This window comes from Polyodon spathula, chromosome 17 (assembly GCF_017654505.1).
Source record: "Polyodon spathula isolate WHYD16114869_AA chromosome 17, ASM1765450v1, whole genome shotgun sequence".
Lineage (NCBI taxonomy): Eukaryota > Metazoa > Chordata > Actinopteri > Acipenseriformes > Polyodontidae > Polyodon > Polyodon spathula.
In genome coordinates, this window is record NC_054550.1 from 29,107,972 (window position 1) to 29,252,150 (window position 144,179).

Genomic DNA, 144,179 nt, shown 5'->3' on the forward strand with positions numbered 1-144,179 from the left:
TCTAAAATACATTTCACTGAAATTTATAAAGATTTCTCACTCAACAGCATTAAGTTTCACTAACAAAAGTTTAACACTCTTGTGGAATGTGTGTTTGATGGAGTGTTTCTCTTCAAGTTCAGTTCAGTCACAAGGAGAATGATCTGACATCCTAACTTTACTACTAGCATGACTTCTCGACTCATTGCTTCAACTCTCACCAATTTGTAAGGTCTAATAAGGGCAGGGTTTACTGGAGAGGAGATGTTATGTCTCGAGCTGGCCTATCCTGGGTAAATAATTAATAAAGATCATCTGGATGAAGAGGTGCTTTTATTTTCTTTGTTTGCAAACCTTTTTTCAGCTTAAATCTTGCTAAATTATTATAACACAGATCTACAGTAACTAAGAACAAAGTACTGCACTATTAAGTTACTTGAGTAAAGGGCTGGGTGGATTGATTGCTAATAAGATGATTGCTTTTACTTCTTAGTCAGTAGATGGTAATGTGTTCTGCTATTTTCAATGTAATTACTATTGGAAGATGTCTATGGTGATCCTTAAAAATGGCTTCTTTGGACGTATTGAAACTGTATGGGCACTAATCGCTGGTTTTCTGAGAAACCAGAACTAGTGTCAATTTTTATGCCTGTGCTTCTCTTTTATAACTGTTGTATTTATTTAGGTAATGAACTGTTGATGTAGACAGTGTGCATGTGGACACAACAAAGATCTTATTTATGTTTGGATAGTAAACATGAAACTGTTCAATCAGCATTTGAGAGGCTGTTTGTAGGCTTCATACTATGCATGTTTAAAACAAATATTAAGTTTCTTGTTGAAGTCTCACTGTTAAATTTGAAATCTGTTTGCTTTCTTACTTTGGCATGCAGGCCCTTCGGTTTAATTCTTTACACCTATATGTGCTGATGTGGGAAAATGTTGCACTTAAAAAAAAAAGAAAAGAAGAAAAAAAACATCTATCAAGAAGTAATAGACTTTGACGGAGAGGCTGAGCTGTTTCATACAATTTTTACATAGGATCTCTACTGTTTGCCTAATGGAACATGAAGCTTGACACCTGACAATTTCAGTGTTTAATAACCGTTTCTCCTTTTTATTATTTCAGAGTCTTGTTTACTTTAAGATATTAACTTGTTTAAGGTGCATATACTATGTGTTTTATTTAAACAACCCCACCCATTAAACCAGGGCTGTATTATATGTATATGGGCTGTATGTGGCTAATTAACAGCCCCACCAGCAATATTTATCTTTGAACCTGAGAATCCAGCAGAAAAGGAAATGCCTGAGATGTTGTTTGTGGACTCAGTTCCCCCAAAGTGCATTCCACACTAATTCTTTTTCATTTGTTTCTAAGAGAAATTGGACTTTCAGTTCCACCTCAGTTCAGTACTCAGAAAGGTGTAGCGATACTGAAAGGGCTTACAAGCAATCATGCATTTCTTGTCTTATTTTTAACATTATTCTAAGCTCTGTTTTGTAGTTAATCTGATCCTGATAGCTGAGTGAAGTGATACTGTATATATCATGTTGTCAGCAGCTGTGACATCATACCATGCTTACCTGTTAGTCAAGTAAAAAAAAATTTTAAAAAGTACAAATACATTTTTGTCAAAGCAGGAGAGTGTTAGAGCACAGCTTAGTTTTGAACTGAAGAGTTTGTGAATCTTTAAATAGAAATTGTAGGAGACTTGATGCTAAAATGCTTGATGATCTTATTTACTGTAGAAAAAAACAACATCATAAAACAAGAGTTGTACTCAATCAGATATTGTTTTGAGAAAATAATAAATAGCAAACTATTAGCAATATGGAATTAAGCTTTTTCATTTTTATGGCTCAATTACACTTGTGAACTTTGTCACTGTTGAATACAACATTTAATAGGAAGAAATTGAAGGCTCACATGTATACATTAGGTGATTTGTGTTTCTGTTTCCCCTAACCCTAACCCTTGCTGTAACTCATTCTAAGCATCATTATCATCTTTTTTTACAGCTTGTCATTCGGACTTGAATGTATGCAAAAATCAGCAATCATTTCCAGTACAATACATTATATGGTGTGCAAATCAAATCATTAGCTTTCATTTAAACATCATTTAGTGATTCAAAATATTCTTTTTAAACATTGAAAAAGTCAAATTTAACATTGAACGTGACATGTGTCCTTATTTATAGTGCAGTGACACCTTGTTAATAAGGCCTGTCAAAATGCAATCTGAATAGCAGGGTGGTCTTACTATTGAAGATACATTGAATTTCTTGTAACAAATTAATATCATAGGATTTTGACTATTTTAAAAATACATACAAAAAATATGTCTTTTTGTTTTGACTGTATATTTTCAATTTTAATTTATTTTATTATTTATTTATTTTTTTAAATGTTATTTATTTCATTTGGTCTGTTTTACTTACTGTTTTGCATGCTATGGGTTTTGTTTTCAGATACACATTTGGTGGTTTACATCTTGCATTTCTCAGTGGAGTGTTCATTTAAAAGTGGTGACAGTATATACAGTTGGTGTATATATTAAAATGTATATTAATTTCACGCGTGCTGTATGTATGAGAAAATCGAGTTGGAATTTTAAGTGCTGTAGGTGTATCTTTTCAAAGGCTATATGTTTTCATTTCGTGTGATCAAAAGATCATATTCAACCTTTTGCCAACTATTGTCAATTACTGATTTCAATCAAGCATGAATGTTTTAAATAAAGTATAATGCAGAACAATATAATAACGTGCATTGACTATTATAATCGTACAGCAGGCAATTAATTTATTATACACGAACACGCTACCGCTTTGAATTACATTGTTTCTACTGACAAGTAAACTGATATAATTACTGCCTTGGCCGTCTATTATTTAACTGGGAGTGCCAGGCGCGCATTCAGTTTCGGGAAATGCAGTCTCTCGGAACCTTTTGTTTCTTTGGAACAAAGAAGGGAAAAGCTGCCTGTATAGGACTACAACTCCCAGAACAGCTTGCGTGTTATCTCCTGTCCATGCGCACTGTTATCTGACCAAAAAAGGATGATGTCACCTGCAATAATAGAAGGATACAGTATTGTGTTAAACTGGATCCCTATTGTAACAATTATTTGTGGAGCTTGCTTGAATGATGAAGGGTTCATTCTCAAGGTACGGAATTGCTACATTGGGTATTATGTAGGTGGGATAAATTTAAAAAGTGACTGAGAACGATGTTTTAGAATGATTCATTTGTTGTTCAACGATTCTCAAGGAAAGGTTAAATAAATTATACAGGAGGCGCAGGTTAAAAGTGGGTGGGACAACGAAAGACTAGGCACATGCAAAGCAAAGGTAGTGTCAACCTGGATTGTTCATTCAAGATGCGTTGCGGTTTAGAAAATAAGATTTTGATATTTCTACGCATTTTTGCAAACATTATTGCACGCTCCCCATCTGTTAACTTTATAGTTCATACAAAGAGATAATTTGGAATCCAAACCTGCGAATTCGCAGTCGGCCGTGAGGTGATGGCCACATTTCTATTTTAAATTTTGCACAAAAAATATATATTACCGTAGTTGTTGAATCAACACAAGTCGTCCATGAAATAGTATACTGCATGTTCGTTACATTCCAAACATTTACGAGATTCGTGTGAACCCACTCGGCATTAGTTTATTTCAGCTGCCAAGGAGAACAAGTGTGAAGATAATGTGCATTTGTCAGGTTGGAGTTGGTGAAGGTTAGTAGCATATTCATTTTTTTAGGTTAAGGTAGTGTTAATACACTGCATTAATAATGCCAAGCCTAGCATAGTATAAGACACTGGCTACTCCAATGCGTTTGAACGATGTGCTGTTTTCACTGAGTGTTATTTTTTGTTATGAGGTTGTACTGTTGTTTCTACCAGCTGTTGTTTGCTTGGGTTGCAGACAGCTATAAGCATGCACGCGAACGCAGATGCCAGTATTCAGTTAGTGTTCTGTATTTTGGGAGACCAGGTGTGTGAGCAGGGTAACATAATCCAGTGAATTTCTATCATGTGAATACGCACTGTATTGTAAAAGCTGTATCAATAGTTTAATACACACCTGCCAAGAAAGTCATTGAAAGTTTTAATTTAGTTACCCCACTGTATGTAAAATGTGTAGACTCGATGCGTTATGAAAATGAAAAAAAAAAATTTTGTGTGTGTACACATATATATAATATATATATATATATATATATATATATATATATATATATATATATATATATATATACTAAATGCTTTACAAGAAACTGATTAGACAAGCAGCACTTTGCAAAACATCAGACAGTGGATATAACGTATTTACTGCTTGAGTAAGAGGAATTTTGGTGTTAATGCAAAAATATAGAATGCCGTTGCTGATACAAAGATTTTTCACAAGCGGCATTTTCATCAAGATCATTTTGTATTTTTGGTTATTGCATTGCTTAGACTGAGAAAACGAGCGTGCTACGTGGAATGTATTGACTTTAACGTCGGAATACGTTTTCAGCAATACTCAATTTGTGTCTCACTCAATTTCCGCCGAGTTTGCCTTTGTTCAACCCCTTCTTTTGAATAGTGTTGTTTTTAGTATTCTACAAACACAGACTTGAGGCCAATGCATAATATGCTTAAAACGTTGTGAATTGACTGCAGGCCAATACAGTTAGATACAAGAGTGTCTGGTTTTATGACATTGTTCAGTTTGCCTCCCAGGATATCAGTTGGAATCCCGCCCAGAAACGGAGAGATTTGAAATCAGGTTCTGCTTGATGGCCTCAAGGGACTCTATGGAGTGAGTTATGGCAGAGGCAGTCCACCAACTTGAGGGCAGCAGTCCATCACTCACAAGGGTGTAAAGTGAACTGGCTCCTGGGTTGGGAGTCTCTGCCCACAGGGTCTTCAAGGTCATAAATTGTGGAATATGAGAAAGTAAAGCCAAATTTTAAAGCGGGGGCGCAATTTAAAATATATTTCAGTCTCTTCAAAAATATGTAGTACTTCACTGTGCTTTTAAAAATGTATTTAAATCAATTTACTAAAAAAAAAAAAAAAAAGTCTGTGCAGCTGGCAACTACAATCTTGCTGTTTTTGTAATGATGAAATGGGTGTTTAGTTAACTTTTAAAAATTGCCACACTCACACCAGGCACTCATTTCGTGCTGGGATGCAACTGTTTACGTTGTGCAAGTAAATTGTTTTGTGCAATTTAAAGAAGTTTGCTGAGGTGGAATTAAAAATGCTGACAGAGATTGAACCGTGAATCTCCAATTAAAGATGTTGTGTAATGGGCTCACTTCGTACAAAAGTATCTAGCTAAGGTATTGTGGCAAGTACTGACTGTAAACATGCTCCTATGTGCTTTCCTAAGAGGTCTTGAGACCAATCGCTTTTTACTGTGTAAGTGTAGACAACACAATCTGTTTGGTAAATTGCATACAATTGCATACCTTTCCTGAGAAAGCACTGTCAATTGCACTTATTAGGGAATGGAACAATATCTGAAAGCATTGTGTTTGTACATATGTGTTAATTAGCCAGTACAATGTGAACTTGGTGTTGTAGTTAATTAAATTTGCGTTTATTAAATGTACGTTGACTCAGTGACTGTGGGGAAAGTACAGTTTCTGGTAAAATGTAACACAGGCTAAATGGGGAATCCATAGTGCTGTATAGAGCAGAAATTGCTGCCTGTACAGATAGTCGATCATTATTTTAGTAATGTTTCAGTTTCTTCTGGGATTTTATCAGAGTAGTTTAGTAAAGAAGTGTGGTAAAACATGCCATGAAAAATGTCTTGAGTATTACAGTATTTACTTACAAACTCTGAAAGTTAAGACGACACAGGGAGATCTTAAATGTTTCTGCACAGACACAGAACCGTCTCTAAAGGTTTAATTCAAGCTCTGTTATCAGTATACACCATTGTAAATGTATTTTGTTAAATAGTATTTTGCCGAGTTTATAAAATGCAATCTACCCAAAGCAAATTCTCCCTTAGCTATAGCTACTGTTGATATTGCGGGTGCACTATGAAGAGCAGCTGTGTAAGCAGAGTTCAAGCAGGGCCTGTGGTGATAAAGGTATTTGGATTTAGATTTAATAAAAATGTGATTGTCTGTTTCACTCCAGTAACCTTGGAATTGAACTGTGCCAATTTGATGAAATCGTTCAGCAATTTCAAGTAACTGTTTCAGGAATTTTCCAGCAATATTTACTCCTAAATGACACTGCATTGTTTTCAGGGGACTGGGTTGCCAAACCGTATCTATAATCACTAGGTACACACTTTAAGCTTCAAACAAAATAGAAATAATTCTTCTCCCTAAAGACCACGATTTCAGAATTGCTAAGTGTTTCAGAGACTGGTATGCATTTCCAACTGGCGCTGGTTCAGATAAATTGATCTGTGAAGGATGTGGGTATCTACAGTTTTGATTCCTGTTTGTCAGCAATGCATGGTGGGCCAGAAATGATAGGAATCACACTTATTTTATGCTGGCATTTTACTGCACTGGAATTTTTAATTTTTACTTTTATTTAAAGAAATGTTTGTTTTGTGTATTAAAAGAAAATATCAAACCCTAGGTAATCATGATACTGTGTCCAATGTGTGCACTGTGCTGCATCTTGTATGTAGCACAGCCTAAGGACATATTTTAAGTACATATTTTGGGTGTAAATACAAGTTTACAGGTTTTGTGTAGCTTACCTATATTTCTTTGTTATCCAAACTCAAATTTTGTATCTATGGAGACCAGTTTCTACTCGGCAAGAGAGGAAGGAAAGGCAGGAGTCCCTATAGAAACCATAAGTACTTCTATTCCATTTTCTCACCTGACAAATCTGAGGATGAGCTTGTATACAACTTAGCAACACGGTTTTGAAGATTGCCATCAATACAAAGCTGTTTTTTGCATCTGGGTATATAATGTAGTAGATACTTGTTATATTTGCATAGTTTCAAGCATGCTTTTTTAGTTGGCATATAGATATGAGAAAATATTTGAGTGCCTTTGTACTGTTTACAAGTCACACATTGATCAAAATGTGTATACTGATAACCATTTTTGTACGTTTTTCAAGACATTTGATTTGCTAGTTTCCTGAGACCCACACAGCTGTAAAACAGTCTTAAAGAGGGACTGGAGTTGATGTTGCCTTCTGAATTTCAACATACAAAATGTAGGTTCTGGATTTATATTGAAAGTTATGCTGTGTGACCTAAAATAACTTTTACTGCACAGCTGTGTAACTGTTAAACAGACTTGTATTTCAACATTAATGAAAAGAACAAACAGCTGTTTACATTTTAGTAACAAACATGTATTTTGAAAGTGAATATATAATTTTGATATATTTAGACTGACTGACAAAATCCAAATTTCAGCACTTCAGAGCTTAAACACTTGTATAAACATAACCTCTTAAATATTCACATAATTGGAGAATTAAATATAATATATATAATGATATATATCTATATATATTATATATATATTATATCTATATACTTATATCATATATATATATATTATATATATATATATATATAATATATATATAATATATATATAATATATATATAATATATATATAATATATATATATATATATATATATAATTCAGGTACGGTTTATGCTGTGTAAAGTTATACATCATATCTGTGGGTCAGCTGTTTTAATGACAAGGCAGAATGTATTTGGATTTGTTAACACACAAAGCAGGCATAATAACACATTTGAGTAAAGAGTGCTGCTGCTGTTGTTGTCTTTGCTGGTTGCCTGGAGCGTTTTAATATGAACTGTAGTGTGTTTGCAAACAACACATGTGCAATGAAAAACAATGGCTGGTCTGTGAACTATGATAAAAAGGAAGAAACGTTAGTGGGTCAGCAGATGAGGAACTATTAGGAAGATTTATTGACAAATTTAGTTGAACATCCTTTATTCCAAAAAAGAAAATAAAAAAACGAGCGGGTGCCACAGGCATTGCAGAAAAGCTGTAACCAGTGAGTTTAGCCTGTGTTGGTTCAGGCTGCAGGTGGCACAGTGGCAGTGTTGTCTCGGGGATCTGCATGCGTTTGGCTCCTCAGGGGACCCTCCTCAGCAGTCAAAGGATATTTGCAGCATTTGCATTCTTTTTGCTCAGAATTTGGTTTCAAAGGATTTTTCCTTGGCATTATATCAAGGTTTTATGCCTAATCTATGTATTTTTCATAACAGTACACCATACTGTTACATCATCATGCAAGCCATCATCCTTTATCTGACACAACTCTGTATGTAAATAAATATCAGTGGTGCTTTTCCAACTCTAAAATAAGTGGTCCTAAGTAAAAAGTTCTTAATTGCCTCAGTGTTCTAAAAAGAGATTTTAAAGAGATCTTCTAAATGGTTTAAAATAATTAAGCACCACCTTATTGTTTTGTTATGACATGCACCCAGTTAAGATGCTGTTTACTTATCCATACTGTCATGGGCCTGTATTGCTTTTATACATTTCTATATTTAAAACTGCATTTTACTCCTAGCTTAGAAGGTGCAATTTGAAAACAGCAAGTATCACATGTAGGGATGTGGTAGCTAGTTGTGACACAGATATTAATCATCAACCACCACACTTTCCAGCATTAGAGTTCAGCGCTCTCCATAAACAGTACGTCTTCCGCTGCCTTATAGTTGTACATCTGTTTTCCTTGTTCTGTGCTTAAAGTGTAGACCAAGAGCCCTTGCAGGACGAATGAAAATGACTTCTCAGCAGGTGGTGGCTTGGCTGCAACACAGAGCTGAAAGCTGAGCTGGCAGGAGCTACCAACTGAACTTCCAGCCAGTTGTGTTAATCAAATAAATAAAAGGGTATGGCCAAGAAAAACTCATCCAGCATCCTGCCATGGCAGAAGCACAAGGTGGAATGGCCAGAATGATTTTGAAATCACCTGCTTAGGGAGAGAAAAAGCAGGTCTTTGATCTTCAATCAGCTGAACCCAGAAAAAGTAACAGAGCTTTTTCCCATTTGGAGCTGACCTCACTGCTTCTGAAATGCCAGCACCTGCATGTTTCGGTATTATTTTAGTATTGTCATAAGCACTGCATGTATTATTCTTGACATATGTACTACATGTATTTGTCAACTGGGAACCTAAAGAGAATGCAGAAGAAACTTGCATTTAATTGATTCTTAACTTTGAAACTGTCGTGATTTCCCAAATCTGTTCATATTTTTATATTTTTAAGTGGATTCACCTTTCAATGCATTAAGAACAACACTTATCTGCGTAGACCCGGATAAGAGCCAATTAAACCTCCCTTTATCTCAAAATGGGATTTGTATATAATCCAATGCAGAGCATATTTCCTTGCTCAAACAGATTTTAAAGATATTGGAATCTGTCTGTAACAATGTTGGCCATTTCTGACCACTTGTGAATTGTCTGTAAGCTTAACAATTATTTGGGATCTGTCAAACCTGAACATGCCCAGTACAGCAGGTATAGGCATGCTTTTAACATGTTTAGCATGGTTTATGGGACAGTCTTGTAGATTATAATCCATTCCGTTTTCTCGTATTCTAGCTAACGATTAGCGAAGTACACAGCCAGTTTGCTGCTTGTCATGTATTGGTTTTAATGCACTTGAAAAAGTCTCCAAAGGGAAGCTGTGTGATTTTTACCTTTGCATCACAAAACAAGTCAATACCTACAGTAAAATGAGATACAAACCAGTGTTTCTTGGTTTGTCATTTTGGGCCTGAATTAAGCCCATGGACGACCCATTTCTAAAGCTGTAGGTTGTGACAGCATTTTCTATAGGAACTTCTCTAAAGAAGTTGTTTTCAAACAAGGTACATTTTTTAACCTTTGTGCTAGAAATAGGCCTATTTTAAGAATTGTTATGCTGTGATACAGAAATGCTGGGTGTTTAAAATCAGTTAAAATACATGATAGATGAAACATTGATAAAGTGTGAGAATGGAAAATCATGGGATTATGGAAAAACTTGCCAGTTACCAATAGTAGCAGTGGAATTGTATACTTAAAAAGAGGGTTTTAATTGTTTTGGTTACTTTCAAGATACTAGAGTTTTTAATTCAACAATGACCACATAACCAAAAGATTTATTTTTTATTTTTTTAGTAGATTAGCAGAACATTATTGCAATTTGTCATTCTGTTCTGTTCTATTTCTTAGTAGGCTATAAATTCACAAATTTTATAGCGACACCAAAAGGGAAATTTAGTCCAGGCCTTGGCTCTTTTTACAGTTGTTATAAAAATAGCAATGGCATCATTACAAATGAAATCCCAGGCACAGTAAGATGGATGTTTTAAGGCAGTAAGCCTGGTGCAGACTATAAAAGAAAGGACTAACTTTAAATTCCATCTCCAGTAATTTTATTCTCCCCTGTGGAAGCAAAATAGCAAGTATTAAAGGTCATTGATCATTTATTTTGAGTATCGATTTAACAGTGAATAAATAAACAGCAAACATATCTAACTACATACATACATACACAGATATGCACAGTCAGCACTGGGATATCCGTTACCCAGATACACGTCAGTCGCGTTTTACCGCCCTTGAATAAAGAATAAAGTTAATCCCCATTACTTTGTCCTGTGCCCAAGGTTTATCTTCCAGGCAGTTTCTAGGTATGTTGCTTCATCTTTTTAATTAAACCGGTTTTTGTGTACAGCACAAAGGTTAAAAGGCTTTTGTCATGGGAGTAAATAGACTCGAGTAATCTCACAAATGCAGATGTACTAAGAACAGATATTGATGTAATGCAGACCTTTGGAGGATTAACTAAGGAATAAAGCTGGCCTGTGAAATTTGACTTTTCTCCCCTGGTATTGATTATTCATGGAGAGATATTTTTACATGAATAATATTAAGGAGGAACACTGATTTGTAGAAAATGAATCACTGAAGTAAACTTATCTTAGCCTATCAGTCATGTAATACTGCACTGTAGTGTGGCATTTTAGGGCCACCAGAAAGAAAAATCTGAACTGTGCTCTCAAATTCTCAGCCTCCAGTAGCATCTCAGTACGTCTATGTGTTTCAGTTCCAGATTTAGTTGTTACAGTAGCACACAATAAGAATGTGTCACGTTTTGTTTTTTTAAACTCGCAGGCCTGGGTTTTTTTTCACCTCTGTGATAAAGAAGAGGAAACCAGACCTTGAGGCGTCTTTGGTAAAACCAGACCGTGCTTGTGAAGCTGGATGGGAGGGTCTTTGGGTGACTTCACAGCGTCTCCAGTCCCACTTCTCCCACCGTTGCTACCATACTGAACCATGTATGGGAGACGAGTCAAAAAAAGTGACAAAATCAATAGTTATGGGCAGCTGTATTATCCCAATACTGGAAATACTGCAGTCATCGAACAGCACAAGAAAAAACACTTTTGTAGTCTATTATCTGTGTCAGGATCTAGGGCAAGGTCCACGAGTAGCCAGTCTTGACCACAGGCACAATGCTTTGCCATGGCCTAGTTTTTGTTTTTTCTATCAATGGCCTGCTAAGCTGCAGCCCGAGTCTGCTAGGCGTGTTACTGATTGACGAGTAGAGGCTTCAGACCTCTTGATTAACATGATAATGAGAGCAGAGTGCCCAAATTAACAGACTAAAGTGTCACACTGATTGGGAAGAAAGAGAACAGTCTGCTTTACGCAAACTGCGATTTGGCGGGAACAAAAGCAGTGGGGTCCTGCGTTTCCAATTAATTCTTGGCTGGGTCCCTGTCTTTTGGGATTCTTTGTGTATTTAAGAACTGAATAATGTGAAGTGGTTTTTGCGTACCTCTTACTTCAGAGCTATAGTGTGCTTTAAATGACTAGGGTGGAAAAGTTGTTGGCATCTGAAACCTTATTTTGTGTGTGTTTTATTTTATTTTTTTAATATGCTATTTGTATTAAAAAAAAGTGTGTGTGGTGTAAATTAGTTCTGATCTCTTTTTTGTTATCTCTCTCTATAACGGCTATTATTAAAGGAAAAAAAAGACAAAACTTCTTGGCTGGTTAAATGTTTTGTGACACAATTTTCTACCCTCGAACTGGCCATTCAGTTCTGGTAAAACGTCTTATTTGGAACACCCACAAGCTAGCCTTTACTTCGTACAATCTGAAATTAGCCATACAGTCGGCGTCTCCTAATCGGGATTTCTGCTTAAATGGAATACGACTCTGGGAGACGGTTCTTCCCAATGCTATTTGTTGTTTAATTGACATGTCACTGTAATTGGGATACACTGTTTTCAAATGATGAATGGAGATGCTTTTCACAGTGCAGTGAGCATGTGATTCCGCTGTGAATTGCGTAAACCACGTTGAACTCTTGAAGAAGGAGGAGTCTGTCCTGTGGCTCCTTAGGCTGCTTTGCAAAGAAAGTTGGCGTGTCAACATCGCAGGTGCCTCGCCTTGTGAGAAGATGTGATTTCATTATTTTTCATTTCATGTAGAAATAAAAAATGTTTTTTTTTTTTTTTTTTTTTTGGAAAAAACAAAAAATTGATGTTTTAACATTTAATCATAATGTGATGTGATTTAATTATTTTTCTTTTCATTAAGAAACAAAACTGTGTAACCGCTTATTTGGGATATTTGTCCGTCTTCCGAGGCTTCCCGATAAAGTGGAGCCGACTGTACTGTCTTAATTTACCACTAAGCCTCTCATTTTATGTAGGAGAGAGGCATCTACAGTAGTAAAAGTCTATAGAAACAAAGTTTAGCATCCTGACGTCCTGAAAGAGAGCTTGGGATCCCACACTACTGTGTCTTCATCCAGACTGTAATCATGTTTAAACATAGTCATTAATCAACTGGAAATGGATATTCTGGGATTGCTCAAAGCATTTGATGCTGAACCTTCTTTTAAATTTTGTTCTTTTTTTTTTTTTTGGTCACTAACCAGTTTCATTCCCCCCCCCCCCCCCCCAATATATGTGCACAGAAGACTTTTACTGTTGACAAATTCTATATCACCATAGCAAAGTAAGAATTATGGATATTCTGTTACTGTAGCATAGTTACATTATGTGTTTGATCATTGTGTTTGTCTTTGCTCTTTACCCCTTGCAGAAGATGTGGGTCCAAGCTGATCAATATATCTGACCCTGTATTATTGAAAAGGTGACCAACCTGTCTTGGTGTGTTCATGTTAAATATGCAACTAGAGTGAACCTGTGACAGGGTAATGAACCATAGAATCCACAGAGCAAGTTAACTATAGAAATACACAGCTGACCAGTGTAGTGGTAGAAACTAATGAGAAGACACCACCAGCCAGTCACATAAAATGGGCTTTGAAAGCATGATGAGTCCATTGAAATGGAGTATGCAGTTTAGCCAAGTGCTTGAAATGGTGCAGAGCCTTGGTGGCACGGAGCATCAAAAAAAGAAAGAAAAACTGCATTTGTGTGCCTGATTTTTGTGTAGACTTCAATGAAACGACTAAAACACAACTTATAATTAAATTAAAATAGCTTGGATGACCAATGCATTAAAGATTTTTTTTTTTTCTTCCAGTAAAGTATAGTGCTTGCCTTTTAGTCCGCATTGGCTAGTTTAATTGATGGGGTTGTGCCCCTTTTGGTTCTCATCAGTACTGCTACTGTGATATGCTGTCTGTTTGGCAGTGTCCCAGTAATAGAGCTGTACTCTGAAAGAGGTGGGAAGGGGTGGCATTGCATGTAGTGAGCACACTTCTGTCCAGGGGTGTGTATAGTCCTGTAAAGCTAACTGCAAGAACCAAAACCACACAACACTGTCCAGCCTGTTTTCGTATGGAAAATCACAGGGTGTTATACTGACTTTGGTCAGTGCCTAGTGTCTAAATTGTAACCATGGCATGCTTTTTGATGTAATTTTATGTTTTAGTTTTTGAACAGGAGGGAACAAGAATCCAGCAATGTAGGCTGTTTAGTAAAATATAGATGTAATGCACTAAAAGAGTCTACAGCGTTTTCATCAAAATGTGCTTTTAGTGTGGTCGCCCCTGTATCGCCTACCTGTTTTCTAAAATGAATTTAAAAGAAAAACAGGGAAACTGGTGCTAACAAAACTGTAAGCAAAGTATAAATATGTGCCATTGCTGATATTTCTCTACTGTTAGCACAGACACAAGTGTCTCTTGAAAAATTATTATGAAGTACATCACTGCATAAATGGGGAAAAAAAAAAACCCGCAGACATTCCTGAAAAATAAAATGAAAAAAAAAAAAAAGTATTTTACTGGGTTTTAGCTATCTGGCTATCTTCTTATTTAGTAATTATTTTTATCCATGTCAATTAAGACTTAAGAATCTAAGTCAATTAGGCAAAGTGTTTGTGTTTGCCATGTGTTTAAGCCATGTTTGTTTGGCACATCTGAAAAGGTTGTCTACTTAAATTTTTATTAGTTGTTCGTTACTTTTTGATGGAATATTTTGAAGTTTTTTTTTTTTTTTCAGTTAACTACAACGCCCCAGTTAAGTTTGCTCGCACATTACATGTATGTATAGTAGATGTACTTTGCACAACCCTGCCTACTTGCTTAAACTCATACATATGTACCTTAGTACATATACAGTAGATACACAAGTGAAACATTTTTATATATTGTGAGGAGTGCTTCTGTGATATTCCTTTTAAATAAATTAAAAAAAAATCCTTGCATAGCTTTTGATAAAAACAAGTAAATTATCTAGCCACAAACCTTTGCTCTATCCTCCCACTTCCTTCTGTACTGAGTAGGTCACACACAGCTTTCAAATCAGGCTTGTTCTTACTACTAGATAGCCTGTGTTTGTCTCTTGCCCATCCTTGCCTGCAAGGCACAGTCCTATTAAAGCAAAAGAAGTCCGAGTTGTTTCTGCGTCTTCCTTCCCTGTATTTCAGGCGTTTTACCCTTCGAGCTCTCTGGGATCTGAGCTGATAGTAACAACACAAACGGACATTCTTCGTAGCTCACAACGGGGTGTACCGGTAAGTGGAGTTTAGTTGAGCATGTTGTTAAAGTTAACACCCTTCCTGATTTCCAAATGAGGGATAAAAAAGCTGTGAGGCCTTTATCCCACAGTAACCTTGACTGGTATTTTGTTAGTTTAAACTGACTTTTTGTGGAAGAACTTGGTAGTACCGCATAGTATTGTTTTATATGCTAAAGTAATTTGCACTGAATGCTAATAGGTTAATTTTGTACTGGATACTAGGCAAATTTACATTAAAGGGCAGGTGTGTTTTAACAGGGTTCAGTATGGTAGTTTACAGTACCTTTATGTTCAAGTTCTTGGTGGCCATGCAAACCCTCCTGCATTTGCATATTGTCAACAAGGCTGTAAAACAGGAGAGACACTCTTATCAAAATAGCAGGATCAGATCTCAAGCCTCTCACCCGACCCATCAATGGGAGCCATATATTTTCAGCGAGAGAACAAGGGGATTAATGTTTACAGTAGTAATTATGCAACCATGGGAGGGTGATAAATGAGATTGGGTACCCCAGAGAACAGTTGGCAACAAACCGGGCTCCATGGCACTGCTAATATATAAAATAAGCAACAGTGGTTTTAGGAAATGGTATTTAAAGTTCATATAAAATTGTCTAGTTGAGCTAATGATGTTAGTTTTGGTTTTGTGGCTTTAAATATCTGGATGAGTCTACTGAGGATCAATTAAAATGATGAATTGTAGACTAATATAGTTCAATTGTTATTTTTCCAATTCAGTGCTTTCAGATGTCACTACTGCATTAACATTCAGGTCAGTGTTTTGTCCGTATCAAATTACAATAGTCATTAATAATTTTAGAAGAAGCGTAATTGTTAAGCAGTGCTGTGGTGCATGTTGAGTCAGCTGAAGCACATGCATTTTTTTTAAGCTGATTTATATGGCTTAAGTTTGACTGCACCATGCATATCATTAAATTGTAATTTGTTTGTTTTTGTCTCCTCTGGTACACCCGTTAATTACACAATGATGTCATTAATGTGTTCTTGCGTGTTGTGAACTTTGTTCTGGCAGGGCTTCTGCTAGGATTTCCTTATTGATTCCTGCAGTGCGTGTTCCATTTTGTGTTGTGAATTAACAGCAGACATATTTTCTATAGGGAAGACAAACCGCTAAGTTGGGTTTAGAAAACTTGAAAGCTAGATCTTGCATGTCACAGACCTGGTTGCTGTGAAGAAAATACAGTATTTACATTGGAATAGGAGCTTCTGTGACCATCTCCTTGGAAAAACAAAACTGTATCCCTGTACTAGTTATTTACAACCTGAACGTACAGTTTCAATAGACAAACGTGTTTAGGTAAACCACTGACACAGCAACTTTGTATTTGTCGATATCACAAATGCCCCTTTAGGCACAACCATTCAGTTATAATAAAGTCTTGGTTGTTTAGTGGTAGAATTTTGGTTACAGTCTGGTTACAGTCAGAAGAGTGTATTGACCTCGCTGAGTGCACTCTTCAATTCTAAATAGTGTACAATTCATACAGGACAGTTGAAAAAATACATATTTGTGTAGTGCATCTAATTTTGATGGATCTAAATACCACCATCCTTCAGACAGAAATTCACTTTCATAACCTTGATATACAAATTTGAATTTTCTCAGCAGCGGTATTTGAATCTGATTTGGTTTTAGATCAATTGAATGAAGTCCGTTTTTATGTAATATCTAACTCCCCCTGCTAAAATAATCTAATCAGAACTGCTGACTCCTCTGCATGCATGTGAGAGGGACACAGCTGTTCACAGATTTGTTTCCTTGGGGCTTCCAGTCATATAACATTATAACAGTGGGCTGGGTCAGAAACTTTACCTACATCATCTAAATAGATTTATATCATTTGTTCCAGAGTCACAGGATGAACAATTAGTCTCATTGGGAAGAGTGTATATAGAAGCCTTTAAACAGTCGGTTCATTGTGATAACTCGCTTGAGGGCACCTTTTTATCCTAATGTAAAGATCATAATGTACAGAAGAACACGTCTAAAAGGTCATTGGTTTCACTGTTGAAATTTAGAATTTTAAAGGCTTATATCTAGCTTTGGGTTGGTTTGATTTCTTCTCTACAATTTGCACTTGCATGTATAGAAGTTCGACCATTGATGCAGCTCAGTTTTTTTCTCATTCTGTATTCTTAGCTTTTTCAAATTGCATTATATAGTTTGGACATGCCAGTTGTAAATTATTTTTTGCAACCAGTATTGAATAATTCTAACAAGGACCGTCCAAATGCCTCCCCTTGGTTTCTAAGTTCTTACATTTTACCACAGAGATTTACTAGTCTGAGCTCATGTATAGTACTGTAAAAAGGTACTGTACTGTACTGTAACTAGGGTAAAAAATGATCTGCAGCAGTGCAGTAAATTGCTAGTTGCTGCAGTCAAGGTGTAAAGGGAGCATAGGAAGAAATAGGAAATTAACAACCCACCAAAAACCAAAAGTTTAGAGAAAAGAAAGAATCCATGAGGAGCTGTTCAAATAACAATCTGTCTGTTTGGTTTAATCTTTTGTCTCTGTCTCCTGGTGTGTTTGTACTACTGCCTTGACATTCGGAAGATTTAGATTTTGGAGATGAAATAATCAAATGTGGCTGAATGGTGTCCGTTTGGTTTTTCATTTGGCATGTGGGTTCAAGTTGCTTTTCCTTCTATATAAAACACAATATCTGATGTAATCCAGATACTGTATCTTGATGAGGACATTACAATTGAGTTCGTATACTCGTGTTTTGTGAGAACAGAATAATTTTATTCTAGTGAGCAGTCAACATAATACATTAACTGTTTTTTCACCCCATATTTTATTTGCTCTCTTCTGTAGAGACATTGTATATTTAACTGACTAATGTATTATCCACATTTAGGGGCTTGCATTAGGGCTTGGCATGCAATACTATACTGTATTTTATAGTAAGTCATAATATGCTGTTGTGGGTTTGGGACCATATAAGGTAGTGCCATTTTGCTTTGTATAATGTTGAAGATTTGATTCTTCAGTTTATTTCTGCAATGTACTGTACCATGTGCTGGGTTCAATCAAAGTTCAATTCCTAGACCATTCCATCTAATTACATGCCAGAGGAGCTGGAGGCTTTTTGAAGTTCCCACATCGTGTTTTAAACATATGTGTCACCCTTTTGTGTTAAATGAAGTAGGAGAGACACATGTTATGGGTTTATGTAAATTGTAGTCTTTTTTTTTTCCAAAAAATGTACATTTGAACAGTTAAAGGTAAAGCTTCAAAACTTTCTTAGATGGTACAGTAAGATGGACTTGTTTCTCCTTTAACTGGACCAAACTGTAGTTCAGTGCTGTACCATTTTGAGTTTTAGGTATTGTTTTGGTATATGCAGGGAAGCGTGTCAGACTGTCTCTGACGCTTTACATTTGGCAAACGCACAACAAGCTGCTTTGGGAAAGTTCATGAAGGCTCAATAACCCAATTACGAAATTGCTGCCACCAACGGTGGAGATAAGCTTCGTACCTGCTGTTTTTACACATTAAAAAATCAGAAATCGGCACTAAATTTAAATGTAATGCGTAAATATATGCACAGCAATTTTGCTGCCAGCTTGTTCCCCTCCTCTAAAACTTCCACAAACACCTGCATCTCCCAGAATACAATGTCAGTTACTAGGAAACTGCAAAAAAAAAAAAAATCAACCCAGCAAACATTATCCAATCTCTGGCTAGCCCTGCTGTCTTTGCAGCCAATCACAGTAAGAATAAGAAATTCAAAGCTCCACAGGTTTGAAGCATAAAATCCCAGGCCATCAACAATCCAACTGGAACCATCGTCGGAGGCAACCGCTAAAAAAACATGCCTATTATATTAAACTTTATGTTGAAGTTATAACATGTTCACTGAGTTTAAGAATAATGTTCAAATATAAGTAATGTAATTAATTTGCAGTCAGTGCGATACCTTGAGAAAAATGTGCCGAGCCGATAAAGAACCTTGTAGAACACACGTGTGGTTGTACAGTAGTTAATTTATCAAGATTACTCATGACTTCAAGTTAATGTTATATTTTACCCCCTACATTTTACGCTGTGTTACTCCCAGAACCAAAACCTTATCTGGATTGCTGGCTGCCGCTACACCTGATCTGCATATCTATCTATCTGTCTGTCTGTCTGTCTGTCTAATGTGTCTGTTTATCTGCTGATCAGATACAGTACAGGCTTTCTGGTATGCTGATCTGTCGGTGCCCCTTAATCAGAGACTACTTTTCTCCTGAGGTGAGAAGGTGAGTTCTACTCTTCATTCACTTCTAGGCTGGTTCTTTGAAAAGGCAGTCAATTTTATTCTGTATTTTAGGTCTATTTGTATCTGAAGTAATGCTCTGTTGGGTTTAAAGTAGGGCTGTCAAGCGATTTTAAAAATAAATATATATATATATATATATATATATATATATATATATATATATATATATATATATATATATATATATATATATATATATAATATATATATATATATATATATATATATATATATATATTTTTTTTTTTAATTAATGCATTTGGATTAAAATTAATCTGTTAATCGTGGTTTTCATTGCATATTTAATTGATGCAATTACTGCATCCATCTCATTTGTTTTATAACTGATATTATTATTATTATTATTGTTATTGGTATTATCATCCAAAAAACAACCCAGCATAAAAACTGTTTTCCTATTTCTGAACCAACTGCTAAATCAGTCTGTTTATTACTCCCCATACTGCATTTACAATTATCACTTTCCTTTACTCATGATGTTTTTCATTGCCATTTTAAATAATAATCCCCATTTTAAATTCTTTCATTAATAACTTGAAATTGCCTAAATAAAACAAAACATTCACTGAATAACATTTATATCCTCCATAATTGTAAATAATACAGTTTAAAAATAAATGTGGTTATTGAAATAAAACAAAGCTACAATGTTAACGAGCCTGCAGTCGGTAGCTATCCACTTTGCAACAGCACTCGCACTTAGCTTGATTCATGAACTTACAGCGATCCTGAATTTCTAAAAGAGTGCTCTGTCGAAATGAACAGGTTTCATTTGTTGTATTGTTGATGTCTGTAGCAGAAAAAAAAACTACTAGTGTATTTTGAGAAATGAAAGCATTTTTAACACACAGGTGGTACAGCAGACTAGATGCACTTCAGTGATACTGGAACTCACTTTGACAGTAGATCCAAGTAACCCTCTTTCTAGTCAATGAACCGTCAGAAGGTTACTCAAAAATAAAAATAAACGTTCCGTTCACAAGTCCTTCAGTGTGAGTGCTTTGCTCCTTAATGTGGTTCCGTGACTAATTTTATATTCAAACGATGACTACATGCATTCAATGCTGGCATGCACTAAAATGGTGCCACAGGAAATTAATTACTTTATGTGAAGAGGAACAAAAAAAAAAAAAAAATATCCCCAAAAATTGTATGTGTTAATCGCAGAAGTGTAACTTCGATTAATTGACAGCCCTAGTTTAAACCAATACTAATTAACTGCTTAAATCTCCAAAGGTTTACTAGGGCCTGATCTTATTTGAAGGAATTTATTTACAGTTTGCTCAAAGCGAAAAGTAAAGTTTTCTTACTGAGGTCCAATTTCTTATATCGCTAGCACTAAAAACCAATGTTCTGTAGAAAAATAAAGGATGATATAGTTTTTAAAAATAAATTCTCTAAAACATCTTGCATTGAGTTTCCAGCTTTATGTTTCTCTGCCAGCTATTCTGGCTTTTATCTGCCCTGTTCTGTTTCTACACTAGAAAGAGCACGTGGTACTGGAAGAGATGAAACAACACAAACCAGATTTTTCTGCGAGAGACCTTTGAGCCTTAGGAGAAACAAATGCAAAAGTGACCCTATTTTGTTCTTTTGCAGAGTTTATTTATGAAGGACGTCACACTGAAATCTCGTCTTTTGCAATAGAACTGAGACTGTTGCCCTCATTTGGTGCAGTTGACGGGTTTAATAGACTTGATGTACTCTGTTTGGGATTCAGACACACGGGCACACAAACACACACACACATGCTCATGCACCTCCAGGCATTCCATTTCACAGGTTTTCTTGTGTGACAAAGCCAAGTCTCTGAGTGCACACTACCAAGAGAGAAAAAAAAAAAAAGGCTGGGGAAGAAGGCGTGGCTAAGCTTTAGCTGTGTCCTATTGGAACTAGAGTGTTGAAAAGGGGTGTTCCCAAGTGGGAGGGACTGGCTCACAGCAGCAACATCTGTGCCATTCTTTTTGGCTTCACAGCTGGGAAAGGAGATGTAAGACTGAGTGAAGCCTTTTGTTTTAGTGTAAAATAGGAAATGGCTATGAGTTAGAGTTCACCAAGAAAACAACTTGTTTGTGCTGTATGCTGTGCCCATACACCTGCTTTAAGGATATGCTAAACCTGGAAGATCTTGTTCAGGGAAACGTTCTGGAACTCCATTTGCTTTTACCTGTTTTGTGAACAGACATTGGGAGATGTAAGCCTTGGGCCATCTTGCTTTCAGGTAAATATACAAGGGGATTTTAATCTGTATGCAACACTGTCATTGGCACAGTGCCTGTTATGTTGAAATACAATCAAATGTATGAGGGGGGGATGTGATTACAAAATAATATTGATCAACAGCCCCACAATTTTGCTGATTTTTTGTTTTGTTTAGTTAGGTAAAGTACTAAGAATGTTAATTTGCATGCACTTTCACTGTCATCCTATTATCAACTAACGTAGCTAAGAACCATCATATTCGGAAGAAATTCTCTTGTTTGAGATACTATACTTTGACCAGAAATCTTGACTTCTCTTGGCTCGGTCTTTTTCATCTTTCCACTAATTCGTTGCTGCAGAGCCAGAATTTGTTCAACCTTCTGGCATGAAATTCATTAGTCTTCTCATGTAAATGTTGCTTGTGGAAAAAGAATCAGTTTAACATAGACCTGCATGATGTCTTGTTAATTGTGTAATGCACTGTTCCACATGGTAGTACTGTAACTGGATGATTGTTGTTCTGTTTTGATAAGCACATGCGTTGCAAGTGCTGAATGTCATAAGCAGTTGTGATGTTTTTAATCAATGGTGATGTGGTGCTCAAAATAGACAAGACTGTTAAGATGCCTTCTTTTTTTATACATAGGCAGCAGACCCTCTGTGACTTATGCCTCACTTTTTAGGGAGTGTGGTACTTGCTGATCGAAGTGTAGAACTCTGTTTCTCTTTGTGCAGACTTGTGGTTCAGGAGATTGACTCAGTGAAGAATGTATTGGGTGAGCTATTATAAAAAGGTTTGAAATTTGTTTAAAAAAAAGGGGGGGGGGGGGGGGGGGGGTCAATGACTTACTGTACTCCCCATGTTTAGTATGGAAAAATTGATTCATGCAAGAGATTAATTTTAACTGAATGGAATAAAAACCTACATACATTTTTTCTTATGAGGTGTGGCAGTAGCAGAGGCTTGAGGTTGCAATTTTGGTGATGCAGTCATTATCTGTGATTGTCAACTGTATCTTCATTTTGTAGTGGCCAGTTTTTTTGTTAGAAGATATTTGGGATATACATTTCCAAGTAGACACAATTTAGGACCAAGCAAAGAGCAGGAACTGCAATGCTTGCAGCTTAATAAATTATCATTCTAAAAAGATGTTCAATATCTGCTCGACGTGGGTGAAAGGCTGGTGGCGAGTTGGATCGTGTCTCATCATTGTCTGTGGAACCGGTTGACCTTCGCTGTTTTAGGTGTAAACAAACTAACAAACCTCATCACTCTGTCTGCTGGGTCTCATAGCTGTTGCTGAAGAGGAGATAGTTGCTGGCAGCTCATAGAAAAAGTGCATGCTTTGCAGCTGTTATCCGGTCAACAGCCTAATCATTGTGGTACTGTTGAGTGCTGATGTTATATGTATTGCTTAATTGATGGTTCCCCAGGCAAATTTGATTAGATAATTAAATTAACTGTGAGGTTTATTTATAAACCTTTTAGTTTAGTTTTTTTTTTTTTTTTTTTGGGGGGGGGGGGGGCTAATTCTATTTAATAAAATGTATGTTTCTTTAATCATTGCTAAATATTTAATAAATTGGAAAGTGACATATTGACACATGCTGTATTTTTACCACTGACTTTTTAAAGCAATAAGTGTGTTGCAGACATATGCAGTTGTTATATTAAGGATAATTAAGTCCATTCGTTTACAGAAAATCCTATTTTATAAATCACTCTTCAGCAAATACTAGGAGCAGTGGCATGTATGCTTTAAGCTGCTGAGCATGTACATCAAGCAGCAATCACCATGGCAACTGTAGTAGAGGGCCTTCTTGTATTGATGTACAGTACATATATATTCAGTAAAACTCTCTCCCATTGGCTCAGCAAATTCATTAGAGGCTTATCTGGAAAAACTCATTACTCGCATTCTCTCGCAATCTTAACAGCTTGTCCTCTGGGATTAGTGATGAAATGGGAAGCACTGAAATGGAAAAAGCCTAGCAACCAAGGAGGGCCTGTGTAGTCAATAAATCAAGGTCACAGAATGGAGGTATATGAAAAATGAACAGGATTCAGCGAGGAGGAAGGCAAAAAAAAATAAATATAAGAAATACTGAAGGAATTTTAATTCTGTGCCTTTAATGATCAGTGGGCATTTGCTGCCTTGGGTAACTTGTCTTCGTAGTTAATGAGGGACACCAACCATGTGAAAGGAAGATGATGAGATTCCAAAATGAAGGATATGGTGTTTGAGCTCATGTATTATGGTGCCTGTTTTTTAGGGGAACAAAAACTGACAAGATTTAGAAGTTTGCAAGTCTGTTTATTTTGGGTTTTGCATCTTGCTTTCTGTTCCGACTGCATACCGTATATTTTATCCAGTGTTATAGGACATTATATCTGTGAATTTTAGGCAACTTAGGCTGGTTGTCTTGGAATCGCATCAGTGGAAGAGTATGGTGATGAAACACTTAGCTGGCAACACTATACCTGATCTGTAGATAAACAGAAGGCATCATAACTCAGGCCAGCATATCCAAAAAGTAATTTTATCAGATGCAAACATTGAATGGTGTTTGGCAAGACTGTAGTTACTCCTGGTTAAACTGTTAAATGTATTTTGGAAAAAAAAATACTGGGTCCAGAAAGTAACTTGCATGACTCCCATGTATAAAGCTGTAATTGTTTGTCCCTGTCTGCTCCCATTATCTTGGATTCCCTTTAACTACTGGACAGAGACAATATGATGGGGCAAATAAATAAAGGAGCAGGATGAAAATACACTTCCCTGGCTAGAAAAATATACTGTATTGCTAGGCCGTATTTGTCGTCACAATTTCAGATTCAAAATAGAAATGAACTTGATGGATTTGGCTGGGTGACACTAGTACCCATGACACATGAATCACATGTGCAAAGAGAATGCAGGCCTCAACTTCCTATCTAGTGGAGTCTTGTCCTTGTCCACATTATGAAGCCAACATTCATTTTGTCAGCCTTTGTTTACAGAAACCTGACTGGGTTACATAACTTTTTAATATCATCCGTAATGACATTTACTAACATAAAATAAGTATGGAAGTCACCCGTAGCCCTTTATAAGAGTTAAATAGGTTCATGTTCAATGCAAAAATCTGTTTGTTTTGGCTACTCTGTTTCTGCTGCAGATTTAAAGGGAAAATGCCTCCCAGCTTAACTTATGGAATTGGACGCTTCCTGTAGCCTAGCTGGGCTGAATGTCCCATTCAGTGGCTCAAAATGATATCCTCCGTGCTTGATCCAGTGCAGTACTGACTCGTTGTACTGTAAATAGGCATAAATCTCTTAAGGTTCTTAGAATGACTGCTGCTTGCTATATGCAATATTTAACATAATACAATTAGCAGACTAATTACTTAAAAGGTGCGATATCCCTAATGGGAGACCTGATTTTAGACTGGAGATTGTATTATATATAACAGTATTTTGAAATGTCTTCTCATTGCTGTAATCTAGAGAGATGATAAAGGTTGATGCAGCTGGGTGATGGATTTCTATTGACAGAATTGGTGGGTGTTTGAACTGAAGATATGACCGGCAATGCAACCCCTCTGCTGTCTAGTCTGCTATGCTTAATGCTGATAATGGTAACCTGATATTCACGGAGGTGGGTCTTAGGTGATCGGATGATAATTTATATCATTTTTTTTTTTTTTTGTGCTAAGTCCACAAAAACAATTCCTTACCTCACCTGGTTTATAACATGTCCTTCACCACTCACTCCATATCACCCTCTGTGAGTGTTTTTATTGCTTTGGCCTCCTGTCCATGTAAATGGCTCATGATGAGTTTCTAAAGAATATCCAAGCTGAAGATCTAGCTATGTTTGTAAGACACTTAGATATATGTTTAGAAGTAAGCTGGGAATATGATGAACAAAAGAGCAATATGAAACCAAGCAAAGGAGCCATACTACATAACCCCCAGTTATAGTGCTTTGTACTCCGCGTCTGAAGTCTTCAAAATGTGGTTCATGCTTAGCTTCTGGGAGGGGCCGAGGATCTTATCTCAGCTTGGCAGAAACCATAAAGGAGGACATCCTTCCTCATTCCATCTCTCCATGAATGTGGAGGTGCACTATTACCCCCCCCTGTTGTGGTTGCATTGTCAGCCTGGTTTCTGTTCCTCATACCGAGGGCTAATTGAAAGAAACTCTGAAGATACATTTAGGTACAGTATGTGTTGTCAGATGTACGACAAGCATGCGTGACTTGGGTACGCCATGAAAGTCTGTGACATGATTGTAGGCATTAACCCTTTCATCCACACAGCTGCTTAAATGTCTCTTTACTGCCTCGTATGAGGATGTGCATGGAAGGGTTAACCAAAACCATTCCACTCCAAGGCCATGATCTGTTTTAATTGATACTTTAGAGTTGCTTGATGCCAGGTGTGACGTCACAGTCCTGTTTACATCAGAAATGATGAGACAACCATTCAGGGATTTCTTTCATTTAAATATGGCAAGGATTGCCCACAATATAACGAACATACTGTATCAAACTTTTGCTTGTAAAAATGTAGCCCTTAAGTTATTTTAAACTAAAATCATACAGTTTGTGTTTGGAAAATGGTTTATTAAATTATTCTAATCCAAACACATGGCTTGGCTGAGCATAAAAAATACATTCATTATGTGCTTTTTAAAAAAACAAAACATTAAAAGAAATACCAGCCACCATTTCCAAAAATAGTGCTGGTTTAGCTGTCAGTGTCTGATGTTGTCTGAAGCCTCAGGCCTCAACATTTTCTACAGTGACTACTTACAGACTGTTTTTCATAAATGAGTCAAAACTGTCAACCAACTGGCTTATAAAGTAGCAAATGCCCAGAAACAAGTTACTAAAAAGACAATAACAGCTTTTCAAGGATAGGAGTGAATGTCAAATTGTGAATAACAAGTTCTACCATATTGCACCCTCAATACCAAATATCCACAAAGTTATATCTTTATATCTGCTAGATCAAATACAGAGAATGAATGTATCATTATAGCTCACATTAACTTTTTTAAAAATGTTATTATTTCAGTGTGTTTTATAGTTATTGTTAGTAGCAGTAGTTTTTTTTTGTTTGTTTTTTTTGTCCAAAAAAACTTTTCTTATTACATTTCCATTTACCTTGCCTTCTCCGATCAGTGGCTATGGACGAGCCAACCTCCACTGATCTTAGCCAAGAGGCCAAGAAGCAAAACACTTTACCTATTGCTATACATGCAAGTCTCAAAGCTATATTTTTCTAGTGGTTAATATTAACTCACCTTGAAACATCTGAATTATGGATGAGCCAAATCTGCTCACAATAGAGGTTAAGGCTTCTATCGGAAGAGACTAAACCTGAGGAAAATGAGATTTATCACATGAATTAGGACTATATGACACTACCCGTTGCATTTAAGTATGCATATCGGCAACTGAAAGCAAACCATTTAAAATGGTTTTAACCAAGTTTATAGCATAATAGGGTACAATACAATGCTGTGCTCTAGGGCTCAGTGGTTCTGATTTTAATTCTACATTTGCCACTTGTATTTACTGCCAAGCTTATCATTTGTCTACAGCTTTGTCTGAGGAAATTTTAAAGCACATTAGCAGATCTGCCATTTGCGTTTTGCTAACTGGTTAGACATTGTGTGATGCTTTAAGTGAGCCCTCCATTTTGATGGGGAGATTCGGGTATACATGTATGAGGTGGTGTGGTCTGTGTTTTGTGTTTCACGTGACAGCTCGTGGATGTAAAAAAAAAACAAAAAAAAAACCCCCCATATATATATATATATATATATATATATATATATATATATATATATATATATATATATATATATATATATATAGACAATGTTACGGAATCGTTTTCGCCAAACCTTGATGTTTGCATTTTGATTTGAGAGAAATTAGAAGCATTTACTCTGGTAACGAGGGTGACAAGGATTTGCCCACAGCAGTTTCAATGGAGGTGCGCTGTTTCCACAGAAGCAGTTACTGTGTCAAATATAAGAATATCTCAAATGTTTAAATGCAGAAGGATTGACTGACAGAGAAAAAAAAAAGATATCTTGCAATATTTGCATAACACAAGAAAAACTATTTGCACTCCATCCAATAAGGACATGCAGAAAAAAAACAAAATGAATGCAGCACTTGCACAGGCAAGCGCATGCAATTCAATGCAACAACCATAACAAACAATTCATTCAGAATAAATAATATTAACTGGAGAGCATGCAGTTAAACTTCATCCCCCATGAATTAATTGACTGTCAGGTTGTAATGTTCCATTTTTGTTTTAAAGCTACTGCCCATTACAACAAAAACAAAAAAATACAAGATTGTGGCTCCAAGCTCAGAATATGCACATAAGCACATTTAAAAAATAATACGCAATTTAGCCGTCCAGCAAGTAAAAATGATTAAACTGTATTTATCACCCTTTTTGAGAGAAGTGCAGCAATGAGATCTGCTGAGTTTTAGTATCCAAATTAAATCTTCATTGTTGTAATGCACATGGGAAAGGTAGGCATTTTTTTTGTTTGCAGACATTAAAGGTTTGCTGACAAGGTTTTGTTTTACTGGTATGTTAGTGTCCACCCCCTCAAACGTCACGATTGTGTTTTGGGGTTAAATTATTCGACTTATACTCAAGCAAGTACGGTATGTTGCAGATTAGGAAGAAATAGCATGGCGTGGAAAATGCTGAATTAGGTCTGGTAACTGGTAAGGAATTTCACAGCAACCTCAGTTATGTACTGTACAGGATTTGAGTGCACCTCACCTGGTCTGTGGGCTGAGCCAACTGCATTGCTCAAGAATTAGGGAGTAGGGGCAGATTCTGTTCAGTGGAATTTATTTTTATGTACCTCTGATGCCGCTGCAAGGCTAAGTGTGTTTGTTTCTAAAATTAAATGCTTGTCAGTGCTTGTGACTCCAGCAAATTAAACTACTTTAAGTTTGCAGCCTGTGATTCTATGTAGTCCGTTTATATTCCGAATAGGAGTCTATCTATGCAACAGCTGGACAAATAAATTTTTTTTCATAAACTCTACCTTGTTTGAGATTTGATTGCTAATGCAACTGCTAGTGTAAACCAGTTTTCCTCCATGGTACCTTGGATCACCTACAAGCTCAGTTGTGTCTCCTTGATAACTCGTGTAATATTAAAGTCTTATTGGAATAGTAGAGTTATGTCGTCAACAGAGGAAAATAAAACATAATCTCACAAAATCTCACATACAGCATTCATTACCATTTGCTTAAACTAAACAATAAATAGAAACCAAAAGCCTAATGGAACTATGTTATGATAACGTACTGTACTGCTTGTTCTTTTGATATCTGTAGATTGAAATATTGCCCTGGTGAATAAAAAAGAAGTACTGAAATGCTGGGTTTGTTGTCTGTCTCAAATCTGTATTAGTTAAGTGATTTTATTTTTCAACTATTACAAACATTAATCCAGTATCGTGTTCCCTTGTATTTGCATGTTTATTCTTGTAGTAAGTCATCTTTAAATACAAGACTAACATGACAACCCTACTGTTAGAATGTCAAGTATTTGGATTGTCTTTGATTTTGGGAAAGGAATGATTCATCTTTTTCAACTGTGTAAGGCACTCTACTGAAATATTAGTGTATTGTTTTTGATAGTGGACTATGTGGGATACTTGCAAATATATTCTGAATGACAGGTTAATGACAGGTCATGACTGGAAGGCATCTACCTGGATGAGTTTAATAGGGCTTTCTTTTAAGAGGGGACCAGAAAGGAAAATGTGAAAGGCTTCCTTTATTCTCTTTGCTTGCTTTTTCTGCAAGATGACATTCTGCTATTTCCACTTTCATCATGCACTCCTGCTCCCTCCCCGTATATAAAGGTATGCTGTAAAATGTACAGGCATGAAAAAAGCATGTTTTACATGGCTCCTTCAACTGAGCAGATTCTCCAGTCTGGAATTTCTCCAGTCACAGCAGGTCTATGGAAACCTGAAACATTTATCACTCTTAGGTCCACGCCCTGCTGAGTTTGGTGCTCCACAATGCAACATGATACATTTGGCACGCAGCAGTGTGACTGACTTATTGGTGCCTTTAACCCTCCCAACTTACTGTAAGTTGAAATCGAGCAAAATTAAGTGAAACGGAGACATACCACCAAAAGGTAGAGAGTCAGTTTTGATGGATTGTTTTTTATAGTTAAAAAACAAAGAAGAAATACTCTGATTCAGTAAATATGACTACCACTTTCTGTGGCCTTGCTTTTACATTTCTGGGTGCATTAGAGATCATCCCCATTTTACAATAGAAAGCTTTTTCTTATAAATATCAGCTGTTTAACCTCAGACACTGGAGTGTGTGCACAATGGACAATGGAGCCACAGGTAAATAACAGTACAGTTTAAAAGTTATGATTAGGAGCAGAAGGTGTCAGCACCATAGCCCTTATGACCAAAGAACTATACCATTCAAACTACTTACAGGTATAACAAAAGCAGTTTGGTACATGTATGCAGTAGGAGCCTAACAGTAGAGTATGTTACTTCCAACGTTGTCATGGGACTGAGTATTACTTGCAAGGTTTTCAGATTAAGTTTTAATATTTTATGTTGTGAAACTTAGTGTGGCAGGCTGGCGAGTGGATAGAGGCCCAGAGACAGACTGCAGTTCAAAAAAATAACTATTTTATTATAAATAAACAAAAATAAAGTGCACAAGGGCAAAATAACAGATACTCAAACACAAATAAAGCAAAAACAAAACTCACAAAAATAAAGTTTCCAGGCTGGGCAATGCCTTCACTGGATTTAGAAAATTCAAAAACCACAAAACAAACACCAACCTGCTTCCTCAGCTCCCTCTCCCCCAATGAGAAGCAGAGGCCTCCTTTTATATCAGGGGCGCTGATTGATCGTTAATCAACCTAATCAACTAATCAAACCCAGCTACCTGAACATAATAAACCCAGGCAGGTAGGGGAAGTTAACCCCATCCCTGCCAATTTCTAAAGAGCAGAGCTTTGCTCTGCCACACTTAGTTATGTATTGAACACATAACATGTAAATGCCCAGGATAGGAACTGAAGGATATAGATTTCTTTTCAAAACCAGATAAGAGGTATGGCTGTTTTGGGGGCCACTGCTAGAAATGTTTTTGCAAATGCCTGGGATCTCTGACTTTTACAGATCAGTGCCCTCCCAGAGACCTTAGACTCCCACTTTACTTAGTGTGAATGGTTACATGTTCAATATCAGGAGTGAAGTTGGTGAGTTTCAGCTGAAGAGCACCACATCTGATAATGTTGATATGATTTCTTTGCTTTGACAAAATTGTGCATCACTTGGCTGAAGCCTTGTTCCATTAAGTATGAGGTAGAAAAGGCAATCATCAGGAGCTTCATCTTCCATAATGCCTGATATTGATGACCATATTCAGGCCACGTAACATTGAAGCGGGAGGAATTGAATGTGGCTCTGGCTTCAAGATTTTGCAGGTCCACTATATTCTGCAAATCAGGATCACATTTCTTGGCTGTTATGGAAAATGGCTGCACTATCCATTCAGGAATATTGAGCAGGCGAAGATCTTGGAAACTAATCCGTATGTCGTCTTTCATTTGAATGATGTGATTGACATGTGAGAATGTGATCATCACTAAGTGAATCGGAGACCTGAAAAAGTAACAATAAATATATTTCAGATGTCTTCTTCCTCCTACAAAAAACTGACTTATTGTTAACCAGTTGGAGTACACCAGTAATAGTTCACATTTTATTAAGCAGGTGAAAGCAACTTCTTTTGCTCAACAAACCATACATTTTAGATGGCAGAAATTGACGAGAGAACAATGTGCATGGATACACATTGGGGAGTTTCCAGAGTGCGGCATGCTGATATTGAGGCAGGCTCGCTAGGCAGTCCTGTTTGGAGATACAATTGACAGGCTACTGTAGCTCTACATACAGCAGCTATTGGAGCTGCTGCTCTCTGTTAGAATTGTAAAACTGGTATCCTAAAAAAAAAACTACTTTGATTTGACCCTGACTTCCTCATACAGTCCTCTCAAGAAGTTTGAACTCAAGCAAGCGAAGTGCACTATACTCATAAACTCCCTCTACAACTGTCTTCTGTGGTACCTACAGTCACCCTCCCTCTATCCTGCTGTTGTATTGGTCAATGGAATATGTCCAAGATCTCCCCAGGTAAGATTGATCCTCGTGGCTGCACTGAAGTGAGTATGCTACCTGCAGAGCTGACTGTTTCCAAAAGTGAAGCAAAGTATTGCCTGAAAGAAGCTAACTGACCATGATTTTATTTTCTGCTGAGGAGCCAATGGGGAATTTGTGGTTCTCGTGGCCTTTCATTTGTGGTCAGGAAAGAGTAGACACTTTGTAGTCCAATTGATTCTATTGTTCTCTGGGATTTGTTCAGAGGCTGCCTGCACTTTTATCCAGTAGTGCACATGGTACAAATAAAGAACAAGATACTGTACCATTGATATGGGCTGCTTGCCAGAACTCACTTCAGACTGACAATAAAAATTCAGCTGTAGGAATTTTGTTTGAAGCTACACGAATGTGAAAGAAACCGAGAATAGACCAGAGCAGAAAATAAGGAGAAAAATAAAGCAGCTTTTTGGAATTATTGTGTACATTATCGAATGCACAGGAAATGTTATTTCCCAAATAACAAAGCAGACGCAAGATATTTGCTTTTGCATAGGAAGTTGATGACTCCTTCAGTCATCTACAGCTGTTTATATTAAATTCACGGAAATCAGTAAATGTCTGTTACTGTGTGCAGTCATCTGACTAATATTGTGAACGTAATCAGGAAATGGAGACTCACCAATGCATGCAATTACTGTACTGGTACTGGGGATAATATTAGGAAAGAGGCACACGAGGACCACAGTTAGCTTAAAGCGGAGACTGTATGTAAAATACTGCAGCTGGGAACTAGAATAAATGATTGCAGTATATTCAGCATGGGACTTGCTTGGGTTTGTTCTGCTTAATTATGTCTATTGAAGTTCTGAATGGAAAGTGCAGGCAGCTTTTTATTTTTTAAGGAGGTGCCCCTCATTATTACAGCAGTGGTGTAAAATACAAACCGGTGCAGATTAACTATATTGCATGACATATTTATATGGTATCTAAAGGTAATAGAAATTGTAGGTAATATGCATAGGCAGATACTTTAGTAGTTGCAGTTCTTATCAGTCAGTGTATTATGTGTTGAGTGATTTGTTATTTGAATAATCTGCATGGGATGCAGAGATGGTGCGTCTCTCACCTTAAACATACATAAACAAAATGCTTGCTCTGCAAATACCTGTATTTAAGTTGTAATTTTTTTAAATGCAATTCCTTAAATATGTTGTTTTTTTCTGGATCAGCCTTATTGTAGACATTGTTTTTTAGAAGAGTACCTCCAGACCAAATCTCAAATGAACTGGTATCTTAAGAGCTCAGGAACACAACGATAAAAGAAAAGCAGACACACTGATTGTAATCGGTAAGTCTCACAAGATCTGAAGAGAAGTAGATTGCACCGCATTGTAGCTTGTATGATCAGAAAGCATAAAGAACTTGGCGGAGCTGTGGGTGTCTAGAATGTTCTTGTTTTAGGTGTTGTAGACCGGGGCTGGTAAGGTGTTTCAAGCTAAATCAGGATATCTCTGTCACTCTTGCAGGGAATAGCCATGGCAAGAAATCAGTCAGTAGAACCAGAGGATTGTGACAGACCATCAGAAATGCTAGTAAGTTATTTTCAGGTCATTCACTGGAGAAAAAAAACAGTAATTCCACAGGAATGCAGTACAGTACATTACAGTTAGAGTTTTAGTCAATGATACAGATTTATTTGGTAGGTCAAACCTGTGGAGTGCATTTCTGCTGATTTTATCTGTCATATGTTAAAGCTTTTTGTATACATCCTGAACATCTACTCTTCCAAAAGCAGGAATGTCTTTTAGTTTTCTTTGTACTTACCTTCAGTGATGTGCTTTTGGTGGGGTGTGTTGTAAATATTAGACTTGTGTTAATGGCTTGTGTTACTAATTCCGCTTGGCAGAATATAGAAAGGATGGATGAGTTTTTGACTCTGTAAAAGCCTCTGGAAGCATCTGGTCTCCTAGCTTATCTCCATCTTGCCTGAAACATGAGACCGACAACAGGGGGGCACCAGATGGCTTCCATCTCCATTTAACTCCTAGGTTGCCAGAGTTTTTGTCTCTGAATCACTATTTCAGGAAAAGCACATTTCTGACAAAAACAAAGAAGAGTCATTAAGGTTAACAGCTTGAATAACTAATGATATATATATATATATATATATATATATATATATATATATATATATATAGTATATATATATATATATATATATATATTATGTGTGTGTGTGTGTGTGTGTATATATATATATATATATATATATATATATATATATATATATATATATATATATATATATATATATATATATAGCCTTACCAATGATCCTTCAACAGTGGGGTTTTTATCCAGAAAATGTGACAGCAACTTTAATGGTTCACAGGTGGAGGCCAATGGTAAGGTAATTGTGTCCTCGTTAGGGCAATTTCTTTCATCGGTGCAAACTGGGAGCTTCCACAGCACAGGGGTTGAATACTTATGCAAGCAAGACATTTCAGTTTTTTATTTTTATTAAAAATATTTCCCAACATAAAACCAATGTCACCTTACAATAATTGATTCAGAGTTTCAGTGTTTAAAAAATAAATATCAAACGGAACGAAATTTCAATGTACCATTTGTAATTCAGTAATATGAGAGAATTGGTCAGGAGTCTGAATACTTTTGCAAGCCACTGTATGTATGTATGTATGTATGTATACATACACGTGTCATGATATATGTATAATATATATATATATATATATATATATATATATATATATATATATATATATATATATATATATATATACTGAGTGTACAAAACATTAGGAACACCTTCCTAATATTGAGTTGCACCCCCTTTTGCCCTTAATTCGTCGAGGCATGGACTCTACAAGGTGTCAAAAGCGTTCCAAAGGGATGCTGGCCCATGTTGACTCCAATGCTTTCCACAGTTGTCAAGTTGGCTGGTAGTGGATCTCTACTCCGAATAGCTCGTTCCGTCTCATCCCACAGATACTCAATTGGATTGAGATCTGGTGACTGGGCAGGCCGCTGCAGTAAGCTGAATTCACTGTACAGTTCCTGGACAATCCTAGCCTTGTGGCATGGGGCATTATCCTGTTGGAAAAAATCCATTAGCAGATATATAGCAGGATACACTGCTGCCATGAAGGGATGCACCTGATTGGCAGTGATGTTCAGGTATCCTGTAGCATTCAAACGTTGCTCCACTTTTATCAAGGTGCCCAAGGTGTGCCATGAAAACACACCCCACACCATCACACCACCACCACTAGCCTGCAATGTTGACACACGGCATGATGGATGCATGTACACATGTGGTTTTCTCCATACCCTAGTCCTCCCATCAGTGTGAAACAGCAGGAACTGGGATTCATCAGACCAGGCAATGTTTTTACAATCCTCCAGTGTTTTTGTTCCTTAGCCCACTGCAACCGCAGTTTCTTGTGTTTTGCTGAAAGAAGTGGAACTCTGTTAGGTTGTTGGCTGCCATACCCCATTCGTGTCAAGGTACGACGAGTTGTGCATTCTTTTGTGGGTCTTTCGGCACCAGTGTTGTACTGGACTGTCAGTTGCTCTACACAATTCGCGTCAGCCTTCTTTGGCCTCTTTCATCAATGAGTCATTTTCGACCACTGGCCTGCCGTTGGCTGGATATCCTTTGGGTGGTGGACCATCCTTGATACACGTGGGAAACTGTTGAGTGTGAAAAACCTAGCAGCGTTGTAGTTCTTGACACACTCAAACCGGTGCACCTGGCATCTACTACCATACCCGTTCAAAGGCACTTAAATCATTTGTCTTGCTCATTTACCCTGTAAAAGGCACACATACACAATCCATGTCTCAGTTGTGTCACAGCTTAAAAATCCTTCTTTAACCTGTCTCCCCTTAATCAACACTGATTTTGATCAGGATTTAACAGGTTACATCAATAAGGGATCATAGTTTTCACCTTGTCAGTCTATTTCATGGAAAGAGCAGGTGTTCCTAATGTTTTGTACACTCAGTGTGTGTGTGTGTGTTTGTTTGTATATTTATCTATCTATCTATCTATCTCTGTCTATCATAAAAATCAGTGTAGAAGTCACCCACCTCCCATTTTGAGACAACAATTTCAGGAAAAAGCCTATAGGTCACACTGGTGTATAAGTTGCTCCTGTGTGTGTGTGTGTGTGTGTGTAGCTTTTTTTAATTTAACATTTGTCATTGTGAGTCTACTTGTAGTAATTGAGTGGCTGTAAATGCAGAGTGAATGCAAGAGTTTGTGTCAGAGTGAGCCCAGGGAGAACACCTGCACGTCTGAAGGAAACTACCACCCAGTCTGGGGCAGTGAATTACTGCAGCGAGTCGGGGCTTGGAGGATGTGGAATGTGCTGCCAGGCTGCTTTGTTCCAGAGGACAGTGGTACTGCACTACTTTGACTTTAGTTCTGCAGGGCAGGGCAGGGGTGTGTGGGTAACCATGTACCTGCTGTTAGTTGAGAAAAATATGTTTACCCTTGTTGCAGTAGGAATCATCTGTCCTCATTAGATATATGACACAGTATGTTTTGGAGTAAGGTTCATAGTCATTCATGTTATGACTTGCAACCTTCCTGTTTTGTGTCGACACATATCTTGTCATAAGCCAGGTTCAGCCTGAATTTTGTCTTTGATATTTTGTTTATCAGGTCAGACAGCAGTCAGTTAGTGCTTTTTTAAAAAGGGAATGCAAAATTTGAGAATTCTCTCCTAAAAGTACAAGCTGAAGCTTTGTTAGCTCTTTTGCAACCCATCCCTGATCATTGACGTTGCCCAGCATGTGACTCGAAATGACATATTTTACTATCAACATGTGACCCTGTATTGTACCGCTTCTGAGAAATTCACATAAAGATACTGACTATTTTGTATTAGACAGTAATTACTTTGGATTTATGTACAGTGCTGTACTATGGCTGCATTGGTTGCTGTGGGAAAATATGCCTAAAGTCAAACTCACAACTCGCCTTCGACTCAGAGAGGCAAAGCTCAGGATGCAGATACGGGATCAATACCGACAGAGCAAATCGATTGCAGCCTTGGCTACATTTAAACTGTTTGCTAATTTCTTAGCATTGTATCTGAGGAAATCCACAACCATTTTATTTCCAAAGATTTGCAATGAGAAGAAGCTGCGATTTAATTGGGGCGTCCACAGAGTGATATAGCCCTTTGGACAACAGAAGAAAAGAAATTAGGATATTTGAATGGCCACGTTTTTCTTTTTCAGCTGTGAGTGTACTGTGCTGCATTTCACCAATTATATTGAAAACTGGGCTAATTTGTTCAGACTTGGTGCTTCAGCGTGACAGAAGTATTTGTGTGTGACAGAAGCTGATTGGCGGACAGCAGTCTTGTCCTTGTATTGTAGCCACAAGGCATAATTATTCAAAGCATGAGCCAGGAGAAGGACGTCTGTGGGTTATTTGTGTAATTTGTGCTGGTTGATCCCTTTACACTGGTGTCTTTTATTGTATATAATGTTACACAATTGTAACATACTTGATGTTTTACTATATCCTTTTGTGTTGACCACTTTGATATCATTATAAATAATGTAATTAGTATAATATATAATTTAATACAGTTATTGGGTTCAATGTTCCCAGGTAGCAATATTAAATGGCTTTTGACAACTTTTGATTGATAATAATATTTTACCTTAGGGTGGCTTTTTTTATTATTATTCGAGAGGCATGCACATTTTCCTAGCAATCTTAAGCTGGTTTCTTATCTCCCATGGTACTTTAAGAAGACGAGTTAAAACAGTGTCCGGAGATCATTTTTTAATACAGTAACATGAAAGACTTGCTGTGTATATGAACTTATGCCAAAATACAACAGCTCTCATATGGTAGCTTTAAACTAGAGTACCATATAATGTAAATTAATTGAACTCAAACCATTGTTGTAAGTTCTCTCAAAGGTTGTTCAAATACATACCTGCAAGTTGAAATCTATTTATGAATGTATGATAACACTTTGTCACTGGTATCATCACATAGTAATGTATTTTGCTGCTGCTGTATACCGGCAGGTCTGTGTTATGATGAGCAATCTTAGCAGATGCCGTTTATTAAATATTAAAATCACTACTTCGACAGAGAATACATGCATAAAAAAACAAATGATTAGTCCTGTCCGTCATACGCCCTTTGTAAAAGCTTTCTGTCTACTTCCCTGGAAAAGCTGTACAGTTGCAGTAATACAAAAAGTGCAAACACTGAACCTAACAAACAAAGTGCGTTAAGCTTGTTCTGAGCTGTTTTTGCCTGATTGTTTTTTTTTTTTTTTTTTTTTTTTTTACTGTTACATTTGTTGCTTAAACTATTTACAGGTAACAGTTACAGGTACACGTCATAAATCAAATGAATGTGCACGCACTAGCCTATCATAAAAAAAAAAGAGAGAAAATATGTTTGTAAAATATTTTGCATGGCCTGCTCAAAGCTAATGGTGTACGATGACACTTCAACATGTAGGGAAAATTTTGATAAAAAATAAAGGAATTATGGCATATATACAAAAGGGACCAAAAACAACACAAAAACAAATTCATTGAAAAGCGTGCAAAAAGAAACAAAAACCCATTCAAATTATTGTGGAACGAGATGGGGCTGTTCACTGTGGCTTGAATGGCCAGCACGGTGGTGACCATGGCAACATAATCCTACACAGGTCTGATCTCGTGCCTCTGATCCACAACACGAAAAACAAATGTATCTTTGTCGGAAAATAGGTCCTTGTGCCTTCGCTCTCGCCATTTATCTTATTCTGTAAAGATTTTGTGGCCTTGCTAAATTTATTTTTTTTTTTTTTAAAGAATATTTTAAACAAGAATTCCATATTAAAGTGTAACATTCTTTTTGTAAGTGAAATACTACACCTTTACCCCAGATTTATGAAAAGATGGATGCCTAGCGGTATGGACTAGAGAAATGAGTGTGATGTTTGAAAGTGTTTGTGTTTTTCTATTCCTCCAGGAATCAGTAGTTGAAGCTTGTACCTGAAGGATTTGTGCCATGGCCCCGCGGAAGCGAAGCGGACGGGGGATCTCCTTCATCTTCTGCTGCTTCAGAGGGAGCGACCATCCTGAGATCACCTACCGTCTCCGCAATGACAGCAACTTCGCCCTGCAGACCATGGAGCCAGCGCTTCCAATGCCTCACTCGGAGGAACTGGATGCCATGTTCTCCGAGCTTGTGGTGGGTACAGCCAACAATGCAACCTCCAATCTTTATTTTATTTTTTTATCCAAGGCAGTGTGTGTTTTCATGAATGCATTATAACCTTTAAACTCCATATAACCAGTGTAAAAAAAATAAATAAAATAAAATAAACGTAAGTGATAATAGTCACTTGGCCACTGCGGCAGGAAAACTATTTACTGAAAACCGGCACAGAACTATTATGTTAATGGTATCCCGAGAAGAATAGATGTCCCCCTGGTTATACCTTTTAGCTATACAGATTGTTAATGTGTTATCACTCAAAGGCTTTGGATAGCTTGACTGATGATCATTAATATTTAATAACTTTCAATCTTATGCACTTGTCTTTTATTATACAGCTACTCACACTGAACTATAAAAAAATAAGTTACAGAACAGATATTACTTATTCCATGGAATGGCTAACCACCCACTCTGGATGTTCTAGCAACAGCTACTGCACAGTATTAGTTTGTTTGGTCTGGTGGTCGTTGCTGTATGCTTAATGTTGTTATATCTATTCTGCTAAGATTTCTAAATTAGGCCCCAGCAGACTACTAATTAGTATTTGACTGTTTATGATTAGTTTCATATGTATGTATATACAGGAATGCCAATGAAGCCTTCATATAAATACTAGGATACATCTGTTAATTTATTAAATGTTTGTTTTTTAAACTATGCAGCTGCATATTTGAAATATGTCAATGTAATATTGCCAATAAGATAATTTAAAATTATTTTTGCTATGCTGTTGCAAGAGGCAGCTGTAATTAAGTCCTTTTCCAAACCCTTGCACAGTAATTGCAACAATACCAGTTATTCAGTTATTGTGTTATTCAGAGTGTTGATGTCTTGTTGATGTCTTGAGTTTGCTGATCTTGTGCCCATGAAGTTACAACGTTATATATTCTTCTGCTCATATAAAGTACAGAATAACTAAATAAGATTTTGAAATCCATTTTCTCATCTTATATTAGCACTAGTAACACTATCACACCTCCTCCTTTCTTCTTGTCTGGAAGATTTGTTGTTTTTTTTATTTTGGATTTCATACTTTAGTTTGAAAGATGCAGATACTTCAAACACAAAGCTGTAGATGAAAAGTTGCTGCTGTTGTTTAATTCCTGGTACCTAATCACTGTCCTCTGAAGCGTGTGTCGTCAGCCGACCACTTCTTTTCACTCTGCAGGCCCGCCATGTAGCCAACCCAGAGCTACAGAGTTTGAGGACAATGCAGCTCTGGGCAGCTTGTGCACTTCCCCATGGGAGTTTCCACCCACGGTCTGCGGTGAAATAGCCTGGACTCGAATCGCTGACCTCCAGGCTATAGGGTGCATCCAGCACTCCATGCAGAGTGCCTTTACTGGATGCGCCACTCGGGAGCTCCCTGGAAACAGTCTTAATATTAAACACAAACATCAAAAAAGATGCATGAGCAAGTTTAGTAATAAATCTTTTAGTCATTTGTCTTATGTAGTTGCCTAATGTTTTAGCAACATAAGATGGTTGCTTAGCAACAATTGGCTGTAGATGTGTATTGCCATGGCACCAAGTCTTATTAGCAGTACATGTATTTATCCTGGAACTTGTTACCCTCTCCTTAAACTATTCAGGGTTCAATAAAGTACATGGAGATTAGAGCTGAATTAAAATGTGAATTTGTGGGGAGATAAATTTAATATGTGCCTCTTTCTCGTTACATAATCATGTCTCGAAGTTATTTTGACAAACAAAAAAACAATAATGCTCAAATTAAGACAATGATTCTGCTAGTTTACTGATATACAGTAAATAAGGATATTTAGGGTATGTGGCTTCATTGTCATTATTACTGTAGGCAAAGTTCCTCATTTATTCTGTTTTGAACAACACTCTACCCAGGCAGACAGCCCTCCAGAGCGAGACAGTAACAACCATGTGAGTAATGCCAGCTCCTGCAGGTTCTGACTACTGCACATAAAGAGACAAGGTTTGGGGAAAACATGTATTATGACAAGCTGTTAGCCCTCATATTGAGGCCTTTATTCATACTACAAAGACAATGGGAAGAAACAAAATCCTCAAAGCGACTCAGCATTCCTAACCTGTAGAGGAAGAGCCCTAATTAATTGCTGCAAAGCCTTGTGTCTGGCATAAGGGCCCAACCAGAAGCCTTGCCATTATCAAAAGGGGGCACAACACCTTTTCTCTACATCTGAGGCATAACCTTACATCTCAGCAGCTCTGTCCTGTATAAATATCTTAAACAAAAAAAAATTGTATACCACCTGCCTGCATAAACTGTCTAGTTATACTGCCACACTTCCTGACTTTGTGAATCTTTGAGTTTTGTTGCCAAGAAAGACCCGAGGCATGATCGCCTTTGAGTCGACCACAAATGGTATCCCCCTGCAGTAGAAAGCAGAACGAACAGATTGCCAGTAAAGCAGTCGACATGGAATTAAAACAATTGAGTCTAATTATTGCTGCCTCAGGATGCACAAGGACATGCAGATGAATAGTCTAACTCGGTCTAAGTGTACAATAGTCCCGGTTATCTCCAAGCTTTTAATAACCAGACATTGACCATCCGGTATTAACTGACTGTACCAGTGACCATCAGCTCTTTCTGCAACTAGGCAGTTTCCCGTTTAATGGCTCTATTGTAATATTACAATACTGTCACACTAAAATGTATAAGCCTGTCCCCCCCCCCCCCCCCCCCCCCCCCAAGACTTGATGTCACTGTGTCTTTATTATATGTTTTGTTGTTAATGCAGAATCCAGATTCATTAAATTCATTAAAACAGAATTTAAAAAGTAATAATTTCTCATGTTCCTGTTTTCAATATCCTGCTATAAATTACTGTAAAAAGGAATACATTGGAGCACAGTTTTAGCAATTTCTGTTGCAACCAAGGCATTTATATCCTACTTGATAAACAGGAGAAAGGATGTTGTGGCTCCTGTAGGAAATTAAATCTTAGGAAATGGGAAGAAACCCTCCCACAGAAGAGGAGAGGCTCTGAGTAACAGTGTACAAAAGATAGCTCCTATTCAATGTCCTGGAACCATTCCTTCATTTTTTACAGTATTAAATTTGAATTTCTCCATAATTCATGCGCTGTTCAATGACCATTTTTTTATGTATTGATGTCCTCTTAGCAGGTTCTTGTAATCAGCACAGTTTAAGCGTTAATATTAAAATAGCATATTTTGTAGCTTTCTGTCTGCTGTTTGCCAAAGCTTTTGTTTTTGTTTGTTAAACATTCAACCTTTGTGGCAAGTAGAAATAATTAAATTGTGCCAAAAAGATCACATGGAGCTTGTACCTCTCCAGAAAAGATGTTGCATTTCATCTGAGCCACTGTTTTTTTTTTTTAAAACATGATGAAATTCTGATATTTTGTGCAGTACAATCATGGAAAAGTTAGAATAATATGATACACATAAGCTTTGAGAACCTTTGCACATTGTTATTACTGAGCAAATTGAAAGTGGTTAGTTAAAGCTAATATTTTACTAGGGCCTGTTAGTTAAATAAGAAGGATGGTGGCTTTGGGCTAAGTGAAAACTTCTTATCTCCAGGTTTATTATTTCGTAACAGTGTAACAATTCACCGTGTAGGAGCTTGTGTTGAAAAGCCTTTCTGATGAGGTCACCAAATCAAAGCAGTTGAGTTTCTCCCTTCTTGTTTTGTTAGAAACAGTGGGCTTTGTTATTATAACCCTTTGGTACCTTGGTTTCTTAGGCAGTATGTACACAATTATTAAAAACATGTTCAAATAATAATCTAGTGCTAATTGTGCAACTTGCATGTATACAATCTTTTTCTTCCATCCCAGCAGGCTGTTTTGGGGGATTTTGCTTTTACAAGAGTTTTGATCCACTGGTGGATTAGAACCAGCGTTGGATAGAGATAACTTGAATGGTCTTATGTTCTACCAAGTACTCGTTTACTACCTTGTCCACAAATGGACAAAAGTCCACTGGTTTGACCTGCCCTACGAGCTCCAGTTCAGTCAAAAGGGGTGGAGTCTTGAGTGATGACCAGCCTGGGAGGCTGGGTCTCAACGTGTATGTGTAAATGTGGCTCATCCTATAAGCTATAACATCACAATCCTCTGGTGAACCTTACAACATGAGTTTTCTGTCATGACCACCTATTCTTTTCTGCCTTGTGTTTAGAGTGACCTACGTTAGCTGCTATGTTATTGGCTGTAGGTGGACTCAAGTAATGGGTGCTGCCTAATGTATGCTGTCAAAATCTCCTAGTAGTTTCTGGATGAGGTGACTGGGAATGCACTGTAGTTTTGGAATATTGTTGTTTTTAGATGGGCAGAAACAGGTTAAATGACTGTTTGGGCAACATTTGAAGTCAATCGCTGAAGGAGTTAACTTTGGATTTTTTGTGTGTGCTTCTGTGGTGTTCTCTTTCCAAGGAGCCAGTTGTGAAAGAATCGGGAGGTCCACAGGAAGCCAATTGTAAAGAAAATCAATGAAGTTCCTCTTGACGCTGTTATAAAAGCAAACATCCATCGTAGTGCAGTACGTGTTTATAGGAACGGAAGGTGTTTTCTGGCTGCTGTACATTCCTGTCATTTGTTTTACATTTAAGATTGCCGGATTGTTGTGAAGGTAAACCATAACTCTGTACTGTCATTGTTTACTGTGGAATGCTTACATTTACCGTACATTGTGGTTTTTGATGACCATCATATTTGTTCAGATAATTAATATAAAATTAATATATAATTAATTTGAAAATCTGTCATAAAAATGGAGACTACACTGACAATGCAGAAATGATAAATAGATATCAATGGTGTTCTTGCAGCAACATCAGCAGCAAACCTTGGGGATGTAGTGTGGAGAGGATGCAAGGTCCCTGATAGAACAGGTTAGCCCGGGATAGTCCCTGTAACAGAAAGGAAGGAGATCCTCGGATCAGGAACTCTCATGGATGCGGTCTGATTTTAGAGCTTCCTTTTTCAACATTGTGTGTGCATAGATAGATCTGTCTGCTCAATCAAAATAGGAAACCAGCACCTTTGTTTGCTTAAAGAACTTCATACATTTACTACTGTACTGTTTTTTATTAGTTTGTCATTGGAAAAGTTTACCTTAGAATCTATTTTGATATTTAGATACATTTTTTTTTTTCAGTTTTAAATGCAGAGTGGTTATTACTCTAGGAGGAGGAATCAGAGACAGTGTTTTGGAGTTTTTATTCTTTGTTCAGTGAATTATATATATTCTGCTGGTGATTTGATGCAGTAACTAACAAGGAGCTAAGCAAATACTTACCAGTAACAGGAATAGTGCAACGAAACAAGGTTGAGCGCAAACCTGCGTTTCCAGTGTTTGCTTATCTCCTATATAAATGAAAAGCAGCCCCTATGGGAGGCCCAGAAAGGGACATGTCACATGGTGTCTGGATAGCGTCAGTCTAAAGGCAGCAAAGCGACAAAGCGTTTGGCCTGTGCACAGATTCCATTATACTGACACGCTGATTTGCTGTGTGAGCAAGGTGCCTTCAAAGTGCTGGTCTTATGAGCCTGATGTTTTTAAGTTTTTTTTTTTTTTTTTTATACCTATTTATCAAGCAGTACAAAGTTGTTGGTTTTTTTTGGTTGTGGTGCTGGTGGAGGAATGGGTGTGGGTAGTTGTAGTTACTTACATATGAAAGTAATACATTTGCACCCAACCATCTGGTCTGGATTTCTCTAGACAGGCTGCCAAGGAATGTGGTGTTGGTTATATAACAATGCAGGTAATAATTTAACAAATCCAGAGAATGCTCGGGGATAATATTGTCCATAGTAAAAAAAAAAAAAAAAAAATTGTCCCCATCCATTGACAATATTCTGCATTGTTTGGATGACAGGGATGTGATTTGTGCATCTGAAAGTGTGTTCTTGTGTTCAGTAGTGGTATATAATTTCTCAAGACTTAATCTGCTAATCTCCTTTACACATCTATTGTATACAGAGAACTTCACACATGTAGTATTAACCTTTCTGGTTTTTTTTTTCAGTTCTAAACAAGGTTTAATGTATTTTAAAGCCTATAACTCTCTCTCTCTCTCTCTCTCATTTTGCATATGTAGAGGAGGATCAGTTACATTAATTTAATTTAGCTTGTCCATGACACTGTGTCTCTTTATCAGCCTCTTTATCTGTCTACTTGAGTGTGTATGTTTAATATTTATAACTCCCAAGCTGTGAATCAAAAAAAGGTATATAATATATTCTAATTAGTTGCTATTCGCAGTATTTAAGCCATTTTGGGTCTCATTTACAAAATGGTCCTATTTACTATTTCATTTCTGTGCGGGAAACAAGGATTTAGCGGATGCAAAGTGAAAGGGGCGGAATAGTGCCTCTCATTTGCATTGAATTAATGATGTAAACGTATGCAAACCAACATGTTAAACACAGATCATGAGCTGCCATACATTCATGAGCTATTCATGAAGGTGCGACAAGGATTTTGTGCGGGCAAAAATGACCCAAAAATTCCGCCGACCTAAATGCTGCAGCAAAGCCGAGAGCACAGGTGGCAGAATCTGTGTACCGATTTGAAATGGCAAATATTTAAGGTTCTGTATAGCCATAGTGTGTTAATGCATGGTTTGTTTTGTATTACATGTAGGATAGACTTTTTAAAGAAAAAAAAAAAAAAAGCCTGCTAGGTATTAATTTGATTTTACTGCTGTGCTGTTTAAGCCTGTTGTACATATCTATATTTTTACATAATGTTGGGGCATACAGCACAGTAGTTCAATGTCCTGTCATATTCACTTAATGCAGAACTGTGCCTGTTTCCTGTTTCTGTATTACCTTTGTGTTAATAGCACAGGGACTGCGGTTTGTTTGATAAAAAGGCCCATTTCATTCTTGAGACCAGGTTTCTACTTGTGTGTTTTTCCAGCTGTTTCCAGAATACATGAGTTTCTTTTTTTTTTTTAAATTTGCAATTACTTCTTGCTATTGATGCCTAATTGGTGTGCTGTTCTACAGATGCAGTAGCACCTGTATTAACAGTCAATAGTCATTAACAGTCACCTGCTATTACCAACCAGAAAATATCAGAACATCTTTTGTTATTTTTCAATACAAGAGACTTGGAGACAACTTGATTAAGCAACCACCTGTCTCAAACTGTTACAAATTCAAGTTTTACCATACATAATCTATTGAACCTCTTCATGTGTTGCTGGTTTGTATGTAGGTGCTTGGATGCTTGAGAAGCTTGCTTGCTTCAATACAATGCACTAGATTTAGGAAGCATTTGTTTTCTGTATTTTCTGACACAGATTTCTTTCATTTTTCTCTTTTGATAGGATGAACTCGACCTCTCAGACAAACACAGGGAGGCTATGTTTGCACTCCCTGCAGAGAAGAAATGGCAAATATACTGCAGCAAGAAGAAGGTAAGAAGTTAAAAAAATGAGCTTTTACAGCTGCTTATCTGGACAGATATTTAGTCTGAATTGCATGCATTACCCATTGTGTCACCTCCTCTGGAGAATTTCACACCATATCTGTCTAGTTACTTACAATACCTGGTGAGAGAGTGATGGAGCAGCTGTGAGTGAACAAACAGCAATGGCCAGTCAGGGTTTGGTTGAGTGCCATCAGCAGGCCTCAGGCAGGTGCAGAATATCCTGAGTTTCCATGCTGCAAGGGGCACCACTTTGAGTTTCACTTTATCTACAAAAATATCTATAAAATATCCCGCCATTAGCTACATTTTGCATCTAAGGGGAAATCATTTCTATAAAACAGAGACAAAGTTTTTAAAAAGTAATTTGAGCCAAATCTGCTTGGCCCAAGGCAGGTGTTTGTTTTGCCATCAATGTGCCAGTCATTGTTTGTAGGGACTTTTCCACCTTATCCAAGAATAGGTATTCGAGTGTGCTGTTCTGCACCCTTGAACAACCCATATAGTCCTTGTTTGAATTGAGCAAGCCGCTAGGATGCTGTTAAAGGTGTTTTCAATAGGAAATGCTTGCAGTTTTTATCTAGAAAGGTAATTCCCTTTTCTTGTTCCAAACACAACACATTCCTTAGTTTTAAAGCGAGGTCTCTCCCGGGTCCCAGCCAGAAACCAGCATCTGTTAGCAATCTTTTTGGATTTGGAACTGACAGATTTTCTTGAAACAATGAACCGTTGGACCATGAAAGACATCTGTTTGTGAGGCTTTTCTAATTTTTTTTATTTTATTTTATTTTTTTGTATTGCTGGTGCAATTTTTCAAAGCCTGTGAAGTGAACGGAATCATTATTTAATTTGTTCTTTGTAATGAACAGAGTTCTTATCAACTCTGAAGGAATTTGAATGTAGTCATACTTTGAATCTCTTGATAATGTGAGATATTTACATATGCAGTTTTAAACAATATTTAATTGAGGAATGATAACACTGGCATTTTTTTTTTCTTCTGATGATTATGTTAATATGTTTAAAGTATGAATAGTAACCAGTGTTGTTTTTTTTTTTAAACCTGTTCATTGCTGCGTTGCTTTAAGCTCTGGTCACATCAGTAATACAAAACTGAAATCATAAAAAAATGATTCTCTCAATAAAATTCCATTAGAGTTGGTTACCAGTGAAAAATAACCACATATGGTTTGCGTGTGTCCTGTATGACAGGAATAGAACGGATGTAAAATTCCTAGAAATGTGCTTCTGTTTGCAACGCATGTATTCAAATGTTAGTGTTAGTTTGGTTTTGGATTTATTAAAACAATGTTGTTTGTTAAAGAAAATACACGTAGCTGGTTGATTTCGGTTTAAGAAAGTCGTCACCGTAGCTCCCCTGTTAGGTACAGTACAGTACAGCATAGGATACTGTGTTAGCATATCGGTAGAATAAAGAGTCTTCTGATTTTACATTCTTCTTGCAACTTGGTTTCTTCACAGAAGGAGCCTAGATAAGGACTCAAAGAGTTTACAGTGTAAAAAGACAGAGGATTGCGTAAAGAGAAAAGCGACTGTTCTATAATTCTTTTTAAGTAAATATGTTAAGAACTGTACGTCTCATATATAAAATCTCCCTATCTTGTTTCCTGTATCATGTATGTGGTGAGGTCACACTGAATGAATGTACCTCTGGCAGCAAGACAAATATTCAGCCATTGATCACACTCACTTGTTTGCTCTGTTACTTTTTATTAGCCAGACATCAAAAGAAACAAATCTTTTCGTTTTGCAGTGACACGTTTTCTGAAATGCAATCTCAATATTGTGAATGGACTAGCAATGGACTTGTATTGTGCCAACACTGCTATAATACGTAATTGAAGACAGCTGCAGGATCAGCAGTTTGTAGAGTAAGGAACTGACTGGTGGTAAAGAAGGACAGTCAGTTGACATCATAGACCAGCTGGAGGACTTAGCTTGTGACCAGGCAATGCCATTAGCTGGGTTTAGGGGCAGATGACCCATGAAATAACTTCTGTACTTCAGGAAAACTGTAAAATGAATTGATTTGGAGCAAAGCATTTTCACAATACTTAAATGTTGGCTTTCACACATCCTAATATGCATACTATTGAATGTTGTATTATTTAATACAAATAGGGTTCAAATCTATTTAAATTGGAAACTGAAAATGCAAGTCTGTAAGATCCCTATCTCTGCCCGTTTTCTCTTTCTTTATGCTTGAGTCATCTAGAAATGGACAAGTACCGCAGAGCCGAGAGGAAGAGTAAAATGGATGTGCTGTATGTGCAGCTTTCAAAGAGAAAACATCAGGAGATGACAGCTAGGTGCCACATTTCACACACAAAAACGACTGCTGACATCATTCGTGTAACTCGAGTCCTTCTCTGTGTTGAAATTCTAGGCTTAACTAGAACAGATTCCTTTTGTTTTTTTTGGCTCCTGCTGGGTGGGGCCGGGCCCTTGAATTAACTAAAACGCCCTATGATCTGCCCTGTGATTATATACAAAACTCTTAAAAATGTACAAGATTGCTGTACCTTTTCCTTAGTTGCACTTTCTTCATACAGCATCAGAACATAAAGTTTAGAAACGAGAGGAGGCCAGCTTTATGTTAGTAGCTTATTGATGCCAGAATCTCATCAAACAGCTTCTTGAATATCCCTGGGTGTCAGCTTCAACAACATTACTGGGGAGTTGGTTCCAGACTCCCACAGTTCTCTATGTAAAAAAAAACTGCCTCCTATTTTCTTTTCTGAATTCCCCTTTATTTAATCGCCATTTGTGACCCTGGTCCTTGTTTCTTTTCAGGTCGAAAAAGTCCCTTTGGTCGACATTGTCGTTGCCTTTTAGAATTTTGAAAGCTTGAGTCAGATTGCTGCATAGTCTTCTTTGTTTCCAGACTTTCACATTTTGTCTCCTTTGGTTCTACATTTTCCAATCTGATCAAACTCACTTTTGGCAGTTTTCAAATCTTCTCCAATCTGGTGCCCATATACAGTTTCTTTTGAACTACATTGACAATTGGCATTTCACCACTACTGCCTTCTATAGATAACAACCCAGTGATGTAGTTGTACAGGGAGACCTTTGAATTGGTTATGGCTTTGATCCCCAGCCAGTTTTGACAGCCTAGATAAGTCTAAACTACTCTGGTGAAAGCTGGCCTCCATTTCATAGTTGGCAGCTCACATCCATAGATCTTCTTTGAGAGCAGATGGGTTCTGACCAAGAAACAAGCAGTTCCTAAGAAGACAACAGGATAAATGCTTAATGTCAGTATGTAACAGAATTCTGGAGAACCAAAAAGACATTCACTCAAGAGTATTCAGCTACACTGACTCCAAATGTAACACCCTCATACACATCTCATGTAATCCTTTAATCTCAGCTAACGCAAGTTTTTTCCTTTAGTGGTATAAGTACATTCATTTAACATTTTCTAAATATCTGGCTAGCTTTTATCGGGTCATCAAAAGCATTCAGCTTGCAGTGCTCTGAGGTGGAGGAATAAAAGATATGATCTGTGTCATGCCTTTTGTATTGAACAGAAACCAATTGTGGGATCCTGATTGGGAAAGCTAAAAATGCTCACCTTGCCATCATACCTGCTGTGACCCAATTATTGTAGTAATAGCTAGCAGCAAAAAAAAAAAAAAAAAAAAAAAAAAAAAAAAAATATATATATATATATATATATATATATATATATATATATATATATATATATATATATATATAGTGACAAATAAAGGTGTATGTCTAAACTTGTGCACATTAAAGCAGGAAAGACAACATACAAATATGTCTACACACAACAAAGTTCAGTGTAAAACAGGGCAGCACCTGGTTTATTATTCCACAGTTACAAAAGCAGGTAAATAAACAGGCAAGGGTCAGGCGCACGTAGCAGGTTATCCACACAAAACAGGGTCAGGCCGCAAATCAGGTAATCCGAACAATCCAGGTCAAAACTCACAGGTATCAGTAACTCGGTCTCGAACGCGTTTTTTTCTCTCTCTCTCTACTTCTCACAGCACAATGCTGTCTCCTACTCCTTCACTATCTGAATGGGGCTGTTCCTTTTTGTATCATACAAATGCCCCATCATTTCCTTTCTGGGAAATGCAGTCTCCCTGGGTTGGCCATCTTGTTTCCAGTAATGTGAGGCCATAGTTTGCCAATAGGCCAACTAACTTGCCCTCACGTACTTCCCATTAATGACCCTCCTCTCTCTCTCTTTCTCTTTCTATAGTATAGATAGATAGATAGATAGATAGATAGATAAAAAAAAATCAGGCTGCTACTCATTTCAATGTTCAGATATGTTCTACTTAAAAACTTTAACATAAAATAGCACAGGCGCTTGTATACATTTTGAAGTCATGTAAAAACCTTTGCTGATTTAATAGGCGGTCAACGTTTATTATGATTATTGATGGTGCCAAATCTCAACTTTAAGAAACTGAATTTCTTGGCTTTGTTTGTAAACTCTTGAGGGGGCGTACAGTCTCATCTCCTTGCTGTGCTAAAGCTGGCTCTTGACAGATTTAGGAATATTGCTTGCTCAGCAGTGAGTCAAGCCAAAACACACCCAGGCTTGGCAGAGGTCCCCATGACCTCAGAACTATGTGGAGTGATCACTGTAGGCAAGGGTGAAATTGTTAACAGGTACAGGTACTCGTATGCACAGCAGGGTGAAAACCATTAAAAAATGGAGACAATTTGAGGGCCAATGAATAAATACTTTTAAAATGTATACATATACGATACATTTATGAATAGAAAATAAGCCTTAAAAAATAACTGATACATTATAACCAATTCACCATAAACAAGGAAGCTAAATAGTAGATATAGTATAATCCATAGTATTCTCAGTAGTCATCCCCATACTTTCCAGACCCTGGACCCAGACCTGCTACAATAATAGCCTTGGATTAGAACATATATGCCTGTTTCTTTTATGTTTTTTTTTTTTTTTTACTTATTACTTTACCTACAATAATATGTTCTGTGTATTGCCCTGTTGTGTTTCTGCGCAGGTTAATTACTATGACCTATTCCATAAAAAGATTTTCCAGGGAGAAGCAGTAGAAAAGTAGACTTTAATTGGTTTCTACACAATAAACAAAGTGGCAAAAGACATTTTCATAAAGTAATATCATTACTGTGGTTTACTTGTACCTTTTTTTTTTTTAGATGTACACCCAAATGAACACTTAAATAAAAGTGGGCATTGCACAAAGAAAAAATACCTCACCGTTTTTGTTTTTGTTTATTGGAGTCCTTATAACAGAAAATATTAGGATTACAACAGAACAAAACATTAATCACTATACTTAACATGTACCTTGCAAGCTGGGCGCGCGTTTGAAAAGCGTGAAGCACGCCTACATCTGTATCCCAATTCTGACTCAATCACCAAAATCTGAAGCTGTTAATCCCTACTGTCCCACACATCACTTGCCATTTTAGAAGCTTTCATGCAAATTCTGGCAATGTGGTAAATCGGGGCAAGGCAAAACACGTCATGATAATTATTTATAATATTTATCAACTATGTCATTCATGGAAAACACGACATGGCTTTTTGCATTTAAATTCATGTGACGCAATATTAGTCTTGAATATTTCAGATAGTTTCTTCAAAGCACTAAAGAAAATAATTATTACTTCAGAATAATCCAAATTACTAAATCCGATCAGAATGAAAGCTCGGTCAATCAACACGCAGTGATTATACTGACGTTAATAGTGGCCAATAGCAGCTAACAGAAGCAGTATGAGGAAACAGAATGCAAGCAGCACGACCTGTGCTGAATGAAAGCGCATTTGGGAAGCGCTGTGCCGGTGGACTGTGTGAGAGGATGAAATGCGTCCGCTTTGGATGAAAAGGAGATTAAATAAATCCCGGTAGCCAATACCGGCATCAAAATAATTCCTGGTACTGAGTACCGGTGAATACCGGCAGAATTTCACCCTTGACTGTAGGCAATTGTGCAGGGTTCCAAAACGAACGGGGAAGTTTCCTGTCACAGGTGCAGCTTTTGTTGGGTGTTGGTGGTGCAGTCATACCTGCAGGTTGTGGGAGGATGCTCAATGTGTGGGGTGGTATTTGATACAGAAGGCTAAATGTCAATCGCCTTTCCCCTCACAAACTTAAAACAGCACACGTTTTTTTTTTTTTTTTTGATAGCATTGTGTACAAAGCATTACGATTGCAAGCTTAATAAAATAAATTATAGCTATGCATATACTTTTACAGTCCTATATTAGTTGTTTCCATTGACCCTTGTTCAAAATGTGGACCCTTATGCACCAATTGTGTACGTCTATCAGTGTCACTTTCTACATAGTGAACTGCCGTAAATAATCTGATAATACTGTTTTATAGTATCAAAACATTATCTGTTCATTAGTGTGATGTGTGTACTGTTTTCATATTAAATGGCCATGTGCCCTCCCTCACTATCTTTTTTTTTTTTTCTTATTGGAAAAGGATGCTCAAGTAAAGCCTGTCTTAGCATGTTTCAGATTCTCTAGTTTGTTTGATTGTGTGAATTCCTAATCCCTCACCCATCACTCTTGACAGGTGACAGCATGCTCCGAACCTGGTGCTGCTTGTTTTTCAGAGAGGGGAAAAGGGAGAGGCCATTTATCTGGTTTTCAGGGGAATTCCTCCATCGATTTCCAGCCACAGCATTCAGACAGAGAAAACAGCAGCACAAGCCAGGCTCAAAGGGACTTCCTTCCAGATTCTGACTGAAATTAAAATAGCAACTATGGTCCTATAAAAACAACACTTTGTTTTAAATACCTTTTCTGTAACCATGTTAGAAAACAATGTTTTTTATGACTGACAAAGACAAGATAATCTGAATTAGATGATTCCATTGATTAATGGCTCAAAATATTTATCAGTCTCTTAGACAAACGATCATAATCACTGTTGCAATAAGGCCATAAGGAGAACAGTAACTGCCTTTGTTCTTGAGTTAAAACAAATTGGCTGTCTCTGTAAACGTTTGCATGGTTGTGCGATGCAGCTAGTTGTCAAGCACACCTCCATGGTTGCAGTGTTCTGCTGTCTGTGGGCCTCATCCAGACCACAATCTGTCTTTTGTGAGACCTAGTCAGACATGTTGAACAGAGAAAGACTCCTAATTGTCTGGGCAAAATTATTGTTGCTTGGCAGCCTGAACAGTTATGGGGAGGTCTGTAGAACATACATATTAGACCATGATCGTTTAGCCTTGATTTTAGAGCATAATAGGAACTTTTATATAGTTTGTTTTGCGACCAACAGTAATTAATGATTTCATAATTTTCTTATTATTGTTCCAATTAAAAATAATTGCATGCTGGAAAACTTGACTCTAATGAATACCATTTTAAACGGTAAAATGTGTGGATTCTGCTTCAACTTTAATTGCAGCTTTTATAAAAAAAAATAGTGTGTGAGGTTAGTATCAAAACTACATGTTTTTTTTTTTTGTTGTGATGTGTGTGTCGTACTACACATTCACTTATTGCATTGTGTCCAGTGTGAATAGACCTAAACACACAGGGACAGGTCATTAACTGACAGAAAACTGAACCCTATTTAATCCATTTCGTAATATTTATTGTTGTTACTGTAGAGCAAGCCGGGAGAAAGAAAGCATTGTGGGTTGACCAAACAAACCAAGTCATCCCTTTTCTCCTTGTCTCTGGTCATTTCCTCTCTCCCTCTAGGCTTCAGTCCTCTCGTCTCAGAGGACATTTTTGCGTGGACATGAGCACATAACTGCATCTGTGGTTTTTGGAACAGTGCTCCCAAAGTGATAATATTGTACTTAAGCTAATTGTGTGGGCTGTGGATTGCCTATCTCATATTCCCCAATCTGAACAACAGAAGAGCAAGTTCTTTGTGCTTCATTGGCAGGGGCAAGCATAGCATTCCGTTTGTTCTCAAAAGATAAAGGCTTCTTTTAAAGTTGTTGGTTCCAGCCCGAGTTAGGGAATACCAAATTAACTTGGCCCAGGCAAAGTTCTTTTTATATCAGACCTTCTAATTCTGTGTAAATATGCACTGGGTTCTAGCCATTCCCATTCATATTGTGTTATTAATAGAGATAGCAATATAGCATATTTTTAAAGATAACATTTGAAGTTCTTCACAATTTAGCTTATCCAAGTTTCTTAATCAAAGCTTAGCTACACTTCACAATAAGAAACGAGTACTCTTTTCCAAAAGTAATATTTCCATCATAGGCTACTTGAATCTGGTTCTCAGCATTTAATCCTACATTATTTTACCTGTACATACTGAAGGGTTTTTTTTTTTTTTTTTTTTGCTGCTTCAAATACAGTTCTGTAGTATCTTTTGATCTTTTTTTTAAATTTATTTTGCATTTATTTCTTTTGATCTTTTAAGGTTTTAAGGATAATCATTGAGCAATGGTATGAAGTTCCCTATTTCATAGCTAGGGATGGTTATGAATTTTTAGTAGTCTTTATAATGAAGCACACCATCAATCCACAGGCTTCATAAAACAGTGACAGCTCAGGCAGCTATACAGCTGGACCTTAGACACTACTAATGGGGTGAGAGGTTAATTCACTTTTGATGGGTAAGAAGAGGACTTTTAAGCAAAGACCATTCAATGTGCTAAAATAGTACAGTGCTCGTGGGACTAAATTGTGAAGACTCACTTAAATTGGTGCCAGAAGGTCTGTTCTAGAGCACCACTAATGGTCAAGCAGCAACATAGGGCGCAGCGCTGTCGTATTCAGAGCTGGAAAGAATTGTAAATGATGTAGTGTTTTCGTTAAACAGAACAGTACAAATAATGTTGAGGTAAGTACAACATATTTCTATGAATTTAAGTGATGTGTTGAGGCAATATAGTTTTAAAAACCTTAATGTAAGAACTGGCTTTTTTCTATGCCAAATGTATTCTTTTTATCCGCAGAACCACAATCTCTAATTGCTTGATCCGACACTTTACGGCAACAAAGTCTGTCCGGCCTGTGTTTCAAGGTTGAGCCTGACTGCAGTGCTGCCAGTGTTATCAGCTTGTTTAGTTTGTGGCAATGTTAAATTGTAAATGGTTACTTTTACAAGGGTAAGGAGTGCAGTGAGAGAGGTGTCATGCTGTTTCAACTGGCGGTTGTAAATTGGGACATGTCCTCGTTTTTTTTTTTTTTTTTAGCCAAACCACGTAGTATTCGGCCCCACTGGTTCTGTATTTTTTGTTGTTAAGAAATAGACCTCAGTGTTTTTTATTAATCCAGTGAAAAAAATGACATTTCAAGCAGAAAAGCTTTTCAGATGCATCTGTGTATGTCCATTTTACAGTATGCTCTTTTACCTGTGTATGTTTAAGACAGCACAAGAACAAGGTGAATATAGGGGTTCATTTGACTGATATGAATGAGATACTGTAGTCATGAAGGAATTATAAAGTAGGTATCTAAAACACTGCTACATTTATTTTATTATTTATTTTAATTTATTTTTAATTTTATGAGCTGTTTCCAACCTGATTCCTAGTAGCAAGCTGCTCGAGGCTGGTTGGATGGCTGCCACTGAAGCCTTGGCCCATGGGGAGACACTGTGTGCAAAACAAGCAAGATTAAACACTCCAGACTTTCCTTATTAACATCGGCTTCAGATATGTGAGCCGGTTAAAGCATTCTGCTGTCTACAAATTGATTGTGCATACAATTAAATGTCACTTCATTTGTTTTTCAGAAAACAAAAAATGCATGTGGTGTCAATGTAGGCTTGGCATGGAGAAAGGGCTGTGGATTGATGAAATAGAGAAGGCTCACACTATTAAATGCATTGAGTTGAATTGGAACGTCCTTCATCAGCAGCAAGGTTGTACAGTGGACTAAAGTTGTTAATCACCTGGTGTCCGCTCAGGAGATTTAGTAAAACAAAACAAAACAAAAAAAAACAGCAGGTGCTTAAACAGATTTCAAGTGCTGCCCCAGATAGGGTTTCAAGATGATTAGGAATCACTAAAACATGCCTTCAGTTTGTGGTTTTCCATAAAATAACGAGAGGAAGATTGTAAGTAGGGTCTGCGGAAAGGAACATCATCATTTCCCAATTGGGATTCCTCTGCTGTTTATGTATTCATATTTCCTGACAATGTGTCCTACAACATTTCCTTTATCATTATAAAGTAGGGTAGCTCCCTGTTGGATAATGTACAGATGTATTAATTTTTTTAAATAAATTCTTGATAACACAGCTACTTGATGCTACTTTTTTTATTATTTAAATATCTTAACAGTAAGAAGAAATAATATTGTCGGACTGACCTTTAACATATAATATTTGTATTTATTTTGTCACTTGCATTGTTTGTTTTCATGCTGTGTTTATTGGGATGCAGACAAGCATTGCTAGTGAAGGGGAGTTTTTCAAGAAACACATTACTGAACTCCTGTTGTCAACTTAATACCTGTATGTATCGTTTTCAAAACACACATGACATGCTCTCTATTAGGGTAAATTTAAATTGTATAAAGAATTACAACTGTGAAATTGTTTTATATGACTTTCTCAATCAAGAACCCTCCTAAAAAGATGTACTATCTCTTTATTATAAATATATAACATACAGTACTGCACTGTTCTGTGCTATTGTCATAGAAAATGCAGTACCCGACCCTCAGTCTCTGGTGTCAAGACTTGTACAGTGTACAATGTATACAATGTACAGTACTTCTGAGCAGAGAGAAAATATCTTCTTAAGAAACCAGTATTTTAAAATAAACAATAACTAACTGAATATGGAGTAAGATGTAGCCCAACAGTACATGTAGGTCTTAAACTAAAGTTCAACCACCAGGATTGAGGATAGAGCTGGCAGATTAATTATGATCAATGACATCACTTATGGTTAGTATGTACAGGAAAACATTATGGGATTGTTCATGTGAACATTGGGATCTAGAGGTCTGCAGATGTTGCCCACATCTTAATTTAAAAGAGCTTTGGGCAGAGTACACACACTCGGAGCATGAGAGTTTATGGGTCTCTAATTCTTCCAATCTGTTTACTATTTCAGGAACAAGAGGAAAACAAAGGTGCAACCAGCTGGCCAGAGTTTTACATCGACCAGTTGAACTCCATGGCCGCTGTGAGTATTTTTGTACTTTTATCCTAATGGTGTTGTAGAACTGAAGGGCCAATGGAATCAATGCATCACCACGAAGGCTGATGAAGTGGTGTCATTAGACAATTTTGTTGTGTGTAACCCCTATTGCTATATTTGGAAAGAGTTGTAAATGCAACCATATTAAGTAATTAGTTGAATGTATTTTCATATGAACACTGAGTATGGCTTTTGGGTATTCTGCATGGGAATAAAGAATACAGATGAGAACAAATATATCACGGTATATAGAATGTTATCGGTGACTTTATGTAACCGCATAAAGGTTTACAAGTAGAATATTTACATTTCTTGACTTTGTTGTGATTTTTAGTATTCCTGGATAGCAATCCATAATGATGAACACTAAAAAAATATAAATGCTTATAAAAACATTGCACAGACCAGCCTAAAGTACAAAAACCCATTTTAGGACCGACCTTTCTTTTGTATAACAATACACAGCTGTTAATTGTTAGGATAGTTGCTGCTATTTCTGAATAGCAAAAGATTACTGAACTCGATTTAACCAATTCTCTTCATCCCCGACAATGCACATGCTGTAAAATGCCAACCCCAGAAATCCACCAACAATTAAACAAACAGCTAGAAAAGGTTGTAAAAAAAACCTTTAAGTGAAAAGCTCATTTTTTCTTTGCAGAGGATCTAATGGAGCTTGGATTTTCCCAAGTTGAGCTAATGGGAGTCATTGTTTCGTTCTGCAATGGAAAGGTGGATTAGGGATAATACTCTTTGACATTACCATGACAGGCATTTTTTGTCTTTGTTTTTATTAAATGTACTGTAGTAAACCATTACAAATCAACATTTTACAGATGGCAGAGAAATGTACCATTTCTGACTACATTCACTGCTTAAATCCCACTAAGCTTTGTTTTAATTTTGTAAGATGAGATTCTGAGCAGAGAGCTCCATTCTGCCTGTTATCAAAGCTGTCTTTTTTTTTTTCTTGGCACCCAAACCAGTCTGATAGAAATTGCTTGGGGAGCTGCTGACAGTCCCTGTTAGCTACCGTTGACAAAGTCAACAGAGAAGGTCAACTGACAAGGTCACGTCTTTGTGTTTATCTGAATACCTTAATGTTCCTCTTGATGATTTTATGAAGTGTTTTTTTTCTAATAGTAGTTTACTAAAGTGTGGATAACATAGTGATTAGAACAATAGACCACAGTGTAGTTATGAATTAGGATCCCAGTTCTTAATGTCCCTTTTTACAGTGGTAGTCCACGTCCATTGGTACAGGTAGTACTATTAATATTTCTATTATACAGAAGTTAGACTTTCATGAGTAATGTTTTTTTTTTTTTTTTTTTGTAGCTTTAAAAAAATAGTAAGACAATATGATGCAGTACATCATAATGGGTATAGAATGAAGATTGAATGCAGCTGTTTTTGAGCAAAGCCTTTGGGTTTTTAATAATTACATTTCTGTTTGATTTCAATGTGACTGAAGATGTAGTATTCCTTTTGGTCTAGTTGACATAGCATATTAAGTATCACTTTCAAGAAATATTGTACAAAAAGCCCCTTTCTTCCAGAAGTTTTCCTTTTACATTAACCATTGGAATTCAGTTATTGTATCTCCATGTACATTATGATTGTGTGTGAGCAGGTGGGTTAGTATTCATTACAACCAAACTATTACTTTTAAATAACTAATCAGACATTGAGGTAGAATAACAACCAAAACAATGGCTTGCTAATGAGGGAACAAAATGTCGTGTACTTGTGTTTTTGTAGAGGGGTGGAAGGGTGGGATTCCTTAGTATCAGCATCCTGTATTTATCAAGTAGTTGCTCTTTTTAAGTTTCAGCTGAAGCATATGTAAGCTGTAAATGGGTTCTCGCTTAGGGGAGAGCATTCCAGTGGGAAGCCACTAGGAAGCTGAAAGATTTCCTGCCATATTCAGAACACACATGTGCGATTTTCAAAACTTACTACTTGGCACTCGGGCATTACAGCTAATAGTAATGTTTTCCTTTTATAGGCTCTGTAATTAAAGCATGAAGTCAGTTGGCAACATCATTTTATTGGACATGATGTCAGCTGTGCCCAGGCCAGTCGCCAGCTGAGCCAGGCCATTGATCGGAATATTTTAAAAGTTTCAAATATTTTAAAAAACTTCTGACGGATTGTCTTGATATAAGAGTAAATGATCTACAACATAGACTCAAGGTTCCTTTTTGTTTTACTGTCATTTCACTGCAGGGCTCTTGGTTGTGGCTGGTAGAGGCTGACTAATGTAGACATACAGACTGATCTACTGGACTTTCACTGCTTCTTCTGCACATAAAACCCACTGAGCCAGATTGTTTAGTTTTTTTTTTTTATCTCTTAACAGAGGAATAGTGAATGTATTTACCCTTGGACTTTGAATGCTCTCCAGCTTTGATACTGCAGTAGCGTTTTGTGGAATTTCTACCAGTGAAACCCATTATAGTGCTCAGTAAGGCAAAAACAATTTTCGGTTTCAGGCTGTTTTATTAGTATTTTTAAAAAAAATAATAATAATGAATACGGTCTTCTATCTATAGCTTTTCTCTATTTTATAGTCTCCAGGTATATAACAACATTGATTGCAATTCAAGTGGGGTAAGGTTGTAATAAATATTCATATCACTGCTGTTTTAAATGCAGAGTTCGTACAGCAGGAGATAACATGCTTTTGTAGTGTGCAGGCGGATGGATTTTCCAGTCCAGTGCACTCTCTGATTGTTGACTGAAAATCCCTCAAGACAAAAATATTCCTTGGGGTAGGGGTGGGGGGGGGGGGGGGGGGGGGCTTCCTATTCTTAACAATGGGAATTTTGCTCCAGGGAAAAATTATAATACATTTCAAGATTGGCTTATATTACGAAAATGGAGGAAATTAATTCAGTTCAGGTCAAAGGAAAACTGTGTTGTAGTATTTTGTTGGCCTCCATTATTCTTAAGTTTGAGGGTCTTCTAAGTTACATTTCTAACCTCAACCTGCAGGGGTCACTTCAAAAAAGAGTGTATGGATTGCCCAGTCAGGTTTTACAATATCATTGTTAAAATCTGACTCTATGAAAGCAAGATCATGCAAAATCAAATAAACAGTAAACATACACTAGAATAATGATCTGCCAAGCTTAATGTTTTGTAGGGCTGCAATGAAGGGTACATTTTGACCTTCAATGATTCGGAACACATCAACGAAGGAAGGTTCGAACCTTCGATGGTACTAATTTGCATAATTTACTGGTGAAGTCACCATAGCTATTTGTTTATATTGGATTGAAAATCCTGTTATTTTACATTGAATCCATATAAATGGAATAAAATATTTACATGTAGATTTAAAAACATATTTTACTGAAGCACTACATCCTCTATAGGTACCCCTCAGTGCTTTGGCATACTATACCCTGCTCCATACACTGCAGCGGCACCATATAGAGTTGCTATGTATAACAATTTGTTAGTGGATTTTAATACAACAACTTTTGTTTAAGTAATATGCGTTATACAAATCAAAAGATCGAATTTTAGATGTGAGTGACATTTAATGTGCGATTTCTAGTATTCACACATTGTCAAACAGTTTTTGTTAAAAGGGGTGGGGGAAAAAAAAAAACAGTGCGTGAATGGTGCCTGACGAACCTGGCTAGCGAAAGAACCTTAGAACCTTCTAACACAGCCCTAATGTTTTAATGACTATAACTGGAGCTGTCTAGGATAAGTATGCAGCGGTGCATTCTTCCAGAGTGTCAAAGGAATATCGTTTTGTTGTGTAGTAGTTGTTTAACTTGTATTCTTTTTTTTCGATAGAGAAAGACACTCCTTGCCCTAGAGAAAGAAGATGAAGAGGAGAGGAACAAAACAATTGAGAGTCTGAAGACAGCACTCAGGACACAGCCTATGAGGTATTTTGTCAGTTCTAAGCCATTAATTAATGCGGTGACAAAAATAACATTACAGTGGAAATGCCACAGGAAAGAATGGTGTTAAATACTGTTCTCGTTGGTCTTCTGTTAATCTCAGCCTTGGAAAACAAAGTGCTGTCATTGATTCTAGTTTCCAGTAATGGCTTCCTTGTTTAATACCAAGCGTTAAAGATGTAATCTGAATATATGTGAAGGTTATAGCGACAGCTGTAAGGAGTAAAAGCTGAGCTCTGTCATTTTTAAAATTAAAATGCAAGGGTTTGCAGCCCCTGATGAATACTAACGTCTAAAGTTTCCAGCTGGTAAACTTTATTTTTATTGTGTCATGCTGGTCACTTTAGTATTGCCTGCGTTTTTTTTTTTTTTTTTTTTTTTTTTAAATGATGATTTGATGAGTATTAGGGAGCAGTTCGATTTCACCGGAGACAGTTAATTATTAAATGCTTGCTCGTCACTGCTGTCTAACTACCACACCATTACTACATCTGGAATTTCATAATGCAGGCTAGTTGAGCAATAGCCTGTCCCCTCTCCATGAACAATATTGAAAGGCATGCTGAACTGAATTTCATTCCTTTGTAATTGCAGGTTTGTCACCAGGTTCATCGACTTAGATGGCTTGACATGTATCCTCAACTTTCTAAAAAGCATGGACTATGAGACCACTGAGTCTCAGATACATACCTCATTGATAGGATGCATTAAGGCGCTCATGAACAACTCTCTGGGCCGGGCTCATGTACTGTCCCACACAGAGAGCATCAACATCATTGCTCAGAGTCTCAGCACAGAGAACATTAAGACCAAGGTTGCAGTGTTGGAAATCATGGGAGCTGTGTGTCTAGTGCCAGGGGGCCACAAGAAGATCCTCGAGGCCATGCTACATTACCAGAAGTTTGCTTGCGAAAGGACACGCTTCCAGGTATGCCACACAACCGACCTGGAGGAATGAGCATGTCTATTCACTACAAATCATTAAATGTTTGTGCATTGGCCCTAAGCTTTTCAACAAGCCTTTTGCGCTACGAAAAAAATTAAATAACATGCTCTCCAAAATGACCTCTATCTACAGGATGAGATGCTAGTTTTATCCACCATGGCTACCATATTTTTGTTTTATAATGTGGACACATGTTCAGTAGGAATTGGGATGAGATCAATGGCGCTCATTCCTTGTGAAACTTCAGTCACATCAGCCTGAAATTGTACCAACTAATCAGAGGTCAGAGGCTCTGTATCATCACTCTAGACTCATTTGGTTTTATTTTTTGTGCACCCACCCAAATTTTGTCCATCTATAGTTAAGTTTATTTGTTGTATTTTAGACATTATTGAATGACCTGGACAGAAGCACAGGGAGATATAGGAACGAAGTAAACCTGAAAACAGCCATCATGTCCTTTATCAACGCAGTTCTCAGCCAAGGAACTGGAGCGGTGAGTGTTCTACACAACTTGTTCCTCAAATTTGTTCACGTTTACCCTGTTAGCTTTTCAGTTGTAATACTGCTGGTCTTTCTTTGCAGGTAAGCCTCGAGTTCCGTGTCCATCTCCGGTATGAATTTCTCATGATGGGAATCCAGCCAGTTATAGATAAGTTGCGCTCCCATGAAAACGCAACATTAGATCGGTAAGTCTCCTGCTTTTCTTTCAATGTTTCAAATGCCCAGATCCCTGATCTAATGCACTCAACATTTCACACCAACATTGTGATTTCCTTTTTTTCTGACACTTGGCTTTTAATTATAATGTAGGCATTTGGATTTCTTTGAAATGCTGAGAAATGAAGATGAACTGGAATTGTCGAAACGGTTTGATGCAGTAAGTTAATCAGCAGTTTGTTCTTTTTTATACTACACAGTGTAATAGTATTTAAGACTCATCAGTGTTTTAACCCCACCACTCCATCCTGTCTGTCTGTTTAGGTCCACATAGACACGAAAAGTGCTAGCCAGATGTTTGATCTCATTAGAAAGAAGATGAACCATACAGAAGCATACCCTCACTTTATATCTGTTCTACATCACTGTCTCCAGATGCCTCGTAAGTATACCTGTTCCATTTTCACTACAAGAGTACCAATATGAACCCAATATTTACAAAATGCTTTTTGTAACTATTTCCCCCCAATAAATAGTAAATAAATACTTGATAGACGTGTTTCTTCTAGAAGCTGTAATTTCTTATTTCCAGCCTCTGCCAATACACTTTTCTTTTTTAATAGTTGTACTGACAACCTTATCAACTGTGAATTGCATAGATTCTTAAACCCCAACTGCTGTCGAAACCAGCATGTATTTTTTTTGTTCTTAAACCCTTCACCACTTCTCAGTAAATGTGAATTTGTTTATACCTTATCAGGATCTTGTGTTTCTTCCTTATGGTTTAAAAAGTTAAATGTATAATAGTGATCAGATTTCTATATTAAATTTGGTAACATTCCTATCCCCAGATAAGAGAAGTGGCAACACAATGCAGTACTGGTTACTCCTTGATCGAATAGTACAACAGATTGTCCTTCAGAATGATAAAGGTCACGATCCAGATGTTGCACCTTTAGAAAACTTCAATGTAAAAAATGTAGTTCGAATGTAAGTAAATTCTTCTCATTTGTTTCACCATAAAGTACTGATGATGTATTCTTTAGCTGTACCATAGCGACATTTATACATTACTAACCCTGCATGGGTTCTTTTTATTTATGATGTTCAAATCCCAAATAAAATCTTTCATATGACTCTTCCCGGTGAACAAATGCTTGCTGTAGACATCAGAGACCTGCTTGCATGAGCTGCCCATACTCAACTGATGCCGTTACTATCATCACTTAAATTACAAACATCTGGTGCAAATAGCGGCAATAAAATAATGCAAATGTGGTATGCAACTCCAGTGAAGGTTTTAGGGGTTTGTGGATTCCGAGGACGTTGATAGGCACCTCATGTGAAAATGGAATGTTGGCCGACCGGAACTGAGCTTTATTTTAGTTCTTGTAAGGAATGGAGCTCATGCTGCTCATTCAATAACTAGAATAGCGAAACCTTCATCTGCTTACGTACTCCATTTCTTAGTCACAACTTAAGTCCCAAAATGCTTGAACCAAATGTTAATTCTGGACCAGTGGTCTGTTGGAAGCAAAACCAGTAAAAACAGCACATGTATGAACTGAAAGCTCTTATTTTACGTCAAGCTTTTTTTCCATTTTGCCTCAGGCTGGTCAATGAAAATGAAGTCAAGCAGTGGAAAGAGCAGGCAGAAAAAATGAGAAGAGGTTAGTTGTACAAAACAGTTTGAAATAGGTTAAAAACCATGTATTCTGTGCTAGGTCTTGATTGTGATTTCCTTCCACCTTAAACAGAGCACAATGAACTGCAGCAGAAGCTAGAAAAGAAAGAGAGAGAGTGTGATGCCAAAACCCAGGAGAAGGAGGAGATGATGCAGACCCTCAATAAGATGAAAGAGAAACTGGAGAAAGAGGCTTGTGAGCACAAGCAAGCCAAACAGCAAGTGTCTGAACTCTCCACACAGCTGCGTGATCTTAGCACCGTAGGTCCCCCCCCCCCCTCCCCCTGTGGTATACCTCTGTCTTCCTCACTATTTGAGGGGGGGGGGAGCTAATATGCATCTCAACAAGTTGATGATTAGATCAGAATGGTGCATTCCCAACTTAAAACCGTGTTGAGTAATGTATTTATTCATAGCTCTGCTTGAGATGTGCATACAGTTTCCATGAAAGCTACAAACTTCAGGCTGATCAATAGTTTGTGAATTAGATTGACACCCATCCTCATTAGACTGACCTTCATTTTATTAAAATGCATTTATGTACATTTACGCTCCAATGCTTGTGTACTCGCCCACTCTCAATAATAAAGGTTTTTATGCTATTGTCTGTCATAACTGAAATGTGTTCTCTTTCAGAGGACTAGTTTCTCCTCCATCCCTGGTGGGCCCCCTCCTCCCCCGGGAGCCCCAGGTGGACCCCTGCCTCCACCCCCTCTACCATGCAACATTCCTCCTCCACCCCCTCTTGGGGGAATGCCTCCACCACCCCCACCACCAGGGGGCCCTCCTCCTCCTCCTGGACCTCCACCCCTTGGAGGGGCACCCCCCCCACCTGGGGCACCCCTGGGACCTGCAATGAAGAGGAAGAACATCCCACAGCCATCCAACCCTCTCAAGTCTTTCAACTGGACCAAACTCCCTGAGGTGAGTTCTGCTTCGTAAATCTGAGGTGGTTGGATATCAAAGGTTGGACAGCTCTAAATGTATTACCCATACACTTAACAGGACACTTACTTGACTCTGCTTTGAGTCAAGGCCATGGAAGCACTGTCAACAGCTTTATAGTAGGATATGTGTTGACGCAAATGCAGAGCTCCAAATGTTTATCTGTTACCTCACCATTAAATGTTTCCTGCCTTTTTGTTTTGCCCACAGAATAAATTGGAGGGAACTTTGTGGACTGAGGTTGATGATGCTAAAGTTTTCAAAGTGCTTGACCTTGACGACATCGAGAAGACATTTTCTGCTTATCAGAGGCAACAGGTATAGTGGTATTGCATTGAACCAGAAGTGATTGACGCATAGGAGTTTTAGCCTGTTTCTACTAAATGCTTCGAATGACCGCTTAAGGCAAAGATATCCATTGGTCATACTTGATTATATTAAGTCATGACCACTGAATATTTAGCCTTTGTGTGTTTGTGATGATATGTCACAGCCTTATGTTGACAATGCACCTGTCATTTTAATTACAAATTTGATTTTTTTTTTTTTAAACTACTCTAATATAAATGGCTTTAAGCTAAATATAAGGCACCTGCATGACTAAACATCACAGATAGATTTAGCACAAACCTTTTCAATGCTTTTTAGTTCATTATCATGCCCTTGCAAAAACAGTACAAATACAGTGTTTTGGAATCAGTAACTGTTTTATCCAGTTCAATGCAGTGGTACAGCATGGATATAAAGGGTATTTTGAAGCTGCCGTATGCAGACACTGCATTCAGAATACTTGTATTAGCAGTGAAGTTCTTTTTTTGTAAGGGTTAGATTAATGATTGACATTAATTAAGAAGCTAGTGTTAGGATCTGGAAAAAGAACTGCAGGAATTTGACCCAGAAACAAGCAGATTAATTGGTTTCCTACAGAGTTACCTTCAAGAAGTAATGTGCAACATTTAAAATTAAATGATCAAACCAGTTACAGGAGACCCTTTTTGGTTCTTCCTAGGAAGAACACTAGCTGTATATAGAATCAAAACTACTTGATTTAGACAGGTGTACATCTTTTGATTATTTAACCACTTCGGTACCATTGTTTTTTTGAAGTCGTGTCGTATTGCATTGATTTCTGAGCTTTCATAATAAGGTATATTATTACTATAACACAAGCCTATTATACTTTTGTACACAATAGCATTAGAATATAAACCTCTATCATCTGACAACATTCAAACTGAATCGTAAAAAAGGAAAATTAAATGTCTTAAGTATAAAAATGAAGTGGAAGTCATAATACATCCCAAAAGCTGTATGGTAGATAACTGATATGCTATTCGTGTGGCAAAGATGCTTGCAAATCTTCACCAAAAGTATCATTTTTATTTATAAACAATGGTACTAGGGGGGTTAAATTTTATTACCTTTTTTCATAAAAAATGGCAACGTATTTAAAAAAATCACTCGACTAGATGGATTTGATTTGCTGAGGCTGGCGGTTTATTTTGCTTCACCAAACTGCATTCTTTTAATAAATGCTGCTTCTTCCTTGCTCCTTGCCTGCATTTTAGGACTTCTTTATGACCAATAACAACAAACAGGTGAGTGTTTTCTAAATATTAACACAGTGGCGTCTTTGTCATTGTCATCGAAACTATTTGGATTAGACAAGTTCAACATGTACTGATCAGAATACAGTTTTGGGGGGCAGGGGGAGAGCTCAGTGTTGCTATCTCTGTCTAATCTTATCTGTGTTCATAGGCCTCAATTATTAGCACTCATTTTTTAAATTAAATGATTTGATTAATTAGTGACAAGATAAATCAGTAAAAAAAACATTGTTTTTGTGTATGTTCAGTAGGACCAGCTTTGTTTATTCCAACATCTCTCTCCACAGAAAGAACCAGATAACGATGACACCTTGGGCTCCAGGAAGGTTAAGGAGCTGTCTGTGATTGATGGAAGGAGAGCTCAGAACTGTAATATTCTTCTGTCCAAGTGAGTAACATGTTTAAAGTTGAAGTGTCCCGCAATCATGTTCAGTGTACACTAAGATATGATTCCGGGGCGAATGTTTATTATATTGCTTCACACTTGCGCCTGTCTGTACTCCACTTCATTCGATACCATTTGTCTTAACAGTTGTTTACGTTACCCAAAACAGTGTTCGCTGTAGGCAGACTTGTAGGCCACTCTGTTACACTGTGAACTAAACAGCCATTCTCTTACCACTGCCTGCAACAGAATGGATGTTATGTGCAAGTTCCATCTGGGAAGCATAATCAGAGTTTGAAGTCAGGCTTGAAAAAGGTTTAAAAAAACATGTGGATACTTTTAACAAAGTTATTTCCCTCATCATGACATCACTGTATTTTGATGACCCTGCTAAGTGCTTTAGTACAACTACAGTATGCCATAGTGCTACCATAGTATACTATAGTACTTTTTTGGCAGGGCACTCCCTGTGTATAAGAAGGTTTTGTGTAGTTTTAGCTACCAGTCTATATTCAATCTGGTTATAAAAGGGTCTTTCAACCTCTACGAAGCGGGTCTATACCTTTTATGGTTAAAATCTATTGCAAACAGATGGTTGCCTTATTGTATTTCTGTGTCCACTGTTATAGCTAATGCCTGGTTGTAATTGTTATTTACCATTTAAATGCTGTTTATCTCAGCACATTCTTTCTCTGCAAAAGCTGCTGTCATATGGCTCTAAGCTATTTATTTGCCTTCTCATTGTCAAAGCACAACAGTCCACAAGCCTGACTTCACAATTAAAGAATGTAGTATTTACATAAGCCTTTGAGTTTTATATAACCAGAAACCATTTATCATATCTGAAAATATGTTAACATTTCTGTTTAGGCCAAGAATCTTGTTTAATCTTTACATATGGGGATAAAGTTGTCCCAGGCCCTTCTATTCTATGCATGGTTATTACTCTTGTTTCCATAGTAGCATACACAAACGGGATTTCATTTCCTGATTCCCAACTTAATTTACTGCACCTATTATTTTATATTGTCATGTCTGAAACTAGGATTTTTGTTATTTAATTTCCTGTCTTTAGAAACAATAATTTTAAAATAAATTATAAAACAGATTCCTGAAAGTCATAGAAATAAAGCAGTGACTTGTTGAATCTTCCTGTTCATTTCTGCTTTACCTAATGAATGGAAGACAGTTACTGCCTTACAAAAGTCTATCAACAGAAGGGCTTGCTTTTTCATTTATAGTCCCCTTATGAATTTTACACAGAGGTGGGCTTTCTGCTCATTACTACTGCACTTGGGGAGTTAGGACTCGGTGACTCTTTTTGTGGTCGAGTCCTGTGGTATTTTCCGTGGCCAGTAAAAATGTGCTAGTTTAGATAAGACCAGGTAACACCGACAGCTGTGATCAACATGGTTGAGTCACATCACTCTACAGGCAAATACAGTTCTGTACTTGTAAAGGCTTTCAGAAGCTGTGCAGCAGTTCAATGTGTTGTAATTCCATAGTATTATTTATTTATTTGTTTAAGTTAAAATATACGGTATCATTAACACATATTGGGGAGGGGGGGGTATTGTTTATGGGATAAATATTTATGTTCTTACGGAATTATGTAACCACGTCTTACATAAACCTAGACATTACACAGTTGTTCCTAGGAATACCTTGGTTGCCCAGTGCAGGGGTGGGTGTGGACTAGGATTATGTAAACCCAGGCTTGTCTAGGGCAGCTCTGTTTTAAGGTTTGCTTTTGAAAGACTGCTGGGTGATTTCAGTGTATTAGAGACTTGGATGTCTCCTTGTCTGTATTGGAATGTTTGAGGCTATGTTGCTACATAATTCAGGGATCATTCTTAAAACTGTCAGGTTTTGCAACTACTTGTGATTGTTAGGCAATGTCGTGGATCAGAGCTGGTCTCTCCCTGGGCAGAATCCTGATGTTGCCAAAGAAATCCTCTGTTCTGAATTGCCATACAGTATAGTATAGGCATAAGATAGAAAGAGCTGACCTAAAAGAAATAAATGTAAAGCGATTAACCCATTCAGACTAATTTTGTAACTCACTTGAATTTTAATTGATAATGCTTTCTGTTTATAAGGCAAGTTCTGTCAAGTAGCTACACAACTTTGGCGCAACCCTTTTAAGGCTTTGATAGCTCAGTGTTGGACTGCAGTCAGTGTGGCTACGTTGCCCCATCTGCAGTTGATCCACAGTGAATGTGTTCCAGAGTGAAATCTCCTCTCTGGTGTTCTACACCATAGAAACAACTGCCTCTAACAGAGGTTGTGTTGCTGATGGTACTGCTGAACCAATACTTGTTAGTGTGAATAGCAGTGGCTAAACCCACAGCGACAGTACTTTCATCCCTTTATCAGTGAGTTAAGAAAGTGTTTGAGACAGACAATGATTTGAAATGTACTAAAATGAGGAACCTTCTTGCGCAAATTTGATTCCTGGTGTTTTTTGTCTTTCAGACTGAGACTGACAAATGAAGAAATCAAGCGTGCTATCTTAACAATGGATGAGCAGGAAGATATTTCAAAGGATATGCTTGAACAGGTGTGTTGAAACCTCTTTACAGATTTACAGAACAACAACAAATATTACTCCTGGCCTAAAAGTAAACCGTGTTGTTGCAGCTATGTGTTAGAAGAAGGTGTGTCTGGCACACACACACACACACACAGCTGTGAACAATTTGATTTATACCAGCTGAAAGCTGTGGATTTTTTTTGTTTCCAAAATTCATTAAGTGATTCTACCCCTTTCTAATTTGGAATGAAACTCCCTTTTATGCTATCAAACCTTTAAAATACAAATACAATGTACTGCAATGGTCATTGGAAAACAAGTATCACACTTTTCTTGTATGCATGTCTTGTATGAGTCTACAATAAAATATCTTGAGAAATGTGATAAAGTTATTAGTACCAGAATCTGTGTACAATATACAACCACTGCAATACACATGTCTTCCACACTTCACATATATTCAAGTAGATCATTCTCCTCTCTTTAAAAACAGGGAAAATATTTTATTAAACAAAATGTCGCACAAGTGTAGTGGCATCCATTTACTACCAGTGCACAATGACTGTGTTGGAGAAATTGCTCATTTGAACCATACTGATGCATGTTTTATCCTTCACTCCTTGGTCGCTCATTTTACAAACTCGTCTTGATGACGGTTAATGCAAATTATTTAAATCACTGGAATCATTTTTCTAGCATTTTTGGTGGATCTGCTTCACCAGATAAGTAAAAATTATAAATGTGCTGCCCTCGCGGCCAACTGTGTGTCTGTTCAACATGTGATATAAACAGAAGTTATGCGATTAGCATTTGTATTGGATTTTCTAAGGACAAAATTCTTCCAATCCATAGGATTATACTAATCTGCTTCACTGGAAAACAAGTATGTATATATGTGTGTGTGTGTATATATATATATATATATATATATATATATATATATATATATATATATATATATATATATATATATATATATATATATATATAACATTTTAACATAACCAGTGATGTTGCTTGAAGTAGACAGCCCATGTTTTGATTTATGTGTCAAAAGGCTTGTGTCTGCATCTGAGGGCCTCTTGTCATTTAACATATAGTCTTTTATATACATTTTTCTGATACTTTGAAAACGTTGGATGACATGACTGGGTTCTTTAATTACCAGGCCACACTAGCAATCTAGATATTGCATACCAGTGGAATAACATGCTATCCATTTACAGATGGGAGTGGCATTGTTGATAAAGCTGGCGTCAGGAAGATGAAAGGTTGTCATGCCATGGGTTTATATGGGTGAGGCAATTATGCTGAAAATAAGTGCAAGAGCTGTCCCTACAGTGACCACAACCTTTATAAACCGAGCTTAGTTGAACAGCCTTAATATTGTTTCAGTGGGAGGTTGGGGCTAAGTGAGGGGATTAAATGACCTAATGGAAGTTCAAGTTTTTGCAAAATATTCTGTTTTAGATAATGAATGACTTTTATGACAACAGGGAATTTGAATTAAAAAAGTGACCATTCATTATGTACATGCATTGTACTCATTGTTTGCAGTTTGCTTGGTTTTATTGTTGTGGACAACAACAAAAGAAAACACACACACACAAATGGGCTGTAATGCCCCTGAATGTATTCAAAGATCCAAATGTCCAAAAGAAAAGTAAATAAGTTGGTGCAAACAATACTAGGACCCTTCTGCCAGTACCTTCTGATGCTATGCTTGAGCAAATTCTAGAAGAAGTTTATCCACACTTAAAGAAAGACAACTAAAAACGGTTCCTTTTAGTTTTGTTTCGACAAGACAAGAAGACTTAGTGACTTTTACAGTTAACTGGATACCTATTTAACATACTGGGCTATCCTAAATACAAGTACAAGCAAGACAAGGCTTTTCTTAGGATGACATAATCACTGGACTATTATGTGTTACTGAAACCCATAAAATCCAGCGATCCTGACATTGATACTGACATAGCAGCTACTTAAGTGTTTGAGCTATGCTGGAGATCCAGTCCAGCAGGCAATCTTTCAAGTTTGTGCTTTGAGCATTCCAAAAATAAAGCAAAAATACATTTTGAATCTGCTTAGAGTTGTTACCACTGTCGGTAAGAATTAAATTGAAATCTTTCTTCCGTATGGGTTATTCATATACAAAATATCCAATTATTGTTATTATTATTATGTTTTAAATTTTGTCTAGCCTTGGCAGCAGGTTGGGTGAACTGGAAAATGTTGGAATATAGCTTTTGGTTGAATTCAGCCAAACAGGAAACAGTCCTCCTTACTACTCGCTATGGCTGAGAATTAATTTGTAAAAGTCAAGGTGTGTCCTCAAGTGCTTTGTCAAGAACTTTGAATTAGATTCTTACACAGTTTTACAGGGCTTGTTTTTGTAGTCAATTTGTTTTATAATCCATATCCGTTATTCGCAATGACTGTTTGCAGGAGGTGCTGCTAGTCCTTCGTGTCAGTCTATGACAACTCCTGCTATCTGAAAGCACTAGCTTAATTTCTACAGGGCATTTGCATATCATCTGAACAAAATAGGGGAGGAAAATGTGTTCAACTATGCTTGCCCGCTATGCAAAGCAGGTCAACCGAAAACACATGAGACTTGATTTTTGCGACAACAAAATATTAGCTTTTTGATTTGTCAGATGTTATAAAATGTATTTAGAAGGGGGCGAGGATAAAGAATGTGTCAAATAATTTTGAAAGGCCCTTGCACAATTTTGTCTCCATTCAGCTCCTGAAGTTTGTTCCTGAGAAGAGTGATATTGACCTGCTGGAGGAACACAAACATGAACTTGATCGCATGGCCAAAGCTGACCGATTCCTTTATGAAATGAGCAGGTAGTTACTGAAGCAGGCGATCATAACTAAACTGAATCTGACAGAACTAAACTTTCTTCAGTTGACTGACCAATGTATTTAACTACAGCAGTGGACAACCTAGTAAGTCACCAGCAATGTCCCTGAGAAAAACCAGCTCTGAAATGCCATTGTCTTAGTGCTGAGTCAGGAGTTTTATTATTATGAATGAGTCCCAGGTGAAGGAGTTGGCAGCTGTAACAATACAGGATGACACACCCTTAAGTGTAGTGAACATGTTTGTACGACTTAAAGGAAATGCACCCCTGTGTGGGAAAACCAGGCTGTTTCCTGACCTAATCAGGAATCCAGAAGTTAACACTTTCTGTACACTGTAGATAAGGATAATATACACTTGGCTTGACCCTAGGTTTTTTGTCCCATATAAAAATGTTTTTGAGGCATCCGACAAGAGTTTGTTTTAGTAATATAAACAATGACGGTTCTAAGGAGCGCCACCCAAAAAGTCATAAAGCCACCCAAACACAGAGATGTTGTGTTTGTATTGTATTTAGTAATGTTCATTGATGGCGCTATTTAGATTGGTATACAACATGACAGCTTAATTAAATTATACTGTTGAATTTGTATATAGGCTGACTTCTTGACTGCGTATTGGGATCTTGCCATTTGTTATTTTTTGCAAACACTGTTCATTTTTCCCTCCCGGCAGACAAGCATAATTTTAGACTTGCATCTTAATTAAGTCAAAACAAACTGGACGTCTGATCAACCACTGTCTAATCCAAAGATATGTATAAATACAAAGCAAGCCACCCTTCATGACTGAGCCCACAGCCTTTAATTTTAAAGGGAGAGAATGTAGTATTTGGTTAGTGTGGTAGGTTGCTTGCCTTCATTACTGGATAAAACTCATTTTAGTCAGTGCAGGTTACATTTTTCCTAGCACCCTGATTTTGGCAGATAAGATGAAAATGTTGCAGCAAATCAAGTCACATGTGTCAGATGGGTGGGCCTACCACAAGATTCAATTATGTGTTTAAATGAATGTTAAATGTCACATTGGTGTAATGTATAGAGTTTGAACAGTGTACAATTAGTATAAAGTGGTGCAACCATGTGGCAAGCATTTATAGAGGTCTGCACATAATCTTGTGCATTAGTTATAGACTCCCTATGATAGATTCATTGTCTGACCTGTTTTTTACAGAATAAACCACTACCAACAGAGGCTAGAGTCACTGTACTTCAAGAAGAAGTTTGCAGAGAGAGTAGGAGAAGTCAAACCCAAGGTTGAAGGTACACATTTTTGATTTCCATTCTTACATGTGCACACCCATCTGTGTGGTTTGAAATATTCTTTGTGTAGGATTGAAAAGGGGAATAGGGTAGCGGGGAGACCCTTACTCCTTGAATTCAAAGACCTGGAGGACTGAGGCTGCTGTCAATATGCTTATCTCTTACTGTATTTTCAAACGATCTCCAACATTTTCTCTCCCCTATGTTGTAGCACTCCGTGTTGCTTCTAAGGAGGTGCTACAGAGCAGGAATTTTAAGCAGCTGCTGGAGGTAGTCCTGGCCTTTGGGAACTACATGAACAAGGGTCAGAGAGGCAATGCATATGGGTTTAAGGTGTCCAGTCTAAACAAGATTGCCGACACCAAGTCGAGCATTGACAAGTAAGCAGTTTGCATGCTTATTAAAAGGACCAATATAGGGCCACTGTATATAGGCATTTGTGTGTGTAGACCATACTGCAGGAAAACAAACTGTAGATTTGACATATTTTGCATTTTTCAGGAATGTTACTCTCTTGCACTACCTGATCATCATTCTCGAGAAGAAGTATCCCAAAGTTATGGTTTTCCATGAGGATCTGCAAAATGTACCCATTGCTGCAAAAGTGAAGTGAGTACTTTAAAGAGTATTGATGAGTGATGCTCTTGAAAGAAAGATGGCTGGGCCAAGCTCAGTGCTTTCTGGTTTTGCCTGCATTTAGAAAATTGCAGACCATGTCACAATCCACTGCTTGTATCAGTTTGCATTTAGATTTGTGCTTGATGAGCTGGGTTTTTTTCATTCACTCTCTCTGAAACAGGTTATAAAAGGCAAACTTCATTTAATTATTCAAAGTGATGAAATTGAGTTCCTGACTTTCCGCTGAAGGTGATCTGACTTTCAGCGGAAGGTATAATCTTGAGTTTACTAGGAAAAAGTGCACAAGAAAAAAACGACCAATAAACATTACTCAATCTCTGGCTAGCCCTGTTGTCTTTGCAGCCAATCACAGTAAAGGGCCGTTCACACTGAACGCGGCAGGGGAAAGTCAGCGGGCGGTCTGTTACGTCATGGCTGCATGTACAGCAACAAACAGTAAAAGCCAGCGGGAAGGGAACGCTGTTTTTATACTGAGGACACAAAGCTTAGTAAAAAAAAGAAATTAAAAATAATCATCAAGTAATGAGCTAAACATTATATATATATATATATATATATATATATATATATATATATATATATATATATATATATATATATATATATATATATGTATGTATGTATGTATGTATGTATGTATGTATTATAAAGCCTAATTTTAACCCCCACACAAACACACAATTACCCAAAATATCAGGTTGTTTTCTTTCTTTCTTTCTTTGTAAGTTTTGTCTGGTTTGCTTGGTATAGGCAAAGACAGTGTGAGTTAAAGGTATCATTATGCATCGATGTTATTGAGCATTATACACATGATTAAAAAATGCAACTACTGTCATCCCATCATATCAAACTTTTTTTTGGGGGGGGGGGGGGACGGTGACTGTAAACGCGACAACAATCAGTGGTACTGTGCATCTACCAACACAATACCTGGAACAATGAACAGCACTTAAGGGTAAGAACATTTTGAAGCTACACAGGGTGAAGCATAACCACAACAGTCCAGCTACAAATAGAACTGAAACCCTAGTCAGAGGCAACCACTAAAAAATAAATAAAGGAGCCTGTAATATTAAACAAACTGTTTTATAACGTATTAATGCATTTCCTTATTTTATTTATCTGTATGGCTTTATGTTAAGACTGTAACATGTTCACTGAGTTTAGGAATTTAATTTTTAATGTTATCGTAATTAGTCTGCAGTCAGTGCAATACCTCAAACAATGCGCTGAGCTGATAAAGGATATTTGTAGAACACACGCATGGTTGTACAGTCATTCAAAGTAACAGTGCAGTTAAAATGGAAGGCTCTTTTTTAATGACATCAAGGTAATGTTGCATTTTACCCCCTGAAAATACATTTTACTCTCTCAGTGTTCAAATTAGAGAGTAAGTTACTCCCAGATCCAAAACTTTATCTGGAGAGCTGTCCATAGGGATAGTCCATGTAAGTACTTACTTGGCAACTTGTACTGTACAGTTTAAAACACTGCCACTGTCACTCCAACTGGAATGAGTTTTGGTATTTCAAAATGTGAATGTTTCTTGAACACCCACCTTTTGAAGTAGATTGACTGGGCATCACAAGTGATAATATTTAACAAGTGCTGAACTTCAGCCAAGGCATATTTTGCTTTTGACATCTACTTCATGTCACCAGAGATAGGAGCCCTACAAATAGGACTTGGCCAGTACCGAAGTGATTTCATTAAGTAGCGTGTAATGTGTCGCTGCCAAAACACAGAAATGAAACCATCCTCAAGACCCAAGTGGTTTGATTGTATTTTTTTTTTTATTATTTGAGTATTTAGCCAGACACCTTTATCCAAGGCCACTTACAGAGATTAGGGTGTGTGAACTATGCATCAGCTGCAGAGTCACTTACAACAACGCCTCACCTGAAGGTGGAGCACAAGGAGGTTAAGTGACTTGCTCAGGGTCACAGAATGAGTCAGTGAGTGAGCTGGGATTTGAACCATGGACCTCCTGGTTATAAAACTGTAGGTTATCAAGTATGCAGTGGGAGGGATCTAGGGAACAGTCTGGACAATGTTCAGTTCCTGATATGCCCTATGGTAAAAGAGTAACTATAGTAACTGTAGAAACAAATCAGTGTAGTTAGTGTAATAATAATTATATAAGTAAAATATAGTTATATAAATAAATATATAGTGTAATAATAATTATAATTGTGTCAACATGTTGTTAAATCTGGATTAATTTAATTTATGATATCTATATATATAATATATTATATATAATATATATATATATATATATATATATATATATATATATATATATATATATATATATATATATATATATAATGAGAGTTTGTGTGTGGGTGTATGTGAGAATATCAGTTTATGTGAGAGTTTGTGTGTGGGTGTATGTGAGAATATCAGTTTACAATCTGAAGGCAGCTTTAAATTGGTGCCATAAGTGTATGTGGATCAAGAGAGAGCTTAATTCACCTGAAAGATTAATATGTTCTCTATTTTATTATTAATAGATTTCCTCTACCTGTTTAATCACTTTGAAGGGTTTGCTTTCCTAGTTGGATGTTGGCTAGACAATCTTTTTTTAAACAATCTCCAGCCAATATTTTTGTTTCATGAAAACTTGAATATTTTGTTTTTTCCCTTTGGATCCAAAAGGAAAACCAGAGCTACAAGTGTGTCATTTGCTTGGAACATGATGTGTCACAAGCGTAGAACATGAAATATATAATAAATAACAATCCTCAGTAACAGGGTCAGTGAACAGGAACGAGGCATTCGGCAGCTGTCTGAGATTCACAGCTGAAATATTACAAGAAACACTAATTTAGACTTGGAGGGAATTATTTTTTATTTTGCCAAAAAGGTTACATAGGACTATATTTGTACTGTATTTGGCTTGAGTTTGATTGTAGAATTTCCAACAATCTTTATGGGTGGCAATATGCTTTATTTCCAACTGATTTCTGTAGATGGGAGGATTTACAGGTTGGTAACATTAATCTCAACCAGTAGTAACATTTTTTTATACTTCAGTCATGAAGCCAGACTACAATTTTGATGATCCAAGAGGTCAGTAGTACAGTATCTTAATTTAGAATCTTACCACAAAGGGCTCTCTGTGCAGAACAAGAACATTGTATCAATGGTTCCTGCTAATAACAGCAAAACAGTGATTTGCCTAATTTGTCTTCTGTTTTGTTCCCTTGAATAACATTGCCATTAATGTCACAATGTGTTAAGATATGAGAAGTTTGCTTGCGTATGCTAATATTCTATACATTTTACTGTTTTCAGTTTAAATTTGTGAATCTGTGACTTCCCACTAAATGTGTTCTTTGTTAGTCATGTATATATTAAAATAAAATTAGTGTGATCTTAGGCCCTACATGAATGGCTTGTAGTACTTTTTTACTTAGTGATTTTGCCTTTTATTGAAGTCTAGGACTGATATAACTGTGACTTGAACCTGTGCATGTTTGTCTGAAGCTGAAGTAATTCTGTGTTCTTCTTTCTTCTCTTAGTATGACTGAGCTTGATAAAGAAATCGGCAACCTGCGAAATGGCCTGAAAAATGTGGAGTGTGTAAGTGTGCCTTCTCTGTCTCTGTTTTTAATTTTCAAACATGCTTCTCTCTTCCTGAGTGGTGGGAAGGAAGTGAAGGTGGGAGACCCCTCATCTAGGCTGGCCCAGGTTTCTCTCCTTCCTGAGCTGCATGTGCTCTCTTGTCTTTCTTGCTATCACTATCCATCACAGACCAGAAAGAGCCATGTCGCATTTATATAACCACGATGACTTGGTGGTTAAGTTTAACTTCTTTGAGTTGGGGGTGGAATCTGGATTTGATCTAAACAGCTCCTGGGGTCAGCAGGCTTCCTTAAAAAAAAATTCTGTAAGAAACTAAATTAATGTGACAAGATGTTTTACCTAATGCCTTATTCACTGTTAATACAGTTGACTTTTTTTTTATTTATAATGTCAAAAGTTTATGTCCTAGACTTTGTGAGCAAGATGATAAAATTAAGCCAAAGAATGGTTCTTTTGCATTACGGTGGAAGACGGGAGACTCCCTCGAGGTAAAGGGAAGTCTCTTAGTTTGAGAACTGTGAGGTCAGGGAATACAGAGCATTACCTGTTTACATCCAACAGGAGCTGGAGTTCCAAAAGTCAAAGCCTTCGCAGTCTGGGGACAAGTTTGTCTCTGTGGTGAGCCAGTTCATCGCTGTGGCTAGTTTCAGCTTTTCCGATGTGGAGGATTCACTCACAGAAGCGAAGGAGCTGGTAAGTGGTGTAGATTTCCCAGTTAGAATTTGTTGGCTGAATTTGAGTAGCTAATTATATAACACTCCAAAGTAAGAATTAAATGTAAAATGCAAAAAAAAAAAAGAAAAAAAAAAAAGCTGTTTCTGTTACATGTACAATATCTCCAGTCAAAGAACCCATGGGATTATATATTGTTGTTCTGCAGCTTTGTTGGTGTAGATGGTACAACATCATGAGGTTCCCTTGAACATTGTAATTTTTCCTGCTTCCTCTCTTGGTGTGTGGCAGTGGCTTTGTTTAAAAGTAAAAGCACCACATTGATGCATTTCTTTTGTAATGATGCCACAAGTTGGCAAAATAACAAACTAAAGGCAGATACTTATTTTGCCCGTTGGGGCTTCAACGTGCACAAAAGTGTTGATTCTTCACCATGCAACAATACGTCCTAACGCCACAGAAGAAAATCTCTAGATCAGCATTACTTGCATTGCTTTACATGTAAAACGCCAGTTTCTAATTATCCAGGCTTCTGAGCATTACTAAACTGACTTTTGCCTTAATCTACAATGGAGGTGGCTTCCATGAATGTGGTCAACATCTCCCGTCCCCCCCAACTGTTTTTTTAACCCATAAGGGCAGCCCCAAATCTTAAGTCATCACATCCCCTTCCCACAGCTAGCTAATACCACCACTTGATGAAATTCAAAAAGTACAAAAAACAGTGAAAAAAAATCAGTGTATCTCCAAATGAAATAATCTGTAAAGATTGAACACTTTTATTGAGCACTATTTATGATAACCCTTACACTATGATTGACAATTTCTCTTAAAAGGGCAGTTGAAGAAAATTAGTGCTTTTAGATGAATGGAGACACGTGGTTCAGTAATCTACAAGGCAATACACATGGCCCTGCGTAAGCTCTAATCGTAAGCTCATTTAGAACTGAAAGGCCCTCTCTGCCCTGATTTGTACTGTTGGTGACATTCCTGTTCATGAGACTATAATGCCTTTTAATAAGTGATTTGGCATTTTGTAATGTGTTAGACTTTGCTACTTGTGTCCACCTCTACCTTCACCTCATGTGCATATGAGCGTGTGAGCTGCTGTGTTTTATTGTGGAAACTAGCCAAGACAGCAAACCACAGTGCTTGTTAATCATGCACCATTTAATACCTAAACTGAGTAAATTTCCAAAGCACAGAGCTGTGAAAAGGTCCTGCTAAAACACATTTGGTTTTGATATCGGGCCCACATGGCAATGATAAATTAAAATGACATCAAAGCGATGATGAAAGTAAGAGTTCTTCATCCCCTGCTATGTTTACTATGGGTTTTACGTTCTTGGTGCCCCAAGACCACATTATATTGCTTCCTTTTTTTTTTTTAAACTTAAAAAAGAAAAAATGTTTTACTGTTGCTTTGGCCAATAAAATATATTCTTATTAGGGAATGCTAAGCAGAATCTGGTGGCAATGTTACTGTGGTATTATCTGCTTCCATTAGACATTGTCAGAATAGCCAGACGGGGTGGTTACCCATGTATTGCCTAACGTGTGCGTGTGAGTGGGTTTTTCACCCTCTTAAGAGTCTCATTTATGCGATAGATGATGATGCTGAACATTTTAATATCAGATTAATCATGTTACTGCCATCTGCTGACTGCGATGCCTTCTTGAAAGGTTTTAATTGTTAACAGCACTTTCTGACTCGTCACTAAAAGTGCACCTAACCTTGCTTTGAAGTTCTGTTTTTCTTGTTTGCAACTACTACATTGCTTTGAAGATCATTCTAAATACTATTTATAGGTCTTTAGTTTAAGTGCAATACTGACATTTCACCAAAAAAAGCATGCGCCAAAAAGCAATAACAGGTGGTGCAAGTACATTTACAGAAGAAAAGTTTGTAAAGATATTTTTGCCCCTCCTTAGGACCAGCATTCTGTGCAGTATCTGCACATGTGTCTATACTTCACTGAGTAAATGCAGTTCATTCTTTCTTTCATGCAGTTTCATTAGCAGGAAGTTGTAGTACCCTTTCTTTTCTTTTTTTTTAGTTTTAGCTTTGGTTCATTTCTTTGCTTGGGATGTCATGGAAATTCTTACCATGCTTCAAAAAGCTCTTTGCCGTGAAGGCTTTATCAAAGCGAGCGGGGTAAATAGATGAACCTCTCAATCCTCTTTTTTTTCTGTGTTGCTCCAGTTCTGTAGAGCTGTGAAACATTTTGGAGAGGACGCAAACAAGATGCAGCCGGATGAATTCTTTGGAATCTTTGATCAGTTCCTTCAGTCCTTCAGTGAGGCCAAGCAGGAGAACGAGAACATGCGGCGCAGGAAAGAGGAGGAGGAGCGCAGAGTACGCATGGAGGCACAGGTCAGAGGATTTAGGAAATTAATCATTAATACTGTATCACTGTTAGAAAGAGGCAAGGGCTGGGGGGTTGGGGGATATTAAATATCTCTATCAATTTTAAGTGGTGGCAAAATTGGTAACAATGATGCGATCATTTCTAAAACCAATGGCCCTCATAAGCATATAAAGTTTGAATACAATATGCAACTCATTTACTTTAACTGGGGAAGAAAATAGGATATTTTAGTTAATTAACAATGAATGTGGAGCAACATTTATTTGGATCAGATTTGCCCACATATTAAAACTAGGGTTCTTTGTTTCCTGTGTTTTATTTTTGAGGAGAGCACAAAAAACATGTTACCTTTCGGAGTGAAGTATTTTTTAAATGACTTGGGGTCTTCATTGAAACTTTGTGAAACCTGTTGTCAGGTTTTGCCACTTAGGCCCTGATTTTCAAAACAGTAAAAGACTTACTAATGAGCAAGACCAGCAGTTTTGATTAAATGTTAATTAAATATATCCAATTTTGTCTTTATTGTGATAACAGGCAGAAAAATTCCAAGTAAACAATAGGACAGTGGATGGAAAATATATCACATGTAACCCTTTTTTTATAATGTAATTATTCAGTTATGTATTTATCTTATGTAAAAACTAATGTTCAGAACTACAATCTCACATACAGTATTGTTTATATTTTGTGCCCCTCCCTTGTTGGCACAATTTTCCAATAAAGACCTGGAGGGGCTTCTTGCATGTCCTTCTGATTTAAATGGAAGTCCAACAAGGTAGGTGTTATACCAGTCTCCTTACCATCTTGGATGTCTCTGCCCCTACTATACAAGTCAGATTGCACTTCAACTGGTCAGAAAAAACAAAGCAATTGAATATCATTGCATGAAGCAAATTACTGTTTGTAGGAAGATAATAAACCTGCTTTTGCTTTGCAGCTGAAGGAGCAGCGAGAGAAGGAGAGGAAATCGCGCAAGGCCAAGGAGAATGGGGAGGAAGACGGAGAGTTTGACGATCTGGTGTCAGCCCTGCGCTCCGGCGAAGTGTTTGACAAGGACCTCTCCAAGATGAAACGTAATCGCAAGCGCGTCAACAACCAAGTAACAGAGAACAGCCGGGAGAGGCCAGTTACCAAGCTCAACTTCTAAACTTCTACATGAGAAACACTGCAGCTTAAAAAAAAGGGGCAGTGGCACTTTCATCAATAATGCTAGGAATCCTCTCCCTCTCTCTCTCTCTCTCTCTCTCTCTCTCTCTCTCTCTCTCTCTCTCTCTCTCTCATGCTAGTCACACTGCCCTGTGGCGGCTTCATTTCTTATCTGACTTTATATTTGTCTCTTCCACCGCTATTGGCTGAAAATAATAAGGAAAAGCCAATTTGCTCTGGTGCAAAAGAATACCAATGTGTCTGTCTGGAAACAGATTACAAAAAAAAAAAAAAAACATTCCCTTTAATGAAGAATATGGAGAATAATTTAAAGCTTTCAACCTTCTGAAGTGAGCCACTCATTACCAGGATCATCGACCACCTGTGTGGCTGCCCTAACCTTTTTTTTTTTTTTTTGTGTGTCAACGAATACTGGACTAGACAGTTGGAATATGGCGCTGGTGCACCATAGGTGGAGGTTAGAAGGACATGCATTGATAACAGATCTTCAAAGGAGTTTCTTCAAGCACCCTGAAAGGACGCCCATCCGTGCACATATTGCAGGATCTTTTGTTCGACTCTTCAATAGGACTGATGCTGTTTATAACCATTGGAAGTCTTGGAAATCTGTTTTGTGCTCCCTCCTTGGAATAATGTTTCTCCAATGACAATTTTTGAACAAAATAAACATTGTTTCTTTGTGGAAATGCTTTCATCCAAACTTACGCAGTGTTTGCACTGCAGAACAGAATTATTGGAGCATGTTTGTTGCTGCCAAGTTACCCTGTAAAGCCCTGCTTTTATGGAAAACATTCTATGCAGTCTCAAATGGGAGGCTGTTTCTCAAAGGTAAAACAAAATACAAATGTAATTAGAAATGAAAAGATAAAAGAACCCCCTACCCCATATTCTACAAGCAATCTGCTTTTGGAAGCTCAGTGTGGAAGAGGGCATTACTATTATACTAAAACCATAACCTTATTTTGATCCTAAAAGGAAGAACTTAGAAGTGTAAACTTTTAACACCAGACTCAAAATGTAAAAGTGGACTTTTTTTATTCAAAAAAGTCACCAGTTCTTGGTAGGGGATATGCTGATTATTTGCTTACTATGTAAATTAGTCATTTAAGTGGCCAACACTATAATCATTTCTACAAATTTTCCTGCCTGTAGCAGAAACTCTAATGGGAAAACTATAGTTGTATTTTTAGTAAAGTAAAAATGGTGCAGTTTTACTGATCAGGGCTCACTAACTGTTTTTGGCTCTGTTTGCATCTTATTTAATTTAACTGAAACAAAAAAGATCTACCAAAACAAGCAATAGACTGATCTATAGAACTGTGAGTCAACTCTTCTTTGAATAAAACCACACTTTGTATCCTTAACCTCCTCCAAATTGTGTGAACAACTTTTCTTTATATGTGGGTTCCTATCTATATAACTTTTTTTTATAATTTAAAACTGCCTTCTAATGTAAGATAGACCAGAAATACAAAAACATTAAATAAAAAAAAGGATGCCAAAGTGTAAACTGTTTTTACTGTTCTTAATTCATGAATGATTCTGCCAAAAATATAAGTAAATATTGACTAAGCCCACCAGGTGGCACTCTCTTGTGAAACCTTCTTGGAAAACAGCTCCACCTTTTGGATTGGTAAGATCATTTTGAAACAAATAGTGGAACCTTGTACCTAGATTGTGTTAAGTACTGGTCTTTCTTTATTATGGATTATACACACATTTAAAAAAAACAAAAAAACTTCAGTTATCATGCAAGGTTAGTGGTGTTTGATGTAGTGAGGTTTATACCACAGGATGCTTAAGAGATTTCAAAAATGGGTTATTTCACAGTTGGACCTGACCCCTTATACCATCAACCAAAATATTATGTAATTTTCACATCTTTATTCATTTAATACACTTCTCCAAAGCAAAATCTAAAAGGTTATGTATCTCAACCGTCTTTGAAAGATTAGTAGACGTTAGGTTGGGTATTGAGTTATAAATCTTAATTTACCATTCCTGTTTTTGCCTACTCTGAAAACTAGACCTTACTCTTTGCATGAAAAACTGAACCCAGAAACAACAGTAGTCAGCTAGATCAGAATCAGAAACCAATGTGTAAATGACATGTGAAATTATTCTGATTCATTATACTGTAGAGTGGTTCACTCCTTTCTCTAATATGTAATTGGGTTGCTGGTTTATTTCAGTCCTGAGATTGTTTTACTCAAATATGTACAAGCTGTACTTTTGCTAAGTAAAATTAAAAGAATATTTGTAATGGTTTTTATTTTAAAAAAATTCAAAACCGGTGTTCATCCCAGCACCAACTTTGAAGTTTCAGGTGGCCAAGTCAAAGCTAACAAACGCAGTTCTACATTTTAACCTCAGAAATCCTCCTTTTGTTATGTAAGAAAGAAAATACAAGGCACTGCTGTATTAACAATTTGTTCTTGTTTACACTGGCAGTCTGCAGCTGTTATTTCCCCTGTGACCACTACGTTTTACCTGTCCATCCCATCACATCTAAAGAAACAGGCTTGCTTTTCACCCATCTATTCTGGTCGCTGGATTAATACATCTTGGCTGTCTGGGTTGCGGGCCCATCCAACACAAACTTGCAGACACTTGCTTCTGAAACCCTGAGTTAAAAAATGTGTTTTGGATGGAAAATGCTATCTGAGCTGTGGTGAGGTCTGATATTTGCTCTTATTAAAACAGAGGATGTACATTAATGCAGATGGGGGTGGCAGTTTGCTTGGTTTTAGTTGCCAGTATGTAGCTTGAAACCTTTGATTTGGTTTTATTGTGCCTTTAAAACAAATAAATAAATACATTAAAAAAAAAAAAAAAAAAAAAAAAAAACATTGACAGCCAATGTAGTTGTCTACATGATAATCCTGGAAACGTTCAACCTTAAAAGTCTTGTTAAGAGGATTTTGCAACAGAATATTTCAGCTGTACTTAAGCTCCTGAATAAATCATAATAACGTTCAATATATTGCCTTGAAAAAAAAAAAATGGTTTCCCCTTGGTAACAGGCATATACTCTATAATGTATACACTGGCCTACTGAAAAATAAATAGATCCTTTAAAATCAGGTATCTGAATCTAGGTCATAGAGCCCTAGGTTTTCATGCCTTGTCAAAGTTCACTTCCTGTACTGCAGAAATTAGGTCGTGTACAGTAAAAAAAAAAAATTAGGCTTAGGTGACGTTAAGGTTGTAGCTGGTGCACAGGAGTGTTTTGAATGGATAAATGAGTTTCACCAGGTTAAAAGTGGAGTCTGAGCAAGGTGATATGCTAAAGACTATTAAAAGCTCTTCCACTATCCTAACAAAATTATTCCACTTTATTATTTGTTTTTTTCCAGTATGAGTATGAAATGTAAAATGTTGTGTACTAAATATAGTGACAGCACATCATGCTGAGGTAACAGATATGTATGTATGTTTTACAGATTGGTAATTCTTCAATACAGAACAGAAAGATCTTGGATTTTCCTTCAACACTATCATTTATCATGAGTATCATTTTCACTACCATCATATTGTATGTACTATGCTGAATACTGTCCAGTATGAGGCATTACCTTATCATAGATCTATAGATGTTAATGTTTTGGTATGTTCATTTTCAATTTCATGTGCATAGTGGGGTCATTTTTCCTATATAGCTATACAGTCTTCCTATTCATATAGCTAAAAAACTGTGCCTACTGAAATTTTATAGGCCCACTGTACTGGTGTGCCTTTAATACCAAAAAGTTAGTCAATCTATAACTCAAATAGAGTAGTAATAGACAGGTGACTTGGGCATTATTCTCAGAGTGTTTAAGGGGGTCTGTAGGGGTGAGGAGAGTGCCAATCATTGTAGTTGTATTTCATTGTATGGAAAACTTGTGATCTTTTTCTCTGTATTGATTTCATTTGAACGTTTGCATTCCAGAGGTTGATTCTGCACGGTCGTGACAATTCATCCTTCTCGCTACTCGGCCGACGGCCCACCAGGATTATTCACGCTCCCTTCCTTTCAGGATCTCTGAGTTATCTCCTAATCTTTGGCTGGGGTTTGATATTGGATGGCACTGGGAGAGTAATGCATTCCTTTCCAGTTTATGGTCTTACTGCACAAGTGTGGATTCCAGATTTCTAATGCACATTATTACCACCATGGGAGCTCCTCCTAGCTGTTAATTTGTGCAGCATGAAAGATTAATGTTCAGAATTTAGGTACATCTGTTATGTTTTGGGTCATATTGACCCGATGCAATTTCAAACTAATTTAAACAGTCTTAAATTGATTAAATGTTTTTATTTGCAAAGGTCTTACTCTTTTATGCTCTTAGTCCAGGAGCTGTGAGAAAACTTGTTTGTCTGCCAACCTGGGAGCTCCTCATTTTGGAATGTCTTTACCAGTTTTGCAATACTCACAGAGAAAATTAACCTGTGCCTTGTAGATATATATCGTTTGTTTTTTTGTTTATAATTATCTCCAGACAGGTGCAGCCATTTCCAGAAATAATACAACTATAATAATAATAAAATAAGGTTCTGTTTTCTGTGTATAAGTTCATGACCCCAACTTAGGAAAAATCATAAAATATTATACAGCAAATGAAAAGAAAAATAGCATTTAAGCTAATTGGAAACTAGAGTCTGGTCAAATAGACCCGAGACCTATTAGGAGGGTTAATCTCTTACCATGGAGAGAAGTGCCTAAATACTTTCCAAAATTAACTTTGCTGTTTTTATCTAACATCTCATACCCTCTCCTGTATTTCCCTGGAAAAAAACAGAACAGATTGGGCCAGCTGGAAAAAAAGTAGATTATTAACATGTTTACAAATGTTAATTTTGTGTTAATAGTTAGTTTAATTGTAATATTGTAACTGTGTAATGTATTGTAACCTGTTTATAAACCAATAAAAACAGAACAACATAAAATCTGATTTCATTACCACTGATATTTAAGTCTTTTTCAACAACTTTTACTGATATGATTTGGAGTTCATAATCATTAATTAGTTATCTGATGTTGTTTGATCTGTTTTAGCAGTTCTTAGATAAGTTACAATAGACAAACTAACCATTATCAAAAAAAAAAAAAAAAAAAAAAACGAAACTGACCTTTTAAAATTGTGATGTTATTACTCATGAGTTGTTATTGCCTTAATAACAACTCCTTTAGTTGTTATTAAGGCAATATTATTGGTAGTATAAAATAATGTAAGTGAGAACAATGCACAGTTGATCTCCCGTTTCATCCCTAACATTACCAGACATGTTGAAATGTGATCCTGTAAAAAGTATTTTTACTGCGCCAACTAGGTGAAGGGAGCCCCCTGGTGGCAACATTTTATATGACATGCATTATTTTGCTTTTATGCAGTTTCAAAGGTGTAGCACAGGGTTGGCCAATCGCAATCCTGAAGGACCATTTCATTCCAGGTTCAACAGTTAAAAACTTTATAATGACTACTGCAGGGTCTAGATGGAGGTTGAATTGTTTCAATTAAACAATTTACAACCGGGTTAGAACAAAGACCAGGACTGGAAAGTCCAACTTGGAACAAAGACCAGGACTTTGTCCATGCCTGGTATAGCACATGATCAGTTGAAACAGCTAAACACTAAAACAAAAAAACAAAAAAAATGTATCCTTGTTTTTCTACAGTTTTCAACCTATTTAAGCTCTGTAATAGTGTTTAATCTTAAGGATTCATCTTGGGATATCTCCTTCCCTGGGTTATTGACGTTTAGTAATCAGCAATTGATTTGACCCCGTTTTTCTCCCAATTTTAAAATGTCCAATTGTATTTTTAGGCTCGGCTCACCACTACCATCCCAGCACTCACTCGGGAGCGGCGAAGACTAACACACCCTGTCCTCTCAAGCGGGTGCCATCAGCCAACTGCTTCTTTTCACTCTGAAGCCCCGCCATGCAGCCAACCCAGAGCTACAGTGTCGGAGGACAACACAGCTCTGGGAAGCTTACAGGCAAGCCCACAGGTGCCCGGACAATCTACAGGGGTCGCTGATGCCTGGTGAGCAGAGGACACCCTGGTCGACCTAAGCCCTCCCCCCGGGCATCACTCGGCCAATTGAGCACTGCTCCCTGCGAGCTCCCGTCCGCGGTCGGCAAAGATTTATTAAAAACTTTAAATAAAATGACAGTATTCTAAAGAAAAGGAAGAATTACAGCTAATGAGGGAAAACTAATTGGCAAATTCTCACTAACTACATGTGCAAGTTAAAACGGTTCAGCTTTCGTTCTAACTTTTACTTGGTATTTATTGCCTCTGATTGTTATACTGTAGTTGAATGTGTTGAAGTTGTTTAAAATGTATTTTCACTATCATTCGTCCCTGTCTAACTGAAGGGGTTGGTGGAAAAAGTTGCTAACCCTCAACTTGAGATACTTGAAGTTGGTCACAGTCATATGAGCCTATGGGGAATGATCGTGTTCTGTGTGCACCCCCATAGTGCTAAATCTGGCTAATTCAGTTTGCTGGTCCTGCATGCAACTCATTCATTGACCCTTGCTTATATACACTGTGTATAACAAGTATACTTTAAGACTGAGCTTTGACAGAACAACCAACTGGGCCTTAGTGTTACATTACAATACTTCACAGCACTTTAGGTGATGCATAAAAGACAGTTGTTTATTTCCCATGTACAAAGTAAGTCTTACATCCACATTTTGACACAAACAATAGCAAATTCTGAATAGTACATTTTAAGTCATTAAATACTGAGTGGAAAAAAATACTGGCTAGCTAGTAACAAACCTCATTCTTAAGAAGGCAATATAAAACTGGACACTTCCTTATTCCATAAACTTTATTAAGGCTTTGAGACAGCAGGCATCCAGAGTGCAATATGGGTTAGCTGAAATAAGCACTTCATTCTGTGTGTGTTACTTCACTAGACTTTGTGCTTTTTCAGTCACATACTGGCAATCTACATAAAACAAATAAGAATAATAACATCATATCAACAGTGAGGACAATAACATTTCAGAATTTGTCATACAGAGTACACTGCAAGCCTTTTAGCTGTAATTCAAATATTATGTGTTGCACCACCAGTACTTTTGTATATATATATTGTGTATCATATATATATATATATATATGATATATATATATATATATATATAATATATATATACACACACACAAATTTATATTATGACACATTGCATTTTAAAAACACTCATTTGGCAGTTGACACCCAAGGTTCATCTATTTTCAGGAATTGTCGAGATTAAACACCAACACACACAAAAAAGAAGAAAAAAACAGACAGTTTGAAATGCATTGAATCGTTATCATTCAAATGCACTGCCCATTGAGTCACGTCTTCAGTAAACTTCCATTTTGTACAGGTTTTAATTAAATAAGGTTGTAATTGTTTTGTATTTATCTGATTTGCATTTGGCACGTATAGCAAATACATATTTGCTATTTTAAAATGTATAGGAAGCTGTGGTGGTTAAAGAAAAGGGCTTGTAAAAATCCCGGCTCAGCCACAGACTCGCTGTGTGACCCTGAGCAAGTCACTTAACCTCCTTGTGCTCTGTCTTTTGGGTGAGATGTTGTTGTGACTCTGCAACAGATGCATAGTTCACACACCCTGGTCTCTGTAAATCACCTTGGATAAAGGTGTCTGCTAAATAAACTCATAATAATAATAATACTGTGAAATATAAACAGCTTTGGTTCAGGAAAACATTGCAGCAAGGGTTTGCTACAAATAAACATTTAAACATAATAGATACATAAATACATAAATAACAATTTGATAGCAACACTTTTGACAATTTAAAATTCCCATTGAAGAACACAAAACAAATTAACACAATGAATCACTTTGTTTCCCCTAAAAAGCCTAGCAAGAACATCCGATTATTTTATTTTTTGTATCACAGTGTTGTCTGCTTCACGTTGGCACTTTGAACCGCTTTGAAATTGCCTATTTTGCACCAGCTAATCACACGATTTCCATAACATAACGGTCAATTTCACCGTATTAGGTTAATGCTTAACTTAGTTTAGCCACTATATGTAACATCAAATGGCCTGTCTTTCTCATAATTGCCTTTAAAAGTTCCAGTACTGCAGTAAATTGGCCTATTTATTTATTTCAAATGTGGGACTTTAATTTGATATCATATATGTTTGCAGCAACAATGCATGATTCTTATTTAAGCAATATTTGCAAAGCTACGGTTATGTCCAAATTACTTATGTTTTAGTGCCACCAAGGCCTGGCATCAGTTATCGATAATAAGGTTACAGGCTAGTATCCGCGGTCTCAGATTTGGCTACAGCTGGTTGGGACACGGTGTCGTGCTGCCCATCCCTACAGAACATCAGCGCGGGGTTTTTGCAAGCCCACATGGCAACATCCCCCCCGTTCGCTGGGCTAGAGGAGGACATTCTACTATCTGCTCCGTGTCGATTAGCATACCGGTCTCTAATCCTATCAGCGCGGCTCCTAGCTTCCATGCTCTGGTTTTGTGTGGAAAGGTAAGCCGCAATATTACGAGTCCTATATCCTTCTTCTCGGTTACGCCCCAAAAGCATTGAGATATTGGGGTTCCTTATAACGTATATAAGAGGATTGATTGCCCCGTTTGCCCACGCCATTAATACAGCCACGGTGTCCATAACGGGGTTAAAATGATAATCAGTGGCAGCTGTGATGATACCCATCAAGCAGTAAGGCCCCCAACAGAAGATAATAAACACAATCATGATAAGCACAGTTGTGGCCGTTCTCATCTCGCTATAAAACCGGAGAAGGTGGGCATAAGTGGTCACCGGTCGCACCCTGATCTCTGACAGCCTCACAGTTTTGCAGATGTTATAGTGGCAAAAGCACATGAGGGCAAAAGGCAGAAGGTAACAGATCACAATTACAGTTATGCTGTATGCAGTGCCCATCCTAGAGCTGCCCGAATGAAAGACATACATGCAGTGATAAAAGCCATTTTTGTGAATTACCAGCTTATCTGTGGTCTTTGCCATCAAGTACCATGGGAACGAAAAAAATACTGCTGTCAACCACACGGCCACCAACAACTGGGTGGCCTGTTTCTTCCCTATTTTTTCTTGTGGCTGTTTCACTATGGCATAATAGCGGTCGAAAGATACCAGGGTCATCGTCAGGGTGGAGGTGATGCCAAAGCAGGAGTTGAAGAATCCATTGGCTACGCAGAAGCGATCTCCAAACATCCACAGTCCATCCTTGCTGAACAGCATGATAAAAGAAAAAGGTAAACAAAGTATGGCCGTCAGAAAATCTGACAGAGAAAGGGACAAAATAAAGGCATTAGTCACCGTTCTCAGCTGCCTGTGCTTGATGATGACAATAATAACTGCCAAATTTCCAAAGCTGCAAAGCAGAAAGACGATCAGAAAAATGAGCGTTTGAGACGCCAAAGCGATGCCATGGAGCAGGAAACTCGTTGGGGTGATTTTCCCATCATGTTGCTCTCGGTTTTGGTCACCTCCTGCAGTCTGGTTGCCTGATATGAGGTGAGTTATTGTGTTGAAGACGGGGGTCTGGGCAAAGATGTCGAACATAAAGTCTCTCCCTGAGCTGTTGTCGGCTTCTGTGCTGTTGCTGAGCAGAGCAATGTTTGCAGGGGAATCCATCGGGCTCAGCTGAGGGGCAGCCACGCAATGGAGGATTCATCACTTTGCAATATTTATAACTGCGTTTCTTTGAAACCAGGCAGTGCAAAACGTCTTTGTTTATTTTACTTAGGTTCCATTGCAGGCTATAAAACGGAGCGTATAATTCCGTATGGAACACCCAAGATATTCGGCTGAATCTGCACTTTTCCCGTTGCACGTTGCTTTTCCCGGGAGGCAATATTTGCATTTAACTGTGTTGTTTCGTTTGCTCATCTCAGTCGCACTCAGCCTTTGCCTCGTTCTCTCCCCTTCTCCCTCATGCATACATTTTGGTTGCTGAACTCAGTGACGTTTCGGGCCGTTGCCAAGGCAGCGATGGATTTTATTTTATTTTATTTATTTATTTTACTACTACGCACTTTGGAATAAAGAGGGGTCGATTGTCGGTACTCTTTTCACGTATATTTATGGGGTGGGACGGAGTTAGGGTACTAAATGAACGTGTGAATTGTACCAGGAGATAAACAAGAAACGTGAATTATGCTGGTTAATAAAAAGGATGCTTTACAGTATATGAGTTGATAAAATCTGACCAAAATTGAACATTTCAGTTAAATGCAATGAAAAATTAAAAAGGGGATGTATAGGAGTGTTGAGCAGTTAACCATGTGAAATGCTTGGCACAATTTACATGGTAACTATGTACAGATATGTATTTGAAAACTACACTTTAAAAGATGGATTATAGTTTCAATAATAAATATATAATCTGTCAAATCCATTTTTTTTTTAATTAATTGATTGCTTGGCATGCATTTTTGCACACTACACAATAATGATTTAATTTGTACACAAAACTACAAGTCTAAACACAACATCTAGGAAGTGGGTAGGAATTTCTGAATAATGAAAATAAAAACTTATGAACATGAAATTCTAATAATTTTAGTAATAATATGAAACACACTAAGTGCTACACTGCTAACTGAATACAATAAACAAAGTACTTTTTTATCCAAGTATACAGATATATTTATAAAGTATACTATAGTTGGTAATTATACATGCTACAGATTTATTTCAAAAGAAACACATTTTTTAGGTCATCACCATTTTCCAGTACAAAACTTGTTGCTCCAGTATAATGTGCAAGTCCTGCAACCTCTACATAACTGCCTTGAAGTCTCCACATTTGGTTTCTTAGAGAGAAAAAAGTACACAGTATTTCGGGAATGCTAATTAAAATGTTTTGCACTGCCTGCTAATAATTACATTAACTTTAAGTCAAATTTCAGTTAGATATTAAAGAAGGCTAGTGACTTTAAAGAAAACAAAATGATGAAATCTTGTTTTCTGAAAGGCTTTTCCATGTATTTAACCCTTCTCACCTCCACTGCTTTCCCAGTGAACAGGGAACCTGTGGCCCCACTTTGGAACGTCCTGGTCAGGTTCAGTTGAATAAGCCCCTTATGATATTGGAGGGCAATTCGAGCGGTCACCCCTGAACCTGTAGGACTTCTATCAACCTATAGAGAAAATGTAAACATTTCATATTATATAAATATGCCATGTTACTACTGCCACAAATAACTAAAAGATAAAATGGTTAAGATAAAAAAATAAAAAGTTGAAGATTTTTCAAGGTTTATTAGGATCAGCAGCATAAGCACTGCCCCCCTTGTCTTGGGTATGAAGATCTTTTGGTCTTTTGCTTGTAACAGCACTGTACATTTAAAAATAAAAATCACCCTGCGTCTTTCTGGCACCTAAAACACTTTGTTTGGTAGAACTTAACTTAATTGCAAACCTATATAGTAGTAACATTGAATTACATCACAACAGCAGCAACTTCAAAGCTATAAATAATATGTCACAGTAAAAGTCAAAATCTGGTCAATCTTAAATTTTACCGGTAAATGTCAACATTTACCAAAGCTTATGATTTAACAAACTGTATTGGTAAATGTCCGAAATTATGAAGAAATGGATTGCTTTTCAGAAATTTACCAGCAAATCTTATGATTTGCCAAAGTGTATTGGTAAATATATATCTTCGAAAATTATTTATTCCTGCATATAAATGGTCAATTAACAAAACAATCATTAATGTCAAATAATATATGCATTTGTGTGGAAACGAGACACTGTCATTAGCCAAAGCCACTTGGTTATTCTTGAGATTTAAATGTCCGAAGTAAAGCATTATCATGATTGTTTCAGACATTTACCGTTTTTGCTTGGTAAGTGTCCTCAGTTACCAGTAAATCTTAAGATCTGCCAATATTCTGACTTTTACTATAACATATATGCAACCATAGAATAACAACAACAACAAAAAGAAAGCTGAACAAACCAAATTTTGGATGAACATCCCCCATTCAAACTTGGGTTTGAAATTTTGTTAGCACTTATTAAAGTAATGTTTTTCTATTGAAAGTGTCTACTTTGGTGCAGGTTTTTATTTCAACATTGTATCTCGAACACAACCTGCAGGTTTTGTTACACCAGCTTGCTCAAATTTATAACTATGTTTCTTTTGTGTGCTACTCTGTATAGTGTATTTAATAAGTAAGGCAGCAATGGACCTAAATTTGACTAGTCAATATACGTATATGTTTTACTTTTTTGAGACAACAGGAAAGTTCCTTTTACTGGTTCATGTTTTTTCATTTCAGACTTACTAAATATTATATGATAAAAAGATAAATAAATAATTCTGACCTGAGCATCTGCAAAAACACAAACATTGGCAATAGGTTCACCAGAAAAAGCATCTTTACCATCTGTGAGGATGGTTCCATAGAGGAAAGCTAGATCTGGACTGCTAGGATGGTGAAGTTTAACCTGGAACAATAAACCCTTTTAACATGTGTGTAATTGTTCAGGACCTTACAAGTTACATTGATAATAAAAGCTGTTTCCTAGGGTGCCAGTCAACTCTTCCCAAAATCAGGCCATCCCAAGCACTAGCGGATATACCTCAGGTAAACTTGGACCCAAGTAAAATCAGATGCAAGTCAACTTGGATTATGATGAAATCAGTGTCCAGTCTGACCATTGTTGAAAAATAATCACAATCACAATTTCACTAACCTTTACTTTACAAAGACAGCAAGCAAATTCAAAGGGAAACACTATATATGTGTTGTGTTGCACTGCATGACCGATAATAGTAATACTATAACTAATATTAATAATACCTTTGCTGCTGTATTTTAAATTTAGGAACAGTAACTTTCTTGCAGGGATACCATACCACACAACTGAGAATGAAGACACTTGTAATCACTGTTAAAACTGTTGCGTTTTTGTGCAATCCACTTCCTACCTTTCTTTTGACAGCATTAGTTCCTGCAGTTGCTGCATCCACAAGGTCCCTGGTTCTGGAACGACTGACATCCAAACCAAACTTCTCCGCACTGACAAATGCATAAAACGCACCACCATAACTAATATACAAAATGACCTCCCCATGACCAGGTACGTCAACTGTAATATCTAAAAGTATAATCCCAAAAATATAAATGATAATAAAAGGAATATTAAGTTCTTATATAAGCCATTAGAGATGTTCAGTCTTCTACAGACACTTTTAGGCAACGATTCTTTAAAAAAGACAGGTGTTTACTTGGAAACATTTCTTCATGTAAATTATCAAAGGACAGCATTTTTTTTCTCTCTTTTAACGGTGCACACTATTCAGATTGTATTTGACTGATACTTCATTTTTCAGCTCTCAGCATTATTTTAGAGATTCTGGAGTATTAGCAATTATTATCAGATAATGTGAACTCACCATTGGCTGGATTGGAGAGAATAAGGACCAAAAGGTTCAATGAGGGTGCACATTAGCATAATAATAATAATTTTAAAAAAAAGGTAATAACTTCTTATTTTGAAAAACTAAATCCATTTCATTTTTTTTCACCAGCTTTAGAAATTGTATTATCCTATTTCATATATTAACAAATAAAAACCAAAAAAAAAAAAAACTCATATGAGCTATTTATTTCACTGTCTGTAACTATGGCTATTGAAATACTTACCTGTAGCAAATGCAAATGCTGGGACGCTGTGGAACCTCACCTTCCCAGTGTTCTGATTGGAATATCCGACAAATGCCTTCACCAGGCCACACGGGCAATGAATGTTCACCTGAGTTTCCGGCGACTGAGGCGCTGTGACCAGACCGTAGTCCACAGCAAACCTGCCCAGGGCAATAACGGCATGACCACATAGTGCTGTACCCTTCATTATGCATAAAGAGCACACCCAAGTGAGCTTCATTAAGTTCACTTTTTACCACAACAGCACCATACACATCATAATGTCCGCAGGGCTCAAACATTAATAGCTGCCTTAAATTGCCAGGTTTTCACGTACATAGCGTCTCTTTGCCAGGAGGCTCTCTCCTATAATCTCAGGGTAGCCACTTACCACTATCCGTAATGGTTCTCCACCAGTGTGCATGTCTACCACTGAAATGACCGACCCATCGTGAGGTGGTAGTTTTAGTGATTCCATGCTTGCACAACTCTGTAAAAAGTACAATTTTCACATAAGCAAACAAACTTAGACTTTACAAAAAAAACTTCACACGAATTCAATGAGAAAACACGCCATACATACGTCCTGGACCGCCCTCTCTCTCTCTCTCTCTCTCTCTCTCTCTCTCTCTCTCTCTCTCTCTATATATATATATATATATCGTGTGGCAAGATATGGGCTCTTATTCTCAGTCTGTACTATGTAAGTCAAGTAGAAAGTATTATGCCTTTTTAAAATACTTTATTTAAAGCAAATACATGTTTATTTAAAATATCGTAACTGTGCTCAATAGAAAAAGGGTACGTGCTCGACTGTTTGAGACTTCGTCCTTGTAACATTTTTTATCCTTCGCAGCGGCCGTAAGAGCGAGGCTTGTTTAGTCACATGTGTAAACTGATAAAATGGGCTGGATCGTATTCTTAAAATATTACGGCAAGTCAGTTCAATTGAAAGCTGAAACTGTTACGCCTTAAACGCAGCGAGGAGGTTTTCGGCTTCTCCGAGAAACGATGAGGAATCTGTTTCTTTTTTATACGATACTTTCTTTTTTATAAAGGAAATGTTCTCAACAAACATGTGTAAGTCGGGTTTCTAGAGCGTATCAATTATCTGTGCCGGTGGATTAATGAAAACAAATGTACACATTTCTTATCAGTGTCTGCCTGCCGCACTGCAGTCAGATTCGCTTTATGTCTGTGCCAGCAGTTGTATATATATATATATATTATATATATATATATATATATATATATATATATATATATATATATATTATATATATTTTTCCTTGAAGCTGTAAAGAAGCTATGCCCAGGATTATACTGTGGAAGACCCAGGTTAAACTTCACTGTGCTCGGAGAATGTGGGGTAAGTACAAAGGAAAACAGATGGTTCCAAACGAGAGGTTTAGTTAAACAAATTGCCTAACAACTTAAAAACACATTGGGTGTTGCTCTGCTTTTTGGCGGATGATCAGATACAATTTAAAACAGTGGTACGCTGGACTGAGGTTCCCAGGGCACCATCCCGACAACTTATCTGTTATCTAGTTTACGAGGGATGCGGGAGCAAGTTCTGAAGAAATTGGTGTTATTAACTTATGATCACATAGGCCAAGTATTGAATTTGCCCGTTTTTTTTTTTTTTTTAACTGTAAGATTAACTGTAATGCCGTTGATCTTTTTAAGGTTTGTCCAAGAGGAGAAAGAACTGATGAGGATAAGATTTGTCAGATGTGCGTGGAGTCTCCAGAGCTGTATGGCTGGCTTTACCTAGGCTTTATGGCAATGTTACCGTTGGTTCTTCACTGGTTTTTCATTGAATGGTACTCGGGCAAAAAAAGGTAGCTACCTATATCATTTTGACTGTAGTTTTAGTGTGTAGTGGGGATTTATACTCCATTCTAGCACCACAACTCAGAACTTAAAGCAAAGCAATAAATTTACTTGTAATGTTTCACTAAAATATATAAACCAGTAAATGGGTATTATATCTTGGCATGCATTATTTTAGGTTACAGCACATGGGTTCTGTTTACATAAGAAAGGTATTGTTTCTTTTGTCTCAAATGTGATCAAGGCTAGAATTTATATAAAAAAAGGCGTTTTTTAAAAAAATAATTATTATTCTAGCTCCAGTGCTCTTTTTCAACACATAACTGCACTGTTTGAGTGCAGTGCAGCGGCTGTTGTCACTCTCCTGGTAAATGATCCAGTTGGCATGCTGTCTATCCGATCCTGCAAAGTGCAGATGCTGTCAGACTGGTACACAATGCTCTACAACCCCAGTCCTGATTATGTCACCACACTGCACTGTACCCAGGAAGCTGTATATCCTCTGTAAGTACTAACCAGTTTTGAATGGAGAGAAAGCAAATGTCTTTTAATGTAACAGTTTACCAAAACATAATAAAAATAAAGAGTATGCCCCCACCCACAACCTTCATTTAGTGTTTTTAATATTAAAAGGCATTTGGGGGCGGGGTTAAGGAAATATCATTATACCATTGCACATTATATTTTTGGATTTCATTTTACAGTGTTTTTTTTTTTTTTTTTTTTTTTTTGTTCATTTGATCCCAGGTATACAATTGTGTTTATATACTATGCCTTTTGCCTGGTATTTATGATGATGCTTCGACCATTACTGGTAAAGAAGATTGCTTGTGGTTTGGGAAAATCAGACCGATTTAAAAGCATATATGCTGCCCTGTACTTCTTCCCAATTCTGACTGTACTACAGGCAGTTGGAGGTGGTCTGCTTTGTAAGTATAATACATCTATCTGGTACTGTACTTAGTAGGGGGAGAAAATCCAGATTTAACTGGCTGTAACCTGACAAAGTTGTGTGTCTGTCTTTATTCTCTCTCTCTCTCTCTCTCTCTCTCTCTCTCTCTCTCTCGCACACACTAGTGTGGGATGTTCTCCTGGTGTACCCATAGTCTCTCTTACTCTAGAATGCCATAGTTCACAGGTCCTAATACAGTTGTGTGTTTGTGTAGATTGATGCATGCATATATATGTGTGTGTGTGTTTTTTTATGGGGCTGTTAATTCATTTCTGTTTTGTTACTATTTTAGACTATGCGTTTCCATACATTATCCTGGTGTTGTCATTGGTTACCTTGGCAGTCTACATGTCGGCTTCAGAAATACAGGTAAAAACCTTTAAATATAAGTGTATTTTCTGATAGTTTGTTTACTTTTCCCGACTGCTGGGAATTTATTGCTACAGTAATTTTGTTGGTAGTTGCTGATTTAAAAAAAAAAAAAAAAAGGGAAATCTTTGCCAGTGTTTATTTAAGGATATTATTACAACACACAAAGATTAAAGGACAATAACACTTTAAATCAAATTGTTTAATAATGTTGTTATTTATTTATATATTTTTTTCCGCCCCAAGTCTTTTAGGGACCTTGTTGCCAAGAAGAAAAGACTGGTTGTCCTCTTCAGTCACTGGCTGCTGCATGCTTATGGAATCATCTCTATCTCCAGACTTGATAAACTAGACCAAGACCTCCCCCTTCTAGCTTTAGTTCCAACACCAGCTCTTTTTTACCTGTTAACTGCCAAGTTTACTGAGCCTAACCGGATACTGTCAGAAGGGGGGAATGGGCATTAAACAATTGAGTGAAACAGAAACTATGTACTGCATGTTTTTGTATATGAAGCTGGTTTCTGATTATAGTGCATAGTTGTACCGTATTCCTTCGAATTTAAGACACACTTTTTTTTTTAAACATTTTTGCCCTTCTCAAAAAAAGCCTGCATCAGAGTACAGTATAGTGATGCTTATATTAAAATTGCCAAAAGACCTGACTACCTGAGTACACAAAGAGCGACATGACTGACAAGACAAACCAAAACGTTACTGCCTGATCTCGATTCATCCATGATGTACAAACAGCCATTTTCAATGAAGAGGAATTAAAAGAAGCTTTTACAATTTCACCGTTTCTAAGAAACGGTACCAGCTTGGACAGATTGGAAATGCTGATCAGACCCCCACCCCCCCCATGTTTTTCAACATGCCAAGCTATACCACGTTTCACAAATTGGGAGAAAAACAGGTGTGAGTAATCACCATGTGCATGTGTTCTGTTAGTTGGTATTGTGCATACCGGTCAGACTGTTGTGTTTGCAATGCGATCAATGCTGTTGTGTTTGCTGGGTTACATGTTTCCTGATATAGTGGAGTGTTGTTTCGTGCTTGCTGTTGCCGGGATGCGTGATGCTGCAAGTGTGAAGTGTGTGTACGACAGAGACGCCATCTTAAGCACTATAGTATGCAGCACAACCACAGCTCCATGGTTAATCTACAACAACACTGTTTTGGGTCAGTTTTGTACGATACAACAGCGTAATTGAGGTTATACTTTTGTAAATGTATAGTTATTTGATATTTTCCCTAAATTAAGGGTGGTAAGTTTGGACTGTCTTAAATTCGAAGGAATACGGTATGTGTTTGTATTTATGTATATATACATTTTTTGTTAAGCCGGTGATAGTTAATTTAAGCTTTGTATGTTTAATATGCTGAGTAAAAAACATGTTGATTGCTGAAAATAATCACCTAGCTAACTGTGTAACTAATGTATTTCATTAAAATCAACCATTATATGAATGTCCAACAGACTTGATTTTACTATAAGGGATAACGGTATTGATGTTGCATGTTTATGAGGTAAAGTTAATTTATTTACTTAGTTATTAATTAATTAATTAATATTAAGTAATAACAGAACGGCTGACCACCATAGAAAACAATGTGGGAGAGCTATGTCCTCTTGTTGTATAACAACTGAGCATTAAAGAATAAGAATCATTATGCTCACAAAATGGCACATCTGGGACATTCTAGGCCAGGTGCACAAAAACATCCCACTTCAAAGGATTTTATAAAAGGAAGTTCACAAAAATACACCATCTATTTTGTTGCCTCCATTATGAATTGAAATACTGTAACTAGAACAGAACAGGTGGCAATCAATTAAGTGATTATGATGCAGTTGACATGCAGTGTCATACAGAAATATATTTAAACTAATTGAAAGCAATTAAATCTAGTGTAGGGATTCCCAAATCAAGTAGAGGACAATAAGTATACTGCCATGGTTTAATGGTAATAAAAATGCAGTTCATCATCAGTTCAGGTCATCAAGAACACATTGGTCACGCTCTAAATACTCCTGGTAGGGGAAAGAAAATTAAAGTGGGATTTAAAGATGTCAGTTTTCTTTAACAATCAGAACATTTCCTAATATGCCTATTATAAGTAGCCTTACTGCATCCATAGAGTTGTGTGCAGCCCTCTGACGTAGGAGGAAATCTAAAGGCAAGTATTAAAATGTTAAAACAAGCAAACATAACCCTAACCTTTCCTGCTTTTTTTTTTGTATATTACAGTAGTGGTGCATTTTGTTCCCCTCCCAATATAAATCAATGGCCTGTGCCTCAGGTGTGCATTGCATTGGCCAGCAAGCAGTTAAGTTTCATATTGATTTTAAATTACTGCTTCTGTCTTTTGAGGCAATTCATGTTCTTGAACTTGCTTATTTGAGTGACCTTTTCACCATATAACCCTGGCAGTAGTTAATCTCTTGGTAGTCCACAGGGGACAGTTTTTCAGAACTTTTAATTTGGATCAAAGTGATCTGGATTTTGTAATCCTATATTTTGTGATTGAGATTACTTTTATCTGGATAATTTTGATCTGGTTTTTCAGAAAATGTCCCTGCTGGGTTACAGTTACCCAGATAACAAATAATCACAATTACAAAATCCAGTTGTTTTTTTTCTTTGTAAGTAGGCTAGTTATTTATTTTTTGAGGCGTTATTTATGATATAACCTAATTTAACAAAATAAATAAGATATTGGTAATAATGATTAATACAGAACTTTATTTTGTTATTTTTTAAAAAAATTTTAACACAATATAAATCACTTTTAATATTAGTGCACATATAACGCATGCAAATAATGGATATTTTACTTATGCCTGCTTTTCAGAAATTAAATCACTAAATCTAAATTGAATAAAAAAATAAAACTTTTGAAAAAAAGGATGTCTTCATCGTCTTCCTCATCGGTTTGAGTCCAGTATCTCTCAGACGAGCTTTAAGAAAGCGTATGCGCATGCGTTTTTATTAAAATACCACTAGGTACATATTTTCCTTTTTGCTTGCATGGATACAAAACTTAAATAAATATGTCAATATTATATTCTAACATTCTATTTGGACATATAGCGTGTGTTTGCTATGACAATTCAAACAAAATATCGATGTTCTATGGTCATTTAAAAGGTAAATCCACCTTCGCAGTAGGATCACAATAATCCTGGTATTTCGGATCAAAGTAATCCTGATCTCTTTAAATTCTGAAAAACCCAATTGCAACATTTAATCGTGATTGCTAAAATGAAATCCGGATCACAGTAATCCCGATCAAATTTCGATGTTTTGAGAAACCCAATTTCGCAATATAATCCAGATCAAACGTGACAATCCGATTAGCAAAATTTTGAAAAACCGGCCCCAGGTGTAGGTAAGGAGCTACAGTGTCAGGCTACTGCAGTATGCTCCATAGTTTTAGAATGCTGATGCATGTAATATTTTTAAGGTTACCCTGCAGACTTATTTTTTTTATAAGGATTTATGGGATTTGTAAAGTTCGAGGATCCTTATACCGAACACAGAGGATGTAATTTACGTGTAACTGGTTTGGGAGTTACTTAGTGGATGTATAGCAACTGGAGCAAAAGCCAATGTTAAGGTTCAGTACCCTACAGTATTGTTGAGTTATGAGATTTATTTTAAAGTTTACCCTTATGTGAATAACCCTTGTTTTCAATCCCGATTGTTTATGTTGCTAAATAACTTCAGCACATGTGAAGCCTTCGTTCCACTTTGAAATACAGGCATGTTCTTGTAAATGTCATCTGCACATTCAGCTGCAGTTAAAAGGAAATAACTACAAATATAATACTTTCAAAATAAGCCTACCCAAGGGACAACATTTATGAAATATATAAAAGCTATTATTTAAAACTATGTTTATACAGTTTGAATAATACAAGTACTCACTTAACAAGTCATGTTTATCCTCTTGCAACTGTTCTGTTTCCTTCATGTTTTTCTGCCTCTTTGTTCACCGTGTAGATGTCCTCCTTCATTTTTGCATTACACTGCAGAATCATTCAAATATGTGGTGATAAAAAACAAAACAAAAAAGACTATACCTTGATGCCACCTAGTGGCATGAAAGCCAACCTACAAAGTACCTCACTTACAAAAACTCTTATACCAACTAAATAACAAGCATCAGTACTTAAAAAAAAAAAAAAGTAAATAATCAATGAACAAATGAATCATTCTCACTTACCAGGTGTAACTTGCTGTTTTCCACGTTGATCTGTTCAAGCATTGAACCTGACTTGTAAATACATTCCTCAGTTTTGTTTATGGCTGCTGCCTGATTTTTCAGCTGTTGAAACTGCTTTTCATTCATTGCATAAGCTCATCTTTAAGTGCTTCCTACAATGCAAGCAATGTTAGCTTTTAGAAATAATATTTATACATTACAGAAATTTAATTTTTTACAAAACTGGATTGTTTAGTTGTTTGTGTCTTTTATAAAAGGGTTGTGGGTTTGTTAATCCCAGCGCAATATCTTTTTTTAAAAATGGTTGTAACTTTCTTATTATGATATACTGTATTTAGATCCCAAACTATTTTTTATTAATTTGTAAGCAGTATATGTTATTAAATTTATATTAATTCAACAAATTAATGTAACCAAATATAAAGAGTAATTTAACCAGTGACTTCTGCTGTCGTTTGCCAATGTGGTCCATTTTACAATATCTACCTACAGCAAGAAACATAACTCGGAGGGAACTATAACATTTCCCCAAACTGAAGAAATGTCTGAAAGCTCATTTGTGCTCATCACACAAAACTATAAAACAAATTCTTGAAAATACTAAGAATGAAAGTTGTGCAAATACAAAAAGATTACCTTTAGCTTCAAAATGTATTTTGTATCTGCCTTTAACTGATCAATGGATAATTATAAATTCTTATTCCTACTTTTTAACTCTGGAAAATAAGGAAAAAAATATGTATGAGAGCTATGTTACTTTGAAATGTCAGTACCTAATAATGTATATATTATATACTAAAATAGTATATAACTCGTCAAATTCTTTGATTTCCATTTTGAGCTTGGCAACGTTTTCAAGTTTTTCTTCAAGAGCATGTTCTGGTGCTTCTAGCCTTAAAAATAAATGTATACAATGGTGAACGACTTTTAAAGATTACTATGTATTTCTTTATTGTAAAACAGATTAGAGTCTCATAGTTTTGTATCATCCATATGGAATGCCAACACAACTTGGCAACACAAATCTTCTCTTGCTCTCACTGCTTGAAAGTTCTCAGTCTGACTCAAGATCATCTGCTGATGTACAAGATTAATCTCCTCAACTTGTCTCATTTTCTCATCAACCTACAATTAGTAATACATTCAACAAAATGTTACCAATAGATCGAGGGCAGTGTATGCTTTTTGATTAAAATATAATATATATATATATATATATATATATATATATATATATATATATATATATATATATATATATCCACACATTTTTATATAGCTTGAAGTATTCCCATGTCTTCCTGCAAAATAATTAAATGCCATCAAAGATGTCATTTTTGTCACAGTTCATAATATTTTACTTTTGCCTGTCATGCAATACTACTGTTTCATTGTGAAATCAGCTTAGAAAACATGATTTATTTCTTGCAATTTCTAAATGCTAAAATACAACCTATTAACTAGGCCTACAAGAAAAAAGATCACCCGTGTACACTTCCTGGAATTATCTGCAGCCCACAAAATGGGGTGTGGATACTAAAATCATGCTTTCATTTTTACACTCCATAGCTTCAAACTAAGTAGGTTTTGGAGGTCATTGTCACACAGGTAGATTACAGCACATAAAGGATTGTGGGAAACCTTTGACTTTTGAGCTCCAGGTCAAGGTCATAGTATACCAAGCCGATTATCTCTTTTTAACTTTCACGGCAGTATAACCAATGATTTTGACATTTATTTTTAGAATTAGGCAGCTAGGTAAAAACTTGGTTCCTATTACATTTTACGTAAATCTGTCAATTGCATATAGGTCAAAATAGCCTCTGTTTTCACCTTTGTCAGAGTGCTATTGACCAAGAACCACAACCACTGATCCAACAATGACAGGAGTTCATTGTGCAAACAATTAGTCGTTTTATTTGGTAAATGTTGAGGGGGTTTATATGGCACATTTACCACAACATAATCACTTTTGGAATATGTCTAATTACTGTAAATTTGTGAGGCAACTTTACAAAAATGAAACTAAGAAAAAAAAGATCCTCTTGAAGAGCTTTTGTGTTAAATTAATTAACCTTTTTCAGATCTAACTTTTCTGTACAGAATCTAACTTTCAATACTACTTCTGGCTGTCAACAAAACAAGCAAGAAAATACCATGTTCTTTCCAGCAGTATAATAAATATGTTACATTGACAGAAGCAGTGTTCTATAAAGTAAAATATCCAGTATGCCTTATGTTATGTAATACTATAATATACATTATACATTTCATTTAACGGTCTGTCTGTCAGACTCAACATTGTGAACATGACAACTGCTTTGATTTTGTACCAGTCTTGACCAAGCTTTGATTTTATTATTCAGTCATAGCCTACTATGTACGTTTCTGATTTATTTGAATACAGTCTTTCACTCCCTGTCCTTGTATTACACAATTAAGCCTGCACTGGTTTTCAAGGTAATGGCTGCAGATACTGGAATACATGATTCTAGTTGATGATTTTGGATGATCCCTTATATCAACAGAAATATTATGTACATTAAAGTACTTCCTCAATTTACATTTAGTTATTTTATATACCTTATTTATTTTGTTCATTCAAGTGTTTAAACTGAATTATTCAGGAAGTATTTTTTAAAATGTGAAAGGCAGGAAATAATGGAGCTGCTCCAGAACCTCAGCTCCTGCTCCAGCAGCCCCGGCTCCGGATCTCAGCTCAGAAAACTGTCAAGCGCCACTTCGGATCCAGGCCCTGGAGACAGAGCATGGTCAACCCTACTTGATAGGTTATAGGTAACAAAATAATTGCATTGGTTAAAAAGTTGACCTCTTATTAAAATAATTATTTCACCTTTCTTCTCTTTATTTCATTGATTGCTTTCATTTGTACACAAGGACTGCTTATCAACCCCCACCTGCTTCTCTTCTGTTTGAAGTATAACACATCTGAGGAGTTTCCAGTAACCTTGTTCTTTTTAAGGTCAGCTCACCACAATTTGTCTTTGATGGAGCATTTTGAAAGATCACTTTGACTTGCCCAAAGTCTACAGCTTGCCTTGGATAAAGGAGCCTGACAAATAAATAAATAAATAAATTAAATAATAATAATAATAATAAAGCTCCTGACAACAAATCACGTGTGCTTCTTGACGCCTAAGGTATATGGTTTGCACTTGTGTATTTTAATTCAAATTGTGGAATAAGAAAAATATTTTTTTGTAAAAATTGTTGCAAATGTAAAGATGTTTAAACTTAGAATTTGCTTCAAGAGTATAAAGTATGGTCTCTTATGAAAAATTAAACATGGCTGTGGGACACTACAGGTTCAATTTATCTGGTTATTAAATGAGTTCTTGAGATTATACTATATTTATGGATTACTCAAAAACGAAATGGGATATAGTTTGTTCTCATGATCCCACTTTACCAGTTCGGTGATCGCGTCTGCAATTTCAAGAAGGTGCTGGCCCGCCACCTCGCTGAAACCGAGCCCTTCATTTTTAAGCTGTTTCTCTGAAAATAGAAAATATTTCTCTGGAATTTACTGTTTATGTTTTCAACATTTTTTAAACAGAACCTCAGGCAGTGCTCCATGTATTCACACGTGTTAGTTCTTTCCTGAAAATTATGATCACAAGTCTTGCATCACCCTGTAGAATGAACTGGTTTTGCTTCATAAAGTCGAATGAAACCTGCTGAATAGTGTACGTTAACATCATATTGACAAATTACATACCTATTTTTTGTTTTCCATATACTTAACGATAAACTGACAACAATTGAAAAGTGTGACATTTCGAAATTTAACATTAAATATTGTACTACGAGTATGACTTCTGCGATATCATTTTGCAGTCTCTTTGATTACACGATGTTAATAAGATATCTACATTATGTTCATATTTATTTATGTATTTATTTATTTATTTTCTCAATCCTAAAATTCCAGCTGATTCAAAACTTTTGGCCATAGCTGTACACCATACCTATATAGTCTCACTCAGTATACGCATTATTTTATACAAGAACAACAACAAACTTAAGTTAAGAACTTACTAGAAATATTTTTTTCAAACGTTGCCTTAACTCACCAATTTCGTGTAAGTGTTGCAAAGCAACCAAAACGGCTGGGAACCAAACCAGAACTCATTTTAGGGATTAAAACGTTATGACACAAAAGAAGTATACTTATTTTTTTAAACAAATACATGTTCCATACGGTCTTTCTTTCAATGTTTCAACATAACACACGTGGTTGTTATGGCAACAAGGCACAGCAGGCAGCCAATGCAACGACCTAAATTAACTTCTAGCAGCACTGCTTCACTGAGAAATGACTGTTCCTGCTGAGTGGTTATATATATATATATATATATATATATATATATATATATATATATATATATATATATATATATATATATTAGCTCAAAGAGCCAGCTGCCCAACGTTTCGATATGTTGTACATATCTTTCTCAAGGGAGCCTGAAATCGATATGTTGTACATATCTTTATAGAAGGGAGTTCCTCTTTATGGTAAAATGTAATATTATATATAATATCTATATTATATATATATAATATAATATATATATATATTAATATATATATATATATTGAGAGATATATTCTATATACGCACAATGCATTGCGCGCACTGAGACAGAGGGCTCCATTGCAATCAGCTCGAGTATCTTGTTAAATAGATTATCTTTTGAAACGCCCTTCTAAATATTATTGGCTGAAGCAGGTTTACGTGTGGCTGGATTTTCATATTGATTTAAATATTAGTGTGTGCTCCCATTGGCTAGAAAGGTTGCAGTGTTTTCGGCACAGTGCGAGATTGACAGTTGAAGTTTGTCTGGTTGTTGGGAAGTTTGTCAGGTTGATTGGAAATTTGCATGTCCCTATTCACAAATTGACAAAAAAATTGACAAATTCTCGAATTAACGAACGAATTGACAAACAAATTGACAAAGTAATGGCCGGATAGTTTTGGCACAAATGGCGCTCCGTAGAGTACAGTATATATTAACTATATATGGGCATCGTCTAATTGTGGTATGTGATTATTTAATAATGTTGTTGGCTTGTATATGTTAATAAATAACAGTCCGCTGCCCTGAGATTGGTGAGATTCTATAGTTCAATGTATTTAAACTGAATAAACATGTTAAGTTTCAGAAATAAACGGAGACGTGATTAGTTGTGGACTGATAGAGCTACCATTTCACCCATCAACGACTATGGAAGAATTAAACTAGATCTCTATGATGAATAATATTTACACCCAGTCATCAATTCTAATGCCTTTTTTTTTAAAAAAATATATATATTTATGATTGTTTTATTAGATGTCATATATATTTTTCAGTTTTATTTTCTCCCCCTTGGCTGCTTGTAAAGCTGCAATGAAATATAATGCTTTATCATAAACTGTTTTGCAGAGAATTATGGTTTACAATGTCTGGCATCCAGATCAAAAATAAAAATGTATTTAAAATGCTATTTGTGCCTTCAATTCCAAGAGAAGCATATGCTTTAAAAAGATCGATAGGACAAGGCTCAATAAAAATGAGCAGTATGCATTTCGCCATATGGGTTTGATGGTTCCAGCATAGTTCCACATGAACCAGTCTCTCAAAACCTAATTACAATTTAGCACAACCACATTCACTCAACATTACAGCACTATGCTGAATTGCACTGGTAGTGTTTTAAGTGACCTAAGAGTACCATACTTTATTAAAGGTCCTAATATTACAATGATAATAAAAATTACCCTATACATGTTGCATTACAGAAAAAAAACAAAACAACAACAAAAAAAAAAACACTTTTCAAACTCATTAAAAAGGCATTTGATAGTTAATCACACTTCTTATTACTGCTATTATGCACAGTTAATACATAATACCACATAATTTCCATATTATACTAAACCCTTGCGTAATTCAGGCTAGTATTACAACCCCTTTTGTGGAGTTTGTCAAATAATAATACAAAACAAACAACCAAAACACCAGTCTGCTGATAAGATCTCAAGGTTATGCCCTTCTTATAGTGTGAGTGGTTTGATGTTTAGCATTTTTCAAATGATTACCCAGCCAGTGAAACTCCACAGAAGGTAAAAATCTCATCACAGAGTCAGTCAGCTGCAACAGATGTTTTACAGCTTGCTTACATGCCTGAGCCAGAGGTTTACTCCATGGACAGGACTTGAGTTTCTGTCCCAGAGTGCTTCATGCAGGAACCCCTGTCATAATAGCAAACTATCCATAGCTAATTATCCCTCACTTAAAACAGAAACGTGATCTTTCATATATGAAAAAAATTCAGCGCATGATTGAACTCGGAGGAAAAACCTGTTCTCCCTTATCAGCTAGGTCTGCTGTGTTTGCATCAGTTAGGTCTGCATCAGCTTGCCATTGCTGTTGCTGTCTGGCTTGTTGTCTTGTTGAACTAAAACTTTTGTCTCCAAGGTTTACATCTCCTGTTTAAACACATAGTACAAAAAATAGTATTTAATGAATCTTCATGACATCATTTTGTTTTCTTTCTGGTAAAATTGGTATAGCATGGCTGTCCTATCACCTATTGGGTTACTAATTTGAGTAACTGTACATTTGTGTGAAAATAATGCTGGCAACACAATTCAGCACTTTTAAAGTCCACAACTTTGAGCAATGTCCACCAGATGGCAGCAAAGAGACAATAATCTATTGTTCTGCATCTATAAAACTCACTAATCATTTTTTCTATACCAAGGGTTTGTAAGTCAACTGAATAGAAAAATCCCAAGATATACAAAATAATTAAAGTTTCATACACGTGGCCAGCAATTTCTAAGCTGTGTTAGCAAGGCTCTATTAAATTTCCATACTGACTTTCGGATTCTGCAGAGAATACAGAAAAAAGCTGTTTGCCTTGCGTGCGTGAATGTGTGAGTTGAGTTTGCTGATGTTTTGTTTTAAATCAGCCTAAACTAGTACAGCCTATGTTGTGTACTGATAACACCATGCCTGAAGTACAGTACAAGATAAAAGTCTGAAATTCAAAGATAACACTATGTAACACAATTTTTGTTCCTGGGTAGTATGTGTTATTTCCTAATTGCTAATGTAAATACAGTATAATTGTAAATCTCAAAAAACTACTCACTTCTAAATCTTTTGTAGTCATCTTTGTATTACTTTAGTATAAATACATGTTAATTTGGATTCATATGTTGTTTTTTTCTGACTTTATGTGAACGAAGACACACACATTTGCCCATTTTCCCATTGGAAATAGTGATATTTTGAAATATCACTGTCCTGGTCACAAAAGCAAAGTTTGTGGGGAATAATAGCCATGTTCTATACTGTTGAGGCATAAGCAATTAGGAAATAACACTTACTACCCAGGAACAAAAAAAAAAAAAAATTGTTACACAGTGTAATCAGACAGGAGCTACAAGGCATTGCAAAGATTCTTCAGCATCAGTTCAACACATATGGGCTAAAATTAATTCCCAACATTTATTGGTTGCTCATTAAAATTAGATACATATTTTCCAAAATTTGATATCATTCTAAAAGCCAAAACATTACACTCATGCTTCTACTGCAGCTGTTGAATGCAATGTCCTGTACAGACAAAACCGTCATCACTGAAAGAATTCTGTTCCGCTTAAAAAATGTAACACAGCTTGGTGACACAGAGTCTGTGTTTAACACCTGATCCTGTTTGGAGTGATGCATTCTGGGCCTGCTGTCAAACAGTGCCCTATAGATGGCAGTATTGACCCACCCATGGCTAATTCACATAGCCCATAAACTAAAGCTGAAAAGTAATTTCACCAAGTTTTTCGCTCAGTGTTTTGATATTGATTTTTGTACTCCCTGGATATGTTGTATATGCTTCCTGAACAAGTTTAGAGGTTTTTTTTTTGTTTAACTGCTCTTTTGATCCAGAAGGTTGCTTGTTAATTCACAGCATTTCCCTGCAGCAACATAAGGCTATAAGTTCAGAACCTTGAATAGACACCAAGCCTTTCGTCTGAACTATGGGTTTGACAGGTAATTGGTTCCTGATAATTTCCATTTTTATATAATGGCTTGGGTGTTCAACCGTGGATTTCAGCCAGCTGTTCACACAGATTTGTCCAGGTGGTCCCTTACAGGCAATTACCTTGTAACGTATGCTTGCTGGCAGTAAGAAAGTCTCTGTTTGAGACGTCTCTATTTCTTGCAGCACGGTAAATGGGAGGCGAAGAAATGAAGACCATCAAATATATGATGAAAATTGGAACTGCATTTAATCTACCATCTAGACCAAAGCAAAATTTGTGGAAGGTGCAGCTTTACAGAGATTGAAGGTCAGATACACAATAAGTCTAATTTATCATACAGTATATATCTCCCTTGAAGTTTTATTTATATTTATTTATATATATATATATATATATACCGTTCCAGCACAACTTATGGCAAGAGCAAATGATTTACAGCTTGACTAGGGGTGGGAATTGTATTGCTCATTTTTTCTTACTCAGATGCTTTACTTACTAAATATCTTGGTATCCCCGAGTAGATAATCATCTCCTATTCTGAATATTTTAATGAGCAAGACATCTCACAAGTAGTATGGTAGTAGTATGGTAGTAGTATTATCCCTTTTCTAGGAAAGCAGTACAACTGGGGATGGGAAGTGTGTTGCCAGATAACTTCACTCAGACGACTTGCTCACTAAATATCTTGGTATCCCTGAACAGATCATTATCTCCTCTATAAAAATATGCTAGAGGTTTTAACGAGCAGTGATATCGTAAATACAATTAATTTACTAACAATGCTGAATCACTGGGTGGAGCATTTGTTATTTATTTTGCCCCTAAAAATATTTCTCAGCGGTGACTACCAAAACTGTTACAATATTTAATGTAGTGTTGTCCTTGGCAGTCCTTAGCATTTGAGAGTAAAAATGTAATACTCAGTCATTCTGCATTTGTAATGGAATATTTGGGGTACCACAGCAATTGTGGGAGAATAAAAATATATATATTTTTTAAAACAGGGAGACAATTCTCTTTTCAAGGAATACCAAGATATTTAGTGAGAAAGTAATGAAGCCTTTCAGCAACAAATTCTCCATCCCTAATTGTACTGCTTTCCTAGAAAAAATTACCATGCTACTTGAGATGTTTTGTTCATTAAAATATTTAGCAATATATAGGAGTTTATATATCTTGCAGTGAGGCTATTGTAATCAAGGTCTGGAAAGTCAAGTATTCTGCTTGAATTGAAATGTACAGTTTGAAAAGGGTTAACACTATGACATTGTGCCTTGAGTCACTTTGCTTTCGGCATGAAGAAAGAACATTATGAATAAATGTGTTTAGAATACAATGTCCATTACAGCACCTTTGGAGAGCTAGGTGTTTCAGTAAGGTTCTCAGATAATTGCAAGAAATACATAACAGACATATTTCCCCCCTGTGGTTTACACCACTGCTAAGACTAGGACTCCAGGGTTGAAAAGAAAATCTTTAGTCATGAGGCATACCAGCATCATTGCTCCATAAAAAATTTTTAAAAAAAAATCAACCTTGACCCCCATATCAGGAAATTACATGACAGTTCAAGGCTTATTGGAATAAGGCTATCACTCATTAAAACTGGCATCTTTATCAAAGAGACAGCAATTGACATATGTGCTTTATATCCATATCCAACATGTATGACATTTAATCAATACTTTATTAGAATAATGTATAAACAGTCTATCCATCCATCAGAATGCATTGATCTACATCTCTTATTTTACTCTAAAGTGTTTATAAAAGCTAACTTTGGTTTAACTTATGCTTATATATCGTTGTTGTGTCTTTAATTTCTGATGAATTTTGTGATTGTACAATATGCTGGATTGAAGATTGGATTCTGAGTCTTTTTTCTTTCTTTTTTTTTTACTGTAACTTTATGTAATTGTTGTTGTAATTTCACTGAAACCCCATATGTAGACTCTGTTAAGGTCTATATATTTCTCCATGAAAAGGGCTACTGAGGTCTATACTTAATTAGCTAAGTACCTTTGGGGAAACAAAAGCAGAAGGTACCAATAAAAATGTTAATTTCATACAATACAAAACAATAAACTAAAGTATTAAAAAAAAAAAAAAAACTGTTGATGGAAGATCTGCTTAAAACCACTCATTGGGCAACAATAGAGTAGTCTTTGAAACAACATTGTGTTCTAGGTTCATGCAGCCTGATAACAACGAATGACAACCGAGTTCAAAAATGCACAGAATCTCAAATACAATAACAGATTACAGCACGATCCTTGTAAACAAAGGACACCATTCTCCCGACTGCTATGTTAAAATCACAATGTAACTACAAATAAACCTTGTAGGTTACAGAAAAAAAAGCCTATACTATAAAAGAGCTAGTAGGTAAACAGAATGAAACCCACAGTCATAAATCACATGGAGCTGACCCAATTCTTGGTAGCTTTAACTAAACTACTTTTGGTCCTCTGATTGTAACAGGAGAGGTACTATTTACTATATTAAGATTATTTTGTGGACCTTCTCCTTACTGAAACACATGCTAAATTCTCTCTTAAGGGACTCTAGATTCCCCCAGCTCAATGGCAACTAAACTATTGAGAGACTTTTGCTGTTGTGGGGATGAGATCTGGTTAGTAGGAGCAGATGGCAAGAAACTGTTTCTCTTGAATGAAGACTTTACAGCCCCAATGACTTGATGACTGCTATATTGTAGACTGGTGTATTGCCTTAATAGCCACATGATACTGTATATAATACTTTCATTATTATTTGAACTTCCAAAATAGAGGACAATATAAAGGCTAGACTGTACATAATGTTTTTTAGCAGCACCATCCATACCATTGAAGTGGGTTGGTATTGCAGATTTAAATTAGTCCTGTTTTCATGGAAGGATTCTAAATGAAAGAAGGAAAGATTAAACAACTATGACATTTCTAGGTAACCTTGCAAACACTAGAAGCAAATTCTGAGAATTGATCTGTCTTTCTTCTTTTAATGTTTCCAGCAAGAAATACCAGAAAATCCCTTTTTTTCTCAAAAGCCCCAAGGATTGTTAGTTATTTTCTTGTTATGAATTATGTATTTTATTATAAAGTATTATGTTTCTGAACCACTTCCATCATATGCCATATATGATTGTAAAGTCTATGAGTTTGGTTTCTTAAAGACGTAGGGTCCTATTCACATTTTTGTTTTATTAAGGATTGTTTTTTTAAAACAATTTCACTATAAACGTTTACCATAGTATAATCACAGCAAAGTGTGATAAAGCATAGTTAAAACATGGTAAAGCATAGGTAATCCTTGTGTGGTAATACATGTTTAAAAGCATGGTAAGCAGTGGTAACACATAGAATAACCATGTGAAAAGCATGGAAAACTGCAAAGAAAAAAAAAGCAAAATTACTATGGTAAAGTTAAGGGTTTAGTTAATTAATTCATTAATTCAATCATGTTTGCTTTTTACAATATCTTGTTTTATAAAACTTATATTCTCATTTTTTTTAAAAAGGACTGTTAAACCTAAGAGAATATTTGAAAACACTGTTCCAAAAACAGTCCTTTACAAAATGACATTATGACCTCCTGCTACTGAAGGAACATGCTGTCACTTTTACACAGTGGCAGAGTAGCATGAGGAACGAAGGAAGATGTTCTGTGTGCGGCTAAAACAAACTCAAACAAACTGAAAGCAACAAAGTCTGATTTCTGATTCAGAGAATATCGAAAAAAAATCTTATAATAGGTTTAGAATACAATTGTTTTAAAGCACGTAATTAAAAAAAAAATAAATAAAAAACTCATCACTATAGAAAACTTTAACCAAATACAGGATCTTTGTCATTTCCATACAAAAATGTCTGAAACATAACCCTTTGTTTGTGTAATATATTATTAAACCTCTTAGCATGAGTAGATGCCTAAACAATGTATTGCAGAACAAACCCCCTGTTGAACATCTGTCCCAAGCAGATTCATTAGCCAACCATGCAGATAAATGGCTGAGAGTAAACAGACTGCTGTAAACAGAATTTAATTCAGTATGAAAGGCACTGCATTTGTGCCTCAGGGAATCATTTTTCAAAATTTCAAACATTTTAAATATTGTTACCCTTCTGCAAGTTTACCACAGTAAAAGCATAGCATTGTAAAACAGTGAGGTATGGTAAATCATACAAAGAAACATGGCAAACCAGGGTAAACTATGGTAAATGGAAAGCATGTTAAAACTGAAAAAATACCACACAAAAATACTGTGTTAAACTTTAAAACAGAAGTTATGATACACTAATATTAAAAAGAATTGCAGAAACATAAACAAAGCTAAAGCAGATTCCTTACATGGTCTTCCCAGACGACTATTACAAGATTACTTCTTTCATCAACCACAGCATACAGGTTGTTATTGACCAGTACCGGTATGACAAGTGGTATCTTCAAGTAATACAGATACCATTGACAATTAAAAGGAAGACACTAGCAACGGATATGATGAATTCATGTCAACACATTATGCTGGGAAATGTATTGGACAAACGTGGTGTTATTTAAACTTCCATTAGAGGCTACAAACATTGTACAAAAGGAGTATTTTTAAATGTAGCTTTTTTTACTTTCATTTCTTCACATTATTTTATTACAGAAAAGGTCACAAAGCAAAGTGAGATTTTTAAATTACTGGAACAGAGAAGTCCAATTAAATTGAACCCTGCTGAGAAATGGGGTAGCATTTGTTTTCTTTAACATTTTTGTAACTGGGGAAAAAAAAAGTATAAAAGTAAGACCAAGACTCAGCATTTAGTGCATAATTCAGTTTTGTAAAGCATGTAAAATGACAAGGCTGGGCAATGAAGATCAATTGAATATATCTTTCTTTATCGATTAAGAAAAGATTGAGGTTTGTTAAAGACATTAATACCGAAATGCTATTGTGCACTTTCAAGTATTTTTTTGGTATACACTGTAGGGTTTTTTAAGCTATGTTGTCTACATTTTTGTTTATAAAGTTATGTAACTATAAAAACAAGTTACATGAGCAAAACAGAAAACCAATGTAAATTGAAATAGAAAAGCAAAGTAGATTATATATATATATATATATATATATATATATATATATATATATATATATATATATATATATATATATATATATATATATATAAAGAAAAAACGGTTTCAAGGTCGTGAATTGGTTGGAGCTGCTGGTTGAAGTACACAGTTCTGTATTATGATGTTTTCCTTCATAAGGGCTTGCAGTATATCTTTGTTTGATGCATTATGCTTTTAGAGAAAAAAAATCACAAATCTATTGGCATAAGCAGAGATGCCCTATCTCAGTCATTAAGACTGACTCATTTGACTTCTTTTGGAGTCCCACTTGATGAATGATCCTTGTTTGCATACCTCATATGTGAAATCTCTCAATGCTGGAAGCCTTGTCCTTGGAGTTTCCATTAATGGGGAAGTTCTCCGTATGCTCTTTGTTTGAATGGAACATGAGGAGCAATGTGTATATTGTATACACAAGGCCATGAAAATGTTTTAAAGTACAGCCTTCAAGGAAAACTTTAAGGAATTTATTTATTTGTGAAAGTTATAGACATTAACCCTAAACTGCTTTATAAACACTTTACCTTTAGTGCATCCAAATTTGTGAGTATCGGAGGAATATAAACCAAACTAGAAATAAGTAGGTTTGAGAATCTGATCAAATGTGTATCTTACCCCTGCCCCCCAGAAGTATGATAACTCATCATGACAGTCACAACCAATTCATAATCATTTTTTCAATTAAAATAACATAATTACATTTGTAATTACTATAAATACAAATGTATAACCAGCAGGTGGCACAGTAACCTAGGGAATGCATACTGTCATCTCTTGATCTATAATCAGCTTGGAGCTTCTAGATCATGCATATCTAAAACATGAGTCTCTGCCACTTATCTTTTCCAATATTTCAGTTAAACTGCAGCAATGTTGACTGGACTGGATGTAATGCAAGTCATGACTTCATAAGTTTTTGTTAACGCTGTACCACCCAGCAAATTTTCATTATTTATGGTTACATTTTTACCAAGAGAGAATTAACCAAGGATAACATTTTATTTGTGGAGCCACCATACATGTAACGGCTATTAGAACGTACCAAATCATAAAAACTAGATGTGAAAAATTAAAGCTAAAAATCCATAAAAATGCTTAAAAATAAATAATTAAACCCTATCTAAAAAAAGTGTCAGTGAATACATCAGGAACCATCACACTAGTATAGCACCAGGTAAGAGTTATTTATTTCTGAAGCTACAGCTATTTCAGGGAAGGGAATTTTAATAACTTGAGTCAAATTGAGCTTAATTTTGGAAAATGTTTCCTCCCCTAATCCCTTCAGCATACACTGTCTATTCTAATTTGCTTAAATTCAGTTCAGGGAATCAGCTTTCCCTTTTCTAGTTTAATGCATTTAGTTTTGTTACAGAAAATGTGCCTCACAGTAAAATGCTTAATGTTAGAGGTCAGTTAGAGGTTTAGTCCTGGAGTCCAATCAGCTGTCAAAACCTTTCATACTTGCACGGCCTCATTAACTTCATAAAAAAGAGCAAACTTCTATTCTGCTGTTCCCAAAAGGGTTTACCTGTCTGGACACTGGCATTCCTCCATATGGTTTGACATTTAGAAGAAACAGATCCTGGGAAAAGTTTTAAATGAATTGATCAATGGCTCAGTTTTGTGTTTCACACACAGGAGTCAATCCTTTCCAGTGATCTCAGAAACTGTCCACCACTCTCGTTGCGAATACATAGCATTTCATTTTTTTCCTGTTCATTTATTTTGAATTTTAAATGTTCATTTTAAAGTCTGCTTCCCTGACATGCATTTGTGAAGGTCAAAATGTTCCCTGGTCATCCATTTCAAATTCATTTTAAATAGAAATTATTTTCATTGAAAATTGAGTTGGGTTTGGAAAGTACTTTTATGGAAATAATACACAGAACAGGTGGTGCCTGCTGGAAGTTGCTTTGGTGTCTAAGTGTGAGGCAGTCTTGCCTTCAGATTTAACCAATGCTGCAGCATGTTGTTGAGGAGTTTTTCTGTTGGTTTTGTCCTTTGTATTCATTCCAGGTCAAAACAGTTTTACCCTATGATGTAGTGGTGCTTCACATTTATTTTTGACAATGGATTTTGTGCTTCTATGGACTTCTATGGACAGCAGAGATTTAAATTTTTATCGTAGTTCAAAGGTATAGGCTCAAACCCAATTGACAGTTCCCTTTTAAAATATTGAAAGCTTCCTCTATACACAGCCCTTGTTCTACACATGACTATTCGAACAATGTAAGCAGTGCAGTGCAAGTGGTTACATCTGGGAAGTGTAAGCTACTGTTGAATTCCATGGTTTGCATTTACAGCCAAGTATTGAGGACCCTGGAAACTGAAACACAGAATAATAAAGCAGCTCAGTGAAGTTTGTACATTAATTCAACAACTTACTGATTGACTGGATTTAAAAATGAGGGAACCCCCCCCCCCCCAAGACTTATTATAAATCTTCAGAAATGTGAAAGGTTGCAAGGCTTCAGGCTGTCTTTGATGCATAACAGATGACACACAGCACTGTATACATAGTTGAAACATAAGACAGCGGATGCTTATTTTCCAAACATGAAGACTAACTCAAAATACTTGGTTTAAATACCGATAGTATAATAGGGTACCTGGCTGTACACGAGTAAGATTTGATTCGTGCTCAGTTGTGTTCAATTTGTGTTGATGGAACACTTTACAAAACCATTGTTATACTGATAGCCTAAATCAGTTCCCATACAACCTTCCACTGGACTACACTTCGGGAGAAATATAAAAAACGATAGTTATAACAGTAATGATAACATTGCATTTGAAGCTTTTCAGGTTTTTATTAATTGCAAACCATTAGACTTGAGCATCCAATTATGGTAAATATATATTAAAAAAAGAATGACTAAATTTGATTTGAATGACTTGCAGATCATTCACTAGACTAAAGAACACAATTAAATATATTGCTAATGGATTGTTATTTAATAATTACCCAATAAACACATTCCCCCAAATATGTTGAAAGTATAGTTAATTCATTGTTATGAAAATTAATTGAGGGATCAAAGTTGTTTTTTCGTGCTTAGTCTAATGATTCATCACCCTCTTCTAACATGTTCAGTTAACACTAATTAATACACCATGCTTTCTTCACCGATAACACATTATCTACCCAAGTTTTATTATTTCCTTGAAATAGTATTTTACTTGTAATACATGAAAGTACATGTGTAATAATGTATCACAACTCCATTAAAAAACAAGGAGCCAGGAATTAAACCTGAAGCTTTGGGAACAAAAGGTACTGAATTTACTGGTCTACTATCTTCTGTCTTGCTAAAAATATAGTCAATACCAGGTCTAGCAGGCTATATTTTACCAAGCCTCCAGGACAATCATTCCAGTGGGAATTGAATCACTAGTACAACATACAACAGCTGCTGTTTACTTAAACAGCAGCTATGGGTAGCACAATTAGGAAATTAAAAATCTATATTTTTTATTGTATACAATTCCAAATATGACCGCCCCCCCCACCCCCAGGATATTAATAAAAAAAAAAAAAAAATTATTTTAATATAATCAGACATATAATCACTGTTACATAATAGGAAAAGTGGAGTGAGAGAGTCTATTAGTAACATGGTAAATGCAAGGTCAGGTAAGCTAAAAGCAACTGTGCCTTGTCCTCTCCTCACACTCTTTTACTGTTCCACATCTTGCAGGAACCTTGTTAAAATTACCACTATTTTAAACACTATTTTATATTTATAAAGAAACACTGTGCTTGTTGCTATAGTGGACTGTCTTTGCATACACTGGACTGCAACCCCAGACAGTGATGTTTGAGCCATACCACTGCAATAAACAGGCGTCTGGAGCTTTATTTAACTATACCCCAGAGTATGGGAAATTTGAATGTTGAAAACCACTTACCAATAAGAAATTCAACAGCTTACCACATCTTTTTACCAGCTGAACATAAGCATCAGATGTTATCAAGCTACTGAACCACAGAGACAAAAGCCCAGCCTGGTAAATATCCACCTAGTCAGGTTGCTAACAAGTTGTGATCAATGTTGCATGATGAGGTGAACTAGCCCTATTTCAATTTTAAACCTGTGGGAAGGCAAAGGTCAATGTGGGTCTCACGCCAAGTGCCAGGATTTCAACCATGCACCAGCTGAGCTTCTAGGGACTGGTCTCATGGGCATGTAATCAGTGGAATGGTCTAGCAATATCATGGTTGGCATCCTAAGACCCTCTCACTCGCCCTGAGGAATACTCAAAATGTATTTATTTATATTGTTTTTTGGAAGGAATCTGGAGGGAACATACAATGATACCTTTCCATATTGCATTAAGGGGGATGTAATCATTTGTCTTTGACCCATCGGTTTTTTAACCATTTGCTTTTTGCTGAAGTGGAAACATCTGACCTGACAACTTGCTGTTTGGCACTAGCTGCTTAATAGATTTAACAGTAAAACATAACAGAGGGGACACCTTCTGACTTGTTACAATATGTCTGTATGTGTGGAGAGTCAGTCTGGCTCTTTGGGTGCAATATGTGTTCTGTCATTCACTGGAAAGGCATAATACTGTTTTTTTAAATCGATATTCTTACATTTTCAAAATATTTATTCTGAGGTGACTCACTCCAACATTAATTTACAGATCATATTTAGTATCTCTGTCTATATAAAGGTACAGCACACACATAAAACAGTGGCGTCTTAGCTGGTCTATACAGAATTCTTAACATAAATCTATTATATATTTCCCCATACCGTTCAAAAGGGCACATTTTCAAGTGTCATGTGGGAAATCAGTCTTCTTCTTTCAACAAGCAACTTCTGATGTTCTTTGCAACACAGGAGCAATTCATATGAAGCTAAATAAGCTGATAATTGAATCGCTTAAAATACAGCTTTTAGCATCTAGTATGGGAATTTAGGCATGGATTAGAGTGTTTCACTCCCACAGACTGAACAACATTTACACAGGATAATTAAATTTAATGTGCCCCCCTTTTGAAAGAAAAATGCAGTAAGGAGATGTTATTTAGAACTCTGCAAGTGGTGAGCACATTTTTAACAAACCCTGCTACAGTAAACACATTTAGTTCACTAGTTCGCAAAGCTTTAGCTCAATTAAATTCTAGTGTAGGCTGTGGAGTACAGAGATCAATAAAGGAAATTAGCATCCGTAGGAGCACTCTGCTTCAAAGGGTTTTGACTAAAAATAAAACAGGTTTGGAGTTTTTTTGTGCCCTCACAGGGGAAGAACCAGCAAACCTTCCAAACAGCCAGATGGCTACGTGATTATGAGGTTAGCTTTTGTCAGATGGCAAATATTGGTATTCCAAACGTTTTTTGTTTTTTTTTCCTGAGTTTTTACACAAAACTGTGACTCTTCAGATTTGGACATTTGATTTGACATGTCTGTCTAGACAGTTAACTTTTTTCACCCAGTGAACCTGATCAGAGAATGTTACCAAACTACTAAACCTTGAAGGACAGTGTTCAGCCCTCATTTAGCACCTCATCAGTAAATGGGACAACAAAGACAATGCACTGCTGCTAGTGGTCAACCCGGTGCAACTGTCATTCACACAATTACACGGTTCACCCCAAACTCTACGCTCAGTTACTTTACTTGGTGAGTCGTTGGGCATGCTGAAAACCAGTTGTGTTTTATAAAAAATAAAAAAATCTACTACAGTGTCACAATATGGGCAATACTTAGAAATATACAAAATATATCTCCACCATATGTTCCCTTTTTTTGAAAAATGTGTGTTGCTTACTACGCTTTTCAAATTAAGTTTCTTTTTTTCCTTGAAAATCTTAATGAGATCAAGAGATCTCAAAGTGTCCTTTATTTTGATCTCTAGAAGAATGCTACAAATGCCAAACCTGGATCATAATTGATAGTCTTTTTGATGGCCTTTTGATGGATTACCATTAAAACCAAAATCTCTGGGGCTTTGAGAAAATAGCTCTTGCGGCACTTCTTAAATAAAACAGTGGTATTGACCATGGTGCCCGAGCTGCATTCCCCCAAGTTAATAATGCAGAGCTTTTTTGGGAAAGAAAAGGTATCATTCTACTTATTATAACAACACAAAATTAGCTAATCTTAGTTAAGGCAGGCAAGGGCAGCCTACACTAGGTTTAACAGGAATAATGAAGTAGTTAGCTAGGCAGAGTGCTCCAGAGTATTAAGTGTTGAACGACCTGCACAACGAGAGCACTACATAACTGCTGCGAGTCAAGCTCAGAGCTGCCTCACTGGAGGTTCAAAATGATTGTAGATTTGATTTTCCCCGGCCACTGTCATTGCACTATAGTTAAAGATTAAACTAGCAGGTCACATGTATCTAAATATCAACGTTAACGTGTAATTCATATTAGCCATAATAACAATCAGGTTTTGCATACAATTTTCATCCGGTTTTAAAAAAATGCTTTAAATGAAAACCAAACTGCAACCTATAAAAATGTTATGCCTCTCTACCCCTTCAGTCAAGCAAACAAGGAATTTTTTGAACGTTTCTGCCTATATATATAGCAAGAAATCAATCTGGAGTTCAGTTTTGACAAAGAGACAGATGCTTAGGATGTACTTCTTAAATTGCATATGAACTTGCTTGTGCTTGGATGGTAAATATAATAATAGGCAGGTGTGCTAAGAGTTGACATTCATTCTTAATTACAGCTTAACACAGCGAGAGGATGTGTGTTAATGAATGCTTCCTGCTCAATATGGAAAATGAGCATCTCCCACATTCAAAGACCTTTCTGACTTGCTTGATAATTATTTTTTGACAGTGGGCTGGTCTAGGATATCTCATTTAAATATCTCACTGTTATGTTTCCAGTGCCATAAAAAGGTTGTGTCCTAATAGGTTTATCACAGTGTGGTACCACCATGCTTCATCAACTGGCTATAAGAAGTCATGAAACCATGAACATTGTGAATGTCTTTGGATTTCCTTGGGTCTACAACCTTAGAAAACATCAACATTACAATGTCCACTAGTTTCAATATGAGAAGTACTGGAGCTTTGTTAGCATGACGCTGTGACACAGAATTTGAGGGGAGCACACCCTGAAATATTTACTATAAGTTTGAACTACTCTTAGTCAAACTCACTCTTACTTATAATTTACGGTATTCTTTATTTTGCTCTTACTTGAATTTGATCTTATTGTGCTTTCATAACTGCTCTTATCTGTATTATGATATTCTGTAATGTGATAACTTGAAATATGATACAATTTTTACAATATCACAGTACAAAGTAAGTGTCCCTGGTTAAGGGCGTCTGCTAAGAAATAAATAATGAATAATAAAAAGAAAATCAAAACATATGTCATGTCAGTGACTAACTTTGAATTCACAGAGTACTCCTGCTGGTCTTATGTGAATGAACAGACATCAGTGAGCTGCCTGCTCATTCAGCATTAAGTAAAATGCACTGATATTTGTGGTTGTGAACTTGAAATACATGAAGAGGTGGCTTGGACCTTTTCCAGTAGGCAATTTATTCAGATGCAATCTAATGAACCGTTAGTTGATTAAATGTTAATGTATATTCAGTGCACTTGTTATTGAAAGTGATAATACCTGCAAAATTAAGGTGAATTTATTCATTAAGTCTCCAGTGTATATGCCTGCCACTCATTGGTACTTGGAAGGAATATTTTAATCTTTTTATTTTGAAATATTCACAAATGTGGTGTGCGTGTGGGAGATCTTTGCAATTTCTTGTGGATAAATTGCAGAGGTTTAACAGGTCAGGCCAACCAGTATCCATAGTGAGTACACATTAAGGGATTCATGGCTATGCACTAAATACAGGGATATCTTTGCTACTCAGCAGTACGGTTCAGAATTTAGTAGCTTAGTCAATTAAATGTAGGGAGATAGAATGACAGCATAGTGAGCAAAAGTAATAATACTTTTTATGTTTTCCCTAAGACCCTGTGAACTGAGCTAATGTGCATCCCAGTTTCAATTAACTAGCAAACACAAAGCCAGGGCACCCCTTTAGCAATACTAAAATAAATGAAATGTTGTGTTTATGAGGTTTATTAGCCTCTCTGATTGCTATATCTGATTGTTATTCAGCCCCAGTTTTTTTCAGACTGTTGTTGGTGAAGGTTGTTCCCTTTGCACGCCCATCCGAAGATAAAGGCAGAGCACTGGGACTGGAACTAAGTTTACAGTTTTCTAGGAAAAAAAAAGATAATCTGAAAGTAGTAAGCCCAGCTACAGTGTAACAATAAGAGCTGGAAATGTGTCACAATACCATACCTCCTTTCATGTCTCTTTTATCCTGGGTAGCGCGAGATGTTGAACCAGCTTTATAGAAATCTTCCTGTATTAATCATTAAAGTGAGGCTCTGTAGTGATTGATTGCATGTTCCTGCATCATATAACGGGGCACGATTGAAGAGCCAAGGGTAAAGTTCCTGAGGTTAAAAATCCACTGAATAAGAATGGCTTTCAAAACAGAAAACAGTGATTCAATTTTGCCCAAAAACAGGGCCTGTAACGGGTATAATTGTGATCTGACTCATACATTATTTAAGTCACAGTTAAAAAATAGGTTTGACCAGGTAGATTAATTAGGTAGACCTCTGAAACTTAATAATAATTTTTTAAAAAAAAATATATATATATATATATATATATATATATATATATATATATATATATATATATATATATATATAAAACTTAGGGGTCTATTGTCTATTGCAGTTATGAAATAGTGACAACTGCGTATGCCCAACATTCTACAAACCTAAAACCACTCTCCTATAGTGAATTGCAGCCAATTTTAATACCATTAAAGTATACCTTCAATGCTTCTCGCACAGCAAGTTTATGTTGGTAAAAAAAAAAAAAGAAACATTCTAAAGTGACACTGATTAGCATGTTCAACGTTTTCTGTAGCTATCATTATTCTGTGACATACACATGCAAAATGTTGCTAGCATTTATAGTTGCAAAAAAAATGGGGGTGGGGACTGGGGGGCACTTTCTTTTACAACTTGGCTAACACTTATGACTGGTACCGTACTGTTTCTTTGGTTTCTTATGAATTATCCACCATGCAAGATGGTTTCCAAACGTCCTGCACCAGTCACCATATAATATTTAATATGATATTTTTATGGATTGACACAGTGAGAATATCAGAAGTAAAATAAATCTAGACTATTATTGCAGTTTTTTTTTAATGCAAATAGAGGGCATCTATAATGATCTGCCAAATTTATGTGTAGTATAATGATTATCCAGTCAACCTGCTGAACAGCCTCAGAAATGCAATTCACTATGTGTTACTATGTCATGCTGTAGGGGATTAGTACTCCTAAACTCCTCCAAGCACTGAGAGGTACAGACTCCCAGTGGAATTACTCATCTACATTTTTATTCACTCTGAACCTACAGCTGTTACAGACAGTACTCAAACGGCCAACAACAGTGGATGATAAGCACTTAAAGCATCATTCCATCTGTCTGTCGCTTACTAAAGCAGAATTATACAGTCCACAGAAAAGGAAAATGGCATAACATCTCATCAGTTAAGACATCTTCCATTTAACCTCCTTCAAAAGGTTGTTTAGATTTTTTTTTTTAAAAAAGCAGTCAACTTTATTTTTCTAAAGGTTTAATTCCAAGTTAATTTACAAAACTGACAAACATTTTTTTTTCTATGTTCACTGATGAAGCATTTTGAGTGGTTCGTCAATTCCATCATCTTTTCCTGGGTATTAGCAGCATTTGCTTGGGGCATGTTGTTTTATTCACCAGTTGCTTTTCTGAGGATACCAGTTTGCATTGCAATTGGTATGATCAGGGAAGCAACTGGTGAATAAAACACCATGCAGCTCTCTCTGGGGCATACACAGGTTTATGAATATGTATGAAAGGGAACTATTAGAAGCAAAATGTGTCTCTTAAAAGATTTAGGATTATAAAATCCCCTTGCATAACATTTTAATTATTCTGCCTCTATCCTTATAGAAAATTGATTTAAAAATAATTCCTTTAACTACAGAAGTTAAACAGCAGGCCAACTGCTGCTGCAATAATTCAATTAGCTGCAAATGTATGAACATTCTACCCAACTGTAAATTTAATAAACTACTTTGCAACCAGGTTCCAACTTCCGTGTAACTTTATTCAAATAACCCGATTTAACATTTAAACATGTTATTACATTTGCAGTTATATGATGTTAAACATTAACCCTGAGCTTGGGGGATGTCCATTTCAAAGCAGACACAGTGGGCTATAATGCCTTTTAAAGTGTGTCATTTTAAACCTTGTCTGTGGTAATACATTGGAATAGGCTGTCCAAAGTTTGGATGGCAACATTGGCAAGTTATCAGGCCAAAAGTTGTGTAAAACTAGGTACTGTGTAATTGTGTATTAAAAAGGTAATTGTACTGTAACTATTAGGTAATTATTGGAATAAATTACTTGGTAACTACTTAGCTACTTATAATTTAGAAATGATATTGTGTTGATTACACCGTGTAACAAATTTATTTATTTTTTTTGGTTCATGGGTAGTAAGTGTTATTTCCTAATTGCTTATGCCTCAAAAGTATAGAAAATGGCTATTATTCCCTACAAACTTTGCTTTTGTGACCAGGACAGTGATATTTTGAAATTTACCTATTTTCCAGAACATTCCAGATAGATTCAGTGCTGAGTAAACTTGGAGTAACTTCTAGAACTTTCTAGAACTTTCCAGTAATATAAATAGTAGTATAAATACAGGGGCCTTAAGCCCACCAGTTCAGTTTAGTTCCAGCTGCCTAAGTGGATACATATCTGCATTTTTCTGAGATGGCATCAAGAGGCTGCAATGGTGGCATTCCTGATGGGTCTCCAAGGCGGTTTTACCAAGTTTCCCTGCTATCTTTGCCTTTGGGACAGCAGGGACACCAAACCGAGTTCTCTGTGGGGAGGAACAACGTCAAGTGGGAGCCACTGGTGGACCCCCGGAAGGTGCTGATGCCACCACTGCACATCAAATTGGGCCTTATGAAACAATTTGTCAGAGCTCTAGATAAGGAGTCGGCAGCCTTCAAGTACCTTCAAGACTTCTTCCCTAAGCTGTCTGAGGCAAAGGTCAAAGCCGGTGTCTTTGTCGGACCACAGATAAAGTAGATCCTGGAGTGCAATGAGTTCCCCAAGAAGCTCACTAGTAAGGAGAAAGCGGCTTGGAACAGCTTTGTAGCAGTGGTTCGGGGCTTCCTGGGCAATCACAAGGCTGAAAACTATGCAGAGCTGATTGAGACTCTGGTGAAGAAGTATGGCACAATGGGCTGTAGGATGTCCCTCAAAGGGCATGTCCTTGATGCTCATCTTGATAAATTCAAGGAGAACATGGGAGCATACTCGGAGGAGCAAGGCGAGCGCTTCCACCACGATATACTGGACTTTGAACGCCGCTACCAAGGATAGTATGACGAGAACATGATGGGAGACTACATTTGGGGGCTGATTCGTGAAATTGATTTACAGTATAATCGTAAATCTCGAAAAACTACTCACTTCTAAATCTTTTGTAGTCATTTTTGTATTACTTTAGTATAAATACATGTTAATTTGGATTCATATGTTGTTTTTTTCTGACTTTATGTGAACGAAAAGACCGTTTTCTCATTGGAAATAGGTAAATTTCAAAATATCACTGTCCTGGTCACAAAAGCAAAGTCTGTGGGGAATAATAGCCATTTTCTATACTTTTGAGGCATAAGCAATTAAGAAATAACACTTACTACCCAGGAACAAAAATTGTGTTACATAGTGTTATCAAAACAAAAAAAAAAGATCCTCCTTAAAGCATCAGTGAACTCACAATGTAATACTTGGCTATTGTACCTGGTTGTATGGTAAGAACTATAAGAATTACAGTATAACTTCAGTGCATTTTTGAAAAAATGCCTAGTAACAGAAAGATGAGGCATATTTTATATGAGCAAGGAAAGTTTGAGTGGAGCTGCATAGCTGCATGTTCTATCAAACTGCATGGATAAAAAATAAATAAATAAATAAAAAAAATCATTTGAAACCTCAATCTGTTTTTGGTGATCCATTGAACCCATCATTTGGACTGTCTGCTTGGTATAAAAAGCTGGCTACAGTTTTCAATAGTCTGTAACAGACTAAGCAAATTATAGGTAGTGTTGAAAAAGAATGTGAGTGACATTTAGTTTAACACCTGTCAATTCGCTAAGCAAGACAAAAGGTGATATGGAATTGTTTTTGACAGGGCTGCTCTCAAAGCAGATGAAAATGCACTTTGTGGAATATTCCATTTGGTTGTAAGGCTACTTACAGTTATCACTGGATGATTGGACAGTGCAATAGTCAATTTAATTCTGAAACATGATGTCTGATGTTACGTTTAAGGTTATGGAGAATTTATCAAATATATTTTAAATGATGCAGTTATATTTTGTCCCATATTTATGCAGTTTATCTTTGCATGTAAAATGTATGAGTTGGGAATCAAAACTAAGACAGTTCCCATTTAAATTATTATTTTTAATTTGTTTTATTATGTATACAGTATTAAGCACATAAAGAAATAGGAATTATTAAATTGTCAACTAATTGCTTAAATCTTCTAACAATTACTAAAATACATAGGTTTGATTACTTACAAAGAATCACTTAATTATTAATAACACATATCAATACCATACCTTTTTTTGTTAACAAATTAGTCCCATTTCGACATACATGTAATGCAAATTTGTAAGTGTGTAACTATCAGCCACATCCAAAGTTACACATCCTATAAACATACTTTATGGATATGGCACACTTTTTTTTTTTTTTTAAGACATTTTAAATGTCGTTAAATTAAAATGGGCAAGAGAAGTATATATATATATATATATATATATATATATATATATATATATATTATATATATATATATATATATATATATTTGTCATCCACATTCAACACATCTGCTGTGTATGAATCCTTAAGATGATGGTGCCCCAAGTGCATCAGAAAGTCAACAATATCTAAACAACAATTAAGTGCAGCATGGAGGTAATGAACAATATAAAAAACACAGTGGCTTGGTTTACATGCACTTTAAAATCAAATCATGACTGTGATACTGTCATGCGAATACTTCATGAAACAGCAAAAGAATGTCCTTTTGGCAGCGTGACTTTAAGTGCAGGGTCAATCACTTTCTCAGAATAAAAATAGCTGTAAAAACCCATGTAAACCGGAACAGGAATCGTGCTTGTGGCTCACAAGATTTCAGCAGTCAAGATCCAGTTTTTCTGACCTAATATCATGTAATCACCAGCAGAAAGGCTGTACAAAACATAGACATCCCCCCAGCACACACACACACACACACACACACACACACACACACACACACACACACACTGTACATTTATGGACTACTTCAACACTAGAACCGCCATGGTTATCCTCATACCTACAACCACCGATACATTTTAATATATATAATATTTAAAATATATATATTTTAACACAAGTCCCTTATCGGTAAACTTGAAGGATTTACCTATACAACACATTCATTATTGCCTTTTTACTGAAAGTCAGAATAAACTGTATGCAAATGTTATTTAAGACTGATCATGTGCCTACTCATTGGTAGACCTCTTTATGGGTCCCCAGAATTAACAGAATTTTTTGTGAGCTGACACAGGAAAAGAATGCTGTTTAGATAGAATAAAAAAAGGCATTTATCTTAATCGTTGCCCTTAGCAACATGCTAGAAGTGAAGTCCATTGGGACACTTTTTACCTGTATTTCTTGCCGTTTGTCAGAGATAATAGAAACTCATGGGATAAACTGCTGCTTTTTAACTGTTCATTTAAAGAGAGCTTTAATAGAACAATAAGATTGATGGGCACTGTAGGGTAGAATGATAAAGTTTTAAATTGATCACACGGGACACTAAAGCCGGACCTTGCACTGGATCAGCTTCAGTGATGAATTATAGAACAAGCATGTGAACTAACACGCCTTGCAGCTATTAGTTGAAGATTAATGGCAAGGCTATTTGATCAGTTAAAGAAAAAAAAATCATACTTCCATCATATCTTAATAGAGGTGGGTAGTAGAAGTCATTAAGACTACATTGTTTTTGCACATGGGGTGTTTCAATAGGTAACGCTTGAACTTTGAGCTCTCCATTATCCCCTTTGAGGATCACGTTTTGAGATCAAGGCTGACTTGCTCTAATAAGCAATGGAAGGTACATCACAGTGGGTAACCAATGTAAGACTATAATGAGGAATAAAAAACTGTGATTCAAAGGAATAAAACACTTAATAATCTTTTTCTTTTTTTTTTTTAAATGCGAACTTTAAGCTACAACTGGGCAGAAAGGAGAGTTAGTAGTGTATACTGTTAATTGAACAGCAGGGGTGTGTGTGAAAAATGCAGCCCTTATGTTATTTGGTCAAGTGACAGCCATCACTGAAGTCTCCCTTATTTTTACTTGAACCAGTTTAAACTCCTTCTATACACCTATAAAGCCATGATGACCAAACATTTTCACCCTTGCTAAGGGTAAAATGTTGCAGTAGGTTACATGGTCTCAGTGAGTTTGAACAACACCACATGAAGTTATTAGTTATCAAGAAGCAGATACAAAACTAAACTGTTTCTATCTGATATTTAATCATATCCAGTGTGGTAGGTCGCATGTCTGAATCCACTACTATCAGAGTTTCCGAAACCTCTTGGTTTAGAATTTGCCCACTAGCTGTGCAGACGTTTTGCTTCCTGCAACATATGCATTAGGTAGGGTGTGGGACCGTATGTTGCAGCCTACAGAATATGTTGTTGTATGTAGAAATATCATCCTTTAGAATATTGCTTTTAGTATTTGACAAGATACATAGCTGACTTGAAGTTTATCTGCTGGTAACTAAGTATATTTATTTCATTCATGACCTGTTTGCATTTACATGAGAATTGGCAAGCAAACAACAGCATGCAGTAAAGATAGTTGAAGTAGGTGCTTCCTTCTAAGATGTAGGGTCTATGTGTATTTTAAAGGTTTAGTTGCAGCATTGGAAAATGTGAGAAAATGCAAATGCCTGACGCAAAGAGTGCACGTGACACAACAAAGAGTGTAAGAGGTAGCCATCGAACACTTAGAAATATACAAAATGCTCCACTTTTGTGACGCAAAGAGCATCCATCTAAGGGACTTATCTGAAACCGCAAAACATATTAAATTTGTCAGGAGCGAAGTTGAATTTGAGCTTGGATCTCCAGAGACGAGCAGGCTTTACACTCCTGTGCTTGAAGATAATTCAGTTTTGCTTATATAAACGTTCACTGTGGGATGAATAAGTGTGCTGCCTGCAGCACAGAGTAAAGTAATAGCTAAGTTTGAGTTTTCTATTTACAAAGCTTTGTGATTTAGTTTAGTAAGAACATCAAAGTCTTTTGTAAGTGCTTTCCTTTTTTGCTTTGAAAGATAGGCATATCTACTGCAGAGACATGTTCTGGTATACAGAAAATTTGGGGCATATGGATTTGAAAGAGTTTTTATAGTTATTTTGCCCATAGGGTTAGCTATATTGTTCTGACTAATATATTGGGGATTTGGTTTCAAAGCTTGTTCAACACCTATATTGAAGTTTAATGTTAGCCCTATATCAATAACTAGTCACAAGGTATAGCATGTCATTTTCCTTTTAAGAACATAAGAAAGTTTACAAACGAGAGGAGGCCATTCGGCCCATCTTGCTCGTTTGGTTGTTAGTAGCTTATTGATCCCAAAATCTCATCAAGCAGCTTCTTGAAGGATCCCAGGGTGTCAGCTTCAACATCATTACTGGGGAGTTGATTCCAGACCCTCACAATTCTCTGTGTAAAAAAGTGCCTCCTATTTTCTGTTCTGAATGCCCCTTTGTCTAAACTCCATTTGTGACCCCTGGTCCTTGTTTCGTTTTGCAGGCTGAAAAAGTCCCTTGGGGCAACACTGTCAATACCTTTTAGAAATTTGAATGTTTGAATTAGGTCGCCGCGTAGTCTTCTTTGTTCAAGACTGAACAGATTCAATTCTTTTAGCCTGTCTGCATATGACATGCCCTTTAAGCCCGGAATAATTCTGGTCGCTCTTCTTTGCACTCTTTCTAGAGCAGCAATATCTTTTTTATAGCGAGGTGACCAGAACTAAACACAATATTCAAGATGAGGTCTTACTAGTGCATTGTACAGTTTTAACATTACTTCCCTTGATTTAAATTCAACACTTTTCACAATGTATCCGAGCATCTTGTTAGCCTTTTTTATAGCTTCCCCACATTGCCTAGATGAAGACATTTCTGAGTCAACAAAAACTCCTAGGTCTTTTTCATAGATTCCTTCTCCAATTTCAGTATCTTCCATATGATATTTATAATGTACATTTTTATTTCCTGCGTGCAGTACCTTACACTTTTCTCTATTAAATGTCATTTGCCATGTGTCTGCCCAGTTCTGAATCTTGTCTAGATCATTTTGAATGACCTTTGCTGCTGCAACAGTGTTTGCCACTCCTCCTACTTTTGTGTCGTCTGCAAATTTAACAAGTTTGCTTACTATACCAGAATCTAAATCATTAATGTAGATTAGGAATAGCAGAGGACCTAATACTGATCCCTGTGGTACACCACTGGTTACCACACTCCATTCTGAGGTTTCTCCTCTAATCAGTACTTTCTGTTTTCTACATGTTAACCACTCCCTAATCCATGTACATGCATTTCCTTGAATCCCAACTGCGTTCAGTTTGAGAATTAATCTTTTGTGCGGGACTTTGTCAAAAGCTTTCTGGAAATCTAAATAAACCATGTCATATGCTTTGCAATTATCCATTATCGATGTTGCATCCTCAAAAAAATCAAGCAAGTTAGTTAGACACGATCTCCCTTTCCTAAAACCATGTTGACTGTCTCCCAGGACCCTGTTACCATATAGGTAATTTTCCATTTTGGATCTTATTATAGTTTCCATAAGTTTGCATATAATAGAAGTCAGGCTTACTGGTCTGTAGTTACCTGGTTCAGTTTTGTTTCCCTTTTTGTGGATCGGTATTATGTTTGCAATTTTCCAGTCTGTCGGTACAACCCCTGTGTCAAGAGACTGCTGCATGATCTTGGTTAGCGGTTTGTAAATTACTTCTTTCATTTCTTTGAGTACTACTGGGAGGATCTCATCCGGCCCAGGGGATTTGTTTATTTTAAGAGCTCCTAGTCCCTTTAACACTTCTGCCTCAGTTATGCTAAAGTTATTTAAAACTGGATAGGAACTGGATGACATGTGGGGCATGTTGTCAGTATCTTCCTTTGTAAAAACTTGTGAAAAGTAATCATTTAATATATTTGCTATTTTTTTTTCTTCATCTATGATTTTGCCATTTGTATCTCTTAAACATTTAATCTCCTCTTTGAATGTTCGCTTGCTGTTGTAATATTGGAAAAACATTTTGGAATTGGTTTTAGCTCCCTTAGCAATGTTCATTTCTATTTCTCTCTTGGCCTTTCTAACTTCCTTTTTGACTTGCGTTTGCAGTTCTGTGTACTCTTTCTGCGTACTTTCTTTTTGGTCCTTTTTTAATGCTCTGTAAAGTGCCTTTTTTTGCTGAATATTTTTTTTTAATTGATCTATTAAACCATTTTGGCAATTTAGTTTTACATTTAGATTTGTCTACTTTAGGGATATAATTGTTTTGCGCCTCTAGTACTACATTTTTGAAGAACAACCATCCTTCTTCTGTGGGTGTTTTCTCTATTTTACTCCAATCTACTTCTGTTAGTCTCTGTTTCATACCTTCATAGTTTGCTTTTCTAAAATTGTAAACCTTAGCTTTAGTCATTACTTTTGGGGATTTAAAAAACACTTCAAATGAGACCATGTTGTGGTCTGAGTTTGCCAGTGGTTCTCTGACCTCTGTTTTAGTTATTCTATCTTCGTTATTTGAAAAGACTAAATCAAGGCATGCCTCCCCTCTAGTCGGTGCCTTGACAAATTGTGTTAGGAAGCAGTCATTTGTCATTTCCACCATTTCTATTTCATCCTTTGCGCTACCCATTGGGTTTTCCCATTTTATTTGAGGGAAGTTGAAATCCCCCATTAGTATGGCTTCTCCTTTGCTACACGCATTTCTAATGTCATTGTATAACAGATTATTTTGCTCACCATCTGAATCTGGCGGTCTATAGCATGCTCCTATTATTATGCCCTTTGAATTTTTGTCCGTTATTCTGACCCATATTGATTCGGTTTTATTTTCTTTGTCCAGGTTTAACACCTGGGCTTCAAGACTGTTTCTTATGTACAGCGCTACCCCTCCTCCTCTTCTGTCCTGCCTGTCTTTCCTATACAGTGTATACCCACAAATATTATATTCGTCCCCATCACTCTCAGACAACCACGTTTCTGTAACACCTATCACATCATAGTTACTTGTTAGTGCAGTAGCTTCAAGTTCTAGAATTTTGTTTCTGATACTTCTAGCATTTAGTTTATTATCATTTAGCATTTATATAAATACATTTAATGGTTGTCTTACCTGAGTTGTTGTTCTTGTTTTGATGCGGTCTCCCTTCTGTTTTTTTTGTTGATTTCTCCCCCCTTCCTTTCTAGTTTAAATGCTTCTGAACCTGCTCGAGGATCTTTTCTCCGAGTAGACTGGTTCCCTTGTTATTTAAATGCAGTCCATCCCGTCTATACAGATAGTCCTCGTTGTAGAATGTGGTCCAATGATCAAGATAGGTGAAGCCTTCCCGTGTGCACCACGTCTTCAGCCATGCATTTTGATTAATTATTTCCAGCTGTCCATATGGTCCTTTGCAAGGTGCCGGTAGTATACCAGAAAATACCACAGTTTTGGTTTTCTCTTTTAATTTCCTTCCTAGCTCTCTGAATTTGTTTTGCAGGGATTTTGGTCTGTCTCTTCCAATGTTGTTTGTACCGATGTGGACGACTACTACCGGGTCGTCTCCTGTTCGTTCTAGGAGCCTGTCCACGTTCTCAGTGATGTGCTTGACCGAGGCTCCCGGAAGGCAGCACACTGTTGTAGTAAGGGGGTCCAAACTGTGAATTGAACTTGCTGTGTTTCTCAATATGGAGTCCCCAACAATCATGACCTCCCTTCTTTTTGCTGTCTGGTCACCACTGTCAATGGGATCCTGGATGTTGTTCCTTTCATTCTCTTGTTGTTGGTTCTGCTCATCAAAATTCTGAAGTGACTCAAATCTGTTGGTTGTTTTGATTTCTGGTGGTTGTGTTTGACGAAGTTTCTTTTTTTCCCTGCTTCTGCCTACCTGAACCCAGCTGTTCTGACCTATCTCCCTGGTGGCTTTCAGTCTGTTAGGGGTGATGCAGACTTCCATGAATTGTGGGTGTGCCAGTTCCTCAAGATCCTGTTGCTGTCTCACTTCTTCCAGCTCCATTTCCAGCATACTTACTAGTTTATGCAAATCCTGGATCGCGCGACACTTTACGCACACTTGGTTTAGCTCCGCTGGGTTTTCTCGGATTTCCCACATCAAGCAGGTGTCACAGATTACTGGCTTGAAGACCATGTTGAGGTTTTTTTTTTAAGTTTAGTTTCTTCTGCAGCTGTCAGCCTGCTTTCAAACTGCTTCTAAACTGCTCTGTACTTTTCCACGCCTGTACTTCTCCCACTCGCTGTAGCTGGGAAGACTGCCTCGTTTAACTGCGTTGTTGTGCTGTGCTGTTGGCTCCTCCCCTCGCCCGTGTCTCAGAACGGCGTTGAATTTGAATCAGCTGCTCCGAGTTTCAGCTTGTTTGTTATCAGAAAAACACACGCGGCTGTTTGACTTTGAGCTGCTGCTGTGTTTCCCCAATGTCCTCTGTTTTCTGATTAAAGCAATTCAAGATGCAATTTCTCCTTTCTGCTTCTAAACTGCTATGTACTTTTCCACGCCTGTACTTCTCCCACTCGCTGTTGCTTCCACTCGCTGTCGCTGGGAAGAATAGCTGGCAAAATGCTACAAGCGTGACAGATCTCTTGGCACTTGTTAATATATAGCTAATAAATTAAAACTAGTGGCCACTGCATTGTATTTTTCTGATTTATTCATCTTGGGCCAAGTGCAAGCTTGATATGTTTAAGAATAATTACCTACGTAATTTTTTAATACTGCAACACAGGTGTCCTGTTTTTGTTTCCGTAGAAGCAGAATCTATATGAAGCAACCTCTATGTTGCAGAGAATGTGAATGGAAGACAGAGAAGTCAGAGATCTATCAACCTTCAATTGCTGCAAGGATATGATAGTAGCTGGGTTTCTATTGCTCTAAGGGACTAGTGACATAATGTGCACTGGAATCTGAAAGTTCTGTTAATCCCTCTGATTGGATGCATCTTGTGAACTCCTGATAATGCTTTTTTTCATCACCCAAGACCTAACCTTGCTGGATTTCATAACGTGTTGTGTTACTGCTCGTTAGAAAACATATTTTATAGTCAACTAGAAGGTCAAGAGCAAGGAGGTGTTGGATGTCCCTGTGATAGCTGCATTTTGTAATTGAAAGTCTTGGCGATGAATTGTGGCCATGTTGGTTAATGCAGCCACACTTGCATTAAAGATATCAACTACAGCGTCCACAATAATCTATGGTTGCTGTCTTTAACTATTGTTTCCTTATATCTAGTGCACCCATCTGCCAGGATTCATAGCTGATTTGAGATGGTAATTTATATTCTTGTAACTGAATCGTTCTTCTTCTCATCCTTAAAATACTTTCCAACAGCATGATTCAATACTATGACTGTAAGGGCTGTAAGCTAAGGAAGTGTATTTCTGTTTCCATAAAATGATGATTCTTCAAATTGTGTAAATTGAACCAAATTGACACTGGCCTACCTCCTCCATATGTTCCATGCTTGGAATGAGCATTTACTAAAATCAGTATGACGGCATCACAATTCTTAAAAATGAATATTTTATTCTGGGTGCCAAAAGTTATTGTAAACATAGACAATCACAGAGTTTACATGATTTAGTTTACTTTCCCCATGTTTCAGTTTACATGGGGTATAAAGGACCTTATGGAGATGTGACATGAACACTTGGCCCAAAGTGTGGTTACACTTTCGTAAGTCTGACATAGTGCGGATGAAAGTGTGTATTAAGTAAAATAAAACATTGTGTTGTTTTCCCATGAGATTTAACATGGTTTCTGGGAACATGTATGGAATGTGTGCAGTCCTGTAATACAATACACAGAACTTTAAGTATAAAAAAAATTGCTCTACACTGACATATTCAATATATTTAAGTATGTAGTATTAAACTATTAATATAAGCTGTGTAACGATTAAACTTTAAAGCCCAGTTTGACATTGCATTAATGATGATTATATATTTGTAAAGCATTTTTAATTTCCATAACAGATGTTCCTTTTTCTGCAGGCCAGACATCGCCAGACATTAGCTGAGTATTGTTAGCTAGCTTTATTGCATGAAGGAACAAAGCCAGAAAATTAGCAGGCTAGAGTAAAGAAATAAATAAAGAAATACAGAAAAAAGCCTGTCCAGATAGTCTTGGAAAAATCTGAATCAAATTTGAGTTCCAAGCAGCAGACTTCTAGCATTAAAAGACGATTGGATCATCAGAGTCTGAAAGTTTCAGCAGCCCAATTAATAATGTAGGTGCCTCAGGCACCTGTGGTTGTGGGAATCTTATCACAGTGGTTATTAGAAGGTATTTAAAGCACTGCTCGACAGCAATTCCTCTGCAACTTTTAATAGTCACTGAGCAGAGCAGGATAAGTACAATGTATTTTTGTTCTTGAAGATTTTCACATATTGGTGCACATTTGGATTTATCCTTTTATGTCATGATGTACAACTACACACCAATACAATACAACATACATACATATTCAATGCCAAACATCACATGGCACTTGCGATACTTGACATTGAAATATAACCCGTTAATATAGGACTCCAACGTAATATTGACTGTAGCATTGTTGTGACGGCAAACCAGAGGTTTAAATACAGAATGAATTTGAAAACACTACTGTGTTTTGTGTTCTTCATTATTCATATAAACTATAAAAAGCTATGAGTTGTCTATTTATATACTTCCTGAATGCATATATTGTCTTCCAAAACTCACTTTGCTGCCAATGCTTTTCACTTTGCATTCAGAATTTAGGAGTTCACAACACTGAATGCTCTTTCTGTCAGCTTTGTGCCTGCATAGAGGATTTTGCTGCAGACGGTAGTCTTATATTGCACATTTATATTAAAAAGTGTTTTGTCAGCCATCCATACCTTTTGTTATGATACAGACAATGTCAAAAATAGTCCTATAAGCTTTTTTCTACTTAAGTGATTTATAAGAAAGATTGCAAATTTTATACAACCATGATCACTAATCACATACAAGATCTAGAGGAGCCTGATTCAACAGGAAAATGATCATTTTCTGATATTTATCTTTCAATGATAATAAATAATAATAATCTTTATATAGCGCCATTCATAGTGGACCACCATCACAAAGCACTTTACAAGATATAAGATTAGGGTGTGTGAACTATGGATCAGCTGCAGAATCACAAGAACATCTCACCCAAAAGACAGAGCACAAGGAGGTTAAGTGACTTGCTCAGGATCACACAATGAGGCAGTAGCCAATGGACCACACAGCCTCCTAATAGTACTATATAAAGTAAAAGGTACCATTAGCCTGTGTGGTATGCATGGACTTAAATCCTATAGCTTCCAGCAATCACAAGGTGGACATTCCCCAGTTAGATAATTGGTTCTAATTGAGGAGTGGCCACATGTATAAAAGAAGCCGGACATCTTTTTTGTTTGTTGGAGGGAGTTAGGTGTGTTTGTAGATGTTACTGAACCGTATAGTGAAGGCGAATGCTCAGGCAATGTTTTATTGTTTATGTAAACCATTTGTTTTGGCCCTTGTGCCCTGTTTGTGTATTTTTGTTTAATAAACGAGCACCTGCGCTCTTCAACGGCAGCTTTTCTTGTATCTCTCTTCCTGCTAATAATATCTTGGACCACGGGCTATCCTGTGACAGCCTGATTGCTGGAACATGGTCATTGTATAACACAAGACAGGGCATTCTGCTTTGTCTAAGCACCAGCTTTAAAATAGGCCCCCTAATGCTTGCAGCTTGTACACCAAGCATGAATATCAAGACAATATAAAATCACCAAGCAGTTCTGCATATAACCAGCACAGATGGTGTCTTACCCAGAATTAATTGCAATATTACTCCTGAGTAGTATTCTGTTCTCTTGATTAAATCTTTTATCACTGGGGTGAAAAAAATAAAAGTATATATATATATATATATATATATATATATATATATATATATATATATATATATATATATATATATACATTGCGAGTTATTTCTCCAAAAATAACATGCTTTATAAATAGATCTGTGATTAGGCATACTGAAATTGAACTTTGGATAAGTTTGTTGATAGAAAATGCAGTAATGTAAGAGCCCCTTTTAATGAGTTGACAACTTGAGAAGAATTGGACTCAGACAAACAAATAAAAAGATCGAGGTGATCTTTCTTTAATATATAATATGTTTGCTGTTTTTAATATACTGATATTAAGCAACAAATTGGTTTTAATAAAAAAGCTTTTTCACCATCTGTACTCTACAGACACAATTAGCAGAGGCACAGGTTATGCTTCACTCATTAGTTTATTTCAGCAGTCTAGGCAGGAACACACACATACAACTTTAAAAAAAAAACTTTTTTAACCTTCCAAAGAAGCTAGAAACCAGATGCACCATGTCAAAAGTTACAGTTTGCTAAAGTAAATTCAATCTTTTTTGATGGAATATTTTAAGAATATAAACAGATGTCCAATGCAGTATCATGAAATAATTGACCAATGGCAGTGTAACAAAAAAGAATCAAGTGCCAAACAAAGTTAAGCTAAGAAGTACCAAACAACAGGTAAGTAAGCTTAAACATTTTAATCTTGTGTGTATAATTGAGGTAATTATTGCCTGCACTGTAACCCTTTGCTGTCACCAAAATATGAAAGCAGCCAACAATGTTGTGGATTATTCCTATTACAAAACCCATGAGTGGGTCCTGTAACACTGCAGCTTCCAGAATAATAAACTGTCTCAAAAAATCCAGTAAAATTGTTCTAGTTTATCTTTGTATTGCTACATAATGCCTCCATGTGAAAAATGTAAAAAAGGCTCTTTGTAGAAATCAGATCTTTGATAGTACATGTAGATCAGTTAAGTGTGTTTTTGTCCCTAATTGAAGTAAAATTCCAGAGTATACCACCTAATGAAGTACCATATTCCTTCAAATTTTAGACTTTTTACACCAATTTGTTCTTGTCAAAAATGGTATGCGTCTTAAATTCGAATATCGTGATGCATGTATTCAAACAGAAGACGTGACTGCCCGAGTACATAAACAGGACATGACTGACTGCCCGAGGAAAGATGAATAAAATATTACTGCCCGATCTAGACTCATATAGGCAGCCATTTTCAAAGAAACATCATTTTCTTCTGAACAGAAGCTTTTACAATTTCAGCATTTCATTATTCAGCTCTGTTCTAACAAACAGTACCAGCCTGGACAGATCGGGAATGCAGATCAAACCCCTGTATTTTTAGACATGCCAAGCAATACCACAGTTCAGGAAAAAAGGGAGGAAAACAGGTGCGAGTAATCACGACTGTAAATGGGAAGCAGCACATATCTTTAATGCTCTGTATGACTGCAGGTGAACACAAACTACCTCCATACGACATTTTCTTAAAAGTATAATTGAGATTGTATCGTTGTAAATGCATCTTTATTTGATGTTTTATTTTGTCTTCAAATTGACTGAAAAATTTGGGTTGCGTCTTAAATGCGAGGGCGTCTTAAATTCAAACGAATACAATAAAAGCTCGTTTAGATCAGCTGAATAGATTGCAATAAGTCATTTATTTCTGGTTTTAGCAATTTTTCAAAACACTTGTTACCATAATGGTTTGATGTTCGAATGGAGGTCCACTTTCCTTTTTTTTTTTGTTTTTTTTTTAATTAAATACAGTTCGTGCTTTTTTGTGCAACTAGGGCTTCTTAGCCTTGTTTCTGACAGTCTCTGTGGGAGGCCATAATGCAGTCTACATTTACTTTATATCATGGCTTCTCATTGGCACAGTTAGCAAAGCTCTAGGGTGCAGCCCTTGACCTTGTACTACATGGAATCAAGTTCTCTCCAGTGTATTTTGTATGAGCACATCATTTTGTTCCAAGGCAAAGTTGGTGTTAAAACTAAAGAACTCAGTTAGGTTTATTTTACAATGAAAATGTGGTGAATACTCAACATATGACCTGAAAATTATTCTTTAAAAATCCATCATCATAGTATAAATATGATAGTGTTGTACATTAATTCCTTTTCAATTCCAAACAATTTGACCTTGTCTGAAGTTTTTGTGCTCTGACTCGCTATTCTTTTGTATTCCCATTTTGGAGGGACTCGTCTCCTTATTTGGTTACTGGATCCAATCTTTTGTGCATTTTTTGATTTACATACTGGAAAAAAAATTCTAGCCATCAAAGTGCAACTTAAAATAACACAATGTGTTAAAAACTCTGACATACATTGTAGGGATAAATCATGATATAAATGTAAAAGATCACACTGATTAAAGTTTACATCACCTTATAACTAAAATTAGAATTTATATAAAAATATATATTTTTTTTTTTCTGTAGCACCAGGCATACATACCGACTCAGCAGTGAAGTGGGTAATACTTTTTTTAAAGCAATTGTGTTTATTGTAATAATAGTAGATAAACTGTAATAAGCAATATTTATTTTCACAACAGCCATCAGATAAACTACCCAGGAGCTACATTTAAACAAAAAAGACAAACGTGAAGAAATATGACTTTCCTCCCAAATCTCCACTTTTACCTCTAACATGCATAGTATAATATATATATATATATATATATATATATATATATATATATATATATATATATATATATATATATATATATATATATAAAACACTTGCAATGTAGGTTATGTTTCCCTCCAGGGGGGTTTATATAAATGCAATGAAAGGTAGTTGAGTGATAATCTGTTACTTCTCTTGGGGGTGTAGAGCATATATTTGTACTTTACTAGCCTTTGGCTTGATCTTTTAGAGTTTACTGGCTTGACAAAAGAATGATTTGTTTTAATGTGGTTGAAACTTTGAAAGCTGCTGTAGGCTTGTTAAAATCATATATCAAGCTGACCTTATAACTTTATATATATATATATATATATATATATATATATATATATATATATATATATATATATATATATATATATATATAGTTATATTTACATTTGCACTAAAATTTTGAAAAAAATAAATAAATAAATAAATAAATAAATAAGATTCTGGGTTTTACATAAAAAAGTAAATCTGAAAACAGAAACTAAACCATTTCAAACTTTAAAATCTTTATTTATAAAATATATTCCAAATTCAATTACATTTTGCTTTCTCTTGTTTCATAATTTCCTTTGACTTCTTTGGACTTTTTTGTTGATTTAGACTGCAGATAGACTGTCCTTCGTTTTTGTTTAGTTGTGTTGATTGAAATGGTGTTGGGACACATGTTTATAAGGTGATGCATAGTATGAGTGCTTGTAAATCTACAGCAAACTCCCTTCTTGCAGCCATCTTACCATTAAGACCATTCATATTGTATCCTTTTGATAAAAAAAAAAAAAAAAAAAAAATTGTAATTTTGAGCTTACATTGTTCGTTTCCTTAGAAAAGCACCATCTTTACAGTGAATTGTGGGATTGTAGTCCAGGGCAAGATTTAACCTCCGATTAAACTGGACAGAGAAACATATATCCCAGTATGCATAGCAGTAGCTATTAAGGTAGGTCTAAGGAAAGATCAAAGTCTCCCAGCATATTTATATTGTCAGGTTATGGCCTCAGTACAGCAGTAAAAATGTCAGCGATCCAGGTGAAAGCAGTTTTTAAATCACTCAATGTTGAAGAATATTGTCATTGACTGGTACTCAATTGGAAATGTGAGGGAAAACCAGCTGGTGAATTTGACAGACTAATGAA

General features: G+C 36.4%; 2 protein-coding genes and 1 pseudogene across 7 annotated transcripts; 2 read left to right on the top strand and 1 right to left on the bottom strand.

The window, feature by feature from the left end:
• Positions 1-3,059: 3,059 nt before the first annotated feature.
• Positions 3,060-85,027, top strand: LOC121330250 (disheveled-associated activator of morphogenesis 1-like). Of its 6 annotated transcripts, none has more exons than XM_041276611.1 (26): positions 3,060-3,152; positions 38,702-38,923; positions 46,257-46,346; positions 57,430-57,501; positions 61,330-61,424; positions 62,034-62,367; positions 62,771-62,881; positions 62,971-63,074; positions 63,199-63,265; positions 63,370-63,487; positions 63,897-64,035; positions 64,657-64,715; positions 64,803-64,990; positions 65,366-65,653; positions 65,885-65,992; positions 67,243-67,272; positions 67,569-67,669; positions 70,142-70,226; positions 72,949-73,055; positions 74,245-74,333; positions 74,545-74,713; positions 74,835-74,942; positions 78,500-78,560; positions 79,125-79,256; positions 81,439-81,609; positions 82,542-85,027. In XM_041276611.1, exons 2-26 carry the CDS (start codon positions 38,741-38,743, stop codon positions 82,749-82,751), a joined length of 3,219 nt encoding a protein of 1,072 aa, XP_041132545.1. In that variant the 5' UTR covers positions 3,060-3,152; positions 38,702-38,740; the 3' UTR covers positions 82,752-85,027. The 6 variants fall into 6 exon arrangements, with proteins under 6 accessions (XP_041132545.1, XP_041132546.1, XP_041132544.1 ...); XM_041276612.1 differs by lacking the exon at positions 3,060-3,152 and adding an exon at positions 3,454-3,726; XM_041276610.1 differs by lacking the exon at positions 3,060-3,152 and adding an exon at positions 14,803-14,963.
• A 6,662-nt stretch (positions 85,028-91,689) lies between these two features.
• On the bottom strand, positions 91,690-97,038 carry LOC121329597 (annotated as a pseudogene).
• Positions 97,039-97,375: 337 nt separating this feature from the next.
• On the top strand, positions 97,376-100,087 carry LOC121330364 (JNK1/MAPK8-associated membrane protein-like). Its single transcript, XM_041276835.1, has 7 exons — positions 97,376-97,529; positions 97,745-97,818; positions 98,139-98,293; positions 98,583-98,789; positions 99,033-99,214; positions 99,530-99,606; positions 99,853-100,087. Exons 1-7 carry the CDS (start codon positions 97,511-97,513, stop codon positions 100,069-100,071), a joined length of 933 nt encoding a protein of 310 aa, XP_041132769.1. The 5' UTR covers positions 97,376-97,510; the 3' UTR covers positions 100,072-100,087.
• Positions 100,088-144,179: the final 44,092 nt, after the last annotated feature.

Coding starts and splice junctions, on each gene's coding strand:
- LOC121330250 (XM_041276611.1), top strand. CDS start 38,741: ATGGCCCCGCGGAAGCGAAGCGGACGGGGGATCTCCTTCATCTTCTGC. Junction 63,488..63,896: donor TCACTGTCTCCAGATGCCTC/GTAAGTATACCT, acceptor TCCTATCCCCAG/ATAAGAGAAGTGGCAACACA. Junction 74,943..78,499: donor CCCATTGCTGCAAAAGTGAA/GTGAGTACTTTA, acceptor TTCTTCTCTTAG/TATGACTGAGCTTGATAAAG.
- LOC121330364 (XM_041276835.1), top strand. Junction 98,790..99,032: donor CAGGAAGCTGTATATCCTCT/GTAAGTACTAAC, acceptor ATTTGATCCCAG/GTATACAATTGTGTTTATAT. Junction 99,215..99,529: donor AGTTGGAGGTGGTCTGCTTT/GTAAGTATAATA, acceptor TTACTATTTTAG/ACTATGCGTTTCCATACATT.